Source organism: Neovison vison, chromosome 6 (genome assembly GCF_020171115.1).
Source record: "Neovison vison isolate M4711 chromosome 6, ASM_NN_V1, whole genome shotgun sequence".
Classification (NCBI taxonomy): Eukaryota; Metazoa; Chordata; class Mammalia; order Carnivora; family Mustelidae; genus Neogale; species Neogale vison.
In genome coordinates this window covers 5,403,590-5,528,465 of record NC_058096.1, presented here as the reverse complement: position 1 = coordinate 5,528,465, position 124,876 = coordinate 5,403,590, and the positions used below count along the sequence as shown (strand labels likewise).

General features: G+C 45.1%; 1 protein-coding gene across 1 annotated transcript; it reads left to right on the top strand.

The window, feature by feature from the left end:
- Nucleotides 1-60,850: 60,850 nt before the first annotated feature.
- PCP4 (Purkinje cell protein 4) lies at nucleotides 60,851-115,590 on the top strand. The gene is made up of 3 exons (XM_044254944.1): nucleotides 60,851-60,979; nucleotides 87,411-87,462; nucleotides 115,187-115,590. Exons 1-3 carry the CDS (start codon nucleotides 60,971-60,973, stop codon nucleotides 115,312-115,314), a joined length of 189 nt encoding a protein of 62 aa, XP_044110879.1. The 5' UTR covers nucleotides 60,851-60,970; the 3' UTR covers nucleotides 115,315-115,590.
- The last annotated feature ends 9,286 nt before the right edge of the window (nucleotides 115,591-124,876 follow it).

The following is a 124,876-nucleotide window of genomic DNA, read 5'->3' as shown; positions in this document are numbered from 1 at the left end:
AATGGGAAGGCTGCAAGCTTTTTACCATTGAGGATGATATTTGCTGTGGGTCTTTCATAGATAGACTTTATGAAGTTCAGGAATGTTCCCTCTATCCCTATACTTTGAAGTGTTTTAATCAGGAACGGATGCTGGATTTTGTCAAATGTTTTTCTGAAAAAATGTTCATCATCACTAGCCATCAGGGAGATTCAAATTAAAACTCATTGAGATACCACCTTACACCAGTTAGAATGGCCAAAATTAGCAAGACAGGAAACAACACGTGTTGGAGAGGATGTGGAGAAAGGGGAACCCTCTTACACTATTGATAGGTATGCAAGTTGGTGCAACCACTTTGGAAAACAGTGTGGAGATTCCTCAAGAGATTAAAAATAGAGCTTCCATATGACCCTGCAATTGCACTAATGGGTATTTACCCCAAAGATACAGATGGAGTGAAAAGAAGAACCATCTGTACCCCAATGTTTATAGCAGCAATGGCCACGGTCGCCAAACTGTGGAAAGAACCAAGATGCCCTTCAACAGACGAATGGATAAGGAAGATGTGGTCCATATACACTATGGAGTATTATGCTTCCATCAGAAAGGATGAATACTCGGGCGCCTGGGTGGCTCAGTGGGTTAAGAAAGGATGAATACCCAACTTTTGTAGCAACATGGACGGGACAAACCTGGCGATTCACAGACCTGTACCCCTGGGGATAAAAATACATGTTTATAAAAAATAAAAAAAAAATAAAATAAACAGAAACAACAAACAAACAAACAAACAAAAAAAGAAATATAACCTGGAAAAAAAATAAAATTAGTTTGTTTAAAAAAAAGAGAGATGCAGTCTGTTCTACTCTTTAAAAAAAATCACATTTTCATATTAGTCTTTGATTATTGTACATTTACCCCATAGAGAGTCAATTATCATATGGTTTCACTCATTTGTGGAGCATAACCAATAGCATGGAGGACAAGGGGCGTTAGAGAGTAGTAGGGAATTTGGGTAAATTGGAAGGGGAGATGAACCATGAGAGACTATGGACTCTGAAAAACAATCTGAGGGGTTTGAAGTGGCGGGGGGGTGGGAGGTTGGGGTACCAGGTGGTGGGTATTATAGAGGGCACAGCTTGCATGGAGCACTGGGTGTGGTGAAAAAATAATGAATACTGTTTTTCTGAAAATAAATAAATTGGGAGAAAAAAAAAAGAAGTTAATATGAATGTTGCTATAAAGAATAAAATTGCTGGGCGCCTGGATGGCTCAGTGGGTTAAGCTGCTGCCTTCGGCTCAGGTCATGAGCTCAGGGTCCTGGGATCGAGTCCCACATCGGGCTCTCTGCTCAGCAGGGAGCCTGCTTCCTCCTCTCTCTCTCTGCCTGCCTCTCTGCCTACTTGTGATCTCTCTCTGTCAAGTAAAAAAAAAAAAAAAAAAAGAATAAAATTTCTGCCTTTTCCAGATATATATATTTTTTCATGTGAATGTTGCCAGTGAATTTCCTGCCCACCCGTCTCTTCATGTTTACCCCAGAGGCAGGGCTGTTATTTGGCAGAGAGCTGAGCCAGTTGGTACAGATTTCTTTGATGGTTAGTAATTAGCAACTGCTCAGTAATTAACAACATACCCAACCTTGGTACTGCTAACATGGAATGTGACTTTTAAAATGTGTTAAGGTTTTAGTGCTGCCTTAGAATTAGGCAGTAGCGATGACAGTCGCTGGTATGTGCTGAGTGCCGAACATATGTTAAGCCCAGGGAGGAAAGGTGGGGTGACTCACTGGGACCCCCATATCCCACCAGCTTTCCCTGCACTGTCTCCATTGTGCAAACACAAGCTGCTCCCAGGCTCCTTCTGCCATAAAATAATAGACATATTTCTTCCTATAGAATCAATGCATGTTTATTATTAAAAAAGTAAAAATACAGTGTTAAGAAATGATTTTAAAATCACCCCCAATTCTATTGTTCAGAAGCAGGTATTACCAGGTAAGTATATATCTGCTCACACACACATATGTTCACATGGTTACACACACATACATATTTTGTGGAATTTGGACCATCGTAAACCTTATTTCATAGCTCGCTCTTCTCACCTGACACTATTCTGAGGATTATTTCTGTTAATAAATCCTTGCCTACAACATTTTACTTCATTTGCTTAATAAAAATGTCTTCTTGAAGTGTAAGTCCAGAAAAGTACACAAACTGTCGGTGTGTAGTTTGGTTACTGTTCACAATGCATATGGGGCTTGAGTGGGGACATGCAGAACGGGAGCGCCCTAGCACCCCAACCTCCCCATGTCCCTCAAACCACTGTCTGCCCCTTCCTCAAAGGTAACCTTTCTCCCAGGTGGTGGGTATTATGGAGGGCACGGCTTGCATGGAGCACTGGGTGTGGTGAAAAAAAAAATGAATACTGTTTTTCTGAAAATAAATAAATTGGAAAAAAAAACTTGGAAAAAAAGATGTAAACATTAAAAAACTCATAAGCAGAAGCAAAAACAAGTAAATACATAAATATTCGTTAAATAGATTTAAAAAAATAAATCCACTTCAATTTCAAAAAAAAAAAAAAGGTAACCTTTCTCAAAGTTTCCTTAAAATGTGTTATGATCTTAATGATTCTTCAGAGTAAAAGATGTCAATTCCTCATGGTGATGTTTCTCCTCATTTAACACTCTGCTTGTGAATCCACTCATTGGTTGACAGACCTACATACCACCATGATTAATAAAATATTTTTATGATCTTGAATCACATTCTGTCTCTACCCTGAGTCCCCTCGTGTGAATCAACCACTAATTCCAGGGCTGGTTGCTGGCACACACATTGGGCTGTGTCAGGCGTCCGTTCTGATTCACTGGCGCTCATACATTATCTGTTCTGAGGGACTGGTTCTCTTGCTGTATGGGTTGTCAAATATTTGAGGATCACCACTGCTAAGAGGATCCTGAAAAAAATGTCATCTCTTCCAGGACTGTGTCCCTACAGGGAGGGAATTTGCTGCCTATTTCTTTTGAAGTAGAGATAAAATGCAAAATGTTTTTTTAAAATTTTTTATTTAATTTTTTAAAAATTTCTTTTCAGTGTTCCAGAATTCATTGTTTATGCACCACACCCAGTGCTCAATGCAATACATGCCCTCCACAACACCCACCACCAGGCTCACCCAACCCCCCACCCCCTGCCCCTCCAAAACCCTCAGATTGTTATTTTATTTTATTTATTTATTTGACAGACAGAGATCCCAAGCAGGCAGAGAGGCAGGCAGAGAGAGAGAGAGAGAGAGAGAGAGAGAGAGAGAAGAAGCAGTCTCCCTGCTGAGCAGAGAGCCCGATGCAGGACTCGATCCCTGGACCCTGAGATCATGACCTGAGCCGAAGGCAGAGGCTTAACCCACTGAAAAACCCAGGCATCCCCTCAGATTGTTTTTTCAGAGACCAGTCTCTCATGGTTCATTTTCCCCTCCAAATTTCCCCCAGCTCCCTTTTTCTCTCCATCTCCCCATGTCCTCTCTGTTATTTCTTATGCTCCACAAATAAGCGAAACCATATGATAATTGACTCTCTCTGCTTGACTTATTTCACTCAGCATAATCTCTTCCAGGCCCATCCATGTTGATACAAAAGTTGGGTGTTCATCCTTTTTGATGGAGGCATCATACTCCATAGTGTACAAGGACCACATCTTCCTTATCTATTAGTCTGTTGAAGGGCATCTTGGTGCTTTACACAGTTTGGTGACTGTGGCCATTGTTGCTATGCACAGTGGGGTACAGATGGCCCTTCTTTTCACTTCATCTGTATCTTTGGGGTAAACACTCAGTAGTGCAATTGCAGAGTCATAGGGAAGCTGGGGAAGCAGGCTCCCTGCTGAGCAGAGAGTCCGATGCGAGGCTCGATTCCAGGACCCTGAGATCATGACCAGAGCCGAAGGCAGAGGCCTAACCCCCTGAGCCACTCAGGCACCCCTCTATTTTTATTTCTTAAGGAATTGATCTTGATGAAGTCCCCCAAATTCATTTTTGCTTTTGTTTCCTTTGTCTTTGGAAACATATCTTGAAAGATGTTGCTGTGGCTGATGTTGAAGAGATTACTGCCTATGTTTTCTTCTAGGATTCTGATAAATTCCTGCCTCACATTGAGGTATTTCATCCATTTTGAGTTTATCTTTGTATATGGTGTAAGATAATGGATGAATTTCATTATTCTATACATAGGTGTCCAATTTTCCCAGCACCATTTTTTAATAGATTTTTATTTATTTATTTGATAGACAGAGAGAGATCACAAGTAGGCAGAGAGGCAGGCAGAGAGAGAGGGGGAGGCAGGCTCCCTGCTGAGCAGAGAGCCCGACGTGGGGCTCGATCCCAGGACCCTGAGATCATGACCCGAGCTGAAGGCACAGGCTTAAACCACTGAGCCCCCAGCACTATTTATTGAAGAGACTTTTTTCCCACTGTATATTTTTTCCTGCTTTGTCAAAGATTATTTGACCATAGAGTTGAGGGTCCATATCTGGGCTCTCTACTCTGTTCCACTGGTCTATGTATCTGTTTTTATGCCAGTACCATGCTGTCTTGGTGATCCAGCTTTGTAGTAAAGCTTGAAATCAGGCAATGTTATGCCCTCAGTTTTTTCTTTTTCAACATTTCCTTAGCAATTTGGGGTCTCTTCTGATTCCACACAAATTTTAGGATTGTTTGCTCCAGTTCTTTGAAAAATGTTGGTGGAATTTTGATCAGAATGGCATTGAAAGTACAGATTGCTCTAGGCACTAATCCAAAAGAAAAGAGAGAAGACCCAAATTAATAACATTATGAATGAAAAGGGAGAGATCACAACTCACACCAAGGAAATAGAAACAATAATCAGAAATTATTATGAACAGTTATATGCCAATAAGTTAAGCAACCTGGATGAAATGGATGCTTTCCTGGAAAACTATAAACATCCAAAACTGAATCAGGAAGAAGCTGGCAATCTGAATGGACCAGTATCTAGTAATGAGATTGAAGCAATTATCAAAAACCTCCCGAAAAACAAGAGCCCAGGCAGGGCCTGACAGATTCCATGAGGAATTCTACCAAACTTTCAAAGAAGAAATAATACTTATCTTCTGAAGCTGTTTCAAAAAATTGAAGCAGAAGGAAAACTTCCAGACTCTTTATGAAGCCAGCATTACCCTGATTCCCAAACCAGGCAAAGATCCCATCAAAAAGGAGAATTTCAGACCAATATGTCTGATGAATATGGATGCTAAGATTCTCAACAAGATCCTAATGAATAGGATCCAATAGTACATTAGAAAGAGTAGCCAGGGAGTTGGGGGAAATTGGAAGGGGAGGTGAATCATGAGAGACTATGGACTCTGAAAAACAATCTGAGGGGTTTGAAGTGGCGGGGGGGGTGGGAGGTTGGGGTACCAGGTGGTGGGTGTTATAGAGGGCACGGATTGCATGGAGCACTGGGTGTCGTGAAAAAATAATGAATACTGTTATGCTGAAAAGAAATAAATTTAATTTAAAAAAAAAAGAGTAGCCACCATGACCAGGTGGGATTCATCCCTGGGTTGCGTTGTGGTTCAACATTCGCAAATCAATCAATGTGATAGAACAAATCAATAAGGGAAGAGAGAAGAACCACATGGTTTTCTCAATTGATGTAGAAAAAGCATTTGACAAAATCCAACATCCATTCCTGATTAAAACACTTCAAAGTCTAGGGATAGAGGGAACATTCCTAAACTTCATTAAATCAATCTATGAAAAACCCACAGCAAATATCATCCTCAATGGGAAAAAGCTGACAGTCTTCCCTTTGAGATCAGGAACATGACAAGGATGCCCACTCTCAACACTCTTGTTCAACACGGTACTAAAAGTCCTAGCAACAGCAATCAGACAACAAAGAGAAATAAAATGTATTCAAATTGGCAATGAAGAAGTCAAACTCTCTCTCTTCGAAGATGAAATGATCTTTACATGGAAAACCCAAAAGATTTTACCCCCAAACTACTAGAACTCATTCAGCAATTCAGCAATGTGGCAGGATACAAAATCAATGTACAGAAATCAGTTGCTTTCTTATACATTAACAATGAAAATACAGAAAGGGGAATTAGAGAACAGATTCCATTTACTATAGCACCAAGAATCATAAGATACCTGAAAGTAAACCTAACCAAAAAGGATCTGTACTCGAGGAACTACAGAACACTCATGAAAGAAATTGAAGAAGACACAAGAAGATGGAAGACCATTCCATGCTCATGGATTGGGAGAATAAACATTGTTAAAATGCAAAAATGTTTAAAACCCATGATTATTGCTGTATTATTTTCCCAAGATACTTTTATGGGCAAAAACATTGCTAATTCACCTGGTTAACCATGAGACCCTCACTAATCATAACTTCTTTACTCTGTGCCAGTGTGGGTCTGTCTCCCAGCACCATCCTTGAGTGGATAAAGTCAAGCAGAAAGATAAGGGCATCATGAGACCCTTTGGGCAGAGCTGATCAATGAGCGAACTCCATACTCTCACTTCATGATTTGCTCTCCTTAAACCACTACAGCTCCCCGATCCAGAAGCAAGGCAAATGTCATGTCAGTTATGCCTTTTGTAACCTTTGCAGAAGCTAGCATTCTGTAGGCGTTCAGTAAATACTGAGATCAAACAGGTCAATATTGAGAAAGACCGTATATCGAAGTGTAACGAATATTCGCCATCTGCCTGCTGTAAGAATCGTATTTCTGTGGTTATTCTAGGAGACAGCAGGAGTTGCATGTAGAATGTCATTGAACTTTAAGTTTTGAACTCTGCAGAACAATGCCAAAGGAATTTCATGGAAATGTCTCCAACTCAGGACTTCCTTACAGTAGCTTATTGCAGATTAAGATTTCTCATCCAGTTTTTACCGCACAAGATGTGGCAAGTTATTTGAACAGAATTATCCATAGCTGCCTTGTCCAATGCCTTTGCACATGAGGTTGTTTGCATTTAAATTATTTGAAAGGAAATAAAATGTAAGATCCATTTTCTGGGTCCCACTCTGCTGCAGAAAATTCTATAGGACAGTGTTGACCTAGAGCTAGCTGCTTGGAAATGACCTTGATGTGTCAAGGATGGACTTTTTTACACACACACACAGTCAGTCGGTGTTTTCTGTCAGTCTTATGTCTGTGTACTTGCCAGTTTCTATTTAGGAACCCTGTAACCCCCAAGGAAGCTCTCCACTGAAAATGGTATTTTGCTGGTCTGGTAAATTCATCTCTTCCTTCTGCATTGCAGAGAGCTGAAGCAGGCTCAGGGGGATGCAGTGAGAGGGATCAGTCACAGCAAAATGTCATGACCAAGGGTGTTCCTCAGAAAGGCAGATGAAACTACTGCTAAGGAGTGACTGTGAGGTGCAAGTGTCCTTAAACCCGTATCTCTCACAGGTGTGTGTCATAAAAGCCTCACTGTGGAAACCACACCTGTCCATCCTTCCAGGCATCTTTGACCTTGCTTGGTTCCTCTGTCAGATTCCAGGCCTGCCCCCTGAACTCAGGGGCATTCCACAGCTTACTTGGAGTAGGACGTAAGTAGTAACATCAACACACAGAAGGTAATTGGAGACCTCAGATAGAAATGTTTCTTTAGTTCTATGTGACCCTGACCTTGGAAAACATTTGAGGCATTAAAGTTGTCTTGCCTGATCCTGGGAGTTTGATGCCCAAAAGCATGAATGGATGCTGCCAAACATATAGGAGACACTGTGTCCACAACCAAGACTTGCCATGGGAGTGCTCCCGTTGTCGTTGGGGAAGAGTGCTCCATCTCATGTGAAGTCCTCCCCCTGGAGCACCTGAGATCTTGCAGCAGAGATGTGAAGGATGTGGGAGTACAGTAAAGAAGGGCTGGGAGGGCAGAGGGATAGGACAGGGGGTGGAGAAGGACTGAGGAGCTGTTATCATCCTCAGAGCTGACGGGACAGGGAGAGGTGGCTAGACTGGTATGGAGAGCCCTTAGATGAAGGGACGCTGCCAAGTCCTGGATGCCTGGCAGTGGGGAGGAAGGTACCAAGACCCTTCTCACGCTCCTGCTCATACCTCCTGAGCAGGAGGCCCCTGAGGCCCAGCTGGTTCTACCCCAACTCTCCTTGGCCAAGCACTACCAGAACCAGAGATCCATGGGGCCCTCTGATATTGTCCATACAGGACAGAGAAGGGCAGAAAATGGATGTGGACAGCAGGCAGGCAGAAGGTGTCCAGCCTAGAAGATCTGGAAACATTTGGGAAACGGAAATCAAGGAATGGAGAATGTGTTTGTAAACTCGTTGGGAAAGATGTGTGGTTGAGTAGTATTCCACTCTTTCCTTTCCTTAGGGATGAATCCATTGACCAAAAGAGGACACCATTTGGGAAACAGGAATTTGGCTACACTGAACTTGAGTAGGTCATGGCTTTGGTGACACATCAGCAGACAAAAGGGTGGATGGCAGACCCATGAAGTCTCTTCTGGCACTTGCCTTTGTCAAGATGTTTTCTCTCTCTCTCTCTCTCTCTCTCTCTCTCTCACACACACACACACACACACACACACACCCCTGCCCCGTCCTCACCTGACACGGCCCAGCTGCTGGGACCAAAACTGCTCCCAGGTTGAGTGTGTGCAGATGTCCCTGGTCCCTGCTGCACGGGGAGGGAGCTATACTCGTCTGCAGATGGTAAGTATTTAACTCTCACCTAGTTCAGCCTGTAAGTCACGCCATGGGCTACGGCCTTGGGTGAGACACAGTCTCCAGCATTTCTGAAGCAGGTGCTCTGACGTCTCCCTGGACCTGGGTGACATGCAGAGCTGGAGGTGGCAGGCCAGGTCTTGGGCTGTGAACCACCCATTTGCCTTCCCTCCTTTGTTGGCAGAGGTGTGTTATTTCTTGCAACACAATGCAATTTGGAACCCACAGACTGACGAGAAGATTTATGCCAATGGCTTCGGACTGAGAGATTCGTGACCAGCATGTAATCCTACTGGGCTGACAGAGCAGATAATGAGGGATTCCAGTAAAGTCTGTGGGGGAAATATGGTGGAGAATATAGTGATGATTGTTCTGTTCAGAAACCTTAAGAATCTATGCTATTTTACAGCATAACTTAATTTGAGAACAATTGGTAATATTATGCCTCAATTTCATGGCTCATAAAGTCTGAGGTAGTTCAAATAATAGCAAATTATTGTCTAAATCAAAGACTAATTTTAAACACTATAGTTGGTCTAGTTTTTTCCTTAGAAAGTGCAAATAGTGTGGGATTAGGTGAAACGTGGTTACCCTGAATGCTTGTATCCTTGCAGTACTAGGGGATGGAAGGAAGTGCCCATTCCTTCTGGATCTTCAGAGTTATGTGGTGTGTGGCTGTGTGTGCATGCTTGTATGTGTGTGCCTGTGTGTGTGCATGTTTGAGGTATTCATAATGTGATGTGCATACGTGTGCATGTAAGTGTTTGTGTCTGTGTGGTATATGTGCATCTGTGTGCGTGTTTGCCTGTGTGTGGTGTTCATTGCATAATGTGCATGTGTGTACATGCATGTGTCTGTGTCTCTGTGTAGTATGCTTGCATGTATGTGCATGTGTATATGCCTGTGTGTGGTGTTCATTGTGTGATGTGCATGTGTGGTGTGCAAGCCTGTGTGTGTGAAGGAGCAAGGACAGGCGAGAGGTAATTGTTCAGTGTGAGCTACAGGAGCTGGTAGACTAAAGCCCGTGAGTCCAATTCAGTCTGCTGCTTACATTTGTATGGCCCCCACATTAAGAATGGTTTTTAATTTTTAAATGGTTGAAAAGAATCAAAAGAAGAATAATATTTCATTATGTGTGAAAATTATATGGAATCTAAATTTCAGTGTCTGTAGTAGTTTTGTTGGGATGCAGCAAGTGTTTATGGATTGTCTGTAGCTCCTTGCAGCCTGCAGGGGCAGAAGCATGGAGCAGAGGCTGTGTGGCCCACAGAGCGTGAAGTAATGGCTGCGTGGCCCTTTGCAGAAAGTGTGGTCTTCTGCACATGGGCAATTTCATGGGTTAGTTCACTTAATCCTTACTTAATCCTGTGGTGTGCTTTTGTCTCCATTGTATCAATGAGCAAAGTGAAGTCATATGATATGTTCCCAGAGTGACATGCCTGTCTTCTGATCCCAGGTCTTTCTGATTCCAAAACTAGTTCTGTCTTCTCTCCATGCTGGGTGACATTTTCCCCCAGATCTCTACCACTCTAAGGATAAAATCTAAAATCCTATCATGCCCTGAGGCCCAGTTGGCTCTACCCCAACTCTCCTTGGCCATTTACCACTCTCTCCAAGTCACACTCTAGAGCAGGAGATTCCACAGTGGTCCATGGTGCTGCCCACCTCAGGGCCTTTGTACATGCCTGGAACATTCACTTCCTCCCTCTTTATTTGTCTACCTCCACCTGATCTTTTGGACTGTCCTTAGTGAAGCCATCTGCATGGTTTTGTGCTGGGTCCACCCGTTATTCTTCTCACTATGGTTCTGGGTGGGAGTTGACAGCAGAGGAACATGTCCAAGATGTGGAAGGTAAATATGAAGGCCCAGTGACTACATGCTCTTCTGAGCATGAATGATGCCCAGATGCCTTGAAGCTAACACATGTTGGCCCTCTAGCATCCTGGACCTCCTGACCTCCTTCTGCTCTTCTGGGTCCTGGGCAAGGGTATGTGCAGGCCCTAAGGGGCAGGGGGCTGCCTTCTGCAGGGTGCCTATTTCATGGGGGTCAGGGGAGCTGGGAGAAAACCAGGGGTCCCAGTTTTTCTTCCCAGGTCCAAGTTTGCATTCCTGCTGTCCTGCTCTTCTAGCTAATGGCAGTGAAAACAGGTCCATCCTGGACATAGAGGTAGGAACTTGCTGTGGATTCTCATGGGCTTCCTTTCACAGTCCCTGGTGAGAGACTCTCCTGATCCTCTCACCTCTCACTTCTGGGCCTGTATTTCCCCAGCATCTCCTATGATTGTGTGAAGCTTGAGTCACTATAATGAACCCCTTACTCACCCCTTATGTCAGGGAGTGTTCTGCTCCCCTGATGGAACTCTAACAAACCTACTCCCTGTTGGGTTAATGCCTTGACTACGTTAACATATCACCTTAGACTTCTACATTGTGCTACCTAGGGGCATGATTATTTGTATGACAAGTTACTGAATGCCTCCTTCCCCTTTGAATTCTGTGAAGGTGGGCATCTCCATGGCTGCCTTGTTCCCTGTGTAGCCTGGGCAGGCCCATTCCTTGTGCTCAGTACATACTTGTACAATGAATGATTTATGCCAAGAGCATGTGAACACTGATTTTGTTTTCAGGCAATTGCTCACATTGTTTTCGGCACCTCTAGGCTGTCAATATCCATGGGCTAATGCCCTTTAGCGGCCACTTTCCACTCATTGGCTCACCTGGTGCCAGAAACGAAGGGGCCACAAGCTCCTACCTGCTGTTAAAACACAACACCGTTAAGGTCATCACCATGAGTGTTTTGGTCAGGGGATCCTTGTTGAGTTGCATTTTCCCTCTTGGAGGTCTGGAGGACCCCACTAGCATGATACAGGGGAAAGAGCTGTACAGAGGCAATGGGACTTGCTATCCAGGTGACCTTGGTCATGTCACCTGACTCATGTGAGCCATATCGCACTGGGAAAATGTGTGAGTGTGGGTGGTGCTTGAAGTTCTTAATGACTGACAGGTGCCAGTGACTTTCAGTTGAGGGCAGGTTTCCTGCAAAACTCTCAAATGATGGATAGTGAGAGACCTGTTTATATGAGCTTATGTTTTACTGTAAATATTTCACAGTAAATAAAAGCATAAAATGTGTTTGTTGTGCATGGAAGGCACCAAATTTTCCACGAATTCAATGGCTTGGAAAGATTGCAGTTGGTTTTGGGAGGGGATTCATCCAGGGTGATTTGCCCTTTTGGCAAGCTGCATCACCAACAGCACCACCACCTATAGTCTCTGAGTTGCTTTCAGGAGACACAGGGATGGAGCCAGAATCAGAGCTGTGGTGTTCCCGGTGATTCTCAGTGTGGAGGCTGGGACTGGACGGCTTCCTGTGTCCTGGATGGAGTTCCACGGAGCATTGCCTTTGCTCTCTTATAAACAGCTTCCCTGTTAAATCTCTTTATACCATATATAGGGTGTTATGTTGGAGGTTTTTTTTTTTTTAATTTTTTTTTTTTAATCTTGAAACTTAGGCATCTAAGGAAGTTATGTTGTCTATGAATTTAATTTCAGAATAGTAGAAGAGTCATTGCAAAATAATTGTTTTTTTTTTAAGATTTTATTTATTTGACACAGAGAGAGTGAGCACAAGCAGGGAGACTGGGAGAGAGAGAAGCAGACTCCCCACGGAGCAGGAAGCATGATGCAGGGGTCGATCCCAGGACCTTGGGATCATGACTTGAGCTGAAAGCAGATGCTTAACTGACTGAACCACCCAGGTGCCCTACAAAAACATTGTTATTCAAAATGGTGTTACATTCAAAAGGATAGGAGCCTTCAGGCTACCTGTCAATGTCCTTCTAGCTTCATGACATCACCGCATCTCCCCCATCCCCCCAGCATCACATTTGAATTCCTGAGGAGCTTTGGCAAAAGGCAAGAAGAGGAACTCTCCATGTTACCATGTTTGGGTATGGATTTCTTCTCTTTCAATCTATTGTTCCCCTTACCTATGTGTTTACATGTAATTACTTGAAAATATTTGAGTGATGGAGAATTACCAGTGACATCAGAGCCCCGTTGGAGAGCTTTCTAGCACTATGCTTGACATTTGTCTGTTGGCAGGATACATTTCTTCTTGTGCTGAAGTCAGCATTTACATGCAGCAAACTGGCTGCTTAACATTGGATAGGGACTCTAATTTTGCTCAGGGTAGAAACAGCTGGAGAAAACAGTCAAACTTCAATGAGAAAATACTGGAGAAAGTAAAAAATTGTGGCCTTTCCTTAAGCCATAGAAGTCAGAGATCTAAGATCACAGGGCAACAGAATAGCCCGAAATCCAAAGAGACAGAGCCCTTCTAGGAAAGGCAGGACATTAGCAGTGGGACAGAACATAGGAGGAAGTCCCCTGTACTATACAAGTGTTTCAAAGAAATCAGCTAAAATTTTAAGTGATTGCTCCTAGGCTGGTGTGAAGTAGCATGCCAGCAGAGAGTCCTTGGGAGCAGACACAAAAGGGTTCACACTCACTCACAGAGTGTTCCTTGCATCTCCATCAGGGACTCTCCAGAAAGACCAGAGTGGGAGGCTGAAGAGAGCCTTGTTGGATTACGGTCAGTCACCTTCTCCCTGTGTCCTCACGTGGTTGTGTCTCTGTGCATATGCATTCTTGGTCTCTTCCTCTTCTTATAAAATCAGCAGTCAGATTGGATTAAAGTCCATTCCTTATGACCTTATATTGCTTTTATCACTTCCATAAAGACACTTTCATTGTCAAAGGCAGTCACATTCTGAAGTACTGGGGGTAGGGCTTCAACATATATGGCTTTGGGGGGGGAGTAACTCAATCCATAATGATACCAATAACTAAAACAACACAAACCCAGTTCCATCCTAATTTACTGAAGCCTCAATACTTAAAAAAAATAACTTGTCATCCTTTTATTAATGTTTCCATATTGCTGTAGTCACTATGGTTGCCATGATTAAAGGCTAGATAATATTTCTTTCAGTGGATTTGTCATTCCTGTGTTCTTTCCTACTGTTGTGCATTTTAGGTTAGTTCTTTTTTTTTTTTTTTGCAAGGAAAAATTTTTTGCACCTATTTTCCATAATTTGGAATAGTGTGTTAGGATAGATTTCTAAAAAGAGAAATTAGTGTGTGGAAGGGGATGACTCTCTTCATGTGGTGAATTGTGTCCCCTGCAAATTCATGTATTGAGCCCCAACTCCCATTATAATAGTATTTAGAGGTGGGGCCTTTGGGGGGGTAATAAGAGATAAATGACGTCATGAGGGTAGGTCCCTAATCTGATGAGATTAGTGTCCCTGTAAGAGGAGGAGGAGGCACCAGTGCCCCTTCCCCACACCTCACCCCTAGTGTGTGCCTACAGAAGAAAGGCCATGTGAGCACACAGACAGAGCAGACTACTACAACCTCTTTGACATGTTACACGTGCATTACTTTCCCCCAGTAAAGTCATCTACCTTTACTTCTGGCCGTTTATATAAAGTTCTCTGTGTGACCCCCCTTTGAATGACTTCTATAAAATTCTATAAACGTAAGATATTCAAATTCATTTCCTCATTTAAATAATTTATGCAGATATATGTCAGATCCCAGCATTGATATCCCACAACTGAAAGTCATGAATTTTGTATCTTTTTTTTTTTTTAAGATTTTATTTATTTATTTGACAGACAGAGATCACAAGTCGGCAGAGAGGCAGGCAGAGAGGGAGGAAGAGAAGCAGGTTCCCTGCTGAGCAGAGAGCCTGATGTGGGGCTCGATCCCAGGACCCTGAGATCATGACCTGAGCTGAAGGCAGAGGCTTCAACCCACTGAGCCACCCAGGCACCCCATGAATTTTGTATCTTTAAGATTATCAATAACAAAGCAGTACATTAATTCCAACATTTCTTTCTTTATTTTTAGATCAGCCCTTTCATGTACCAGGAGATATACATATGACCAAATGACCAAAACTAAACCAAAACCCAATAAAACCCCAAGCCCCCCAAATTGAAAAGTCCCTGGAGTTAAAGAAATTCATGCATAAACTTTATAAATATTTTATCATAGCCATTTTCCCAAAGTATGTTTTTTTGTATCTTCATACACAAGAGTATTATCTGAATACATGTTGCTTTAATATGATTTATGTTAGTTTAAGACACAGGAAAACTTTGATGAAATACTCCTCTGTCCCTCAATATCATCAAAGCCATCTATGAAAAACCCACCGCAAATATCATTCTCAATGGAGAAAAACTAAAAGCTTTTCCGCTAAGGTCAGGAACACGGCAGGGATGTCCATTATCACCACTGCTATTCAACATAGTACTAAAAGTCCTAGCCTCAGCAATCAGACAACAAAAGGAAATTAAAGGCATCCAAATTGGCAAAGAAGAAGTCAAACTATCACTCTTCGCAGATGATATGATACTATATGTGGAAAACCCAAAAGACTCCACTCCAAAACTGCTAGAACTTGTACAGGAATTCAGTAAAGTGTCAGGATATAAAAATCAATGCACAGAAATCAGTTGCATTTCTCTACACCACCAACAAGACAGAAGAAAGAGAAATTAAGGAGTCAATCCCATTTACAATTGCACCCCAAACCATAAGATACCTAGGAATAAACCTAACCAAAGAGGCACAGAATCTATACTCAGAACACTATAAAGTACTCATGAAAGAAATTGAGGAAGACACAAAGAAATGGAAAAATGTCCCATGCTCCTGGATTGGAAGAATAAATATTGTGAAAATGTCTATGCTACCTAAAGCAATCTACACATTTAATGCAATTCTTATCAAAGTACCATCCATCTTTTTCAAAGAAATGGAACAAATAATCCTAAAATTTATATGGAACCAGAAAAGACCTCGAATAGCCAAAGGGATATTGAAAAAGAAAGCCAAAGTTGGTGGCATCACAATTCCGGACTTCAAGCTCTATTACAAAGCTGTCATCATCAAGACAGCATGGTACTGGCACAAAAACAGACACATAGATCAATGGAACAGAATAGAGAGCCCAGAAATAGACCCTCAACTCTATGGTCAACTAATCTTTGACAAAGCAGGAAAGAATGTCCAATGGAAAAAAGACAGCCTCTTCAATAAATGGTGCTGGGAAAATTGGACAGCCACATGCAGAAAAATGAAATTGGACCATTTCCTTACACCACACACAAAAATAGACTCAAAATGGATGAAGGACCTCAATGTGAGAAAGGAATCCATCAAAATCCTTGAGGAGAATACAGGCAGCAACCTCTTCGACCTCAGCTGCAGCAACATCTTCCTAGGAACATCGCCAAAGGCAAGGGAAGCAAGGGCAAAAATGAACTATTGGGATTTCATCAAGATCAAAAGCTTTTGCACAGCAAAGGAAACAGTTAACAAAATCAAAAGACAACTGGCAGAATGGGAGAAGATATTTGCAAACGACATATCAGATAAAGGATTAGTGTCCAAAATCTATAAAGAACTTAGCAAACTCAACACCCAAAGAACAAATAATCCAATCAAGAAATGGGCAGAGGACATGAACAGACATTTCTGCAAAGAAGACATCCAGATGGCCAACAGACACATGAAAAGTGCTCCATATCACTCGGCATCAGGGAAATACAAATCAAAACCACAATGAGATATCACCTCACATCAGTCAGAATGGCTAAAATCAACAAGTCAGGAAATGACAGATGCTGGCGAGGATGCGGAGAAAGGGGAACCCTCCTACACTGTTGGTGGGAATGCAAGCTGGTGCAACCACTCTGGAAAACAGCATGGAGGTTCCTCAAAATGTTGAAAATAGAACTGCCCTATGACCCAGCAATTGCACTACTGGGTATTTACCCTAAAGATACAAACGTAGTGATCCAAAGGGGCACGTGCACCCGAATGTTTAGAGCAGCAATGTCCACAATAGCCAAACTATGGAAAGAACCTAGATGTCCATCAACAGATGAATGGATCAAGAAGATGTGGTATATATACACGATGGAATACTATGCAGCCATCAAAAGAAACGAAATCTTGCCATTTGCGACAACATGGATGGAACTAGAGCGTATCATGCTTAGCAAAATAAGTCAAGCGGAGAAAGACAACTATCATATGATCTCCCTGATATGAGGAAGTGGTGATGCAACATGGGGGCTTAAGTGGGTAGGAGAAGAATCCATGAAACAAGATGGGATTGGGAGAGAGACAAACCATAAATGACTCTTAATCTCACAAAACAAACTGAGGGTTGCTGGGGGGAGGGGGGGTTGGGAGAAGGGGGGTGGGGTTATGGACATTGGGGAGGGTAGGTGCTTTGGTGAGTGCTGTGAAGTGTGTAAACCTGGTGATTCACTGACCTGTATACCTGGGGATAAAAATATATGTTTATAAAGAATAAAAAAAATTAAAAAAAAGAAATACTCCTCTGTCATGTGTGTCAGCAAATACTGGGAGTGAGATCATGTAAAAATTAAAAATGAGTAGCCATGGAAAGATCGGCCATCGCTCGATGATCTGACTTCTCTGATCATCCAAACATTTTGTTCCCTCTGATATGTGGGTTCTCTGGGACCACGGGAGTATCATGTGGATGGAGGGGCAAATTTTGTTTCAGGGCCTTTGTTTTGCTGTCTTCAATCTAAGCTAAGGGGTCAGTCAACGAACATTTATTGATTTTTTAAGGTTTCTTAGGAGGCAAAGAATAAGATACCGTGTGCTTGGACTTTTTGAGTCATTGGTTTTGTCAAAGTGCTATTCTAAGGCTGACTTCTGCTCACAATGGTGCCCTGGGGACCTGCCTTGGGTTTTCACATGAGTTATATCATCTGAAAGAGAGACATGTCATCTCTGCTTCTCAGGTTTGTCTACTTTACATTTCCTTAAAGACTGTTTATATTGCAGCCAAAGTATAGATCAGGACTTTTTGAGGGAAATTTTCAGATGATTCCAGATTGTCACTTAATGTTAAAAATGGGTTCATCCATCCCATTATCCCCTCACTCAAATTCCTGACTTAGGGTAAATTGGAAGGGGAGGTGAACCATGAGAGACTATGGACTCTGAAAAACAGTCTGTGGGGTTTGAAGTGGTGGGGGGTGGGAGGTTGGGGTACCAGGTGGTGGGTATTATAGAGGGCACGGCTTGCATGGAACACTGGGTGTGGTGAAAAAATAATGAATAATGTTTTTCTGAAAATAAATAAATTGGAAAAAAAATTCCTGACTTACACACACAGCAAAATTGATGGGGGTGGGGGAGGCTTTAGTTCAACTCTGAAGAAGGTGACTCCTGGAAGCAGGAGTTAGGGAGTAGGAGAGTGAGGTGGGGAGGAGGAAGAGAGCAGGTATGGATGTTATCTCTAATATGCACAAACCAACAGGACTTGCAGCTGTGAGGGTTCAGGCTGGGGCTGTTCCTACAAGAAGCATGGGTGCCCCCAGAAAGGCGTACCTGAAGGACAGCAGGTTTATTCACCTGCTCATTCCCACTGACTGGGGATGTTACTGTCCTTCTCCCTTTCTCCCAACTACCAAGAAGATGCTGGAGTAGAAATGGGGGAGGCTTAGGGGCTGCCTGAGGTGGGATGTTGAAGAGCCCAGGGTTAGTCTAAGCACACTGGGAACTCTTCACCACATCTGTGACAGTGTGCTTGGGAGATGGGATTTGGGGAGCCAGCGGCATTGACCTCAGTGACTTTGTCTCCCCCTTCCTTTTCTTATCTGACCCTGTAACCAAACAAAGGAAGATCAGGAGAGGGTAGAGGGAGGATTCAAGCTTCTGATATTAAGACTCGAACAGTCTAAGTCTTGCTTTTTTGGCAAACTGCTGAGAAAGTGTGCAATACTTGCAGCTGCACTTAGATCATGATAATTATAAGGAAACAAATTAATGAAGAAGCCTGGGGATACTGACGAGCATTCTTCCATTGTCACAGATATGCAAGTGGTTCTCTTAAAGACCTATAGGACCAAATAGACTTAAAAATTAACCAGAACAACATGCTTTAAACTCATATATTTTTTCAGGGCAAACAAGGGCAAGTACAATTACTTGCAACCTGCAAAATGCAAAATTTAGGTCTGTTCTCTGGAAAATGCAAACTCTGAGTTTCAAGAACAATGGCTAACTGTGGTGGAGGGCAACTGTATGGCTACAGTTGGCCATGTTTTAGGGTAGCACCAATATACCCTTGACTTTTTATTTCATCATTAAGATAAAAATACTAATGTCTATCTGAATGTGGTACTACATAATATAAAGATGTGATTTCTGCCTTCTTAAAAGCTTAAGATATAGAAGACACCACTAGAGGAGAGGCTAAATAATGCAGTCAGTCAAGAAAACAATTAAATGAATGTTTAAAAAAGCGAGCTATTGGCCTCATTACCAAGTGGCAAGGTTGTGAGTGTGCTTATGAGTTCGTGTTTTGGGGAGGGTGCTTGGGAGATTTTGCTGTTGTTTTCCTGTAGTGGAGAGTTCTTTGGGAGAAATGGGTTTAAAGGACTGCTTATATTTAGGAAGAGGTAATGATAAGTGAGATCATCCTTCGTCAAAATCAAAAGCTTCTGCACAGCAAAAAAAAAAAAAAACAAAAAAAAACAGTCAAAAAAACAAAGAGTCAACCCACGGAATGGGAGAAGATATTTGCAAATGACAGTACAGACAAAAGGTTGATATCCAGGATCTATAATGAACTCCTCAAACTCAACACATACGAAACAGGCAAACATATCAAAAAATGGGCAGAAGATATGAATAGATACTTCTCCAATGAAGACATACAAATGGCTATCAGACACATCAAAAAATGTTCATCATCATTAGCCCTCAGGGAGATTCAAATTAAAACCACATTGAGATATCACCTTACACCAGTTAGAATGGCCAAAATTAACAAAACAGGAAACAACATGTGTTGGAGAGGATGTGAAGAAAGGGGAACCCTCTTACACTGTTGGTGGGAATGCAAGTTGGTGCAGCCTCTTTGGAGAACAGTGTGGAGATTCCTCAAGAAATTAAAAATAGAACTTCCCTATGACCCTGCAATTGCACTCCTGGGTATTTACTCCAAAGATACAGATGTTGTGAAAAGAAGGGCCATCTGTACCCCAATGTTTATAGCAGCAATGGCCTCAGTCGCCAAACTGTGGAAAGAACCAAGATACCCTTCAACGGACGAATGGATAAGGAAGATATGGTCCATATACACTGTGGAGTATTATACCTCCATCAGAAAGGATGAATACCCAACTTTTGTAGCAACATGGACGGGACTGGAAGAGATTATGCTGAGTGAAATAAGTCAAGCAGAGAGAGTCAATTATCATATGGTTTCACTTATTTGTGGAGCATAACAAATATCATGGAGGGACAAGGGGTCTTAGAGAGGAGAAGGGAGTTGGGGTAAATTGGAAGGGGTGGTGAATCATGAGAGACTATGGACTCTGAACAACAACTCATGGGCTTGAAGTGGCGGGGGTGGGTGGGAGGTTGGGGTAACAGGTGGTGGGTATTATAGAGGGCACAGATTGCATGGAGCACTGGGTGTGGTGAAAAAATAATGAATTCTGTTTTTCTGAAAATAAATAAATTAATTTAATTAAAAAAAAAGAGAGAGAGAGATCATCCATGGCTAGAGTGGGACTCCTGGGATGACCTGGAGAATGAACTATGGCAAACACTACAATGAATACATTTATAGAGAAGAACACACATTTTTGCAACTTGAAAGAGTTTTGTTGTAAGGTGGGCTCTTAGTAATGTTGGAGGAATGGCTAAAGAGACATGGTGTGTGACGTGCATAAGCCCAAGGGAAGGCTGGAAGACAATGGTGAGGTGGTGGGTTTTGTGCCAATTTACTGTGCAAAGGAGGAAGGGCACCAAGGGGAGAGAAGTCACTGGAAGAGGAAGAAACATTACCAGGGGTCAGAGGACAGCCCAGGGGAATTCTAAGCAACAGACCTCACTGATCTAGTGAGGAACAGGAGTCAGTGAGGAGTGAAACCCAGAGTCGGGAAGGTGGGAAACATAAGAAAGGACCTACCCTTGGCTGGGTTTTCCATAATTTGTATGTGATGGGTTCCTGAGGATCTTCTGAGGGAGATTTTCTGAATGGCCAGATTCTCTTTGGAGGACTTTAACCATGAATCATCCTCCATTATGTAACCAAAGTGCTGAATTTTACCTCTCATTCTGTTGATGGTTGCTGGTGACTTGAGGTGAATCTATATGGAAATGGACCTGATAGGAGCCCCTCAGCAGTGGCCAAGTGCTCAGCCACAGATTTCTGCAAGTGACACTACCTGTCTGTAGCATGCATCTCACTGCAGCATTTAAGAGGGAGGACCATACAGGAGAGGCAATCCTGACAAGACCTCACCTCCCCCAGTCTCCCTGTCTGAGGATGAGATGAAAGCTATTTACCTACTTTCTCTAAGAGACCATCAAGAATAATTCCATTGCTCTGTATGCATATCTCTTTTTAGGTCAGTCTCCATTAGAGAACCAAGTCTTTTAGGTGGTCTTTTCCCACCCTGATTTGTGCCTCTTAAGGTTCTTTATATTCCCTTAAAAAAAAGAGAGATTTTATTTATTTATTTGAAAGACAAAGAGAGAGAGAGAGAACTTGAGAAGGGGGAGGGTCAGAGGGAGAAGCAGACTTCCCGCTGAGCAGGGAGCTTGATGTGGGACTTGATTCTGGGACTCCAGTATCATGACCTGAACCAAAGGCAGTCACTTAACCAACTGAGGTTAAGAGGACTCTGTCTCCCACCTCTTCCCTACCACTCAAAACATTCTACTGTGTCCTCTTCCATCTGGTCTGTCACCAGCAAAATCCCCTGGAGCTGCAAGTTGTTCTCAGAAACTTACCTTCTTTCTCAGAATGGGGTCTGCTCTCCCCAAAGGGCACCATAGGCCTCTTGAGTATTCTTCTCTAGTTCCCATGGAGCACAGGCCTGGAAAGAGGGTGGGCATCCTTTCTGCTTCTCATGGCCTCTTCCCCACCATTTCCTTCCTACTTTCCTCAAAAATTTTGGCCTTGTTGGATAGCTACCATTACTGTGTGTATTCATCTGTGTTCTCCAGAGAAACAGAGGCAGTCTCCTCTAATAGAAAACATTATTATGTTATATTATAATATTATGTATATATATAGGATGTACTGTGTATATATTGATGTTAAGGAACTGGATCCCATGATTATGGAGGAGTCCAAGATCTGTAATTGGCAAGTGAAGACCCAGGAGAGCTAAGGGTCTAGTTCTAGTCTGAGTTCAAAGGCTTGAGAACCAGGAGAGTGAATTTGTGTGTGAGATCCTGTCCGAATCTGAGTCTGAAGGCAGGAGACGACCAATGTCCCAGCTCAAAGACAATGAGGAGAGAGAAAAGATTCTTACTCTGTCTTTTATTCTATCTGAACATGCAGTGGATTGAAAGAGGCCCACTCTAATGGAAGAGGGTGCTCCACTCTACTCAGCACGCTGATCCAGATGCGAGTCTCCTGCAGACTCCCTCCCAGACACATCCAGAGTAAGGGTTAGACAAATATTGGGGTGCCCCATGACATGTACAGTCAAGCATCATACCATACTGTCCTCCGCTGATCTCCTGGTCACTTCCCCGTGTTCATGGAAAAGTTGGACCCTTCATCCCTATCATTCCCTGGGGAACCGAAGAGAAAATATTTTTATGTTTCTGCACAGTTAGAGTATTCTTTTTTTTTTTTAAAGATTTTATTTATTTATTTGAGACAGAGAGAGTGTGAGAGAGAGCATGAGCGAGGAGAAGGTCAGAGAGCGAAGCAGACTCCCCATGGAGCTGGGAGCCTGATGTGGGACTCGATCCCGGGACTCCAGGATCACGCCCTGAGCCGAAGGCAGTCGTCCAACCAACTGCGCCACCCAGGCGTCCCCAGTTAGAGTATTCTGAGCACATTTTACTAAACTTGAGGCCTGGGCTGAAAGAGCAAGTCTGGGAATTTGAAGTATGATTAGACAGGGAGGACTTTCCAGAGAGATTTGCCTCCCTGGAAGTGTATGTTTACAGTTCAAGGTGGGGATGAGACCCAGGACCATCCCTGAGACACTAAACTCTTCCTCTTGGAGTCATTTATTTACATTCCAAAGGGTGAGAACCCAGGATCCTTTCCAAGGAGAATTTATTTACACTAGGGAGTGACAAAGATTCTTTGTTTGACCAAACTTTAGTCAGGCTCCTGAACCTTCTCCTGGACCTGTCTGTGTGCTTCCTTGTAAAATCTAGTTTTATCAAGGAAACTGCCCAGACAGTTTAACCAGCAGCTCCCACCCTGGATGTCTGGTCAGGTTGCTCATCCTCCTCTCCTGCCCCAGGTGGGGTCTGATCACCTGGCCTGCCTTCAGCAAGAATCCCATTAGGTCAGTTTTGCCAGAATCCCCCTTAGCCCTGGGGTCTCTTCTTAGAAATGTTTTATCCACTGTCTCACACGTGCTCCTTGGCCATAATTTCTACTTGCTTATGCTGTATCAGCATTGAGCCTGGCCTATAGTCAAATATATTTTCCCCTATTTTAATCGTTCTGAATAAAATCTGTTTTTACCGCTTAACCTGCTGTCCAACTCTGGTTTTCCAAGAAATAAGTTCTATTTTCCTTTTTCAGAACAGGAGGAGGACTATGACACAAGTCATCCTATATCACCACCCAGATTTATATATATATATATATATGTATGTATTTTGTGGGCCACAGTGTGTGTAGGGGGACATCTGAAGCAGCTATAATTGCATCTCATTGTATTACCTCTAGGGCAAGAATCAGGGTGAGAGGAAGAAGGGTGGTTATTAGAGGTAATAATTAATCTGTCCTTGTTCTGGAAACTCACAGCAGCTTCAACTGAATGCTAACAGCTATGGATACTGCACACAGAACATTGCCCTCAGCACTGCTCCAGTGTTCTTGGTGACTGAACACTCATGTCAAACCACCACACTCAGCCTTCTTGGGTACTTCATTTCCTCACCATGCACACATGTTTTTTTTTCTCTACTCCAGTCCCTACCCACTGCTTTGATAACTTCTTAGAACTCCAAAACTTAAACTCTAAACATATTCCACTCAGATTCCCCAATTACTCTTCTTTTTTCTTTTCTCCTTCCTTTCTTTCATCCTTCCTTCCTTCCTTCCTAGGAGAATGAGGGAGGGGCAGAGGGAGAGAAAGAGAGAGAGAGAGAATATCTCAAGCAGACTCTCTGTTGGGTGTGGAGTCGGACATGGGGCTTGACCTCATGACCCTGAAATCATGACCTGAGCTGAAACCAAGAGTTGGATGCTTAATTGACTAAGCCACCTAAGTGTCCCTCTTATCTTCGCTTACTGTTGTCCTTATGCTCCCATATTTACTCTGAATTGGGGCCACCAGTATATTAGCAATCCTTCTTCATTCTTCATCACTCCTTTTTCCATCCAGTTTAGAGCTCATGGTCCCTAAATATAACCACTCCCTTGTGCATATGCTCAGCTCCTTTGCCCTCCTTGACATTGCTCAGAAAAACTCCAGCCTTCACTACCGTAAATTTTCTGACTATTTCGTACTTGCTTCCCATGGCAGAACGTGATGCCAGCTGTTCCTGTTTTGAGTTCATCACACAACCTCACGTAGTTCTTTAGAACTGCCCACCTATCCTTCTACTTTCTCTGGTCAATTCCTTTTCACATCCACAGAGATAATTATTTCATCCTTTCTCTTCTCTTCTGGAAATTGCTCATACCCTTCCAAATCAGTCAGTTTTGCTCTGTAACAAACAAGTACAAAGTCCCGGTAGGCATTTGTGAACATACCTGTAGGTCTATGTACCATCCAGGTTGTTTGTTCCATATGTCTCTCATTATCCTGGTAGCAGCTGGTGGCCAGGGTTACATTCTTCTCATGACAGTGACTGAAGCAAAGGGGTCAGGACCAGGTGGACTAGGTCATTTTGTTTCTCTGCTTGCCTCATATTCACTTACATTCTGTTGGTCAAATTGAGTCACAAGGCTAAGACCCACCTCAATGGGGTGGAAAATTATACTTCCCAGTTGATGATCTTGTTTTATTTTACTGAATAATCAAAAGAGAACCACCTTACTTTCCCCCCAACAACTCGTGAATCCAACACCAGCCTCGGTCTGACTCTCATATTCTGCCTCCTCTCTTTTGGTAAAGGGCCTGCTGTAGCTATGTCGACTTCTCCAGTGTGTCCCAGATCCTGTCTCCTTTGGCCATACCAGCTGGCTTCCCTGTATTGTTGGCTTTTCCTTTTCTCCTGGATCATTCCCATTAGCCAGCACACTCTATTGTTTGCACTGAAGCATTGTCCTTGTTTGATTTCTCACCCCCTCTAGCTACCAACCCCCTTAACAAAAGTCCTCATATGAGTTGCACCAAATCACAGTTCTCAATTCCAATCAAGATTTTGTTCTCCACATTGAACTCATGCTGGTGAGGGCCACCACCAAATGCCATCTTTTCAACCCAGTGAACACTCAGCACTCTCCATCTTCCTTGACCCATTGGTGGCATTTGACATGGTTGGTCACTTCCTGAAATCTCCATGGTTTCAGTGAAGCTCCATTCTCCTCTTCCACCACATTAACTTCTCTGCTTTTGGTTGTTCTTTGGGATTCTCCTCTTCCTGTGCTGTCTAAATGTTTTTGGTTCATTCTGGACTGAGTTTTAGATTCCCAATGTACAGTCTCTCCCTAGATGGCTTCACATTTCACTTAGTCTCATGGTTGAGAGTTCCAAAGTTTATATTTATCCTTGACCACCCACCCGGATGCTGGACTTGTTATCTGATTTACTACTTGGCATTACACTGGAATGTGGAGTAGGCACCTCAAATATACATATAAGTACTAGATTTCTCCCCAACTTCACTGCTCCCCATTTCAGAAACGATGCCAGCTGTAGTCCAGCCATATGCTTTGGTTCTCTTCACATCTTTCATTCAGTGTCTTGTTGGACATATCCTTCAGAGACATCTGGAATTCAGTTTTCACCACTTCTGTGGTTGGTAGAATGGTGGCTCCCCAAATATGTCCATTCTGTAATCTCCAGAACCTGTGAATGTCACTTACATGGCAACAGGGGCTGTGCAGATGGGACCTGGTCACAGACTATAGGGGGAGATTGTCCTAAATTATCTGGGTCACATGAGTTCTTAAAATGGAAGAGGAAAGCTGAAAGTTGGGTCAAAGAGATTTGATGTGGGTAGGAGTCAACTGCTGCTGCTGGCTTTGAAGATGAAGAAAAGAAGCCATGAGCGTAAGAATGTGGCACCTTCTAGAAGCTGGGATAGCCCTCCTTTCATGGCCTACAAGAAAACAGAGACCTTGGGTCTATAGCTACAAGGAACTGAATTCTTACAACTCAAATAAACATGGAAAAACATGGAACAGTTTCTTCCCTGGAGCATCCAGAGAGGAACGCCACCCTATCAACACTTCAATTTCAGCATCATGAAACTGTCCTGGACTACTGGCCTACAGAATTATAAGATAATAAATTAATGTTCTTTTAAGGTACTAAGTTTGAGTTAACTTGTCACAGCAACACTGAGAAACAAATACAGCCTCTGTTACTATCACCCTGTGGGATGTACCATCATCTCTCATTGGCAATAGTCCCCTACTTACTTCTATTCCACAAGATAACCAAAGTGATATTTTATTTTTTAAAATTTTAAACATTTATTTATTAATTTGAGAAAGAGAGAGACTGCAAGCAGGGGGAGGGGCAGAGGGAGAGGGAAAGAGAGGATCCTGAAGCAGACTCTGCACTAAGCATGGAGCCCCAATGCAGGGCTTGATCCCAGGACCTTGAGATCATGACCTGAGCTGAAATCAAGAGTTGGATGCTCAAGCAACTGAGCCATCCAGGCATGCCCCAAAGTGATATTTTAATATATATATCAAAATCATTGCACTCCTGGGTATTTACCCCAAAGATACAGATGTCGTGAAAAGAAGGGCCATCTGTACCCCAATGTTTATAGCAGCAATGGCCACAGTCGCCAAACTATGGAAAGAACCAAGATGCCCTTCAACGGATGAATGGATAAGGAAGATGTGGTCCATATACACTATGGAGTATTATGCCTCCATCAGAAAGGACGAATATCCAACTTTTGTAGCAACATGGACGGGACTGGAAGAGATTATGCTGAGTGAAATCAGTCAAGCAGAGAGAGTCAATTATCATATGGTTTCACTTATTTGTGGAGCATAACAAATAGCATGGAGGACAAGGGGCGTTAGAGAGGAGTAGGGAATTTGGGTAAATTGGAAGGGGAGGTGAACCATGAGAGACTATGGACTCTGAAAAACAGTCTGAGGGGTTTGAAGTGGCGGGGGGGGGTGGGAGGTTGGGGTACCAGGTGGTGGGTATTATAGAGGGCACAGCTTGCATGGAGCACTGGGTGTGGTGAAAAAATAATGAATACTGTTTTTCTGAAAATAAATAAATTGGGAGAAAAAAAAATCATGCCTTTCTCCTGCTCCTCTAAAAGCCTCTCAATACATTTAGGAAAAAATCCATTAAAAAAAAACAGGGTCCTCAAGTCTCTCTATGTCTAATACCTGTGTAACTTTATGATCTTGAATTCTTCCAGGCTCCTTCCTTCTCATTTTTCTACAAGTACACTGGTATACTTGCAGTTTCTAAAATATGCCACGCCTACCCCTGTCTTAGAGCTTTATCCTTCCAGTGCCCTTTTCTTGAATCCTTGCTTTTCTCTTAGATATTCACCAGATTAACTTCCTCATTTCATCAGGTCATGCTAACACAGTACCACCACAGGTAGGACCTCTCTGCCAACCATATTTATAATTGTGACCTCTCCTACTCTTGTCATCTCTATTCCTTTGTCTGCTGTATTATTGTTGGTAACATTTACTAGTATTCAAAATGAGTATTACAGAGCCCTTTCTTTGCTAGTTTATCATCTCTGTCTGCCACTGGAAAATAAGCTTCTTGAGGGTCCCTAAAAGTCTGTCTTATGTATTGCTGTTTTGTGTGTTGATGGCTAGAATAGCTTCTGGTATATAATAGGGGTCAATACATCTTTGTTGAATGAATAAATGAGGGGCAGTATCTGAGACTTTCATTTGATAAACCCATTTCTTCCCTACGTACCTTAAGTGCAAGGAGAAAAAAATGGAGAGAGATGTTCTCAATTTTCTACATAATTAATTCTTTACCAGACAGATCAACATGTCATCAGTCTCCCTGGATGAAGAAGGGTCTTTGTAAGGTTGTGGAAGACAATGGTTCTGGATTAAGCTGGCATGTTGCACATCTCCTAACAGCAGAATCAGAGCCCAAGGGACAAATCAAACAGGGGATCATTTGATGGGGCTAGTCAGCTTCTTGCTCAGGGTGATGGAGCTCAGAGTGTGAGAGGTCATAGCATTTTGCTTGCTTGTTTGGCTTTCTGCTGAATTCACAGAGTTTTTGAGTATAATGATGGCTGAAGAAGGTTTTTCCCTCCTCCTGTTTACAAAGTGAGCTGGTACCATGCTGTCACAGCCTACAGGAAATGTCACTGAGCATGACCTTCCAATTAAGTCACACATCTAGCATCTCTCGTTTCTGATGACATTGTTGAAGTGCTGAGACATCAGGGCATGTGATGTTTAAAAAAAAAAAAACAAACTTATTCGTTGAACAACTCTTTCACATTGGGAGAAAACTCCAGCAGGTTTGTCCTTGGGCCTACATGACCCGCAGAACTCTTGTATCTCACTGTCCGCATCCTTCCACCTACACTTCAGGACCCCATGGCACAGCAGGGTTCAAGCTCCTGTAGTCTTCTTTGTGTACATCATGAATTTTCTTATAGTTTTGACCAATCATTTTAAAATATATTTATATTTTATTAACATATGATGTATTGTCTCTGGGTACAGGTCTGTGATTCATCAGTCTTACACAATTCACAGTGCTCACCATCGCACATGCTTTCCCCAGTGTCCATCCCCCAGCCACTTCAGCCTTCCCACTTCCTTTCACTCCAGTTTGTTTCCTGAGATTGAGTCTCTTATGATTTGTCACCCTCTCTGGTTTCATCTTTTTTCATTTTTCCCTCCCTTCCCCTATGATCCTCTGTCTTGTTTCTCAAATTCCTCTTATCAGTGAGATCAATAACTGTCTTTCTCTGATTGACTTATTTTGCTTAACATAATGCCCTCTAGTTCCATCCATGTCATTGCAAATGGCAAGATCTCAGTTTTTTTTTTTAAAGATTTTATTTATTTATTTGACAGACAGAGATCACAAGCAGGCAGACAGGCAGGCAGAGAGAGGGAGAGGAGGAAGCAGGCTCCCTGCAGAGCAGAGAGCCCTATGTGGGACTCGATCCCAGGACCCTGAGATCATGACCTGAGCCGAAGGCAGCGGCTTAACCCACTGAGCCACCCAGGCGCCCAAGATCTCAGTTTTTTTGATGGCTGCATCATATTCCATATATATCTCTCCCACATCTTCTTTATCCATTCATCTGTTGATGTACATCTAGGCTTTTCCATAGTTTGGCTATTGTGGACACTGCTGCTATAAGCACTGGGGTGTGTGTGCCCCTTTGGATCACTACATTTGTATCTTTGGGGTAAATACCCAGTAGTGCAATTGCTGGGCTGTAGGGTGCCTCTATTTTCAAATTTGAGGAAACTCCAACTGCAAAATAGAAATTTTAGAATAGAAATATAAATTTATCTTTATTTACCTACTCAAAAATAGTTGTTTTGTCTTGGTCAAGTTACTCCACGGGTACCCTTTTCCTGGCTGAGATGTCATTTTGACATGCATGTTGACTTTTGTGTTTCTGCCTGTAGCAGTCTACAACTTAGAGGAGTCATGTGGAATGCACAGGGTAATGGTATGTGATGACATTTAGTAGAGCTTACTGTGTACCAGGCTCTGTGTTAAGAGAAACACTTTATAGGTAGAGTCCCTCATCTCCCAATTTCCTCACTTCAGTCTGGCTTCTGTCCGCAGGACAGCAGGGAATCAGTTCATGTCAAGGTCATCAGTGGATGCCATTTTGTTAAGATCCATGAGAGCCATGTGGGTTCTCTCCCTGGCCCTTTTGGTAGCATCTGAACCAACTGACCACTTTCTCCTGAAACATTTTCCTCTTTGGCTTTCATGTTGTTTCATTTGCTTGATTTTTCTCCTCCCTCAAATTGCTTTTTTGTTGTTTGTTATTACCAGATATTGTCTTGGAGAAGCATGGTCCATGGTCTTTTTTCTCCTTCTATTTACTTTTTTTTTTTCCTTAGGTGATTCACTATGGTCCTGTGCCTTTACACATCATCTATATGCTGATGACTTACAAATATATCTTCACCCTCATTTTCTTCCCTGAGCTCTGGCTACTATGCCTCTCAAACCAAAAAACCCCAAATAGAACTTTTAGTGATCTCCACTATAAAATGAAAAAAATCTAGAAGTGATTCTTGATGCATCTTTTTGCATTAGTGCAACATCTGAATCCACTAACAAGTCCTGCCAGCTCCACCTCCATGGTATACTTCCCCAACTCATCCACTGGGTATATGCCTATGGCTCCCATCATGGTCCAAGCCACCATCACCTTTTGCCTAGATAACTGCCTTAGCCTCTTACCGGTCTCCTTGCTTTCACTGAAGCTCCAGTCTAAACAACACAGACTGTTTAAAAATTAAGTCAGATCTTATTTATTGTTTTGTTAAAACTATCCAAGAACTTCTCATTATACTTAAGGAAAACAAAGTCGTCCAAGGTCAAATTAATCTGGCTCTACTTTATTATTATGACTTCAGTTGTTACTCGCTGCCCTTATGTTCCCCACCCATGCACAAGCTCACTGGAATACCATGCTGCAGACTCCCGGGCCTATTTTTTCTTTCTTTGTTGGTCAATTTTGTTTCCACTTCAGGGCCTTTGTATTTGTTAGTCCTTTGTGTTGGACACTCTTTCCATATATCCCATTCAGATCTCAGATTTATGCCACCTTCTCAGAGAAGCTTTCCTTGTCTGGTTGGGAAACAGGCTCAGAGAGGCCCAGTAACTTGGGTGAGGCTGCTCTGCTGGTAATGCAACGTGTGTGAGTCTGAGCTCAGGTGGCCTGACTCCACTTCCTGTGGAGTGTGGTCACCTGTATGGTGACCACTATAGGGGCAGAGAATATAGTATGATTCAGGGCTAGTTAGAGCTGCACTTGCAGAAGATACAAGGGATGGAAGGAAGCAGAAGAGATGAATTAGGAGGAAGTGAGCCCAAGAGCATTTTTGGCAACCTTATCACAGGATTGGAATCAGAAATGATGATGGGAATGATAATAGAAAAGAGTGACTGTATCAACTTCTCTGTTAGGTCACTTAGGTGTTCCTTTCGGGTGATCTCTACCTCAACCTTGGGAGAGAGAAAGACAGATGCTTCTGAGGTGCCAAGAAAGAGGGTTCTTATATAAACACACTCAGATACCAGCATACTCTTCTAGAGCATGTACCAAGTTTAATAGTTTCTTCCCTGAATTTATGTCCACCTAGAACCTATATATATGACCTTATTTGGAAATAAGGTCTTTGCAGATGTAATCAAGTTATGATGAGGTCGTTAGGATAGGTCCTGAGTCCACAATAACTAGTCTCTACAAAGCTGAGACTTTGAACACAGAGATGCTGATGCACAGGGAGAAGGCTGTGCAAAGATAGGCAGAGACAGGAGTAAAGCAGCTAGAAGCCAACCTACTCTAAGGACTGCTGGCGACAACCAAACCTGAAAGAGAAAAGTAAGGACTTTCTGCTAGAGTCTTCAGAAGAAGCATGGCCCTGTTGATGCTTTGACCTCAGACATCTGGTCTCCAGAACTGGGAGACAATACATCTCTGTTTTATAAACTATCTACTTTGTGGTTACTTGGTTATCTGGTGGTAGCACCAGGAAACTAATATAGGGCCTCTCAATAATTGGCTACTATCAGAAGCTCAATATAAATAAATTTTTCTTATTAAAGAACTTACTTTTATTATTATTTTACCTAATTTTTGAAAAGATTTTATTTATTTGACAGAGAAAGAGTGAGAGAGCACAAGCGGTGAGGGGGGCAGCAGAGGGAGAGGGAGAATCAGGATCCTTGCTGAGCAGGGAGCCAGATGAGGGGCTCGAACCAGGGACCCTGGGATCATCCTGAGCTGTAGACAGAAGCTTAACTGACTGAGCCACCCAAGCGCCCCTTATTTTATTTTTTTTTTGAAAGTGGTTTCTACCAATCTATGTGAATAGACAGTACATTCACATGTTGTTCAAGTGAAAAATCAATCTGGGAATGTGTGAAAAGCACCTCCTTCCTCTGCTCCCATTTCTCCTCCCTATAGGCAACAATTTTTATTAGTTTCTTGTGTATTCCTCCAGGAAAATTTCGTGCATATGCAAGTAATTCAAGGACATATTCTCCCCCTATTTAAAAAACAAATCATAGCATACTATACACTCTGCTTTGCACCTTGCTTTTTCACTTAATTACTTATCTTGGAAAACTTTCCATATGAATATATAAAGAGCATCTTGATCCATTTTTACAGCTGCAAAATTTTCCATTGTGTGCTTGGAATGATAATTTATTTAGCTGGTCCTCTCATGATGGTCATTTAGATGGCTTCCAGTATTTTGCTTCTTTAGGCCCTGGAAATCACCATCCTACTTTCCTTCTGTATGAATTTGACCACTATAGGGCCTCATATGAGTAGAATCATACCATTTTGTACTTTTGTGTCTGGTGTATTTCATTAGCATGATGTCATCAAGGTTTTTCCATGTTGGAGCAGGTGTCAGAATTTCCTTCCTTTTTAACGCTGAAGGACATTGCACTGCATGTATAGACCACATTTTGTTTACCCAATCACCCATGAATAGACTTTTGAGCTCTTTGGTTCTGGTGAATAATGCTACTATGAACACAAGGGTTCAAATACATGTTCAAGGCCCTGATTACAGTCTTTTGGGTAAATATTCATAAGAGAAATTGCTGCATCATTTGGTAATTTTATGTTTGAGTTTTTTTTTCAATTTATTTATTTTCAGAAAGATAGTATTCATTATTTTTTCTTTTTTTAAAATTTATTTATTTATTTTTACAATTTATTTATTTTTAGAAAAACAGTATTCATTATTTTTTCACCACACCCAGTGCTCCATGCAATCCGTGCCCTCTATAATACCCACCACCCGGTACCCCAACCTCCCACCCCCCCCGCCACTTCAAACCCCTCAGATTGCTTTTCAGAGTCCATAGTCTCTCATGGTTCACCTCCCCTTCCAATTTCCCCCAACTCCCTTCTCCTCTCTAACACACCTTGTCCTCCATGCTATTTGTTATGCTCCACAAATAAGTGAAACCATATGATAATTGACTCTCTCTGCTTGACTTATTTCACTCAGCATAATCTCTTCCAGTCCCATCCATGTTGCTACAAAAGTTGGGTATTCATCCTTTCTGATGGAAGCATAATACTCCATAGTGTATCTGGACCACATCTTCCTTATCCATTCATCCGTTGAAGGGCATCTTGGTTCTTTCCATAGTTTGGCGACCGTGGCCATTGCTGCTATAAACATTGGGGTACAGATGGCCCTTCTTTTCACGACATCTGTATCTTTGGGGTAAATACCCAGGAGTGCAATGGCAGGGTCATAGGGAAGCTCTATTTTTAATTTCTTGAGGAATCTCCACACTGTTCTCCAAAGAGGCTGCACCAACTTGCATTCCCACCAACAGTGGAAGAGGGTTCCCCTTTCTCCACATCCTCTCCAACACATGCTGTTTCCTGTTTTGTTAATTTTGGCCATTCTAACTGGTGTATGTTTGAGTTTTTGAGGAACCTCCATACTGTTCTCACAGTGGCTGTGCCATTTTACATTCCTATGAATAGTGCCCCAGGGTTCCAATTTCTCCACGTCATCACCAGTACTTGTTATTTTCTGATTTTTGGTAATAACCATCTTAGTGGTATGAAGTGGTATCTCATTATGATTAATGATTAATGATATTAAACATATTTTCATGTGCTTGTTGGCCATTTGCATATCATCTTTGGAGAAATATCTATTCAATTTTTTGCTCATTTTCTAACTGGATTCTTTTTGTTGCTGTAAAGCCCCCATAATTGCTTTTTATATATTTAAACACCACTGCACATTGTGCTGTTTTTGATTTTAAAAAATGTATAATATGCAGTAGTTACAACATAACTACTTTTCTGCCTCACATAAGCAGAATTTATCCTTTCCTTTCCAGCTTAGAGATGTCTTGTGTCAGTGACTCTACTGCTCTGTAGTACAGGGAAAACTGAGGAGGCAGCTGCAGTGCAAACGTTCAAATGTTGCATATCGTTGAGCTAAGGCTTCTGACTTCTTGGTGTAAGATTTTTAGTTCACGTATTTAACATTTAATAAAGACCTGCTATATGAGCACTGTTTTTGCAGCTGACAAAACAAAAATGAACTAGAACGTGTCACTGTCTTTACAGAACTTGTAGATAAAGAAACACATGATTGTAAGAGTGGGTGGAAGGACTGTAAGTCATGGGGAATGCAGGGAATGTCCTTTGGCATTACTCTGATTAGGAATGACCTGGGCTCTATCACGTGAGTCAGAAGACTTAGAGGACCGTCACTCTATCAGATAACGATAAATTAGAACCAGAACAAAGGCTATTTCAATGTTTCCATCCCAGTCACCTTCTTATGGGTTCTTCAGCTACAAAATGGTACAAAGGTGGACATGAATTCATAACGTGAATGTCACGAGAGTAGAGACTAATTGATCTAACTAAATTTTTCTTGAGCATTTACTGGATGCCCAATATTGTGCTAAGGCAGGGGCAGAAAATTCTTCTCTGATCTTCTCCATGTCAGCCCCGTAGTAAGTCCACCTCCTAGGGTGAGACTGACAAAGTATGGCATATGGTGCTTATGACAGACATCACTAACTGATGGTGACTTTTTCCCACTTAGCCCAGGGGTAGCTTCCCAACTCAGGGCCACCAGTCAATAAAGTTGACATTGTGGATTAAACCCATTTGTTATTTGGTTGCTGAGGGTCTCCATTTGGGTCTCCCAAATTTAAGGGTCTCTATTAGTGTCTACTGCTTGGAGGAGAGGAAACTTTGGTGCCTCAGGGAATGAAGACAGAGAGGCTGCTTTCCTCTGGACCTGGATCCTGGTGGGTCAAGGTTGCCACCTCTTTTTTCCTCTCAAGTTTATAATTTTTCTTTGAAAAAAAAAAAGACTAAAAGCTTCAGTGTGCTCATCTCTGAAGAGATGTCATTGCAGGCTTTTGATTGACTTATTTGTTCACACAAGTGTTTGTTTTCTGTTAGTCTGTGTACCTCCAGCTCCTGCTCTAGTGCTTGAGACATGAGGGAGCTCAGAGAGCGTTAGCTCAATGAATGACTGAATTTATAGGAAGCCAGAGTCTTTAGCCTACCCATCTAGTTAGATAAGAGTACAGGTAGACAATTAGTAGTACAATTACCAAGTAACTGCTTCCCAGGCCAGCAGGAAAGCTCCCAGATAGGACTGCTACTTGGGAGCCGTGTATTGAGGCCTGCATTCATGCATTTTTCATTCTGCACATGTTGGGTACTTGGGGCAGACCAGGACAAGGATCTCTAACCCCATGGGACTTCCAGTCTCGTTGAGGTGACATACCTTCAACAAATAAATAGAGAACTACAAACTGGATAAATACTAGGAGAGAGAGATTTCAGGAAGGGATGCAGTTTAGATGGGGTGTAAGTGTTGGCTGGTGACGAGGTGGGGTGGAGCTTGGCACTCAGTCCTTCATCGGGAGGTCTTCTGAGTGGTGACATATATACCCCCACTAGGAAGGACCAAGAAGCACAGTGTTGTGCTGCTCTCTTTGCATCCAAGGCCCCCGGGTTCTTAGAGCAAGCTACTCTCCTCCATGAGTATGCGGTCTGTTATCTAACATGCTCTACTGGAGGTGGGATCCTAGTGAGCTTTCCAACATCATTAAAATTTCATCTGCTCAGACTTTGGTTCCAAGAAGGCAATAAACTAAATATTTAAGAGGACCCAGGATTAAAGTAGACAGACAGCTCCAAAAAGTCTCCTACTTTGTAATTATAAAAATTAGCATAGTTTCCACTTCATAAAAATGTACTCTTACAGGGTTTATTGGTTTTTCACTTTATGGTGGCTTAACTAAATCTGAGCCCTCAGAGTTTGGATTTTAAAAAAAATTCCATAAAAATAGTGACTTCATTCTGTTCTATTTAAAGTTTTAATTTCTTTTCTTCATTTTATGAAATAATTTTAATTTTATGTCAGATTTCAAATCCTGGTAAGACTCTGGAATCTTTATTCTATTTGATTGGCTTCATTCTTCCCTCCCTCCTTCCCTTCTCTCTCTCTCTCTCTTTCTTTTTTCTCCCTCCCCCATTCCTTTCTTTCTTCTTCCTTCCTTCCTTCTTTCCTTCCTTCCTTCCTTCCTCCCTCCCTCCCTCCCTCCCTCCCTCCTTCCCTTCTTTCTTTCTTCCTTCCCTCCTTCCCTTCCTTTTTCTTTCCCTCCCTTCCTCCCTCCCTCCCTCCCTTCCTTCCCGTTCTCTCCCTGTCTGCAAAATATAGAATTTGAACCTACCCCTCAAAATTAAACCCTAAAAAAAGTTAAATCCCATCCTCTCTTTAATAACAGACTCTACAAAGTTTACTAGTTATCTCTGGGGTAAGACAAAAGAGAGCATTTTAGAACCTTCTCTACAAATAAGGATACACAATGTTTAAAGATTGATTGTTAGTAATTTTCCCTTCATGTGACCATAATATTGACTTCCAGGAAGTCAATATTCAGTCAATTTTCCATTTGCTTGTATATAATCAAGTCCTCCCACTATCTATTTTTCCTCTGTGGTGTCAGATATTTGGGCTACTTGCTGCTTCCTTGGCTGGGACAGTACTTCCTGAATGTCTCTGTCTGAGTGGTCTTTGAGGTAGAGGGACAAGGTACTTGTCCCTTGGGTTCTGGAGATAGCACAGGGATGCTTACCAAAGGCACAAGACTTCTGTGTGATATCATATTTAGTTTCACATTTCCCTACATTTGCATTTGTATTAATTCCTACTTGTTTTAAAATGTTTATTTCTCCAAACCTTCAAGTAACCTTGATGTATTTAGATGCTGTATTAAGCACATGTGTCCTACAGCTGTGTGTCTGAAGAACAGTGGGTACCTGGCCCAGATGAGCCACAGAGCATCTGGCTATGGGACTCACGAAGTTTATTGAGTGCTCCAGGCAGTGGGTGAAAACCGAGCCTGCTCTCATGTCGCCCCAGGACCCAGCAACCTGAAGTCCTGACTGTGAACAGAGCCCTGCTCCCTCATCTCATCCATGTGGCTCCTTGAGTGTGCCTCAAGAACCAGCAGGAGACTGGAGGAAGGAGGACCACCGACACCTGGCCCTTACCAGGGCACCATTTGCGTTTGTGGGCTGTATCTCCTTCCTGAGAGAAGGTGCCAGATGCAAGCCTTTTCAATATCTTTTCACATCTCCAAATGCCATTTCCTGCCTGAGGCTTCACTTATTACCCCAGCTAGAGTTGGGATCCCCCTCCTTCATATTTGCTGGCAAAAGCAAGTTGCAACAAAACCAAAGGAGGAGACAGAGTGAAAGGGAAAGTGATGGAATTAGAGAATCATTATTTTGTCGTTGTCACTCACTTGAGTCAGGTGAAAACCATGGGATGAAAAACTGGGGAGCAGCGACCTCACACTACCTCAGATTAGCACCTCTCAGGCTCTTTATTAATTCCAGGAGTAACTTCCTTGTCCAGCCCAGACACCTGTCAGTCACAGAGTCATGGGAGGAGCTGACATCATGGGCTCCCACTCTGATGCAGGGAGAAGGGCACGGCATCAGATATTATTATTCCGGTCCAGCACGCTGAACCTGAATCTAATAATGAGGACACAATGGGCAAAATCAGACTGCTCAACCAACGTTCTATGAAACAACTGGCTCAGAGACTTACAAATATGTTGTTAATGAAAACAAAAACACAAACAGAGAAAAGGGATTTACCTCTTAGGTAAAAGGAAACAAAAGTATTATGCCTCCATCAGAAAGGACGAATATCCAACTTTTGTAGCAACATGGACGGGACTGGAAGAGATTATGCTGAGTGAAATCAGTCAAGCAGAGAGAGTCAATTATCATATGGTTTCACTTATTTGTGGAGCATAACAAATAGCATGGAGGACATGGGGAGTTAGAGAGGAGAAGGGAGTTGGGGGAAATTGGAAGGGGAGGTGAACCATGAGAGACTATGGACTCTGAAAAGCAATCTGAGGGGTTTGAAGTGGCGGGGGGGGGTGGGAGGTTGGGGTACCAGGTGGTGGGTATTATAGAGGGCACAGCTTGCATGGAGCACTGGGTGTGGTGAAAAAATAACGAATACTGTTATGCTGAAAATAAATAAAAAATAAATTAAAAAAAAAGAAGGAAACAAAAGAAGCATGAAGTTTAAATACATTGGTCCTTGATATGGTCTCGGATGACTGGGACATTTGACAATATTATTTATTGTTATTTGTATGTATATTTTTAAATATTATTATATACTTGAATTATTGCATATTTGATAATATTATTTATCTGTGTTAAATTTCTCAGGTGTGAAAATGATACTCAAATTATGTAGGAAAATATCCCTTTTTTAAAAGAAACATTTGGGGATGAAATCTTTGGGAATGAAGGGTTAACCTTCATCTATACAAGATGAGGGGAATTTTTGTGTGGGAGGTTTATATGAGAGAGATGCCCAAATAACTTGAAAATAATGCAATAATAAGGCTTTTATAATAGAGGAGAGATGAGGCACAAACTTTTAGATGATAAAGTTTTTATGAAGTTATGTTTTAAGGATATAAACATGGGTAATGGAGAAGAGCATTTAAATCAGAGAGGTTAATTTTTTTCAGAATAATTCATTTATTCAAGTTTTAGGAACCTTGCGTTTTCCCCCCTCATTTTCATTTAACAGGGAAGCATTGGTTTATTTTATAAAGGGGCTCAGTGATGGTGAGGTTGGACTCTCGACCTTCCCATCAGATCCCAACAAGGTCCTGAGACATTCACAGTATTTTTCTTGGGTACTCCATAGTTTGTTGCTTTTCTGAACCCATCCTGGATGGAGATGGAGGCATATGGCTTCTTTAGTGAAGAGTCAGACTAGTCAGTGGGGGACTACTCCCCTCCTCTTTGGAGGATGGGGTTTTCTTTAGTGGGGTCTCCTCATGAGTCTTGAGTCTGAGCACCTCCAGGTTGGACTCTAGGCAGATGGGGACTCCTACTGCTGCTGAGCAGGCTCCAGGTGGAAGGGTCAGCACTGTTTTTCCTAGGGATGCATGAGAAAGCAGGCACCCCACACATAGTTCAAACCCATTATCAGCTGGATGGCCAGCTGACCGTCTTCTTAGCTCACTGGCAAAGCAGGCACACCTTGTCAAGGTGAGCACTATTTCTTCTTGGAGACAAGGCAGTTGGTCTCACCCAATGAGAGGGATGTCACCCCTATTACATGACCTTGCTGTTGTTCCCTTGAAAACAATAAACCCTGGCATCATTTTGCCCAGGAGTGTTTGGCTTCTTTCCAGGACCAGCTTCCATTACAAGAGCCTCTTCACTGGCTGTGAATGAGTTTGTCTTTGTCCACAGGGAGGAGGACAGTATTCTAAAGAGGTTGTTTTACCTCCAAATCTTTCCCAGTGATTGAAACAGTGGCAGTGGTTCCCAATTCATAAGTCATTGGGGGATGTAATAAAATTAGACCATAACCTCATACTAAATCCCATGTATCTGGTTTTGTTTTTGTTACTCTTTATGATTCATAAAAATTTATGAATTTCTTTTAATTCTATTCTGAGACATGGAGAGAGCCTCCCCTTCTCTCCCAAGTTCATGAACCAGTTTGGGAGGGGGCTAATGGATATATTCACAGGGCACACTGTTGTCTCTTATCCTGTGTCTCATTGTGTCCCAATGATTGATTTATTTAAATATTTAAATTTTACTTTATATTCATTTTTTGAATAGGAAATACATTTGCAAGACTCAAAATTCAAAGCAACGTGAAAGGTGCACACAGAAATGTTTCCACCTGTCCCATCTCCCACCTGCCTTGTGTTGTGATTCTCCACTTGCCCTCAATGTCCATTCTACACTCTCTTTCTTCCACTCAGCCCAGAAACTGCCTTCTGGAGTGCACTGACTAGGCTTTTTGGCCATCTGCCAGGGGAAGATGTTGAGAGGGTGTGGGACAGTGCTTACTCCCCTTCTTAACCCACTGAGCCACCCAGGCGCCCACTCCCCTTCTGAGATAGAAGGCAGCACACCTTTCACCGGACAGTATATCCTGGAGGTATAGCATGTCAGTGCATAAGAAGACTCCTCCTGTTCTCTCTCCTTCTCTTCTTCTTTTTCTTCTCTCCCTCCCTCTCTCCTTTCTCTCCTGCTCTAGTCCTGCCTGAATTAATGAAGTTTTTGTTTATACCTGTTGCATGTGTGTGTGTGTGTGTGTTGGGTGGATAGAAGGCAGGTTGCTTTCCTATGATGTGATCCCACTCAGTGGGAAAGGGAATCTGTGGTTGGGTTTGATGTCCTCAAATCTACCTTCAACACCAGGATATTTGGGGGCCAGAGAGAAAAAAAGTTGGGGAGTGTTAGGGGAGGCGGGAAAGATGGGGGCAGAAAGGTAGGGGCAGAGTGTAAAGCGTTTTTGACCAGAGTGGGTTGGCACTTCTGCTTCACCTCCGCAAATCTTCCTCCTCAGTCCTTTGGTCTATGAGGTGTGACCCATGGGGAATCCTCAGTTCTCTGACCTCAGTATGTGCTTGTGGTCCAATAGAGGAGCTAAAAAGCAACCTGTATTAGGGTCTATCAAACAAACAAACAAACAAAAACATTTTAGCAATATTTAACTCAAATATAATTTATATTTAAATTTATATATAAATTTAATTTAATTTATTCATAGGGCTGATGGCTTCCCAGCATGTTGTCCATCTGGCATCGCTATCTGGGAGCACTATTTAATCTGAGGAGCTGAAAGCCTTTGACCCCCTTCTCCTTTCCATTCCCAGTGGCTGACTGACTTACTCTTATCAAGTAAGAGTTACCAGTTCAGTTTCCCTTCCAGGAAAGGAAGGGAAGAATATGGCCATCCTGGAAAAAAGTGGGAGGCTATTCTAGAAGAAGGTTTTGGGAGAGAAGTGACGAGGTATAAAGAACTCAACAAGAGCATTGGAAAAACATTGTTCTTCACTGGGAAGCTCTGCCAACATGGGAAGTGTAAGGTCATGAGAGAGGAGAACCCCCTTATTTTCTCACCAGGGAATGTTTTTCTTTGAGATTTTTGAGGGTGCAGGAAACCCATCTTGACTTGGAGGTGAGCAGCACAAGCCATTCCTAATTGCATTTGGAGAACCAGGCTCTGTCAGGGGCAGAGAAGGCACAGACTTCTGGGGAGAACAGTCTAGAAGGGGGTCTTAGGCAGGATTCAACTTCCAAAGGTGGCCAGCTTGCCAGCAGCTTCCTTTTGCCCTGGGGTTAGGTGCCTTTCCCCCTGAAATTATTTGGAAGGACAGCCCCTAAATCCAGAGCCTTGGTGAGCAGGTGTTGGCAACGGCTCTCCTTGCACCAAGTGTCTCGGAACTAGAAAGGAAGAGTGGAGGCAGAGGTATACTTTTATCATCATCCTTTCTAAACTGCAAGAAATAATTATTGAGGCCTTTTTTAAACACATTAATTCCCTTGTCTGAATAGAGATTGAAATTTGTTAACTGATAATTAATGTCTTTTTTACCTTTTAATTTAAAGTTAACTGCCAGTGGAAAGTGCCAAGGAAAATTCTTGTGCTGTACTCAGTCAGTTAATGCTTCTGTGCTTTCTTGACCCGTGGCCAGTTGGAGGGCCAGGCGGTGGCATTTGTTTGCAAGTCCCAGGTTAGGGACTTGGGGCGCTTGAGATAAAAGTTATTTCTTTCATGCAAAATTATGCAAAAGGTAAGGTTGAAATAATTAAAATGAAAGGCATGTCCAAGTCCATAACCCCTTGAGCTACCAATCCCAGCCCGCTTCCTGCTTGCTGGAGAGAGAAAAGCTTTGCTTTGTCTTCCTGAGGATGACTGATGAGTCATCGTGGATAACAGCTTTTTCCAGAATCTTCCATAAGTGGAGGACAGCTGGCCACCATGCTCAAAGTCTCCATTGGGATGATACCTCTTTTTTGTTCAGTTGTCATGAGCTGTCACAGATGGTGTTTAAAATTTCTCCAAAGGATACTTTCTTCCCATCATTGTTTATACCTTAGTTAATGACACATACTGTGTTCTGTCCAAGGTCAGGGAGCAGGAGGAACATACAATGTTCTTACCTAGAAGTTATTTTTTTATTGTATTTTGCACCACCAAAGTTTAATTTAGTTCCTTGTAGGATTCATATTTACCATTTATTGGCCCTTATTATGTGCCAAGCAGCTTGCTAAAGCCCTGAGATATTGGTTTGAAACTTGTGAAATTGCAAATATTCAAGTGTCAGACCTATAAAACTGGGCATTTTCTGTATGGTTCAACTGAATTCCTGATGTCAGCTAGTCCTCACAATACATCTAATTGGGGAGGCATCATTTAATTTGCTTTGGATGGTGAAGAGCCACGGTTTGAGGGAGGTTTTGGTGTTTGCTTCAGGCTGTGTGGCTGGTAGGCTGGCAGAGCCCGCGGTCTTTTTCTAAATAGCCTGTGCTGTTTTCACCTTGCTCTGGGGCTCAGGACCCACACCCGTGTGTTTCAAAAAGTTTGGACCAAAATTCAAGGATTTTCAACGGGATGCAGTGCTGTATGCTGAGAAGACACTTAAACGGGGCTGGTTTGTGTTACAGTGACTGGGAAGGGGGGGAGCTTTTGGCATTTACTGGATAGAACAAGGGCACTGAGTGTCCTGCAAGGTGTGGGGAGGTCCTAACAATGATCAGTCATTCTGCTCTAATGCTAATTGCTTTCTTTTTAGGGACATGGCCCAAATGAAGGCCAGGTTTCTTCAGACAATAGAATCTGAGCCTTCAAAGGTGAAAGTTTCTTTCTGTGTGTAACTGATAAGCTGGCTGATCAGCACCACCCTTTTTAATTTAATTAAAAATTTTTCAGGGTTCCAAGATTCATTGTTTATGCACCACACCCAGTGCTCCATTCAATAGTTGCCCTTCTTAATACCCACCATCAGGCTCACCAAACCCCCACCCCTCTCCCTTCCAAGCCCCTCAGTTTGTTTCTCAGAGTCCACAGTCGCTCATGGCTCGTCTCCCCTCTGATTTCCTCCACTTCCCTTTTCCTTTCCTTCCGTGCTATTCCTTATGCTCTACAAGTAAGTGAAGCCATATGATCAGCCCCTTTTTGAGGATGGGCTGGGTTTTCCCCCAGGCCCATGATTCTCTCATGGGACCATTTTTCCCAGACATAGTCAAGCCATACAGGGGTGGGCACCTGGCCAAGCTGGGCTAATTTCTAGGAGATACAACCACATAAACACACAGAAACCCTCGGTGGCAGGAACCACACATGTGAACGTGGGCTTGTGGGTGGTCATTTTCTATTCATATGTGATCTTCAGGAGCTGGGAAAGCCAGTTCATGAAGAAAGAGGGTAGAAGCCGATTCTCCATACCTCCTGGTTCCCTGGGGGACTCTGGGTCCCAAGTCCAGCCTACTTGGTTGATCATCTGCCTTCTTTTCTAGGTTCTAGGAGGGAGGCTGCTTCCTTGCAATCAGTCTTTCTCTTTGGCTTAAGCCAGCTGGAAATGTCTGCTAGTTGTGAAACTAAGATAAGCCCAAGCAAGAGTGACACCTGCTCTGCTTTTGTCCACACATGACAGGATGTGAACAAGGAGGCATGTTCAGACTCCCTCTTTAGAAGATAAAGTTATCCTTCATGCAAATGAGAAGACGCTCATCTTAATTTGACTCCACAGGAGGTTAATATTTTTAGAGTAGAAAAACTTAGCTTTCATTGTTCAAGGTGAATTTTCCATAATGAAAAAGGCAAATTACCTGTGAAACTGGCAGCTGTTATTAATTCAACAATTTCCAAAGGAAAATTTCCTTGTTTCCCTACTTAAAAACATTTTTCCCCCTTTGAAATTCTCCTTTGAAATTGGTCTTGGTATTTTTCTGGAAGTTTATCCAATATTCACCAATTTATTGTGCAGCTAATTTTCATAAAATGGAAATGCATTGTAATAATTGAACTTCATCATTTCAAAGTAAGAACATGGGTACTTCCCACATCAAATAACTATTGCCTATGAATGCTTTTTATCCTGTGGATTTTTTGTGGGCAGTAAGAGCAGCTGTTTGCCTTGTGTTCAGATCATCATTGCTTAAGTATCCCAGCTTAATGATCTTCAAGGTTTTATCTTCATCAAAGTTACTGAGCTACTTGGAAGTAATAGTTCCAACATCGACTAATAGAATTATGTGTGAAAAAAATCCCGTTCTTAGATGCTGAAAGGAAGCATGACAGCATGACACCTATACCACCCTTCTTTTATGTTTTATAGTTATTAGTATTAGATCCCATCATTATGGAACAAGAATATACTTCTTTTATTAAAAAAATGGAATGTGCCTGTTACACAATGGAAATCAGATTCTCAGCTTATCAGGAACTTGGGGGGGGGGATTCTTTATCTGAGAATTTCCTGGAATTCTTTTCTGTTGGAGTCGACTGTCCAGGTGACTCAACAGGGTTCTAGATACCTTCTAATGTTTGGGATATAATCCAGCTCCTGCAAAACCCTGGATGCACCCCAGGCTTCAGTCTGGATTATTTGTGTCTGAACCCACTTCATTCATTTATCTTTGTTCTTTCCTCAGGAGGCAAGAGGTTAGCTTCTTGAGTAGAGTTGGGATTTCTAATGGCCCAAAGTCTAGTGATGGCAGTGTGTGTGTGTGTGTGTGTGTGTGTGTATGAGAGAGAGAGAGAGAGAGAGAGAGAGAAAGAGAGACTGAGACACACACACACACACACACACACACACAGACAGCTCATCAGAATAATAACTTCCACAAATATATCTGTGTCTTAATTCCCAGGACATGTGAATATGTTACCTTTCATGGCAAAGGGACTTTGCAGATGTTATTAAGTTAAAGATTTTGAGGTGGGAAGATTTTCCTGGATTATCCCTATGGGCCCAATGTGATCACAAAGGTCCTCCAGGATCTCACTAAGACAGTTTATGGAGAGGATGGCGAGTCTTATGGAGAGAATGACACAGATGTTCTCCTTGATCAAACTCTAGTCAGACCCTCTGAGCCCTCTTTTTGACTTTGCCTCAATCTTGGATCAAAAAAGTACAGACTCTCAGCACAGATGATGTCCCTTAGCAGGCCACACTAAGGGACTTGAATAAGTACTAACATAATTTCTAACAGCTCAAGGGTGTGTTTCTAGGATGATGACTGCACGCTCTTTTTTTTTTCTCCCAATTTATTTATTTTCAGAAAAACAGTATTCATTATTTTTTCACCACACCCAGTGCTCAAAATTTTTTTAAAAAAATTTTTTTTAAAATTTCTTTTCAGCGTAACAGTATTCACTGTTTTTGCACCACACCCAGTGCTCCATACAATCCGTGCCCTCTCTAATACCCACCACCTGGTTCCCCCAACCTCCCACCACGCCCCCTTCAAAATCCTCAGATTGCACCCTCTTAAGTCCTGTCTGAGAAAGCTCAAGGCTGCCAAAACCTGGTGATGGGCAGATGGGCCTCTGGACCTCCTGCTAGAGCTGTTACTTTAGAAATCTTGCCATTCATGAATTCTTTCTCCGTCCCCTTTTACATAAAAGTCTTCTATCAGACAGAGCTGTCTTCTCAAGGACCTCAAAGCTGTACTGGAGCAATACTCAAGGAGATAACTCTTTGCTTGCTCTTATTTCCGGTCCCTGCAGGAGGGTAGGGTCTTAACTTTAGTGGATGACCTGTCCTAACCTGTACCAAGGCCCTCTGTCCTGAAGACATGTGAAGTTTGTTTCTCCGCAAATAAGCACCTGTGAGAAAATCTGACCAACCCCATTTATTACCACTTAGTGTCTCTTTTGAGCACCTACAGGCCTTTAAGAAGTCTCCTGTTTTCTGTCTTTGTAAAGTTGAGTTTGGTTCTTGTTGGACCCTTTTCTCTGTTTTTCAATAATTACTACTGAATGAAATCTGTCCTTAGCACTTACAGTGTCTAGCTTGTTTGTCTCTAACAAGCACACAGGGAAGACAGTGCAGTTCCATCTGTTGACCTCCCTCAGGCCTTTAGACCATCAGAGCTCCACTGCACCCCAGAGGGACAGACTCACACCACTCTTTCATCCAGCACCCATCTTTCCTCAGTCCCTCCTCATGGCAAAAATTCTCCCTCTTTCTGAAGTCTCAAGCCAAAGCCCCTTCACAGATGGATGAGGTGAACAAAACTTAGCCACCGTTGAAGGGAGGCAGGGATTAACGCAGCCAGGCAAAACTTCCTTGTTGGCCATGCCTCTGTGTCCAGATTGAGAGAAATACTCCTTCTTGTCTACGCTGGGAACTGTGCTCTGGTTTTCCTGACTTCCTGAGGTGAGTGACCTCAGTGATATCCTGGTCTGATACAATAACCACACCAGGCATTCAACTGGAAAGGTACAATGGCCACTCACAGAAGGTGCATTTCTGGCAGATGTGCCTTGGGTCAGCTCTCAGCCAGTCTTAGTACCCATGGATTCCCTCCCAGTTAACCTGTTAGTTCAGTCATCTGTAAGAATTCTCCATGTGTAATAAGTCATCCAGAGTCTCAAAAAATGCAGGTCTTCCTCTTCAGCCAACGTCCATGATTATTTCCCTTCTCTACCTTGAGAAGCAACCTGGCCTCCTGACTCTAATGTTTTGACCTAGCTGGCACTGCCTACCTCCTCTCATTTGAAACATGACTCACTTACTCATAATTTGAGGCCATTTCTATTCCTTGGCTCTGGGCCTCTCTGTCCCCTGCACTCAGCAGTTCTTTGGGAGAACTTCAGGGAAACTTCTCCTGGCTCCTCCCTTACTGTGTCTGGACTCCTCCCATCTCCTATGGGCCTTAGTCCCCCCATGCCAAACTACAATGGTGAGTGTCACTGGCCTTGCACAGAGCCACTGTCCCTTCTCACTGCTGGGCCCCTCCCTTCTCCCAGGGGCAAAGCCCCTTCCTGTAGCTATTCACCTATTCCCTAGATCTCTACCACCCTCGGCTGGCCTTCTCATGTGTTTCTGGCTACTCTTCCAGTAGTTCACATGCCTTCCGTAGTTCTAAGTAGTTTTAAATGGCACTAGAGATCAGGGATGCACAGGACCCTGAAGCATTACTTGTCTCCAAGGTTCTTTTTAAAGGCAGGATTATTACAGTTAAGGCACATGTGTTCATGCAGGACTGGGCAGCGAGCTTGTCCACACTACAGTGTTTTGGGTAAAGATGTTGCTGTGAATGACATTCTGACTCTTATTGTTCAGGGTCACTAAATGGAATGGTATCGCCCAAGATGTTTTTGACTTGTAGGTACATGGTTGCAGAATCTATTTTTCCCCCTTTTTTAGGGAAAGAGAGGTGGGGAGAGGAGCAGAGGGAGAGAGAGCATCTCAAGAAGACTCCCCACTGAGTGTGGAGCCTGACGCAGGGCTCGATCTCACGACCCTTAGGTCATGACCTGAGCCCAAATCAAGAGCCAGATGCTTAACCAACTGAACCACCCAGGAGCATCTGTAGAAGGTATTTCTCAGAAAGGAATAAAGGCTTTTTGCAGTCAATTTCTATAATGAAAATGGCCTTGCTTTTTGGGATCCAAATATATGATGGCATCATGCATTTTTAAGCTTCATTCACCACGATTATGGTTTTGTCAAAATATCTCATTTATGAGGCTAGTAGCTCAGGCTGCTCTAGTGGAACATTTTGCTTGCTGCCCCCCACCCCAGCTGCTTAATTAGGGAATTAAATTTTTTCCAAAGACTTTTAGTTCCCTGAGTTTAATTGACTGAGATTTTCCCCAATTTTACAATATTGGTAATAAGTTTTTCAGCATGATCTAGCATTTGAAATTATTTAAAGCAAGCATTCATATTAAATGGAATGAACTTATCACTTTCTGTGCTAATGTTTTATAGCCTTGAAAGAACGAAAATGACATGAAAGTTTTGGAGATTGATTTTGGACATCATCTTTGCTCTCATTTGGAAAGATATTAGCACAAATAAATAGCATTCTATTGACACATGCGTTAGGTCTAGATAGGGGGCCATGTATAAATTCTTCTCTCATGACCCACTTAAATGCTGTACAATATAACACAGCAGAAGGTGCCACTGGGAATACATTGTGGTCATTTACTTTCTGTCTAACCCTTCCCCAGGTTCCACCCAAGACATACACACAAATACACACACAAATACCCCGAAAACTTTGTCCTGTTTGTGCGTATAACCCCTAGTACAGGGACGATTCTATCAACGAGCAGAGCAAGAACAGTGGAATCCACATCTTAATACACCCAAGAAGAAATAAGTTTTATAAAATTTGATCACCATAAAAACTTGTTCTTAAGGGGAAAGAGTTGGATTGTCTGAATTCAGAGAATTGGAAGTCAATATTGTGGGTAACAACAGCTACGTTACCCATTTCTCTGGTGTTTTTATTTCCAGATCACTTGGAGATTCTCATGTAGACAGGGAGATGTGAGATTCATTTCCTTCCACATGACCCATGTTGCCTTCTCTGGGCCACTCTCATGATCATGGACGGACACTGATGTTTATGACCCTACAGATCCCTTCCTAGCCCCTGAATGAACAGTTCCTTTGATATCACTGAGTCCAAGCACATTACCATGCATGCTGCTGTGCAGTCAAGCACACAAATTCGAGAGCCAGACTGCTTCTTTCTAAAAATAAGACTTCACGGTTACTAACTGTGGGACTCGGGGCAAATTACTAACTTCTCTGAACTGCATGTTCTTTGAAAAAAAATGAGGTTAATAAAATTGCCTATATTACTCAATTTTGTAAGAATGAGATGTAATAAGGCACCTACATCAGGGGCTTTGCCGGTTGGGTCATCGGGAGGTAGAAGTCACAGACAAGATTTCATAGAACGGGGGCGCTTGGGTGGCTCAGGTGATTAAGTGACTGCCTTCAGCCCAGTCATGATCCTGGAGTCCCAGGATCAAGTCCTGCATTGGCCTCCCTGCTCAGCAAGAGAGTCTGCTTCTCCCTCTGACCATACCCGCTCTCACACTTTTTCTTGCAAATCAATCAATCAATCAATCAATCTTAAAAAAAAAAAGAGTCCACAGAACAGTTGATAATGAGATGTAAAATAGCTGAATGGCTGACTGAAGGGGCAAAAAGAGAACACCAAGGTGTCACAGAGGTGGAAGCTGAAGGCAGCTACTGCCCCTGGGGCTGGGGAACAGAGGGAAGAATTCGGGATTATTAATTAAAATTTAGAAGCTTAAAGGAAAGACCTCAAGGAGCCGGAGTTTAGACTCTGGGCATCTCTGGGGGAAGTGCAGTGAGGTTGATTCTGCAAATGTTGGGGAAAACCACAAACTAGATCCAGGTTGGAGGTAAGAAGTGCTGCCACCAATGGGAACAGAGATCAGGCAGGAAGGAGCAAGAAGGAAACAGGAAGGAACACACCTGTCCTTCCTCCTCCAGCCTCGCGGAATCCTGACCTACCGTGCTCTCTTTTGGCTGATTCTGGAAGGGAGGGACTGGCCAATCTGAAGTGTGGTTTGCAGAATCCCAGGCGTAGAATCATAGACTGGGGACATATGAAAGAGGCGTTACCGATCCCACCATCTCTGCCGTTCATGCCCATGAAACGAAGGGATCGTATTTTCCTCCTATTTTTGCATGCCTGGTAAGTTTTGGATGCCTGACATTATGAATGCCATATTGTGGGGTGGTTTACTCTGGGACTAATTGAACCCTATTCCTAAGGCAGGGCTTCAATCCAATGCCTATGTATTTCAAGGTCACACCATTTTTGTTAGTGGGAAAAGGAATGACTTCAGTTCTGTGAAATCTCCAGGAACTGTCCAGCGTCTCTCCCCAGAACTGGGAAGTGTCCTCCACTTTGGCTCCAGGGGGTATATTTCGCACAGATTGGTATTCAGTCCCAGGCACAGGGGACCCCTCTAGGGCTCTCTCACTGCAGTAACAGCTCTGCGAGCCAGTCTTGGTCTCCCTGGTGCCCCCTGAAGAAAGCAATGTCCTCGATGTGTTTTTCAGACTTAAGGGTATACCCACTCTAGCCTTCTATCGAACCTCGGCTGGTATGAGATGGGACTCTGTTCAAGGTGATGTTATGTAATATTCTTGTCAGTGGATCAGAATCTCTTGAAGCCTCCAGTGGTGATGGAATTGGATAGAAAGAGGCCTATGGGCATTGAAGGAAACTCATACCAGAATAAATGCCTATTCCAGTGAAGGCAAATTACTGTCTCTTCCAGGGTAGAAGGGGTCTAAAGGTTTTAGCCTGCAACCAAAGGGCTGGCTGATCTCCTTGAGGGATGTTGTCTTATCAGGGGCTCACACCTTCTGATCCTCCTTCCAAATAAAGAAGGAAAGAAGACACACTTGCCAGATCAATGACCGCATACCACGTACCTGAAGCTATGTTTATCTTCTCTGGTAGAGATACCATGTCTGGCACAGTAGTTGTAATTTGGGCTGCTATCTGGTTGGGATCATGCAATTCTACGGACATCTTCCAGGGTCCGTCTGGCTTCTGTAGAGACCAAGATGGTGAACTAAGTAAAGATAAGTTAGAAACAAACAACCTGGCATCCTTTTGCTCTTTAAGGGTGGCAATGACCTCTGCTATTCCATTGGCCTGTGATGCTGGTTTTTAATGATCATTTTGGCTGAGGCGGGGGCAGTATCAGCGTTTTTACTTGGCTTTCCCCACAATGAAAGCTCTTAATCCACAGGCCATGGATCCACTGTGGAGATTCTACCAACAGCCCAGTATGTCTCTTTCCAGCGGACCCACGTTTTGTTGTGGGGGAATCCATTGTTGTTTAGGAATCCGTGTTTCCATAGACCAGTGGAACAGAGTAGAGAGCCCTGATATGGACCCTCAACTCTATGGTCAATTAATCTTCGACAAAACAGGAAAAAATATACAGTGGAAAAAAGACAGTCTCTTCAATAAATGGTGCTGGGGAAAACTGGACAGCTATATGTAGAAGAATGAAACTCGACCATTCTCTTACACCGTACACAAAGATCAACTCAAAATGGATAAAAGACCTCAACGTGAGACAGGAATCTATCAGAATCTTAGAGGAGAACATAGGCAGTAATCTCTTCGATATCAGCCACAGCAACTTCTTTCAAGATACGTCTCCAAAGGCAAAGGAAACAAAAGCGAAAATAGACTTCTGGGACTTCATCAAAATCAAAAGCTTCTGCACAGCAAAGGAAACAGTCAAAAAAACAAAGAGGCAACCCACGGAATGGGAGAAGATATTTGCAAATGACAGTACAGACAAAAGGTTGATATCCAGGATCTATAATGAACTCCTCAAACTCAACACACACGAAACAGACAAACACATCAAAAAATGGGCAGAAGATATGAACAGACACTTCTCCAATCAAGAAATACAAATGGCTATCAGACACATGAAAAAATGCTCATCATCATTAGCCCTCAGGGAGATTCAAATTAAAACCACATTGAGATATCACCTTACACCAGTTAGAATGGCCAAAATTAACAAAACAGGAAACAACATGTGTTGGAGAGGATGTGGAGAAAGGGGAACCCTCTTACACTGTTGGTGGGAATGCAAGTTGGTGCAGCCTCTTTGGAGAACAGTGTGGAGATTCCTCAAGAAATTAAAAATAGAGCTTCCCTACGACCCTGCAATTGCACTCCTGGGTATTTACCCCAAAGATACAGATGTCGTGAAAAGAAGGGCCATCTGTACCCCAATGTTTATAGCAGCAATGGCCACAGTCCCCAAACTATGGAAAGAACCAAGATGCCCTTCAACGGATGAATGGATAAGGAAGATGTGGTCCATATACACTATGGAGTATTATGCCTCCATCAGAAAGGACGAATATCCAACTTTTGTAGCAACATGGACGGGACTGGAAGAGATTATGCTGAGTGAAATCAGTCAAGCAGAGAGAGTCAATTATCATATGGTTTCACTCATTTGTGGAGCATAACCAATAGCATGGAGGACAAGGGGCGTTAGAGAGTAGTAGGGAATTTGGGTAAATTGGAAGGGGAGGTGAACCATGAGAGACTATGGACTCTGAAAAACAGTCTGAGGGGTTTGAAGTGGCGGGGGGGTGGGAGGTTGGGGGTACCAGGTGGTGGGTATTATAGAGGGCACAGCTTGCATGGAGCACTGGGTGTGGTGAAAAAATAATGAATACTGTTTTTCTGAAAATAAATAAATTGGGAAAAAAAAATAAAAAAAAAAGGAATCCGTGTTTCAGGTGATTGCTCCTGAGTCTGGAGATGGGCTCAGAGTGAACACTGGGTGGGGAATCTGGACTTTTTATTGGGATGTTTGTGCTCAGCCTCTTGATTTTTCACCTTCAGTTTCTTGTACAGATTTGTGTAGATCCTTGTAGGGATGATTTGGTGTAGATCTGGGTTTCTTATCCTCAGCACATTTTGCCCCAGATGATTCTTTGTTGAAAGAGACATTGTAATATTGTGGGAAACTTAGCAATGACTCTGGTCTCTATGTACGTGATGTCCTAAGACTCTCCCTGACCCGATGCTGGGACACTCACAAATATTTCCCCACAGTTGTGACACCCTAAAATGTCTGCAGTGTCCCCTGGGTTTGGGGATCCTCTCGCTCTCCCTTTGAGAACCACTAGTATGGACGGAGCAAGGCCCTTGTTGGTGCTCCTCTACTCTGCATCTATGGACACTTGATTAATATCTATCAACACAGGGCTCTGTGAGTCAACCCCCCTGGCTACCCTCAGACCTTTCTGCTCATTTGGATTATTGCACCGACAGGCTTTCAACGGATGATGATTCCAGTTGGCCCTTTTATTTCTGGATCTTATCATCCCTGCTGCTTTTAGGAAGCCTGGTTCTGTATTGACTTCCCCTACCACCAGTCCTGGCCTGAGGAAGACAGATACCACTGAGCCATCCAGGGGCACTGCAGTCCCTCTCAGCAGCACATTCCTTGTCCCTCTGGTGAAGGCAATGCCCTCAATACAAATTTTTCCAGAATTTTATGGTATACCCACTCTAGCATGCCCTCATCTCTGGACCTTTCAGTCCCCCCTTTCAGTTTTTGGCATAGAAGTTCTGGCATTTCTACTTCTTTCAGTGTGAACTACTACTTTCTGCAAGGTTCCAAAGCTATCCTAGCAGCTTGTTGGAACCATCTCTTGGGGGCTCGCCTGGAACGGTAAGTGTTATATCCTAGGATAGATTTCTGGTATCAACAAACTTTCTCTTGTCCAACTTTATTTTCTTCCCCCACCTGTGGCTTTCTGCCTTGATCCAACACTCAGAACCAGCCATATATGCATTCTCATCTTGGCTTCTGCCAGTACATGTTGGCCAAGTCCTGCAGCTTCCTTTAGGTTCTTCCCTTACCAGGCTCAACACTTGGGCCAGCTTTTACAGTGATTTGATTCTAGGTATGAGTCTGGCAGTCAGGAGGGGAGGTGGGCAGATCTGTGATCGGTATGCACTGTCTTGCAAGACAGAAGTGTCTACATCATCTTCAAGTACTGAGAGCATTAGCCTTCAGCAAGGAGGAGGAGACCAGTGCCGTAGGCCTGGAGTGATCAGGAGATCTGAGGTTCCAGATGTTCACATGCGTCCACCCATGACTCAGGATCTTGTCTCCTCCTGGCCAGATGCTGGCTTCACACTGAGTAGGAGAACTTGCCTTCTCTGGGGTTTCACTATACTATGGTTCATCTTGGGCCTTGTCCCTCAGCTTTTTCTGCTCTAGCCATAAGACACAAGAATTTTTTTTTTCCTAGTTGCAGATTTTATTATTTTATTTTAAACATGTTTGTTTCAGGGTACAGGACTGTGATTCATCAGTCTTACACAATTCACAGTGCTCACCATACACATACCCTCCCCAGTGCCCATCACCCAGCCCCCCATCCCTCTAGCCCCCTCCCCTCCAGCAACCGCAGTTTGTTTCCTGAGATTAAGTGTCTCTGATGGTTTGTCTCCCTCTCTGATTTCGTCTCGCTTCATTTTCCCCTCCCTTCCCTGTGATCCTCTAAGACACGAGAATTTCTGTGTGCTGCTCCAGGGGCCCAGGGTCTTATGCTGAGTCTTTAGTTCCTGGTTCGTCACTCTCAGCCTTGCCTCGCTTTGCTCCATGGCCTTGACTTCCCAGCAAGTCTTCTCATTCCATTGTCCTTATACTTGTCTTTCTGACCTGTCTCTCCATGGGCTCCCTGGGCAGAGAGGGATTTGGGCTGTGATTCTGGCAGAGAAATTGCCTCAGTTGACCCAATAGGAAGTGTTAGAGCTGCACCGGATGACCTCGCAGAGCTGTCCGTCTTTGGCTGTGGAACTGACAGAGCTGGGTATGGAAGGTCACCTGATGCATGATGACTTTGAGCAAGCAGGGCCATTTGGCCGGAGCGGCTTCCCCAGGAGAACCGAGCTGAGGGCTGAGTCCATCACCAACACCCAGCACTCTGGGAATGAGCACTTCAGTCCTGGGGGAGTGGGGACCTGGGGGCGCCTCTAGAGTGTCCTCTAGAGAGAACCTCAGCCACAGGCCAGATGTCCCAGTCCCAGGCCACCATGGTACTTATTTCTCATAGTCCTGGGGGCTGGAGGCCCAAGATCAAGGAGCCAGCAGAGCTGAGTTCTTCCGAGGCCTCTCTCCTTGCTTGGGGACGCTGCATACTTCCCCGTCCTCTGGTGGCTTTTTCTCTCTGTCCGTGTATCTTTAGGGCATCCTCCTCTTTTTACAAAAACACCAGCCTTATTCGAGGAGGCCCCACCCTTAGGACGTCACTGAAATATCATTACCTCATTAAAGGCCCCATCCCACATATGGTCACACCAGAGGTTAGGCCTTCAAAATGTGAATGTGGGGGGACACGAGTCAGCCTATAAAACCAGACCCGTGGGCTGGCTCTGCAGGATCATTGGTTTGACATTTTGGGAGGAGTTGCTGATGAGCGAGTTGGAGTTCACCTGTGTAGGACGTGAATGCAGGGAGACTAATTAAAAACTCAACAAAACGTCGTTCTGAGAGCTGTCGTGGCTGCTGAGGGCAGAGAGCCCTACCAGCGGGCTCCCGATGTGGCCTTTAGCGATGGGCCCAGAATCGAGGAGTCAGAGACGGGGCTCTCTGAATGCAAACACCACTGACCTTTTCATCAAAGAGGGAGCTGCAGAGGGTGACACACGGCTCTGGGAACTCTCCAGGCAGACATTATCCCCAGGACAGCCTTGGACCTTTAATTGAGCTAAAAGGGACTGCAGGTTATAAAGTGACCTTTTCATCCATAAACAGGGAATAATTTAAGCCAGAAGAACCAGCTTCTGGTGAGACTGTAGCCCTTGATGCTGGAGGTGAGACAAGACAGGTGCCCCGAACCATGGCAGGTAGATTGGACCTGTCCGTGTCTGTCTCCCACACCATACCCTCTTCTCTCCTTCTGCCTGGTGACTTTTTACAGAAAACACGACTTCACAGAGTTTCATGGTGGGGTGGAAGTTGCATCTGGAAACACAAGTTGTTTTAGGAGAGTATGAAAAGTAGAGGTGGAGGGAGAGAGGGAGAAAGAGTGAGTGCTCGGGGATAACGAATTTTCAATACCTCTGAGAGATAATAAAATGTAACATCCGTTATGCAGAGTACCCAGCTAATGGTGACAGAAGAGATGGGGAGGTATTCGTGTGGGACGGGCATGACAAGCCAGGAGTACAGCAGCAGCTGTACAATATTATTTGCTAAAACCTTGGGACGCCATGGCCTAATATTCCTGTTAATCTATTTTTCCTTTAAAAAGTCACAAAAACACAGGGGTTCCTGGGTGGCTCAGTGGGTTAAGCCTCTGCCTTTGGCTCAGGTCATGATCCCAGGGTCCTGGGATCGAGTCCCGTGTCGGGCTCTCTGCTCAGCAGGGAGCTTGCTTCCCTCTCTCTCTGCCTGCCTCTTTGCCTACTTGTGACCTCTGTCTGTCAAATAAATAAATAAAATCTTAAAAAAAAGGTCACAAAAACACACTCATCCAGGTTTAAAACAAGTTCATTTATATATTTCACCGTTTCAAAAAGCTGGCTTAAAATCTGACAACATAGAGACTGTTGAAATATTCTCTTTTATTATTATTTATTTTTTTATAAATTTGCTTGTTTTAAAGAAAGATTTTTACTTATTTGAGAGAGAGACAGAGATATCAACAGAGATAATGAGAGGGAGCACATGAGTGGGGAGGCAGAGGGAGGAGCAGGCTCCCTGTTGAGCAGGGAGCCTGATGGAGGACTTGATCCCAGGAACTGGAATTCAATTCTAAATTGATGAAGGCAGATGCTTAATGCGACTTAAGCATCTGAGTCAAGTTGACTGAGCAACCCAGACACCCCTTTTCTCTCATTTTTAAATGAGAAAATTCTTATATGTTGGTTTTAGAAGCTGAACCTTTTAATTTTATAGAAAAAAAAAAGAACTTTCTTTATACAGGAAGCTCTACACTTAGTGGGCGGTAGAAAGCTTACTTGTTTGGAAGTGGTTTTGAGAGCTATCTCAGTGCGCCCATGGTTGATGGGAGAGAGAGAAGAGGTTGGGATGGTCTCATCCTCTTTCATGAGGCTTAAAGTCCCAGAGGGGAGAGACAAGACTTGTGCAAGGGAGCACACACCTGAATCAGTTGTTGGAATAAACAGGTCCTTCTGGGAGAGGTCTGTAGAATTATGCTGCATTTCTACATCTGTGGATATAACCAGAGTGGCTTCCTGGCTCTGGGCCATGTGACATCCAGAGATTGGCAGAAGGCTAGAATCTGTGAAGGGGACTAAAATTAAAGGCAGCAGGAAGCAAGGTGGGGGATCAGAGGCAGGAGCTTACTGGGTCCACCCTTTAGGGTGGGATATCCTTAGCCTTTGGGGTTGAGGCTTCATAGACATCCAGGGACTTCAGGGGGCTTCTGTTTGGAGGGCAGTGAAGGCAGGAGGGAGGGAAGGAGTCTAGCTACTGACATTGGGCCGTGATGCCTCCAACCTAAGAGGCATCCTAGGGATGGGATCTTCAGCGTCCTCCCTTGGTCCAAGCATTGCACATTCAGGAATGAAGCTTGGACGGTGCCTGCACATGGCAGTTCACAGAGTAGTACAGAAGCAAAGGTGGGAAAGTGAAGTTAGAGGTGGATGTTTTAAAAGCCCCCACACCCCCTAAAACTATACATAAAGAATGCAATTGGTATAAAAGTCTGATGAATAGCCCCAGGTCATCAATACATAGTTGCCTATAAATAACCCTAAAGGAGGGTTGAGAAAGATTGCTTGGTCCATGCCTGCAACTTCAGGCAGGATCACACCCCCAAGAAGATGAAAATAATCTATCCGTATAATCTGTCATAAATCATAGAACCCCATGTCTGTATTCTAATTCAGCAAGGTTGAAGTAGTCCCCAAGATCTAATATATGAAGCTATAGATCCAATTGTCTTGAAGTTCTTTCAAAATTTATTTCTTGGCTCAATATATTTGTTGTATATATTTTTGCTTAGGCTGGCAGATGCAAGATTTTACTATTTCTATGTCACCAGTGGAGGAGAAGAGACACTGAGGAATGGAGAGGCTTTGCCAGTTCACGTGGAAAACCATCGTTCATGTCAAGGACTCAAGTTCCTGGCTCTTGGTTCATGACTCCATCTATCATGTCATATAGTGGGCTACTATGAGTCCTATAATAGGGCCACACAGATTCTAAAAGGAGGTAAAAGGAGGAGAATGGGCATGAGGTAGGAAAGACCCTGGGAAGCTTGGAAGGAGTGAGGTGTATGTGTATGTATGTGCATGTGTGTCTTATCACTGTTTCAAGCAACGATTCTCAAATTCAACTGCTTACCTGAACCCCCTGGAAAGGTTTAAAGACCATCCACTTACCATCCTTGTCCCTTGGGATTCCAAGGTGTGGTCCAGGGAGCCTTTGCAAACTTCCCTCTGTTGGCTGGTCTTGTGGGGGCACCACTCCCCCAAGAAGATGGATGGCCTGGGAGCTGAGGTGCAGAGGCCCACTTGCTGGGGCAAATTGGGAGGAGCACTCAGTGCCCAAGTGCCCGTGCAGCTGGCTCCCGAGCAGACATGGAGCCGGGACTGTGAGACGTGCACCCCCGGAGACAAGACTGGACAGAGTCCCACATGAGCCGTTTTCCCATGGCTGCCCAGTTGTCTCTCTGTGGCCATACTCACCTTTGCTCGTCGTTGAGACAGACCGCTCCCCGACTCCTTAGCAGGAGATAACAGTGTTGTGGAAGGTGTCATGTGGAAATTAACGGGGTTAAGTTGCATGACACATGGCAAATACTGATCAAATTCGCCTTAAGAGCCTTCTCTGCTTCTCCTAGAAGTCCTCTCTGGAACTTGCTATGGTATCTGTATTAGTTTGCTGGGGCTGCCCGACCTAGGTGCCACAGGTCAGGTGGATTATATGACAGAAGCTTAATTTCTCATGGTTCTGGAGGCTGGAAGCTGGAACATCAAGGGTTGGTTTCTCCTGAGGCCTTTCCCCTTGGCCTGTAGAGGGCCATCTTCTCCCTGGGTCTTCACAGCATCTTCCTTCTGTAAGGAGTCTGTGTCCTAACCTACTTTTCTTATATGGACGCCAGTTCTATTGGATTGGGATCCACCCATATGACCTCATTTTAGCGTATGAACCTCTTTTAAGACCTCATCTCTGCACAGTCACATTCTCAGTTACTGGGAGTTAGAACCTCAATATATGAAATTTGGAGGGACACAATTCTGCCAATAATGTCGTCTATCTTCTATAGCCTTTATGACGGCCTGACTGGTTAGCGCAGCAAAGCCATGGCCCAGCCTGGGCACCTGTGCCGGACTCCTCCCCGGGAACTCTAGCAATGGTGCATTGCTCCTCAAACCTTCAGCTCCTGCTAATCTATGTGCATCTTTGTCATGAGAAAATTCATGTCTGCACCACAACCAGGCCAGCAGAGCACAGCAGAGTGCATTGTCTCCTCTGCCTCAGCACAGCCTGCAAAACCTCATGTGGGACTCTGTCCAGGTTGTATCTGGGAGCGATCACTCTCCACCTCCAAGCACCCTGTGCTCAGAATCCCCACCCACGCAGGCTTTTGCTGGGGATGGTGGAAGGGTGCTTTTTCATGCAGAGAAGCAAATGCTGCTCCCTTCCTCTGGTCTGTTCTGCCTCGGCAAACCCAGCCTCCTCTGTCTCCCTCTCCTCCCCCGGAGAATCCCCAAAGCATCCTGTCTAGACCCTCCCATGTGTGAAACTGGGGACAGGGAAGGGACGAGGGAGTGAGAGGGCAATTCCAGTGTGTGCTGGCCGGCAGATCTTTGAAAAGCTTCGTGTGGTTGGGATATACAAATATGTGTATATATGTACATTTCTGTTTCGCTGTGAAATAGGAGTTATTACAACAAATAGACCCATCCTCCCATGGAGGGGGAAGCTTTCTATAGACACGTTTCCCTGGAAAACAGCTGTAAATTGAGAAGATTGGTTCCCAGGAGCTGGAGGAGTCTTGGGCTTCTTGCTGCCTCGTGTTCGTTCTTGCTCACGTGTATGCAGCAGAGACAAGGGCTCTGGGCCAGGGTGCCAGGCCGGGCCTCCGTGGGCAGCCTGTAGTTGCTGGGACCCATCTGGGGGTGTTTGGCTTTCCACTCACCATGGTGGACCTGACAAGGGAGTTGAAGGAAGAAGCCGCCACAACAACAGGTGGCAGGAGCCAGTGGAGGGAAGCAGAGATGGCCGAGCTTAGTGTCCATTCATCCCGCAGCTGCCGACTGAGTCTCCCCGTGTGGGGGATGGGTGAGGCCCCACCGGGCAGGCATCTGAGTAACAACAACCCGCTTTCTCACGCATCTACCCACAGGAGCTATTTGGTAGCTGTCACTTGGATATGTTGATGTCCCCGTAGGTCCTTTGAGGAGTTACTTGTCATCATTTGGAGTATCCATGATGGGAACTCCCTGTTCTGCAGCCGAAGCTCCCGTTTGAACCTGAGGCTTAGCTGGCGCTGGCAAGTTGCAGCAGGGGGTCCTGACCCGGCTCCGGCCAAGGAGATGGACCGCGGTTCAGACCTCACGCTCTGCTTTGGCCACGATGCTGGCTGTGAAAGTCAAGGCTTCACTTGGATGCTGGGAAGACTCTTGGGGTCTCCTGAGTCCAGGGAGAAGGACAGAACCTCTTTGAGAGGCTGCGGGCTGCAGCAGTGAAGCCATTAGCAGGGCCCAGGGTCCTGACTATGTCCTCTTCCCATCGCTGGTGAGCTTGTGACAACACAGATAGGGCTGGGGACCCTCTCTCTCATTGCCGCATGACTCTCCATGTCCACGTTCCAGAGCTGACATGCCGTCCCACCAAGGGAAGAAATCCCCAGGGTAAAGCAGCCCGGCAGATTTGGGCACGGGGTGGGGGGCAGCAGAAAACATTCCCTCCAAAGGCTGAGGTTTGTGCCCAGAAGAACAGGGGAGGTTGCAGCTCTTGGAGGAGAGCATGGGCTGCTGTTTCCAGAATTGGCCTTTGAAAAACACACCTTCTTTCCACTGATATTGAAAACGTATTTTCCATGCGTCTAAGTCCTGGACTCTTGAGTTAATAGACAATGGCAAACCCGCAATGATCTTTGTACCTCTGACTCTGACCTTAAAAAAAAAAAAAAAAAAAAATTCAAGCGGTTCCTTCCTTCCCTGGCCGAATGTGGAGCAGAAACCTGGCTGGCTTTCCGCTGCATTCCACTAGGGGGCCCCTCCTGCTCTCAGATGTCTGCGAGGCGTGCAGGCAGGTGCAGGAAGCTCATTGGCTTAGAGGAGGCATGATGCCACCGGGCAGCCCTTTTTAAGAGAAAAGCCAGGACCGGTGGAATAGCGACCCCTGAGCAGCATCCCGGGTGCTGAGCACGGTGCCGAGCGCAGGGATCCCGCAGCTGCCGTGTTAGAGCAACATGAGTGAGGTGAGTGGCCCTGTAAGCTGCAGAGGGAGACTTGGGGGTGAGGGGGGACGGGGGCCATAGTTGGTCTCGGAAAATATGACGGGTTCCCCGTGGCGACGGAGCACAGATCAGCCCTGAAACTCTTTGCTTTGAGGGCTGACCCTGTGGACATCTTGGTTGGTATGGCAGGTATAGACCCCGGTTAAGTTTGCAACTTTTTAAAAAAAATTGCCTTAGAAGGAGAAAAGGATTCATTGTGCTTCTGATTTGATTGTGACTTTGGAAAGTGCTTTGGGTGTAAGACCTCCGGAGAGAAAGCTGATGCTAGTCTTGGCATCTCTGGAGGTTTGGGTGGCTTCCTGCTTGTCCTCACGTGTTTGCCCGGGGATACCTTGTGGAATGTTGGCAGGAAGGCTACCCGGTGACGGTCAGGCTTGGGAGAGAAGCCGGGGAAGGATCTCACGGCACGGCCGTGGGGAGGCACAAACTCTCTGTGCAGTCAATCGGAGCACCGGTAACAGAGGCAGCTCGCCAGGACCGTGACAAACCTGCCTGTGGGGACGGGGCTGAAGACAGGACAGACGTGGACGGAAGACCAGCTACCATGTTCCTTTGCAAGTCCCTTCTCTGAATATGTTTCTAAAGAAGAGATTTTGTTGGGGGCAAACTGAGAGCTCATTTTATTTTAAAAAAGAGCCTGTTCTCTTTCTTTTAAATGAAGCAGGTTTGGGGGTCGCCTCAGTAACCCAGAGAAGTCCATTTTCATGTCCTTTGGGTCGGCACTTCAATAATGACTTCTAAAGACCTTTTGTATTCTCTATCTTTTTTTTTTTTTTTTTGACAGATGGGTGATCCTTTTTTTGGAAGTCTTGAGTAAAATTAACTTCAGAAATAAGCTGTGCCTTCACTACATCTCTCTCTCTCTCTCTCTGATGGGTGACTTTTGACATAAACGCGACAGGAAGAAGTGCGGGGAGTATATATGGTTTAGGAGCGAGGGTTGGGACAGAGTGGGAGTGAGGGAGTGTGGAAGGACGGGGGGAGGCTGCGAGCCTCCCCCCGTGGATATGGCTGGGAGCTCCAGAAATGCCAGTGCACCTCCCTTTTGCCTGTTCTCAGCCCCCAGCTCTGTGTCTAGTGCTTCACTTGTGTTACCCCATTTGCCTCCCCAAATTGTGTGAGGAAGGTGCTAATATTATTCGCAGTTGACAGATGGGGACACTGAGGCACAGAGAAGTTCAAGGTCAGCTGGCTCCAGGTTGGAGGCGAGTGAGGGGCAGGACTCAGGCTGCGTGGCTGGTGGCCAGCCGCCAGGTGGATCTCAGGGTCCAGAGAGCGTATGGAGCTCTCTGAGCCCTGGGTGCCACTGAAGGAGGGGGAGGAAGAGGAGCTGGGGCCTGAAGCAGAGACGGGGCGAGGTGGACCTGGCCTCCGGGTCCCGCGGCTTTCTGCTGGACTCCATGAGATTTCTGAGGCTTCTACCCTGTGTCAGCTCCCCCTGCTCCCAGCGAGAAGTGTTGGCTGGGGAGAGTTGGTCTGTAGGTATACAAATGAACAGTTTCACAGGGGAGTCAGAAAACAGTGGCGCACTGGGGGGCCCTTTTTCCATAGTTGGCTGCTCTGGGTTCGTCTGGAGCGGTGGTGCTCCTGCTGGCTCCCCTCAGGCTCTCACCGCATCTTTAGCCGGGGCTGGTGGCCGGCATCACACACATGAGCTTTCCAGAATGCCTCAGCTCAGCGGGGTTCACCCAACCGTGGGTCCCCAGGGAGAAAGCAAACATCCCAGAGCTCAGCCCATGATTAGGGTCACAACCTCGTTTCTGCTGAATGCAAAATTAGGGCAGCTCTGCAGTCGTGCCCTGCCCCCCGCCCCCCCTTCCATTCCCTCAGACAAGTTAGCAGGCCACCGCAAAAGCTTCCTTGGATGTTGATAAAATACTGCAGGAGGCATATCTGACTCCTTGACCTCCCTTTGCTCCCACCACACCCCTTCCAGCTCCCTCCTCCAACTCTCTCCCCTCCTGTCCCTCCTGCACCAGGCCCCCCACGCCCGCCCCTGTCACATGCAGCCTTAGTCCTCTGGCCACCAGCTGGGTGACCAGCTCTCTGGCTGGTCCCCAAGTTTCTGGGTGTGTGTCCCTCAGAGAGTGGGAATTTGTCCTTTCACTAAAACTTAAATCTGCTTAAAACATTTAATAAAGTCTAACAGAAGCTCCTTTCTGGGTAGAGCACTGAACCTCTCCCCACCCCAAAGCTTTTCCTTAGTTGGTTGAATTACATGTGGCTTCTTGTTTTAATAGCTCGCAGGCAGGGACGGATTTCAGATGATCGTTTACTTGCTCGTGTAGCTAATTTCTGCAGAGGGCCAAAGCAATGGATTTTGTCAGACTTTCCTCTGACTTCGGGATTTGTCTGAGTCTGGTGGGGGAATAGCGCCTGCTCCAGCTGACAGGGTTTGGGGCCCGCGGCAGAAACCCCCGAGCTCACAGCTGCTCCTTTGAACCGCACTGGAGCTGGGCTGCGAGGAGAGGACCCCAAAGGGCCAAGTGGTCCCTGAGTGGGCCCTACTGCTCCAGCTCTTCTAGCTTTGAGGGGGAAGGCGGTGAGGGGTGGGGACTTGGGGACTGAGCTGGCTTTCCAGGGAGTGACTCGAAGACGCAGTGTCATCTCTGTCCCCCGTGACAAGGCTTCTCGGAGAGAATGGTGATTGAAAAGAGGCAAGTCAAGTCCACATTTAGGGCACTGAGAGAGTGGAGGTGGTGTGTGGGGGTGTCCAACTTACATTTCAGCATTAAAGTATGTCAGATGGGCGTGGAGATAATTTAGTAGGAATCACAATGCACGTTAAGGTGTATTAGTTGGGTCAGGAATCCTCACCACCAAGGCCGAACTTTACAAAGTCCTCTTCTCTCTCCAAATGGACCCGCCGCACAGGAGAAGAAAAGGACTCCCCTTGTCGAAACACCAAATACGAGTCCCATGAACAAGGACAGTCTGTCCTATTTTCTGGTGCAGGTGTGAGTTTTTAAGTTGCTCTTCAAAAGAACTTATTTAGGAGAGCCAGGAGCAAAATTTTAATGCAATAAAGGCGCACATTTGGAGAATCAATTTAAAAAACGACACCCACCATCACCCTATTCGAGAGAGGGTGGGGGCAGCTCCTATTGAGTAATGCCTCGGATGACAGCTCTTAATTAGACCTGAGACCCCTTAGAGAAAGTGTTTTCCTGTCACCGCTCTTTTCTTGCACAGGCTTGGACACAGGTTGCAACTCCGTGTCAGGGTTATGAGCCTTTCTTCCACCCAGACACTGCCCACAAAAGGACTGTGCCCATCAGAGGCATGGTAGGAACATGCATCAGAACACAGCATCAGAAGCTACTGGCTACGCATTAAATCTCTAAAGAAGGAAGGGAACAGTGAGCCACATTGTCTAGAGAGAGATTTGCAAGGGGAGGATGGGCTCACTTAAGTCTTGGGTGGGGGCATAGGAAGGACAGGATTCTTCCCCCCCCCCAAAGTAGCCATTGGTTAAAAAATATCGTATGACCCTTTTTTGGACTTACCTAGTCAGTCGTCGAGGAAACCCATTGATAAGACAAACTGTAGGAAACCGAACTGAAATGAGAATTATCATAGTCGTGTGATTTAATATGACTTCATCATGAGCTCTAGCGAACGCTAACGGGCAGGTGACCCGGTTCGCAGAGAACCATGTGCTTTAGACTAGTTAAACGCAGATTCTGAGGGGATCCACATAAGATGGATTTTACAACTGGCTGCAAGGGCCTAGCAACAGAAGGCCGAAGGACAATTCAATTTCTTCTGTAATTTTTAAAAATTATTTATTTCCTTTCAGCGTAACAGTATTCATTGTTTTTGCACCACACCCAGTGCTCCATGCAATCCGTGCCCTCCCTAATACCCACCACCTGGTACCCTGACCTCCCACCCCTCGCCCCTTCAAAACCTTCAGGTTGTTTTTCAGAGTCCATAGTCTCTCATGGTTCACCTCCCCTTCCAGTTTCCCCCAACTCCCTTCTCCTCTCCATCTCCCCTTATCCTCCATGCTATTTGTTATGCTCCACAAATAAGTGAAACCATATGATAATTGACTCTCTCTGCTTGACTTATTTCACTCAGCATCATCTCTTCCAGTCCTGTCCATGTTGCTACAAAAGTTGGGTCTTCTGTAATTTAAACCTCATTTGGGGGGTAGACCAGCGGCAGGGATGTAGGAAGGTCTAGAGGATCCACTTTCTGCTGGATCATACCAGTTAGGCACTTGCTTTACTCTGACTGGGGATGTTAGGTCCAGAAAGACACCAGTTCCAACTTGGGTTCTCAGTTCAACTTTTCTGGAGTGGGAACAAGCCACTGTTCAGCCGGGGAATGTAACTGCCGGGCTGACGGTTGTCATGGGTTGCCGTACAATTTGTTTCCCCGATCCTACATTTCATTAACAAATGGTGTGTGATTAAGGAGTCTCCCTGTTTTCCTCTTTTGAATTCTAAGAATGACAGAATGCAAGATGTACTTTTTTTTCAGAAGGAAAAATTGAAAAAAATGACTCACACTTGATTTTATTAAAGGTTTAGTTGAATAGTGTGATCAAGATGAAAAGGAAATACTTTTTTTTTGGTCAGGGACAGTGCCTTGAATTTATGATGAATATATTTTTAAAATTATAATTTCTGCCTCCGTGTTTCATGAGAGGTGTTGTCACAGGGGGAAGGCTGTCACCGTTTGTGAAACTGTGGTCCTTCCGTCCTCAGTTCCGTCCTTCTGGGCTCACCGTACTATCTGAACAGCTGAATCATATCACGAGCCCAAGTCTGGAGCTTTTCATTAATTTAGAAAGGCTTTGTAGAAGGGGCTTCTTGCCCTCCTCTTGCCGGAGGGTGGTGGGAAAGAAGGACTTTAGAGGATACATACACACAGATCTATGTTACGTTTGCCTGATGGTTTTATAAAACACAGCATCCAAGCTCACGCTGTTACTGTCTTCATCTGTTTGGGTTGCTATAAGAAAGTCCCACAACTGAGTGCCTTATCAACCGTAGACAATTACTGCTCACAGTTCCAGAGGCAGGAAGTCTGAGGTCAGGGAACCGGCCTGGTCGGGAGAGAACCCTCTTCCTGGTTCGCAGACAACCATCTCCTTTCTGTGTCTTCATATGTTGGAAGAAGGGACAGGGAGAGCCTGGGGTCTATTTTTTTTTTTTTTTAGAGATTTTTAAAAATTTATATATTTGACACAGAGAAAGATAGCGAGAGAGGGAGCACAAGCAGGGTGAGTGGGAGAGGGAGAAGCTGACTCTCCGCTGAGCAGGGAGCCCGTGTGGGGCTCCATCTCAGGGTCCGGGGATCATGACTAGAGCTGAAAGGAGATGCTTAATAACTGAGCCCCCCAGGCACCCCAAGTCTGGGGTCTTTTCGGTGCGAGCCTGAGTCTCATTTGTGGTAGCTCCCCACTCCCAAAAGCCCCACCTCCTAATGCCTTCAGCTTGGGGATTAGGATTTCAGTGCATGAATTTTGAAGAAACACAAACATCCAGACCATAGAAAGTACTATGGGTTGTATTTTATTTATTGTCATGGGTCATGTTGGCCTATGGCTGTGACCTTCCTTAGGACAGGAAAGAATTTACATTGTCCACAAGACCTGGCTCCTGGTCTGGCACTTGGCAATATTCCTTTATGGGACGAATAAGGGGATTTTGTGGATTTTTCAGTTAATGGGACCAATAGACCGAACACCCTCTTTTCTAAATGTTGAGATTTGTAGTCCAGACGGGTTTGGAAAATAAATCCTCTCTCTCTCTCTCTCTCTCTCTCTCTCTCTTTTAACTCCTGGTTTGAAACCTGGGTTTTGTCATTTAAATCTTTTAAGTTGGAAATGGATACATTGTTATATATGCAAAATAAACGCTTTGACAGCAGGCAAAAAATGAGAAAATCTGGGGAGAATCTGGACAGAAAGAACCCTTGACATTTGGAAAAATGTCAACGAAAACAGGGGAGCTGAGGGAGGGACAGATAATTCTAATATTCTGTAGTCCGGGGTTGTCTCCGGGACCATTTCACTTTAGATAAGCTCTATGAAATTCAAACAAAAGGAGCTGTAGGCAGAGCGGCAGAGCCCGTGAATGCCCTACAAAACAGTTTGCTGGATTGAAATAGAAAACCAATTTGATTGTGCTTCAGGGGGGATCAGAGAGAGCCTGTGCAGATCTTTAGTGAGATAACTCCTCGTGTCGAGTCACGGTCGACCACACTGCAAATCCTGGTATGTTGTTGAAGGCAAAGTATATCCCACATACGGAAAGCAAGTTGCATATTCAAATATTTTAATTCATATTTAAAAATTAACTGTTGGTGTTTATATTAATTAACCAAATGTTTAAATTGATAGTTGCATGTACAAGTGTTTTAAGTTAACTTATATCTTACATAGGAATATATGACAATTCATATGCAAAAAAGAGATGCATTTGCCTGTTCTCTGGGGAAACCAGACACTGAATTGGGTGACTTTGCCCCCCCTGCGGTCCAACAGCCTCTGTCTCTACATTCCTATCATTCCTGGGTATCGACCGTTTACCGTGCTTCATCCCATCTTTGGAACGAAGTGAGGTACAAGTAACGGGAGAGAAATATTTTCCATTCGATTTGGTACAGGAGCCTTTCGAGCATGGATATGAGGATATTCTACAGATCATTGTTTTGCGCCATAAACCAAGTGAGTTTGCCACACCTGCCGCTGGTCCAGACCTATAAATCCAACACCCATTTCTGGGCTGTTTCACACGAACAATTCAGTGTAAGTTACACATTCCAGGCATCAGTGTGCTTGAATATTGTTTGTGCCTTGCAAATAGCCCGAAATTTATGCTTCAGAATCTCACTGAATGATTTCACATTCCATTTCTGAAAGGGAAACGCTTGGCCGTATTTATACCATTGCCGGCAGAAAAATCAATCACCCTCTAAATGCCATTATTTTGTATTTTACTCTTAAACTGCCACCTTATAAATAAAAAGAAGACAAATTAACCCCATAAAGCAGGAGGGTAATCATCCACAAATTGAAAACTCCCCTGCAAAACGTTGAGGGGAGAAGCGGCTACAAAGTACGAATTGGTAGAAGTATTGGAATGAAGCAATTTTCGTATCATGATGTAACTAAACTAGAGAACAGGAAACTCTTTTTCTTGGAAGGTTTCTGCCCCCAGTTTGAGGGCACTCATGGGCTTTGCCAAGACTGAAATATCTCAAGTCATCTGTACTTTGATCCTTTACCCAATGGTATGGAATGCCTTTTGAATGTTAGTTTTTGAATATTTGGTTATAACTCTTTGGAAGCTATTTGATAGCTGAGGTTGTATCTGGATTGGCAGGAGATTACACTTTTCCTGCTGTTACAGTCCCAACTGCGGAGTAGCAGCGCAGCAAAGAAATGGTCATCTGTCCTCATAACACACAACTGGCTTGGCCAAGGTACTAACAAAGTGATCGGTTATCTTGATTTTTTTTTTTAAGATTTTATTTATTTACTTGACAGAGATCACAAGCAGGCAGAGAGGCAGGTGGAGGGAGACCGAGAAGTAGGCTCCCTCCTGAGCAGAGAGCCTGCCACAGGGCTTCTTCCCAGGGCCCTGAGATCATGACCTGAGCCAAAGGCAGAGGCTTAACCCACTGAGCCACCCAGGCACCCCTGGTTATTTTGATTTTATACAATACCTGAAAAGAGGACCCCAGAAGTTCACAAGACTCATCAACAATTGTCTTGCCCAAACAAGACAAGTAAAAATAGAACAAGAAAATATGTTCTCTCTTTCTCCCCAAGAATTTTTTTTTTTTTTTTTTTAGCCAGTATTCTTTTATGTCCATCAGGCGCTAAGTGCCACTATTTAAAAATTAAGTAAGATATTATACCTGGGGTACCTGGGTGACTCAGTTTGTTAAGCCTCTGCCTTTGGCTCAGGTCATGATCTTGGAGTCCCAGGATCGAGCCCCACATCGGGCTCTCTGCTCAGCAGGGAGTCTTCTTTCCCTGTGCCCTTCAGCCTGCTCGTGCTTTCCCTCTCCATCTCCCTCACTCTCAAATAAATAAATAAATTCTTTTTTAAAAAAGATATTATGCCTGTTTTTATTTTATTTTATGTAATATTTCTTTTTAAAATTTTTAAGTAATCTGTACACCCAAATGGGGCGTGAACTAGCAACCCTGAGATTAAGAGTCTCACGCTCCACTGACCAAGCTAGCCAGGTGCAACCCCCATACCTGTTTTTAAATGGAAGATTCTGACACATATAATTTCCTTATTAAGTAACATCCCTCTTTTGTCAGGGATTATGAGAAAAATATCACTTTTCTTTTCCTGGGCTTACCAAAATGGTAAAGCACACCTGGGCTTTTCTTTTTCACATTTTCCGACGCTTGTTGGATACGCAGAGAAATCCCCGATGCCGTGAAATTGGTCAAGCAGTCTCGGTAATGCCACTTCTTCCAGTCTGATGGCTGTGGGTCAGGAGCTCACCTTGGTGCTCATGAAGATGTTCTAGCAGTAGCGCCAAGGTTAGGTCGTACTCCCACTGCTTCCTTGTTGTTTTTGATGATGGTGTTTGTATTCTTTTCAATCTGTGCAATTTGATGCACAGTTTTTTTAAAATTGGGGTAAAAAGCCTACCATAATATTTTCTATCTTACCCATTTTTAAGTGTATAATTCGGTAGTGTAGCATGTATTTACTTTATTATGAAATAGACCTCCAGAACTGGGTCCTCCTGCAAAACCGAAATTCTACACCGTTAGACAACAAGTCCCCTCCCCCCAAACCCCTTCCTCTGGCGATCACTCTTCTACTTTCTGTCTCTATGGATCTGATTACTCCAGGGGCCTCATATACATGGGCTCAGTATTTGTCCTTTTGTGCCTGGTTGATTACACTCAGCATGATGTCCTCAAGGTTCTTCCATGTCATGGCATGCAAGACTTTCTAAAAGTCACTTTCCTACTTAGTGGGAGATTAGTTTCGTTAAAGGTAGATTATGTAATCTATAAATCCTCCTCCCGGAGCTCAAGGAACTGCAGGGCAGCACATGGGGATATTCTGAGAGCAAGTCAAGAGTTGTGGGACTCCCATTCTTTCCTACTCACCAAGTTACAATGTCCCTATCAATTCCGAAAGTAGCTATTGATAAAACCTTATTTTGTTCTTATTGATTTCTGAGCCTAGAAAGATATACATAGAAATTTTAAAGTTTCCTTCACCATGCCTGGTTGTGAGAGTTAAGAACCTTACAGTTCCAGAGATGCCATTCCTGCCATAGTCTGTGTCAGTGCTGCCCCCTGGGATTGTGCTGTGTACAACCTGTGCAGCAACATGGTGGTCCTGCCCTTTCCTGGGGCGTAGTCGCCCTGCTTAAAGACCACTGACCTAGAGGAAAAATGGTCTTTTCTATGGTCCTACTTAGAATTCACGGAATTGAAGGAGACCACAGTTGTCATTTTATTCAAAGTAGTCATTTTAAAATAGGGAGCTGAGTGCCTGAAGGCAAATTTTGTTAAAAAATCACAGAGATTCTTGAGGAAACGCCAGTGTGGGTTTCACTTACACATTTCCTTTCCTATTAGATTTCTCATTTTCTGTCACATCCTGGATACAACCCAATTTCTTTTACACCTGCCCCAATTCCATTTAGGATTTAGACATGAAATCTATGAAAAACAGTATTGTCCTGGATTTTTTTTTTTTATTAGCCTTGAGTAAAAAAAGAGCAGCTACAGAAATCTTGGTGAAGTCATTCTTTCTGCCCCCAGGTCTTCCAGTTTATTTCTAAGGTTCAAGTGTGCACTCTGAACCTCAACTCTCGTCCCAATAACATAAGGAGAGGTCAGTGAGCGTTGGTGCATGGCTACCATGAAGTTCCTTGTTGAGACTGACACTGACCGTCTTCTGACTTGCCTGCCAATTTCCTTGACTTTGTCTTTACATCAATCACCTTCATTTCTTGCCTTACCCCCATCTCTGTTTGAGTAAGAAAGAGCATTTGAACCCCTCAAATAGAACTCTTAAAACCTTTGCTCAGAGAATGGCAGCCCTTTGGTCAAAACCATTGCGTGTATCATCACATATTTTGTCAGCCATGTTTCCTCCTGCCTTCTAGAGTGGGGACCTTTAAAACAGAAACTATGTCTTCTACACTTTTCCTCTCTCTGGTACCTGCCCTTCAACCCACGTGGATGGGGAATCTATACATGCTGCACGCTGTGCTGGGTCAATGAAGAAGACATGGCCTGTACCTCTCACCGAGCTTAGAGGCTAGCCAGGGAGACAGAATCCTGTGAAATTAACCCAACTTCACATGTGGTCACTGTATAAACTAGTGGAAACACTGACTAGTGCCATTGTTGTAGGAAGGAGAGGAAGGAAGGGTTCAGGGGACCTTCCCCATAGAGTCAATGCTTCTAGAAGTAGGGTCTCAGTACATATTGACTGAGGAATAGCCACCATGGCTAATGGTTAGTCTTAAAATTCATGAATTTTAGAACCACATGACAATTTAGCAATCTTCAAGTCCGAGGAACAGATACATATCCATTATGATACTATAGTTGATTTCTACCTCTTGCCTGATGATACAAATTGCTTTAAATGTGTCATTTTCCCAACCTTATCAATGGATATTTGGGTTCTATTAAATTATCATGTCTTCCTTTAAAAGTGTTCAGTGAGTCATCTCTTTAGAACATTGGAAGCAGATCACACGTGTATCGTCAAGAAGACTTTTGGAATTGTGCAAATTGTGCCTATTGTTGCATTTTGAAAGTTCCATGTTCTGCTTGTGAGAAATGCCTAAGTGAATTCAGATATGCCTGTAGCCCTCCTTCCGTATGAGTATTAACGTTTGTCCAGGGCAAGCTATCACAGCTCACGTTGTATCTCAGAGCCCCTGGTGGATTCCTCACCGTTCTGAGTGGCTTCTTCTCTTTGGAGTTGATTCAAGGCATGGGCTCATCCCGATATTTATAACTCTGTTCTCACATATGCATAAGTCCTGTCAAAATACAGAGATAATACGGTGCCACATCGCAAATATTATTTCTGGCAATGTTCTATACCTCAGAAATGTGGGCTATTTCACCTATTCGGGAAGATATTTTCTTAAAATAGATGTAGCAATTTGTCAAATCCCTCCACCAAATACCTCATGCGAGTTTACTGTTGTCTCTTCATCTGGATTTAATCCGTTCCATCTTTAAGGAGGACTCATCCTGAGGCGCTATTTAGTGAATTTCCACGCCACCTTTTTTCTTGCTGCATTCTTGCTGAGAGCCAGATTTGGCTGAAATTCACGTGAGAGCTCCCTGACCATGGAATTTGGGATGAGGATTTTGAATTCTTACATGACAAACGCATAAAGGCAGCATCCTGTTGTAACTTCAGTACTGTAAGCAGGGCCCTTGCGGGGACACCCAACTCTCTCTCCCGGGTCCCTTGCATATTTCCACAAGGAGGAAAGACAGGGACTGAGGAGTCAGGCAGATCTCCACCAGCAATGAGGCAATTTCAAGACGAGCAGCAGCTGTGGGGTTGTTTGCTCCTGCCTACTTCCTCATGAGATGCCTTCTGAGGTGATGGTGGCTCAGACAGAGCTGGGTGGTCCTGGGGAAGTCCATGTTTGGACGGTAGGGCAGGACAGTGGCACGTGTGTGGGGCCCCAGGGAAAAACAGACATGTGGGGGCTCCAAGGAAAACATTATTAAGAATTTCAAGACCGGGATGCCTGGGTGGCTCAGCTGATTAAGCGTCTGCCTTTGGTGCATGTCATGATCCCAGGGTCCTTGGATTGAGTCCCACATCCGGCTCTCTGCTCAATGCAGAGCCTGCTTCTCCCTCTGCCCCTCTCCCCAACTCCTGTGCTTGCTCTCTCTTTCTCTTTCTCTGACAAACAAACAAACAAACAAAAAAAACACAAAACAACAACAACAACAAGAACCAAAACAAAAAACAACCTTTCTTCCAAAATATTAAAAAAAATAAATAAAAAGAATTTCAAAACCATGATGACAGAGCGTTAAGCCAAGCTTGGGGCTTTTATGAGCCAGAGGCCCTATGTGACTGCACAGGTCTCACATCGCCAGGAGGCTGGCTGTGGGTGAAGCTGGGGGCTTCCTGATTGCTTTTTAGTGGAGAGTGAGAGAGAAGGAAAGGGAGAGAGTGTGTGCTCTGATGAAGCATTTTTATCCCTTGGCAATGTCAGGAGACTTTTATGTATTCTTCCCTCACCCAGAGGATGTTTTCAGAATGGCCCATGCCTGCCCACGGGAGCAGGTGGCTGGAGGGTCTTCCTGCTGAGTCAGAGGGAGCATCGGGGCTGGTTCTGAGCAAGCCCACCTAGCAGCATGCTTGCCCAAGAAACCAGGTGATGCTGGCTGACTGCCCAGGACTGCTGCGAGGTTGGAGGAATAACTTTGATTATAAAGCACTTGGAAAGCATACATTTTTTTAAAAGACCATGTAAATGCAAAACTGTGACCCCAGTGTGGAAAACTCCCTGCACTCCAATTCAAAATGACTTTACGGAATGCTGACCATTGATTCAGATGAGTACGGTGGGTGGCCAGCTTGTGCCGAGGTACCTGCTACATCACTTTTTCTTCCCTGGGGGGGAAGGGACACAGAGAGCAGGCGTATGAGGCTTGTTCAATTAAAGAGACGCTTCATGCTTGGGAAGCAAAGGGTCTCATCAGAGCAGGAGCCCGGGTCAGGATGTGCAGATATAAAGCCGTACCATGGCATGAGCGTCAGTCGCCTGGATCAACCCCAACCCAGGAAGGCGACCTTGACCTAAGTCACACCTGGGCTTGTTTTCCAGCAGATTACATGGCTCTGGATTTTGTGGGGACTTGGAAATAAGATAGGGAGCCGCTATCCACCGAGAAGGAGGTAGAACATGAGACTGAGTTGGTAGGTGGTGTTGGTGTATGCGTGCATTTCATCTTCAGTGGGGAGATTGCTAGAATTTTCACCTCCCTGGGGAGCAGCTGATCAGATGGCCTGTCCACCTTCATCTGGTCTTCTAATCTGTCTCCGTTCACTCCCTGAGCCATGACAGCTGATTTATGACAAAGCAATCCCCTTTCTTCCAGAAGTACACAACCTCAGACTTCTACGTGTTCTGAAGCTATTTTCGTTTTAGTTGAGTGGGGGAGAAAATCTGGCTGCCTCTTCATTACCAAAAAAGAAAGCCTCCGGTTTCTGCAGCCTCAGAACACCCCCTCGGGGAGAAGCACGCCGAGGAGCGTGCCGGGTTACCGTCTGAGCCTTATCACAAGGAGTCCGCACACGAGCCCGGAGCTTCCGCTTCCCTCGGAGGGGTGCGCAGAGGGGAGTGCGCAGAACTAGTTCAATGTGTGAGAAATAAATCAGGACACCCAGGCAGAGGGAGTTACAGAGTGAGAGCTGTCCGCACATTCCCCAAGCCCCGTTCTCACGGTCATGGGAAGCACGTCTGTGGGTCTGGGGTCTGAATGGGCTGAGCACTGCACCGTGGTGACCGGGGTCCCTGGCAATCCTGTGAAGTATGTTCACCCCATCTTTCCCTGAAACTGGTGATGCAATTTCATACACACAGCATGTTGGGTGATGTGGAGTTCCACACTGAGGGGGAGCAAGAAGGAGGGTCAGGAAGCACAATCCCCACTCTGCCACGAGACGGGTCCAGGCATAAAATATTTGTGCCGTTGATGGCACAGGGGGTCATCAAAGTCAGATCTTCCATCTTCCAAGCCAATATTGCACCCTCTACACAGGCAAGATGAAGCAGCAGGTGTGCAGACACCCAAAGCAGTCTGCCTACGTTCACACTCCTTCCCTTCCAGATGAGCAGCTGTAGATCCCTGGGAAAGTCACTGCGTCTCTCCCTCTGTGCCTCAAATTTTGTATCCATCAAATGGGACTAATTGTCCTTTCCACGTCCTAGGATTGTTGCTACAGTAGCGTTCCACTGTTGCTTTGCAGAGATGGAGCCTGCTGCCTTGGTGCAAAGAAGGAAGGCTTTGCCAAACCTGGAAGCATGATCTCTCACTCAGCCTTAAATGGGGCTTCTCTTGGCTAGCTGTGGATCTGGATGAGACTCTCCCCTCTCCTGCAGCGTGTTTTGTTCACTTGATGAGGAAGCTGAGTGCAGCCTTAACATCATGGGGGGCTCAGCCATGGTGGAAACGTGTGGCCGTCGTGGATGGCCATGCAGGGCCTGGGAGGGGTGGCTGGTTAGGGCTCGGCTGGCCAAGATTCTCCTGGCTATGAGGGCAAGTTCATCCTGTGGTCTTCGGCCTTCACTTGACTGCACCTCGCACTGGGCTTTACCAGCCATTCTGGGGAAGGGAGGGAGGGGTTGAATGCCGGTGTTTAGTGCTGAAAGCAAAGCACAGAGGTCGTTCTCTGGGGCCTCTGTAATCTGGGGGGACGTGGACCAACTGGCCTCACATCTCTGGCTTTTGAAATATAAAAGTGCCCTAAAAATAATATGACTAGAGGAGGGACGGGCAGGCTAGGTGTTTTCACAGTGATATAGTCCAGGTCTCATTTCATCCCGGCCATGCCTGTTGGTTTTTGCCCCCATCATCATCTGTACAAGATCGACTTGTCCTTTACTGACTTAGTTTAGAGGCTTATCTCAGGGCTCGCCTTTACCGTTATCTTTTGTACATGCTTTTCCAACTCCTTCTTTCTCACGGCTTTGGGCTGACCGGCTGTAGCTCCCGGGGTGGGGAGCAGAGCAAGTGTCCGCTGCCCTTTTCTGCTCCGTGGGGCTCTGGTGTCTTCTGGGTGCATTCCGGGAAGTAGTGCACGTTGGGGTATCTGTGTCTTTGTCTGAGAGCCGGCTTTTATCTCTTGCTGGGTCACAGCAGCTGTTGGAGAAGCATCTGCCCTTTACCCCGATGACCTTTATTCTGAGAATATTCTAAGCAGTTGCCACCACGATAGGAAGGCAACGAAGGAAGGGCAGACGGAGAAGTGTTGCTCTGGATGCAGATCAGACGTGGAAGGTGAATGATGATGTCCACATTCATGGATCCTTCTGGAAACTTACAGATCCATGGGACTTCCCAGGACCCTCAGAGCAGGCTAGTTCTGCTCTTGGTGGGGTCAGTAGAGAGGCTGTGTATTGGCTGATGCTTCCTTCTCAGGCTCAGCTGTGCGGGTCTCTGCAGATGAATTCGCTTCACACAGGGGTCCGCAGGACCGCTCCCGTCTCCCGGCGGCCCTCCCTGCTCTGCCACTGGTTACCATTCTACCCTCTTCCCACGTCTTTTCTTTCTGGGAAAAAACACAAGCTGTCCTCTGTATCAACACACAAAACACATCCACACTGGGATTAGAGGCCCACCTGAAATTAATAATAACTAAGAAGTAGAGACTACCTACTTGGTGACAAAAATCATCACAATCCCAATATTCTCTCTTTACATTCTCATAATAGCCATGTGAGCTAAGTTTTAATTTAATGTAATTTAATGTAATTTGACTTAATTTAATTTAATTTAATTTATTTTAATCCTTCATGGAGAAGAAACTGAGCATATGAAGACGCCGAGCTCTGAGGAGTAAAATCACTGGTTCAGGGTCACGTGTAGGAGCTGGCGTTCCTCCTGGTCCCCAAACTGCTGCGCCCAATGTGCTTTCATACCTTAACCCACTGCAAATGGAACACAATGGAAAAGCGAGTGGCAGACCTCTTTTGAAGCCTGGCTTCCTGTTGCTTTGCTCTTTGGTTCCTTTCAGGGCCCAGGCCTGTGCCCTGAGACCATTTGCATCATATGTAATTCTCCAAGCCTGAACAAGGAGGTGTATTGTTCTGGCTTTATGGAAGTGGAAACTGAGGCTTAGAGAAGCAAGTGACCTGCACAGGGTCACACAGCGGCTAAGGGGCAGGACTGGGAGAGTCTGGACAGTGTAATTCCAGGATTGCAGGAGACCTCCCTTACTTTTCTTTTGTGTTTCTTTCTTTTTTTAGTCATATTTATAAAGGTATAATTTGCAGATAGTAAAAACTACCTTGTTAGGCTTATAGCTGATGAGTTTTGACACAATTGCTTTCTAAGCACTGAGATACAGACTGTTGTTTTACCGCCGACTGTCCTACCTCAAACTGTCCTACCGCAGACTGTCCTGCTGCCCCATAAAGTTCTTTGTGTGTCTTTAGATTCAGTTCTTTGCTCCCTGTTAGCTCCAGAGCCTACATTCTTCACCATCACACCCTAAATAAAAATAATCCCAATTTATGATGTAAGCTATCCGCACTGCCTTGAGAATTCCACAGTCACTGAGGCCTGCATAGGTGTTTTGTGACTGACAGCTGAAGCGGTAGGACTGTAGGGAAACGATCAGGGGAATGAGGACAGCTCCGGTCCTTGTGAATCACTCCTCAGTCTCAAACTGCCGAGAGAATTCTCGGTGACAGCAGCTGCTGCCTGGTCTTTAAGTGGGTTTCTGTCCTGCTGTCTAAGTGGACACTCGGCCACCTGCTCATGGGGCCTCTTCAGGCCCATCTGGGAGAGAGGGCTAGGGAGGCTCCCTTGCCACAGAGCAAAGTACATTTATTTTCCGAAATTTTCATAATGACCATATCCTATTTTATAAGTGAAAAAAAATGTTATTTAAAAAAGAAAATCAGCACAGGAAAGGTTTTTAAGGGTGAAAAATACTAATTAAAAAATAGGGGTGTAGGGGCACCTGGGTAGCTCAGGTGGTTAAGGATCTCCCTTCGGCTCAGGTCATGATCCTCGAGTCCCGGGATCGAGTCCCACCTCGGGCTCCCTGCTCAGTGGAGACTCTGCTCCTTCTTCTCCCGCTGCTTTCCAGCTTGCGCTCTCTCTCTTTCAAATGAATAAATAAAATCTTAAAAAAATTAAAATATGGCTGTAGGACAAAGTATAAAGTGAATTTCAATAAGACAAACCACACACAGATCCCTAAAAATGAAGGTGCTTTTGAAAATGGTCTGCGTAAACCACCGCAATGCTAATTACTTCTATTACCATAAAGGTCAGGCTAAAGATGCTAGGGGCAGAATACAGCTTCTGGGGTGGAATTTTGGCCTGTGGGTCTTTCCCAATGCTGGCGAGCACCTGGAGGGGAATGAGGAAGAAGTAGAAAGGTTAGTGCCCTTGTCTGTGAGGATCCCATCTCTTTTTCTTTTAACCAATGATTTTTTTTTAAACCCTTCCAGCTGAAGTCTCTTTTGCAATTAGTTTCCACACCTTCAGGGATTAAATTAGTGGAGTTTTACTGCTCCATTTTTGGATTGGAGAATTATAGGTGATTTAAAATATCAGTGCCAAGAAATGAAATCTGTCCTGTACTTACCCGCAATGTTGGCCTGAAAGTCTCTTCTGCTCTTCAGACAAATTCAGGGACTTTGATTTGGAAGCAGCTTTAAATGACATGCCTTTGATGTTCCCGAGAAGCCACCTGTTCAATGACTGTGGTGGCCCCAAGAGGTCATCAGCTTCCTGCTGGTCCACCTAGCCGCTCAGCCCACTTCACCGCGTCGTGGCCGTGGTTTTGCTCCCCTGTTCATTTAAAGTCTGACATTTCATTCAAGAGACTCATGAAACTCTGTCAATAAAATGTTAAATATAATACCATAGAAACACACATTTTTATTTCTTCATTAACATGGTGAGCAAAGGAAAACACAAAAAGTGCTGGGAAGGGTGAGCTGAGATCTTCAGGCACAATCCCCGTCTTGACGTTTCCCCTGGGCAAGGCGTCGATTCTGGGAAGAACCTGCGATATTCCAAACGCCATGGCCCCTGAGCATGGCCTGCACCACAGATAGGAAGATTCGTGTTTTTCCTCTTATTTAGGACCCATCTGAGAAACTGCTCGTCACGATTTTACCATTTCAGGGGAGCTAGAAACCCTGAAACCATTGGAAATATGAATACAACAACAGAACGAAAAGAAGACAGCCCCAAGGAGAAAAATTACTCGGGTGAAAATGTATCACTGGGGATAGACGGTGTTAAGTAGCAGTTTCTAACAAGAGCTTCCAAGCCGTCCTGGGAATGAGACGGATTTTTCTTTCGTTCTTTTGCCAAATCTCTGCAACTACTTGGTAGACAGAATCCAAGAGAGGCCGGATGTTGGAAACAGAGAGCAAAGTGCTTAAAAAAGAAAACACACACACACACAGACACACACACGCGCGCGCGCACACACACGCACACACACGCACACACACACACACACACGTGCGCGCAATGAAGATGCCTTCAAACAACTTCTTTCCTTTCTTTTGTTGTAGACGTGGCATCTACTTGATATCACCGGGTTACACCACCTCTGGCAAGTTTTGCCAACATGCAAGCATGCCTCCTTGCAGCCGGGTTCTGATGTGCTTCTGATGTGCGGCCGGCAGGGGCCAGTGGTTATGACTGTTCCTTCTCAGAGGTGGGAGCAGAGACTCCAGTAAGGGATGTCCCCAGAGATGCACAGCAGGAATGGGGGCACCATGACTCACACTGATCAAGATGTGGAAAAGCCCCCATTGACTCGCACTCACTCTGGTGAGCCCTGGTCCCTTACCTCTGCGCAGATCTTAGTCAGCTTGGGTCAAGCTCTTACCCAGCTCATAGAGATGATTGGTTTATTCTCTGTGTGTCCCTCCAGGTTGTGAGCCAAACTAAGTCAGAGAATGTGCCCTTCTCCTGGGACACTCGGGCCCAGCCCAGTGCCGGGCTCACTGGAGAAAGTGAACGGTCCAGGAACGAGTATCTCACCCAGGTTGAGTCCAGCATCTGTCTGGCACTGAATCCATAACCTTCACTGCAGATGGGCCTGCACAATGGTGAATGCACCCAATTTTGACAATCTGCTTTTGTGAAGCATCTTTTATTTCTTAGCCTGGGAGAGATCAAAATTCTTAAACTGGAGTATTTTTCTTCTGCAGCAGCAGGGAGAGGCTGATGCCAGGCCAGTGAGCAACCTCTTTCACTGCCACAGGTCAAGCCTTTTGGGGGGACTGGGGAGCAGGGGTGGAGAATAGGTGAGGCCGTGCTGACCTTGGGGATGGCCTGGGACGTTCACTTGAGAAGGTTCTTTGTTCCCCAAGCCTATGGAGGCTTTGGAAGTGGAGAACCTCTGGTCAAATCATGTCACTAATTTAAACACCAAACCAATAAAGATACAACACAGATTCATATACTTATATTAATTAACTAATTAATTTTTAGTTTCAGAGGTAGAATTTAGTGATTCATCAGCTGCGTATAACACGCAGCACTCATTACATCACGTGCCGTCCTGAATGCCCATCCCCCAGTTACCCCCTCCCCCCTTTCCCTCCAGTAACCCTCAGTTTAATTCCTAGAGTTCAGCATCCCTTATGGTTTGTCTTCCTTTCTGTTCTTATCTTATTTTATTTTTCCTTCCCTTCCCCCATGTTCATCCGTTTTGTTTCTCAAATTCCACGAGGGAGTGAACTCATATAGTACTTGTCTTTTCCTGACTGATTTATTTTGGTGAGCATGATACCCTCTAGTTCCATCCACATCATTGCCAATGGCAAGATTTCATTCTTTTTGATGGCTGAATAATATTCCATTTAAATGCTGTGAATGTAACTTCAGAAAACGTTCTCAGACTGTCATTGGGACCTGAAATTTAACCTGCTAAAATTCATTTCACATTTCGTTCTCTTCAAACTTCTGGAATGAAAAGTAAATACTTGATAAGGAAACCTGTGTCTCATCCTGAAGATGGAACCCTATGTACTGTCTGAACAATTTTCCAAGGAGACATACTGTTCAGTGTTCTGAGTTTGCACTGAAGCAGAAGGAGGTTTTGGTAATTTGCTTTCATCCATGAAGTATGATTAGCATGCCCAATTCTACAGGTATGAAAGAGCATGAAAGATGAGCTCCCCCCACTTCAGTATTCTGAAGTCATATAATAAGAACTCGAAAAATGACAGCATGAACTCATAACCTGTAGTTGTGTCCCATGAAAGAGCTGGAAATGAAAGTTTCTCAAGACTTTACTCAAGTAATTTTCCAAATCCTTGAAATTACATAACTTCTTGAATCTGTTACTTTGGGGGGAATGAGTGGCCAGTGCCTGGGGGAGCCGTGTGGACCCGGAGGCCAAAGGAAATGTCAGTAATACTGGTCGATCCTGCCAGTGGACAGGACATCTTGTTTATCATGACTTTTTACGGTACTTTTGATTTTCTGAATTAATGCTTTAAAATTTTTTTTTTGTCTTTTTAAAGCTTTATTGAGATGTGATTGACAAATAAAATTGTAATGTCCTTGCAGCGAACAATGCGATGGTTTGATACAGGCGCACACTGTGAAGGATTCCCACCATCGGGTTAATTTCCCCATTCCTCACCTGACATACTTACCTCTGTTTTTTGGTGGGAACACATAATTTTACTCTCTTAGCAAATTTCAGTGATACAATAGTGTTATCAATATAGTTATCATGTTGCGCACGAGATCTTCACGCTCTATTCATCTTAGAACGTTTGTACCTTTTGACCAATCTCTTCTCTATCCCCCCACCCCTAGCCCCTGGCATCCACCATTCTACTCTGTTTCTTTGAGTCTTCCTCCCTCTCTCCCTCCCTTCTCCTTTCATCCCTGCCTCCCTCCCTCTCTCCCTTCCTTCTACTCTCTCTCCCTTCCTCTCTCTCCCTCCTTCCTTTCTTGCTTTTTTCAGATCCCATATGTAAGTGATCCCATGCAGGGTTGGTCTTAATTAATGGCTAATGGCTTTTTTGTGTCTGAGGCCGTTGCCTCACTCACATTATTCGGTAGTGGCTACTCCCAGAACACCAAGATTTTGTAGTGGATCGCAGAAGGAAGGATAGAGGACTGAGAAGTCATGCAGTTGTTCCTTCTCGAAGAAAGTGTGGCTTTTGCCACAAGTGTGCAGTCAGCTGGCTCACCACATTGCCACGTTTTCTATCTAAACTGGCCGTGTGAGGATATAGGTACCAGTGGTGTGTGTAGAGCCCTGCACACGTACAGATAATCAGACACGTCTCAACCTCCATGCTAAGCTCAAAGTGCAGGGAGAAATGGATTCAAAGCCACTTACTTACCAGAAAGTCAGTGTGGTCTGTTCCACTAGTGGAGTACTGAATAGGAACGGGTTGTCCGTGATGTTGCAACTTGGTTGAAAGAGTCACTCAAATTTTTTTTTCCCAATTTATTTATTTTCAGAAAAACATTATTCATTATTTTTTCACCACACCCAGTGCTCCATGCAAGCTGTGCCCTCTATAATACCCACCACCTGGTACCCCAACCTCCCACCCCCCCGCCACTTCAAACCCCTCAGACTGTTTTTCAGAGTCCATAGTCTCTCATGGTTCACCTCCCCTTCCAATTTACCCAAATTACCTACTACTCTCTAATGCCCCTTGTCCTCCATGGTATTGGTTATGCTCCACAAATAAGTGAAACCATATGATAATTGACTCTCTCTGCTTGACTTATTTCACTCAGCATAATCTCTTCCAGTCCCGTCCATGTTGCTACAAAAGTTGGATATTCGTCCTTTCTGATGGATGCATAATACTCCATAGTGTATATGGACCACATCTTCCTTATCCATTCATCCGTTGAAGGGCATCTTGGTTCTTTCCATAGTTTGGCGACTGTGGCCATTGCTGCTATAAACATTGGGGTACAGATGGCCCTTCTTTTCACGACATCTGTATCTTTGGGGTAAATACCCAGGAGTGCAATTGCAGGGTCGTAGGGAAGCTCTATTTTTAATTTCTTGAGGAATCTCCACACTGTTCTCCAAAGAGGCTGCACCAACTTGCATTCCCACCAACAGTGTAAGAGGGTTCCCCTTTCTCCACATCCTCTCCAACACATGTTGTTTCCTGTTTTGTTAATTTTGGCCATTCTAACTGGTGTAAGGTGATATCTCAATGTGGTTTTAATTTGAATCTCCCTGAGGGCTAATGATGATGAGCATTTTTTCATGTGTCTGATAGCCATTTGTATGTCTTGACTGGAGAAGTGTCTGTTCATATCTTCTGCCCATTTTTTGATGTGTTTGTCTGTTTCGTGTGGGTTGAGTTTGAGGAGTTCATTATAGATCCTGGATATCAACCTTTTGTCTGTACTGTCATTTGCAAATATCTTCTCCCATTCCGTGGGTTGCCTCTTTGTTTTTTTGACTGTTTCCTTTGCTGTGCAGAAGCTTTTGATTTTGATGAAGTCCCAGAAGTTTATTTTCGCTTTTGTTTCCTTTGCCTTTGGAGACGTATCTTGAAAGAAGTTGCTGTGGCTGATATCGGAGAGATTACTGCCTATTTATGTGCGGAGTCAGACATCCTTCAGAGGTCACTTCTGACTCTGTCAGGGAGGACCCCGCGGGTGGCCAGCTTCGTGTGGGCTCCACAGGCTTCAGGCAGGTGTGAAGTGACAGCATGCCCCTCCCGGCCACACCACGTGTCTCCACCTCTGCATCTCCTGCCCGGGCACTTCCTCCTTGTCCCCTGGTAGATGCCAGCTGTGAGACATCTCCCGGTCGAGAAGCACCAGGAACTGGACTGGTGAGGGACAGCGGCCGGTGGCTTACTCGCTGACCTTTCCCTGCTGAAGGTCCGAGGGGTCTCACCACTCTCAGAGGGGATGAGGTCGTTGTCAGTTGCAGCTGGCAAGCGGACTTGAGGATGAGTCTCCCTTCCCTCCTTCCTCCTCGTCCACGTGCCTTCTCTAACAAAGTTGTAGCACAAAGTCGTAGCATTTGCCTCAGGCTCTCTGTTCTGGGAAACCAAATGAAAGACATATTCTTTGTTATTTTCCTGTAGCCCCTGGTGCAGTGGGACTGTCAGAAAAATTACCTCAAAACTTACATGTTGAAGTACCAATCCTGCCTTTTTATGGATACGTGGCATGTTATGAGAAAGAACTATCATGTACCCATTCTTTACCTGGGCTCCTTTTTATTGGGAGTTTATTAAATTCTGGAGTTTTAGCTTCTTTTTTTGAGTTAACATGTCATGTATTATCTGTTTCAGGGGTACAGGTCTGTGAATCATTAGTCTTACACAATTCACAGCACTCACTATAGCATATACCCTCCCCCATGTCCATAACCCAGTCACCCCATCCCTACCCCTGCCACCCCCAGCAACCCTCAATGGAATGCTATCTTCTTATTAGTTAATGTCACTGGGGAAGGACGCCTCCCTTCTGAGAACCCTGTGAGTTGTTTGGAAAGTGTTTAAGGGTTGAGGACAGTCCTCTGGCTGCGGTTCTGCCTTGTTCCCTCCGATCCTCCCTGTTTCTCTGCAGACTCCATAGCGGCATGCCTGCCACCAGCTTTTGCTGGAGGAGGTTACTTCAGTATTGGAATCGGGATGTCTTGTGTCGCATCCTTAGAGGGCTATCTAGCATTTCCTAGTGACAAAATGAGGACAACAGAGAAAGAGGGAGTTTCCAAGCAAATATATCTGTGCTCTAAAAAGCGGAGTAGTTTTTATATTTCTGATTCTAAAAGTAAATTGAGTGGAATACACTTTCTCATATGAGACCCTCTGTCCCTTGAAGAGGTCTTGGGGATGGATGACAGGGACACTATCTTGACATGTTGGAAGAGAGAATGTCATTGTGCCCGAGAGGGATGGGCATCGAGCTGGTCTGAGCTGCAGGGATGCTGATTTCAGATGGCCAAAGAAGGAAGGGACTGTTATTCTTCCAGACACTTAGGAAAGCTTGGAAGAAGGTGCTGGGTCTGGAGTGGGACAAGGTGTAGTGGAGGGTCCCAGCCAGGAGTGTTTCATGAACATAAAGTTGCTAGGGTAGGGCTGGAGTTCACCAGGAGACAACCTAATGAGAACATCTGTGCCAAGGGCCATGACGAAGGGCAGATGGAATCATGGTGATAAAACAGTCCTATGTGATGACCACCAGAGACGCCCCTCCCACCCCAGGAGAAGCAAGCTCTCAGATAGTTCCCCACTCCACTCAGCCTTCCCCTCAAACATACTGCAGCATCTCAGAGAATTCTGAAACGAGATACTCCCAGAGAATAGTTCTTTTTCATCGGGATCATTTTCTGATCTGAGATACCGTCTCCTTGCGACATCTATCAGTTTCATTCTGCCTCCATCAAATTAGATCCGACACAGAAACCCCTGTCTTAGAAATCCTGAAAAAATGAACTCCTTTTCTCCCCTGCGTGCATTTCATGTTGGATTTCCTTGGGTTTCTAAAATGTGATCTTTATGGAACAAGGTATTCATGACATTTGAAAGGTGTCACTGTTTAAGGTATTTAAAGACAGTGAGGGTGGAGTGCGCTCCTATTTTGCATTTGTGTTCCATTTAATTTTGACTTTATTCAACTCTACAACCCTGTCCTTTTAGTCTCTGAAATTCACTTTTCTCCCCCCAACTCATCTATGCATTATGTGGGGAAGGATGAAGGGTTTAAACACCGGAGTGTTCAGTTTTTGACAGCTGCTGTGTAGCTGGCTGGATCCTCTGTAGTGGTGGCCTGATTCCCTTCAGTGCAACCAAACCAGCCTTCCAGCTGAAGAGGGCACTTCAACACAGGGCAAGAGGAAAGGGGTGTTTTACTTGCAAATCTACCATATTTAAGAAATGTGTCATTTATTTAAGTGAAGATGATATATATTCCTGGTTGACTGTTGAAGTAACAATGCCATGACTTGGGACCTAAATGAAGTTTGTAGAACAGCTAATGTTTGGCTAAACTGCAGCCATTCTCCATGGGAACACATGGACAGATCTAGTGTTCTGAAAATTCAAGATGTTCTACATTAGATATGAAGACGGGGCCCACATTTATACAACCTTTCCAACTTGTGGCTTTTACTTCCACTCCTGCCACAGAGAGTTGGTTTATCTTCTCAGAATGGGACTGGATTGGGTGAGCCTTTGCACTTCACGGTGACTGGTTTGGGGAGTGTGCAGGGCTTGACGACACCGGGACACTTGGTTTGATCACTTTCTCTCCAGTTATCCTCTGCACAAGGCAGGAAGGGTACACAGGGATGGTTAACTTGGTTAACACGGGTCTTTATCATTCACCCTATTCATTTACACGAACCAGAACCTGAAAGCAAGATTTTTCCAGATAACCCATCTACTGTTAATAAAGGGTTGACTAAGGATCTGGGAGTGTCTCATGACAACATTGGACACTAATGGGAGCTGGTAATCATTTTTTTATGATACTGTTTTAGGTGGGACAGAAATATACATTTTGAGGACATTTTTACCCCTTAGTGAGAGTCACCTATAACGGTTTCCTCCTTGTCCAGTGCTCTGCTTCTCTTCCCAGGATCTTATTTAAATAGTTTTGTAACCAAGACAACCCCTACAGGTCTCTCATCTCTGCACACCAAAGTCCTATCTCTAGTCTCCACTGTGTCACCAACTAGCTTCTGATCTTAGACAAATCAGGCTCCCTTCCTGGTTGCATTTTTTCACCTGAAAATTAGAGACTTCATAATCTCTGCAATCTTTTTTTTTAAATATTTTGTTTATTCATTTGACAGACAGAGATCACAAGTAGGCAGAGAGGCAGGCGGAGAGAGAAGGGGAAGCAAGCTCCCCGCTGAGCAGAGAGCCCGATGCGGAGCTCGATCCCAGGATCCTGGGATCATGACCTGAGCCGAAGGCAGAGGCTTAACCCACTGAGCCACCCAAGCTCCCCTGCAATCTTTTTTTAACTTGAAGCATATTTTTAATAATGACCAGAAAATTGAATTTACACAATACTTCTGTCTCTGTGAACTAGAACCATTCTGAACACCATGTTATTTAAAGACAGTAGTTGGGTAAGGTTTGAGGAAACATGCTTGTATGTTGACATGTATAACAGCTCCCCCAGACCTCACAGAAACTCTTGCCCCATGGTCCAAGACTGACCATAAAATTTTCGTACTCCTGGTGGACCTGGTAAAATGAAAAGGCACAATGTAGGCTTACACAATGACAGACAGATGACTCAACAGTAGGAGAAACTCAGACTACAAACCCAATATTTTTTCAGTTGATTAATATTCTTTTGACCTGGACATTGGGATTGGAATGAGAACATAACTGTGTAGGGGCCATCACTGACAAAAGTGACAATTCTCATTTTCTCACATTTGGCTATTTTCCTCATTTTTCAGATGAGGTTTTCCTCCATCAACAGAAGCTTCCCATCTGGTGTTCTGTGGATGTGGGTGAGGGGGGGCAGTCTGTGTGACTCCAATAGATGCTTTCTGGGCTTGACCCTTTCTTGGTCTCATGTGCCCCATGACTTTACCTCCTGAGCTCAGTAACATAGAACATGATATAATGCAACAGGTATTTGAAATATTAGAAGTGACAAAAATAATCCTGAATATATCCGATAATTTCTTTCCCCTCCTTCTTTTTATGCCTTTAGCGACAAGGTGCTGGCGCGACCAATGGAAAAGACAAGACATCTGGCGAAAATGGTAAGATGACACGAGTCACCCAGATATCTCCTTGTGTCACGTCTGCAGCCTTGCGCCCGTGGCAGATGTGGGTGGTGCCTTCCGTGCACACCAGCCTCGTCCACGTGTTTGTGCTCCGGGTTACAGGGGATCTGAGCAGAGCGCAGAGAGCAGAGAGCACCGTGGTCTGGATTGACAAAGAAAACCAAGCCGGCGAAATGCAGTGATAGGAGCCATTTCCTTCCCAAAGGAGGACTCTCGTTTTGGGCAGCGTGATGATTACAGTGCAAATCTAGTTCTGTGCTTTCTTCATTAGGGCTGGTGAGAATCGTCCGAGTTGTTGTGAGATGAAAATGAGATCAAATGAGATAAGTGCTTAGAAAGCTGTGAAGTGCTCAACGCCTGACAGGAGCCTCTGCAGTCTGCTTCAGGCCCCGCTAGGACCCAGCGCACAGCGTGGGCTCCAGGGGGTCTGGATCGGGGAGGGCAGCAGTGAGTTCCCAGGGCACGGGAACGGGTGCTGGAGGCCAGAGCGTGTGCGTCCGGGGCCAGCCTCCATGCTGGCCTTGGCCTGGGGGAGCCATCACTGTATTTGTGGGGCCCGAGGCTCGGAGAGGGGGCGCGGGCCGTGACTGCGACTGGGAAGAAGGGGGGACTTGCAAGGAGACCCAGCTGGCTGTGAGCCCCGCGCCCGGCTTCAGCGGGGGGAAGGGAGGTTGCGTGTTCGTGTTCCCGGTGAAGTTAGATTCTGGATGTTTGTACTTCTTGTTGATTATGAAATGAACTCGCTTTTGGGGGGCACGGGTCCTGCTTCGTGCTGTGTGGGGTTTGTGCCTGTGCCCGCTGCCCCTGTCCTGGGTAATGCCGATCTCCACACCAAGGTGTGGGAAACTCCCTGGGGGCCTTCAGGGTCCTCTGCCAGGTCTGCGCTGGGGCCTGGGCCATACCCGGGTACTGGAATGTTCCTCTGTGCTAGTGCTTTCCTCCTCTGCGGCCTCCCGACTCACTCGCCTGCTTCAGGCCGTCCCATGGGGCAGGGTCAGTGTGCTGACCCCCGGGTAAGAGGTCCTTATGCGGATGAGTCAGTGTGTCCCGATCTATGGGAGCTGGGGGCCCTTCCTGTCTTCTCCGTGTGAGTCGGGGTGGGCTGCGGGCACAGAGGTCAGAGAGCAGAGAGGGACAACATGAGAGCTGCGCACACAGGAAGGCAGAGGACCCCCAGCAGCTCGCTGGTCTCCCTGTCTCGTGGATTCGTAGCCACGTCTTTCCAGAGGCCTTCTGCTGGCCCCACAGCTTCAGGGTCCTTACAGTCAAAACACTTCTGAGAGACCTGCCTGCTTTTGCTCTCTGGCTTTTTCCATCCTTAATCATTCTTGAAGACCCTGAGAATGGGGTCTTGGGGTTGGTTCCCATATTAGAAGTTAAAAAGGAGACATTTTTAAAAAGGTTTACATATAAATTTTATAAAAATAATGAGACAAACCCATGACATATTCATGTAAGTAACATTTTAAGTGCACAAATAATGACATTTTCCAAAACAGAAAAAAAATACTATTTAGCAAAAGGATAGCGGTGTTTTACTTTTTTTTTTTTTTTCCCCAAATCTCTTTAATGTCTGGCTTTACTAGAAGACAGGGAGCTGCCTCTGCATTTCATCCTGTGGTATCGCATGTCATGTTGGCTCAGGAAAATTCCACTGTGAGCTCCTGAGAGAATGAGGTTGGAAAAAGCAAGTCATAGTTTAGTACTCTGAAAAACAATTCTGATCTGAGCGCTTCCTCAGAAGAGGGCTCCGCCCCCAGAGTACCTGGTTCACACTCTGAGCATTGCTGCTTCGGTGTGACTCCCGTATCACGTGTGAGGAGTCTGGACTCTGAGAATCAGGCAGAGGCCTGGCTCAGACCCCTCATTTTCACTGCCTCCGCCCCTAGCTCTATCCTGGCCTCTGTCCGATGGGTCCTACGAAGCATGTCTACATGCTCGGGGCTTTGCACCAGAGAGAAGTATCAGCTGTTGCAGAAGACACGACTTTCTGCTGTTCTGAGGCATGACTTTTTTTAGCCCCAAACTGATCCCTTCTAGTGCAAATCAAATGTGTCTTTTCTGGAGGTATGGAAATCAATGGAAAGAAAAATTCAAGGTGCCGAGGATAAAGCTTTCCTTTAAAAATTCTAGATATTAGAGGACATTCACTTCTGAGTTGAAAAAGCGATGCTTAGAATTAGAGATTATTCAGTAATCGTAGAACAAAGATGCTGTAATACGTTGTCCTTTGATTTCAGAAGAATTGCTCACAGGTGATATATGTACACAACATTTTATTATGCTATTGAGTTTGTGTTTTGCCTCTAAAAATGGGCAAAGACAAAAGTAGTAACAACCCAACAGTGATTGCGGTAAGGACTTGGTCTAAAAGACATTTTCCCTAAAAATCTAAGTCACTTCCTTCCTTGTTCTTACATTTGTAATATGAGAATATCATCTGAGAATTTGTTTTAACCTATTATTACATCCCATTAAAATTCAAACTATTTTACTCTGTCATCACAGGTGTCTCAAGAGAACTTTTAACTGAATGTCTATTTCCCATTAGCACAAATGAAGCTGTCCACATGTGTGGAAGGTCCCACGGGAGTGGGACCATGGAGCACAGAACACCAAAATGTCAGGAGAGTTGGGTAGTCATCAATTAATCATGAAATGATCATTAGTTATCTACAAGTCAAAGTGTTCTTATTTCAACTATTATAAATTTGCTTTAGGCTTCCATTTAACACTTAAAGTGATGAAGACCGTGGCAGTGAGTTATGAGTGCATCAAAATTCTAGTTCAGATCACAGAAGACATGAAGAGTCCAGAGGGATCTTAATTGTTGACTCTGCTGGAATTTTGTTACATTAAACACTATCCCAAGAGTTCCACTGGCAGGGAATCTGGGCTCTTGGTATTCCAAGATTATTTTTACAGGTGGTGTTGCCACTGTGGTGTTTATGAATGTGAGATAGGATACTTACCCACTCCACAACCAGGATGCCCCTGGGTACCAACCTCTGCATACATGGCCCAGCAAGCCTAGATAGTCTTCATCACATCGGCAGTATGGAGACAGGTTGTTTGTAAATTTTAGGGTTATTATTATTTTTAATTAAAAAGTGAATTCATGGGGTGCCTGGGTGGCTCAGTGGGTTAAAGCCTCTGCCTTTGGCTCAGGTCATGGTCCCAAGGTCCTGGGATTGAGCCCCGCATCAGGCTCTCTGCTCAGTGGGGAGCCTGCTTCCCTCTCTCTCTGCCTGCCTCTCTGCCTACTTGTGATCTCTGTTTGTCAGATAAATAAAATAAAAATCTTAAAAAAAAAAGTGAATTCATTAGGCTTTTGTTGGCTCAGAGATTTTCATTCCTCTATGAACAAAGTACTTTCACTACTTGATTAGTTGAAGCCAAGAACTTCGTTTGTTACCCTCCTGGAGTGAAATGATAGTTCATACAGTTATGACTCGTTTGCAGTGTTAAACTCAACCACATTCATCAATACAGACATAACCGATTATTCACCTCCAATCACCAGTTTGGACAAAAGCAAAAGGTGTTTTTGTTTCGTGTTTGTTTGTTTGTTTGTTTTTGTATATGTGTGTGTGTGTGTGTGTGTGTTTGGCTTTTTGTTTTTGGCAAGACAGCAATTTTCCTCGATGTCCTGATCTGTATTTTGATGCTTGTTCTTCAGAGGTACTCCAGGAGTTAAAGGTTTTATTGACAGAGAAAGTCAGAAAATACTGGAAGGAGAGTGGCCGCTGGGAGGCCTCCAACATGTAGGAAAGATTTACGAATAATAAACCCCTGGCTGAGCTTACTTTCAGAGCCTGGAGGCTTACCCAAGCTAAATTGAATTTCTAAAACCGGAATGGATTTCTCTTGATTTAGTGAGCTGTGACGCATTTGTTTCCAGAAAGTTCTGTCTTTGGGGGTGGGGGCATGGATGCACCCGATTTAACAAAAGGACCCCCTCCCACCAGGCTGTGAGCAAATGTCCAGAAGGAAGGTGTTATTTGGCACCACCTGGACAGCTTACTGTGGCTGTAATTTCTTTGAGGCTTGAGTGCTTGAGAAAGAACTCAGGCACCATGTTCGGTAGGTGTCCCCCTTCATGGGAAAGAGGCAGTGGCTTGAGAAACTTCTAGTAGGTGTGGGGATATTCTAGGATCACATAGCGTTCGGTTTGCTTTGACATGACCATATGATTGCTACCAATGACTAAGAGAAAATGTCCTGGGTGCTCTCCTCTCTTTGTTTTGAATGAAACCCAGGCACATGGAAATTTAAGTTTATCTTTCCTTTGGATTTGAGAAAACACACACACACACACACACGCACCCTGTATTTTGTTTTTCTGTTATCGAGTCGGTGGGGAGAGAGACGGAGGATTTGTGCTCATACGTAGACTTATTCACTACCATTAATCTGGATGTGATTGTGCAAATAAGAAATGAAACTCAAATATTTATCCCCAAAGCAGCCTCCTTTCAGACCCAGATCACTTAGGAGAAAGCAGCATCTTCTTTCGGTATTCTTCGTGTACGATGACCGACCTTTTATATCTGCAAATGGACGTGGGCAGATTTTGCTCAGGACGTCTAAGCTGCCAGCTTTCCCGGTTTGGGGAGGTATGTGGACTGAGACCTCATGTACAAGGGTGGACGATGAACCAGGAATAGGATGTGTCCAGGAACAAAGAGGACTGAGTGTTCACCATCGCCACCGAGAGGGACGGTCAGTCTGGCAGGAGGTGCTGCCTGGCGGATCCTGGTTTTGTGCACAGGACGTTTCGATGGAAGGCACCAGGAAGAAATGCAATTTCTAGAAAAAGCCTCCAGAGGTGTCACACCAGGCAACGACCGAGGCAGGGAGGTGACCTGGTTCCGCTTCAAGTTCGGGGTAGGAGACACCAGAGTTTGGGGCTGGGAGAGAGAAGGTTGTAGCCCGCAGGGTGGGTTTGCGACCTTCCTGTGTTCCCACAGTCTGGAGTGTGCAGGCATCTGGAAGCCGGGCTCTGTGGCGCTCTGCTCCGCATGGAGATCTAATCTGCCAACTCTGCCTAAACCTCAGTGGGAGCTGAGGTGGGAACTTGCCATCCTCTGCGACACCACTTTGAAAAGGGGGAGAAAAAGAATTCGGGGTGCTGCACAGCAACATGTATCAAAAATACGCTGTTTAGAATGTTTACAGCCCGCACCTGGCGGAGGGAAAGGCACCTCCCCAAAGTTCTCAACCTCTCAGGTATGCACCGATCCCCAGGCCAGAAAGCTCTAAATCTGTCTCCGGCTGGTGTGATCAAGCCTCGAGCTGCGGGAAGCCCAGGATTCGCCTGTGCTGACATATTGCGAACGTTGCCGCGAACACCTCAGATACATGAAGCTTTCAAGGCGAAAAATCAAACGACTCTGGTCTCCATCTGGGGCCTCTGGGCCCTTCCTCTCTTTCTTTTTCCATACTCAGAGCAACCAGGAAAAAAAAAAAAAGAAATTCAAAACCAGAGTGATAAAATGCTAACGCAGCGTTCAAATACTACTGCGGGATATGCCCTTCTTTGCTGTCAGCATGCAACGCACAGAAGATCTATATTCCAGAAGGAAGGGATGGGCACACAAGGTTTTTTCTGATATCGATCCAGAGGGAGGAAGAATGAAATTGGAGTTGCTGATTAAGTCAGGCCTTTAAACCACCAGGCTCTGCACACAAACCTGGTCATTGGGTAATACTGTTCAACAAGTGAGTCGATTCCACGTGAGAGTTGTTTTAGGGATTAGTGTCGACAGGAAATTTATTACTGTTAATCTTAGTTGTACCAGTGATTTTTTTTTTTGGCGGGGGGAGGGGTGGGGCTCCAGGTGGAGCGTTGTAATGACTTCTGTGTGCATGTCAGACCTCGGATAGATGTGGTACTTCAAACCCACTGTCTTCAAAGTAAACACACTTAAAGGGTCATCAGTAGGAGAGGAGGTTGGTATCTGCTCCTTTTTTAAAAGAAAATATTTTATTTATTTATTTCACAGAGAGAGTACAGGTAGACAGAGCAGCAGGCAGAGGGAGAGGGAGAAGCAGGCTCTCCCCTGAGCAGGGAGCCTGATGGGGCTCGATCCCAGGATCCCGGGATCTCAGGACTCTGGGATCATGACCTGAGCTGAAGGCAGCCGCTTAACCGACTGAGCCACCCAGGTGCCCCAGTATCTGCTTCTCGTTGTCAGTCTCTACATCCGTGTACACTTGCATAGCTTAAAATGCTCTCATGCACAACCTTCTGTTTCATTCCCTGGCAGCCTTGGGAGGTGGGTAGGGAGGCCGTGTCAGGCGACACTCCTCGTGATGTCGGTGATCTGTTCAAGGTCACACAAATCACAGGACGAAAGTTGTGCTCATCTGGCCAGGAGGGCAGACAAATTGTCTCCATGGACACTCGGCCCTGAGATGGCTCTGGGCTTGGGGTCTTGCTGCAAACTGGCACCAAGGATGGGCTGTGTTCTGAGCCCTTGGAAAAGAATGAGCCAGACTAGCTTACATCTTGGCCAAGCCAGAAACCAGAGTCTCAGCACCATCACCTCAACCCTTAGTTAACTAGTTACTGGCCTCTGGAAAATATATGTGATGTCAGACTCATTATGGAGACAGCCACATTAATTTTTCAAATGAACACATTGAAACGATATGCTAATTGATGGGCTTATCCGTATCTTTCTTCTTCTTCCTCTCTCCCTCCTTCCTTCCTTCCTTCTTTGTGAAATTGAACACTGGATAACTTTAGACCAGCTGAAGATAGAATTCTGTTTCATATCCTATGGAGAAGGCCCATATGCCTTAGCGGAAACCTGAAGGTACAAGTCAGGTTGAAAGAATTGCCATGTAAGATCTTTTTAAGCCCAAGAAGCAGCTCGGAGCAGGAAAATGGTGATCCTTCTTTCCTCTGGAATCCTGCCTGAACTGGGACACAGGGATATCTCATATTCTGCTAATCAATTATTCGTATGGAAATAATATTTCTCAAGTGCTTGAAAACATTTTGCTCTTTTAAGCATATGAAACACTCATAATTTTACTTATAGAATTAATTTGCACAGCAAGCAGCTTTTCAGAGGAGAGAACCGACTTGAATCTCAGCCTGGGCTCTCCGATAAGATGGTTTAAATTTGTAGGTTTCCTATTAGTGAGTTTGTTTGTGATTACAGAGGCATGTGGGAATGTTAATGTTCCTTCTTGAGAAAGGGTGTTCTTGGGAGATAGTGGGCTGAACTGTCTTCAGAAACTGAACTCCCTCTAGGGCGGGACCTGCCCTCCCACACGCAGGAAGAGGGAACCTTGGGGTCCCTGTAACCTGTCTCCCTAGGCATCCTTCTAGCCACCAGAGATCTCGCTTCAACTCAAGGGCAGACGTCTCCCAGTGTCTCCCAATTCCTCAAGAAATTAAAAATAGAACTTCCCTATGACCCTGCCATTGCACTCCTGGGTATTTACCCCAAAGATACAGATGTCATGAAAAGAAGGGCCATCTGTACCCCAATGTTTATAGCAGCAATGGCCACGGTCGCCAAACTGTGGAAAGAACCAAGATGCCCTTCAACGGATGAATGGATAAGGAAGATGTGGTCCATATACACTGTGGAGTATTATGCCTCCATCAGAAAGGACGAATACCCAACTTTTGTAGCAACATGGATGGGACTGGAAGAGATTATGCTGAGTGAAATAAGTCAAGCAGAGAGAGTTAATTATCATATGGTTTCACTTATTTGTGGAGCATAACAAATATCATGGAGGACAAGGGGAGTTAGAGAGGAGAAGGGAGTTGGGGGAAATTGGAAGGGGAGGTGAATCATGAGAGACTATGGACTCTGAAAAACAATCTGAGGGATTTGAAGGGGTGAGGGGTGGGAGGTTGGGGGAACCAGGTAGTGGGTATCAGAGAGGGCATGGATTGCATGGAGCACTGGGTATGGTGCAAAAACAATGAATACTGTTATGCTGAAAAAAAAAAAAAGAAAGCTCTTTGCCAATGGTTCTAGAACAGAGCTTTTGGGAGAGCTCCTGGGACGTGTTGTGAGCTTATGAAAATCCCCCTCAACACTATCGATTGGTTTCTTCCCGCATTCTTCATCAGTAACGAGTGGGAGCTTCTGATCAATACTAATTAATTGTAACGATTTGACTTAATTTGGACCAGTCAAGAACCAGCGCTATTTTGTTTCCACGTACATTTTTCTTTTCTCCTTAGTGGGCTTCTCCTTGTTTTTGGGAAGTGACTGATGTTCATTAACTCAGGCAAGCTGAGAACAGGTTTGGCTCTGAATGCTCTTAAGAGTGACTTCAAACTGTGATAATGGGTTTTTGTTCTGTTTTTTGGCCTGCACAAAACCTAGTGTAGCAGACTGGCAGAGTCGCTAAGGCAGAGGACAGGTGGCTTTGCCGGCTCTTTGGAAGCAGTCACGTGAGCAAAAGCCGTTCACCAGCCGTGTGCTCTGAAGACAAGACCTAGCGAACTCATTCCTGCGGGTTCTCGGGCACCTCCTTGCGTTTTTCACTCTCTGTGAAGGGCGGGACCACCAACATCAGGGTCCAGGGAAAGAGAAAACACAGCCCTTTTGTTAAAGAATGATTAAGGGGAAAATAACCCGTTGTGCTGAGTGTGGGGCCCTACACACATTGCCTGACTGGGAAGTCAGACTCTAACAAGGCGCCAGATACAAACTTTTTCCTTTAAAACTACTCAATATGTGCCGTTCATATGACGATACATTTTCCTTCCGTCCTTTCTAAACTACTGTCCTGGTTTAGGCACAGCAGATAGATAATTGGAAACTTTTTAGGGTGTGACAATTAATTTGAATTTAAGTCATTTTCCACATAAGGAGCACAAAAGTTCCCCGCTCTCTGTGCTTGCTTTACTTCGTAAGGGGCTGGGGGAATCCTCCTGCATCACTTCGTGTGCCCTTTGTAGTGGTGAATGATTTCTGGTTTTGCTTTGTGCTTTGTAGAGGGTTGCAGAGGGCTCCAAAGTGTTTGGCCCGTGGAGATGGGAGTTCTAAGTCTCCTTCTCTTACAGCAGGACAGGTGTGACTTAGACCAGCCGCACGCAGCAGACGGGGTGCACAGGGTTTCTGGGCCTAGATCTTAAGAAACCAGCAGCTTTGAACTTCTTGTCCCTGAAAATGCTTGCTGCGGGAGAAGGCAGTGGCCACCTGAGAAGCCTGATACTCTGGACCCGTCCTACCGTGAGGAAGCGCGGGCTAGCTGTGCGGAGCAGCGGCGGCTGACATGCCCGACCAGCCCGGGACGGCGCCGTCTCCCCCAGCCCCACTGCAAGACGAGTGGTGAATACCCCCCAGGTGCCTCTGGCCCCAGGACCCTCTCGCTGCAGCACACGGACGGTTCCACACAAGAAGTGCCCAGCTGAGCTCACCCTCCTCCAGAACCGGTGGGCAGAACAACCACTTCCTGTGTTTATGCTGCTCAAGTCTGGGACAGCGGCTGTCTGTTACAGACCTGCGCCTGTCCTCTTCATTAGCCTGGCGGTCAGCTCTCCTCTCCCTCCTCCTCTCCTTCGAGGCCATTCCGGACTGTTCTGTCTTCTTGCTGGCAGGAATGTCATCTTTCCCGGAAGCGTACCTTTAGGTTCTCAAAAACCAAAACAGAGATATTGCAAAACAGGATCAACTCCAGCCTTTTTCTGCACATTTGTTCGAAAAAGTATTTGCTCAGCACCTACTCTGTGCTAGACATCGTTATCAGAAGGAGTAAGGGCGTATTTTAAAAGAGAAGCGCTGGGAGAATGGGGCTGAAGTCCTTAGTGACAAATGGACGGGCCGGGGTCCGGCGAGGGGGAGGAGGGCACACCCCACCTCTGAGGAGCTGGAAGAGCGTTAACTACAAAGGGACTGTTTGCAAAGATGTGCATAGGGTTTAGGGAAACCCACACAGAACAGTGCAGCACCTCAGACTAGCAATGGCAGAGCCTGACGGGAGGCGCCTGAATGCGAAGAGGAAGACGTCTGGAGAGGCAGCCTGACAGGGACCGTGTCCTGCTGCTGAGGGACATACCTGAGCTGCCCAACAGTGCAGACGTACAGGGTTGCCAGATTTAGAAAGTAAACGTATGGGACGCTTTGTTAAATTTCAGTGTCAGATAAGCAATTGGAAGGGGAGATGAACCATGAGAGACTATGGACTCTGAAAAACAATCTGAGGGGTTTGAAGTGGCGGGGGGGGGTGGGAGGTTGGGGTACCAGGTAGTGGGTATTATAGAGGGCACGGCTTGCATGGAGCACTGGGTGTGGTGAAAAAATAATGAATACTGTTTTTCTGAAAATAAATAAATTGGGAAAAATTAAAAAAATATTAAAGTATAAGTATGTCCTATGCCATATTTGGGACATACTTATACGAAACATTTTTCATTGTTTTTTCCTGAAGTTTGAATTTATAGGCAGCCTGTATTTTATCTGCATCTTTAGCAGAGAAAGAGGCAAGGGACTGAATGGCCAGATCTCTCTCTCTGTCTTCGGATTGTTGGTCGTGCCGTCCGTTGGAGGAACCCAACCAAAGCCACAGAACGATGGTTAGGACAGGCAGAGAGCAAAGCTGAGGAGCAAAGCTTGAAAAAATTGCATTGTGTCTTGCCCATGCACTTTTTTCACTGAAACCTGGGTCATCAGCTACCCCTCTCAGTGTTCCCTCATTTTAAAAAATGTAGCTTATTATACTATGAGTGGTGGCAGATTTACACAGACAAGGCGGCAGGATTTTTGTAAGCAAATTCTGGATTGGTTTCAGAAAAAACACAAAAAAGAAAGGAAAGAAGGAAGGAAGGAAAAGAGAGAAAGGGAGAGAAAGAAAGAAAGAAAGAAAGACCATTTATTAATATTGTCCCTTTAACTGTGTAGTGTCATTGGTTGATGAAAACCCGTCAGCTCTATTTTTGGAAGAGCGGTTAGGCAGTCCGTGAATGTTCGTGTGTTTTCTAGGTGGTCAGTTTAAGGTCTCAGGCCCTTTCAGGTGTCATCCAGGAGCAGAGGGAGGTGGCCAAAGACTGGGGAGGGGAACTTAATAGGAATGCAGCCAGGAACGTGCGTGGGCACATGCACGTGTGCAAAGCTGTGCACATCTCCACCTGGCCTGAAGGAGAGCCCCGATGGAAGCCCAGGTCAGCTGGGAAGTGGGGGTGTGTGAAGAGCAAGACACCATCACCCCCTCCTGAAGCCAGGTTTATCAGGGCAGGAGGGAGCGCCGGCAGTTTTAGCCTCCTGGGATTTGGGCTGCCTGGGGCGTGGTCAGGCACCCTCCAGTGACGTGGGTCTGGAAGCCATACACAAGCTTCCAGAAAAACTGCCTCCTGCTGGCCCATTGAGCCTGTGGATGAGTCACCCACCTGCCCTGAGCCACAGGAAGACTGGGGAAAAGGAGGTCTGCCAGCGACCCCAGGAGCTCCCCAGGAGGGCAGGAAGAGCAGCGGCCAGCCTGGGGCCTGGGACTTGGTCTGGGAGGCACGCAGCCCTGGGCTCTCTCCAGGCAGCGTTTCAGACAGGAGAGGCTGAGATCTGCCTTCACTGTCCTGGAGAGGGAGGAGGTGGGAGGTTGGAGTCCTTAGTTTCAAACTTGTCTGACTGCGGGATCAGCTGGTGAAGAAGTACAAGAAGCAAACATCCCTTCCTTCTAGTCCAGTGCAAACCAGAGCTAAAATCTCCCTCCCTCTCCTTCCTCACACAGCCGAGAGAATGGCTCTTTTGGGCATGTCAGGGAAGACAATTTCCCACAGAAATGAGGACTTAAGCCCCTTTAATAGGACCCATATTCCGAAAGTTCAAGAGGAAAGAAGGACTACCAATATTACAGGATCATCGAACTTGAAATACAGTTATTTATAAACTTTGTTTTTTCCAGTATTGATTTAAAGGTGTATATATAATTATAATTATTTTTTTTCCATTTATTTATTTTTAACAGAAATGGTTGCTTGTCGTGATCGAGAAGTCTAAGTATTTGCATATCGCTAAATCTAATTTAATGAGACATTTAAAACAATTACATTTCCTTTGAAAGTTACCTCCCTCCGCCAGAAAACTGACTGATTCGTGGATGCTTCTGATCTGGGATTCCTCTGAGTTCTTGCCAGAGAACTCCTGTGCCAGGAGGCACTTTCCTTTTTCCTATTAGGATTTGGAATTGAGTAGACCAACAATCGACTGAAAGCTGTATTGATTCCACATACCCAGACGCGGAGTGACAGTGGGGGTGGGAAATGGGAAGACGGAGACACGGCCTCCTTCACATTTATGAGAATACTCCTTCCAGTAATTTACGATTAAGCGAAATAGAAGCTCGCTGCCATGTTTGTGCTTGGCAAGGGCCCTCTTCAATATTTCTAAAATGCCTTCTTCTCTTTCGACCATTCCACCTCCCCGGACCCTGAAGATAATGGAAAATTGAACTGTGCTCCAGCATTCACTTAGAAAGCAACGTGTCCTTGGATGTCAGAGAGAATCTTTCCTGGCTAGGTGCTGATGTGAGCCAAGTCATTCCGACGTTAGACTCTTCCTATCATAATTAGCTCCCAGACCTAAGTGCAACAAATTGACCTTTGAACGCGGCACAACTCATTACCTACAGCACTCACTGTGCTAATCACAATGGAGACGGTGCATCTCCTCGCCTCTGACCTTTCTTAGATTTTAGAGTTTCAGCGTTTCAGTGCAAACATAAACCCTTTGGCAGTTTGAATTGATGTGCCCTCACCGAGATTCAATTTCCCACCCATCCATAAAGCAAGCGTTTTTATAGCATACTTTGCAAATGGGCTAGGTCGTCAGAAACAGCCCACGAAGAGGTGAGTTGGAGATTATAGTGCATTTTCTGGCTACAGAAAGTTCTCTAAATGTTCCTCCAGATAGTGGCACTCAGTAAGTGTTCATAGGATTTTCAGAAGAAAACAGAGAACTGTTCAGCATCGAACTTTGGCTGGGCTCATCCGGGAATCAGCTGGTACCATGATGCCGGCTCTGCAACATTTCGACATTTTAGGCAGTTACTTTTAGGTTTCTCTTTGCTTTTCGGCTGTTGCCCTGTTTGCAGTACCCCGGACCTGCTCGGCTGGCTGTAAGGTCTGGCAAGAAAACCGTGTCTGCGTCTCCGTTTGCTCACTAAGGGGTGGGAGCAGAGGCGATCCTGTCTCTGGTCCCTGCTGTTTGTGGCTTGGCCATTGACAGGTGGTTCAGCTGCGGTGAACTGTTTCACGTCTCGTGGGCCCCATTCCTCGTTGAGGGGCAATGTTGTCTCTGGGCTGTTGCTATTTTGACGCTTTAGGATCCTGTGGCTGTCCCTTTCCGGGACACTAGAGGAGGTTTGACTTCTTTGGATTTTATGTTCTGCACACATCGAAGGAACAGTGCCTGTGAGACCGAAGGAGAAAAACAATGCTATTTCCTGGTGGAGGCAGTGGAGGGGAAAGAAAGTACAACGGGCAGAATCGGAATAGGATTGTCAGCGGCTGTGATAACAAATACAACTATTTCAACAAAATGGGAAAATTTGTTCTTTTATTGGACAGACTGCATTTCCACATTGCTGCTTGCAGAACACGAACAGAGGCTCATTTTTGGGGACTTTCCGTGGTATGCATTTGGGTGTGTGTAATGCTGCCTGACCAGCGGCTGGCCTCTTGGTGTGGACAGGTGTAGACAACAGCGGCCCACTCATCACAGGAACACAGAAGAAGCAGGCGGCCTCCTACGGCTGAACCGTGCACACCTGCACGCATAAAAAGGTTGCTGTCAGCCCTCCTGCTATCCCTGAAATCAAATTGTTCCTGCGATTTTTTTTTTTTTTTGGTTCCTGCGATTTTGCTTCCAGAAAATATTCTAATTATCCTTCGAAACTTTGTAACCATTTCATCTGGGGGTTTGGGCAATGCTCCCATGCCACGCACTACTGATATCGTGTGTGGGGCCACCGACAAGTGTTCCTCCAGATCCTGGCAGAAGAACATTGAGTTATAGCCACTCTTGGAAAAATGTCTTGCTTTGCATTTTCTATAAACCCAGCCCAGAGAGACTCTAAATTATGGCAATGAGTGGAGGATTTGAACTATAACTTTGAAATTATGAGCCAGATTAGTTGGTGGAAAGTGAGAATCGTGTCTTAAAAGACACAGGGAGCTACCTGTGGATCAAACGAGCAGTCTTATTCTGTTCACACATCTCAAAGTTAAAAAACTGTAACATCTTGCCAATTACATATCGGGGATGGAAGTAGACTGTTAGGTCACTCTGGCCATTCACAGCTGGCAAAATATATCTCTGGTGTGTATTTCCTCAGTTCAGCTTAAAATGACTTTAGTGAAAGGTTGGATGCCTCAGCTCTGGGGAGCACTTCTATTCTCTAACAGACCGATGTTAGACATTTTCCCCGAACATCCTGCCTAAATTGGTTTTCCATATCAGTTTCTTGATATCAGCCTCTATTAATGTTCCCTTGAGCAACTGCAACCCCAAATGGATATTTTATCACTGCTTATATTTTTGATCTAGACGGAAATGCTTCCATTACCTCTGTTGATCATCAGAATGCTTCAAGGGATGCTATTTCAATGCTGATCCTTTGAAAAATGATTTTTTTTGAAAAAAGGCTATTTAGAAACTGAGTAAGATTAGATCATGTTGCCTGACACTGGAAATTTCTCTGTTTTTAGAATTCTTGAAATAAAAATACTCTGCTTTATTTTTGGTCTGTAAGGACTTCTGTGTGTGTTGGGGGGTGGTTTGATGGCTCCCCTGTCAAAGCGGGACATAAAAATCCTTGCTTAAACAGTGACAATGGCTCGTCAGACCAAGCACAGTTCACATCTGAATTTTTCTCAGGGGCTGGCTCTCCAAACCCAGTAGGAGATATGTGGAGACTCCGAACTTCACCACGACCTGGGAAAGCGCTTCTTATTCCATTTCTTCCTCAGATGAGTTGTTGGAACATTATTATGAAATAATTCTTTAAAGCAAAACCCAAACTCCGCTGTTGGCTAGTCCTTCTGGGTCTGGATACCAGATGTGACTCACCTGCTGAGCCCAGAAACCACATAACCTCATTCTGTCCTGGGCATTTGATTTTATTCTCTTCTTACAACTATGTGAATCCATCTTTCTGGTGAGCAGAATAACAAATCCAAAGCTTAAAATGACGGCCCTCTAAGAAGCTCTTTCCAAGAGATCAGCTTGGCCATGAGCTCGTAAGATGGTGGTGTTTGAAAAAAGCAAACAGAAGCGGTGCGTTGAGCATACGCAAAGGAACAGGGAAGCAGAGGCTAGTGGGGTCAGGACACCAGCCTGCGTGGAATTTAAACCCACAACTGACAGTTCCTGGAACCAATTTATGTCTACACATTTATGATAGAGGCTCACACCTCTGTGCAAAGCCATCCCTGTCCTTAGGATATTACGACACGGAATGCATGGTCACGTTCAGGACGTTTGAAGGATATTTACAATATGGAAGTCGGCAACATGAGTAGTCTTGTCTTTCTTGCTGTGAATGAGAGGAGCAGGGAGTGAAAGGAGGCACGTGATGCGTGACTGGACAGAGCATCTGGGCTGGCGGCAGCCTCAACTCTGAGATCTAAGCAGCAGCCATGTTCATCAGCCTGACCACAGCTGCACCTGCCATGCAGCTGCCTCTGGCTTTGCTTCACAGACACCCCCCTTCCAGGTGTCACCCAGAGCATTGCCTCCAGAGTCAAATTCTGTATACACAATGGACACATCTGCCAATGGTCCTGCACATCTAAGGAAGCTTGTATTTCCTGAAAATCTGCACAGGAAAATGCCTGTCCGCTGGGATTAGAGGCGCAGGGCCAAGAGCCAGGGTGGGAATGTGTCCACTGAGATAGCACAGCCCTGCCGCTAGCTGCTGTGGGCATCCAGGAAGAGCACAGAAACACATGCCAGGGCTGAAGCTGGCCACCGGCACATGGCTAGTGGAAGGCCTCACTCACCAGGCATTGCCACAGAGCACAGGGGAGAAGAGGTCTCCAGGCCAGTGTCTGAATGCAGTGTTGGTCCCTTTCTAGTGCGCATGTAATGCCTTTTCTATCCATGCTGCTGCCTCGCCACAGCCCGGGGCTCCTCTGCTCTGTAGACTTATAAGCCTTTCCCTTCCTGCCTCACCAAGTCTGGAAAGCAGTCCATTTGCCTTAGCTCCTCCTTTCCCTCTAAAAGCATGTTCTCTGGAATGATAGGCAAGGGGAGCAAAGGCCTTCAGGTTTCTACATTAATGAGGTGAGCTAGTGCTCCTCGGAGGCTGCTTGAAGATGGCCTGTCATTATGACTGCATTTTCTTTCATTTTAACACCAGAGAACTTTATAAAATTCTCCCTGGTGCTGAAATGTTCAGAGTTTAATCTTTTGAAACTTTGAATGTTAGCAGGTAGGGGCAAGTGAGTCCGAGAAGATTTCACCCTTCTGAAATGGCAAAACCAGGTCATATAAGAGAAAGGGAAAACAGTTAATATTCCAAAGCTCTGAATGAAGATAAAAGTGGTCTTGGAGCAGAATGGAGGGAGGATGCTACATCCTGATTAAGGAAAACTCACATTTGTTTCCTGTATTTTCAAGTATTCCAAGCTACATACTTTCAAAAGTATGAGAGGGGAAGGCTATGGAGTCAGAAGCCATGGTAGGAAGGCCTGAAAGTAATGTTTGGCAAAGGTTACTGAATATATTGGAAATATTTCTTTAAAAACGCTGAGGTTTTAAACGTACTAAGTGCTGTAAAGAAATGGCCAGCCATATCAGAAATTGGACAAATGTACATAGCAGAAGAAAAAACCCATATAGTTAAAAGGGAGGAAAATATAGCCAATGTACAGTAATATATATTTGAATTTGTTATTAGCCTGAAATAAATTCAAATGAATTATATGCTCAATATAATACATGTGTAAGTAGATGAGGTTCATCTACAAGAAGCTGAGATCCTAAAATAACAACAGCCTAAACAATAAAATTATCTCTTCCTCATAGAAAAGGTAGGTAGTTGAGGGCAGTCAGGATAGTTACAAGGAGCATTAAGCCCCTGTATTGCTCTTTGCATGAGACTTTTTTTTTAAAGTTATGGTTTTTTATTTTTAAGATTTTATTTATTTATTTGACATAAATCAAAGTAGGCAGAGAGGCAGGCAGAGAGAGAGTGGAAGGGAAGCAGGTTCCCCGCTGAGCAGAGAGCCCAATGTGGGGCTTGATCCCAGGACCCTGGGATCATGACCTGAGCCGAAGGCAGAGGCTTTAACCCACTGAGCCACCCAGGCGCCCCAGCATGAGACTTTTAATTTATGGCCCAAAATGGCTGCTTAAGCACTAGCCATTGCATCTGCATTCTGCCCAGCAGAAACCTGGTAGGAATAAGGAAAAAAGTACAGAGCGTCAGCTTTCTTTTAGATTTCTTTTTTCCCACCAAAATCATACTGGCTAGAAACTAGTTGTGTGGCCATACCCAACAGCAAGGAGGTTGGAAACCTAGTTTTGGGTTTATAACTAAGGAAGGGGGGATAAGTGGATGCAAAGAGCAGATTCGGCCACAGTCCATTTCTGCTTATGGAGTTTCTCGAGCACGTACGTATCTGGCTGGCTTGTGTGGAGGGCTGGTCTAAGGTGATGGATGACTCCTTTGTTCTCTGCCCTCCCAATCAACCTGAAGTCATTTTTCTTTGTCAGCATGTGGACAAAGGCAAACTGTGGCTTTTCAGGGGGGTGTGCTGTAAGGGAAGTTAGCCGCTGATTCCTGGGAAGGAATTTTCATTCTTTGCATGTGCTTAAAAGAGGGAAAGAAACATTTGGTATGTTATCCTCACCTCTGAAAGGGTTCTCCTTTACCTACTTTGATTCAAGCTATTCTCCTGTAAGTACTAAAGAATTTTCTATGAAAATAAAATGAAAGCCGGCTCTCTGATCCCTAAACACATGGGGGATGACCCCCTTTCCTTACATAATATCACTGCCCTTCCCCTGCCCCCCTATAAACCAGGCCTGCCTGCAGCAAATGGTGGCAGAGACAACAGAACCACTGTCGCTAGATTCAGCACAAGGGGGTTATTACAGGGTATCAGCACCCTACAGAATTTCTTTTCTTTTCTTTTTTTTTCAATTTATTTATTTTCAGAAAAACGTTATTCATTATTTTTTCACCACACCCAGTGCTCCATGCAATCCATGCCCTCTATAATACCCACCACCTGGTACCCCAACCTCCCACACCCCCGCCACTTCAAACCCCCCAGATTGTTTTTCAGAGTCCATAGTCTCTCATGGTTCACCTCCCTTTCCAGTTTCTGAAATTCTGAAAGGCAGGGAACCCAACCTGTACCGTGCACCTCCAGGAGCACTGCATCCAGAAACACCTGACCATGCAGGTTGTTCCAGCAGAATCCCCGCCAGTGGGGCTGCCTGGCTCATGACTGCCAGGCTCGTGCTCCAGAGAGATCCAAAGCCTCTGCCTCTGTGCTTGCCAGAGACGGGGTCTTTCTGTGTTTGCTGGCCACCCCCAGTGCTCACTTCTGCCTTCTCAGAACCCACTGCACTGCACCTGCCTGGCTGGCCCTCAGTCTGGGGAGAAGAATCCTCCTTCCAGGACACCTGGGAATGGATTTCCTCCAGCAGGCCGGCATCTGTGGTGGAGCCAGCTGGTGGAAGGAGAGGGTCCTGGGTTAGTCAGTCTGCATGTCACCATCTCAGGTAGTGGTAATTGTAACTGTTCTTTGTATGTGACAAGGCAGGCTAGTGCACACTTTCTCCTTGTCCCTCTAAAACAAGTCTCAGTTCATGATCATCCCCATCGCAAACACAGGGAAGCATCTGAACCCCAGAAAGGCAAATCTGAATACACTCAGTTGGTTGGAACTTGAATTTGGGCTTTCCCTGGTGAAGCTTTTTCTTCATACCTCATTTGCCTATCTTTATTTTTTTTTTCCTAGAAAAATGTAAGCATTTTGGCTAGTGTTATGGGCTAAAGTGCGTCTGCCCCTCCCAACATTCATTGGTTGAAGCCCTGATCCCCTAGTACTCAGAATGGGACTGTATTTAGAGACAGGGTCTTTAAAGAAGTGGTTAATGTCAAATGAGGTCATTAACATGGGTCTTAATCCAGGACAACTGGTTCTTATAAGAAGAGGTCAGGACCCGGACTCGCACAAGGGTCGACCATGGGAGGACACAGGGAGAAGATGGGTCTGCAGGCCCAGGAGGGGGGCTTCAGAGGAGCAAACTCTGCATGCACCTTGATCTCAGACTTCCAGCCTCCAGACTGTGAGCAAATACATTTCTGCCTTTGAAGCCCCCTGCTGGTGGTACTTTGTTCCACAGACCTCGCGGACCAGTACAACTAGGAGCCATTTTGCCTCTCCAATAGAAAAAAATAGTTTTTTCAATGATAGTTCTGTCTTCTTGTTTGTTCGGTTCCTGGCCTTAATGAATTTTGGGGAGAAGTTGATCTCAGCGGCACCTCTGTGCAGCCAGAGGTTACCTAAAGGGCCCAGCCCCATAGTCTTTGTCTATAAGCAAGATGCATGGATGTCAGGGGCAGAGCAGTGGCCCCATGGAGGCAGAGGACGTAGGAGCTGGAAGTAAGCCAGTGCTTTCAGCCGGCCCAATTAGGCTTTGCATTAACAACAGCCCGTTTTGCACAGTGGAGACTGTGGGTTTCAGAATGCCTCTCTTTTAGGACACCAGAGAATTTCTCTCTCTTGGAAAAGCTGGGAGAATCAAAAAGGTGCTAACTTGGTGTGTGGAAAGTTACAAGGGGGAAATATGTGTTTATTGGGTGTGCGAACACAGGAGATGCAGGCAGCCCTCGCTCCTGCTGCTGCTAATGTCTGACCTTGTTCATTAATCTCCACCGCTTAGCCAAGACCTGGAAAATTGCAATTCTCCGCACCAGCAGCCCCCATTCAATAAATCCCAAGCCAGCGGGCAGGAACGAGAAGCCGCTTGGAGCTCAGGGCTCTGGTGCCGGCTTGCTGGCATTCCACGCACGGGCCCAGCCATGGGGGAATGCTGTAACTCACGGCCGACTGGGTTTGTCCCCAGCTTTCTAAAGAAGGTGCAGGCTTTTTTTTTCTTTTTTAAATTGGCATTTCATAAGATAGATACTGATGCCAGAATTTTTTGGAACTAGGCATACAAAATTATCTTTAGTATTTTTTTTTGTGAGGGAGGACATGCCCTCTTCTCTAACACCAGGTCCCTTGTTCCCTGGGTGTATTTGGATTCAATTTGAGGCTTAAGGGATAAAAATTCCATTCTTTGCTTGCTTTTCTTGCTGATCTCTTTGCTTTCCCTGTCTCAAGGGCCTGGGTTTGTGTCCTTGTGCAGAAAGCCACACTGGCTATCCTTTACCAGTAGGGGACCTGGGTGCAGGAGAGGGCAGAGACCCAGCTAAGACGCTCCAGGAGCTCACGTTACTCTGTATCAATTAGTTTAAGTATATCAAGGGCAACACAATGGACAGATGTGAATTCTTTCCACGTTCATATTATACCCTGAAAGACAGTAGGGCATTCTAAGAACTTTAGTATTATAATATCCCATTTGCAAGGCATACTTAAGTTAAATGACTGTTATTTCTTAATGGTGTGCTAAAATTTAGGTCCTTTTATAGTAGGCTCTGTGCTGTGCCTCCTAATCAAGGCAAACTCCTACTCAGGACAATTATATCCCAATTTACTGGTTATGCACAAATTTCTGATCTACAGGATTAGGACTTGGGAGGTAATTTGTTTCTATAAAATACCTCTTAGAATATGGAGAGTTATAAGTATGTAAATGACCGTGTGTGCGTGTGTGTGTGTGTATGTGTGTGTGTGCGCGCACAAGCCCCCATGTTCATGACTTACTACCAGTACCTCTAGGCAATGACTCTACATTGTCATAAACTCAGAAACAAATATATTTAATAGTTCCTTCGATCAAGCATGGGGGTTAATATGATGCTGAGTTTCAAACTTTTTATCAGATCTTGGGCTGTCACAGGATCCAGGAATAGCTCTCTTATGTTCTGGATGACTACGTGTCTGTTAATTTCTAAGGAATTTATGCTAATTATTTGAAGTCTGCTACTTAGATTGTGGATGCATGGATGGAGAATAATTTTTCAAAGCGTGTTGTTTCAGTGGAGAGGCCCTGCCGTCCCTCCCTGGGCAGCTGGGTCTTCACCTCCCTTTGGGGACAAGCCTCCTCCCCTGACCCTGTCTCTTTCCTGGAACCCTTGACTGACCTCATAACATGCAGGCGGGCACACAGCACACACACGCACACACACACACACACACACACATTGTTTTCAGAATTTATGAAATTCCATTATTTATTTGTGCATTTACCTTTCTATTTTCTGTTTCTCCCTGACAGAAAGGGTCTTTGGGCTTCTTCTTTTCTCTCTCTCAGCCCTTAGAACAGTGATGGACCGACATGAGGCCTTCGTCACCATTTGCCGCATGGTAAAATTTGGTGTAAATTCTCCTGGACTGCCTAGTAAATGAGCAGATTTTGCAAACTGTTTAATTGTATCATGTGTTTAACTTGGACCATTTAAAATTTTCTTTCCCCCTAAGAAACATTAGCTGGTCCACACGAAAGGCTGTCATGTTGGCCTCTAGGGATCTGAAAGTAATGCTACCCTGCTGATTAAAGCCAAGATTTGGAGCAAGGCTGGGCTTCCTGATCAGCCCTTGGCCAGCACTCACCAGGTGATCTTGGGAGAGGCACATCATGGTCTCTGTGCCTTTGAGAAATGGGGACAGTGGGCATTTCCTGCAGCTCTTGAGAATGCAACAGCCAGACAAGGGAAAGAATAAAAGCTCCTTTGAACCCTTTAGGGCCCAAAGTTAGGTGAGGTGTTATTCTAGGTTGAATTTTGTCCCCCAAATTCATATGCTAAAGCCCTGCACCTAGTCCCTTAGAATGAGGCCATGTTTGGAGATAGGGACTTTGATGAGGTGATTAAGTTAAATCTAGGCTTTTTATGGTATCTGACCGGTGTCCTTATAGGAAGGAGAAGAGATGCCAGACCATGTGAGGACATAGCCGGAAGGTGGCTGTCGGCAAGCCAGGCAAAGTATAAGTATATACTTATATACACTTATATAAGTATCCCATGCTTGATCGAAGGAACTATTAAATATATTTGTTTCTGAATTTATGACAATGTAGAGGTCTCTGGAAAAATGGAACCTGCTCACGTGTTAGTCGAGGACTTGAGCTTCAACTGAGAGAGAACAGATGTCTGTCATCCAAATAGTCCAGTCTGGGGCACTCTGTAACGGCAGCCGGGCAGGTGGCCACGGGTGCCCAGTAAGAACCTGTTGATGGGCTCTAGCTCTGATTGGAGGACCCCTCTTCTAGCGCGGGCTCTGTGTTGATCAGAATGCATGCACACAAATGGTATTTTGGCACGTCAAACCCTTTTCCCCTACGAGGGATTTTCGCGGCCGCATGGAAGACTTGCAGTATTCACCTGGGGTTGTCTTGGACTGGTAGTAGCTGCTTCCTTTTCTATTTATGATTCTTTATTTTACATTTGCTGTCAAATGATCTGTGGAAGAAAAACCACTTAACTCTATGAGGGAGAACCTATTTCATGCTCAGCGAAGGGTTGCTCTTATGACAATGACATCTTTAAGAATGGCTGCCTGTACATCTCTCTTAGGGCATCATAAAATCCACAACAGCAGAGCCACTTCCTGTCTCAGTTTCTGCAAGGAAAAGGCAGTATTTCAGGAAAATAGCATAAGGAATATCTACCGGACAGCACGGGGTTTCTTCCTGGGGACAGGGCAGGGCAGCACTGAATCCCGAGACTCCCGAGCCCTGAGGGGCGTCAGCGCTCGTGGTGCTGGCCGGCGGCTGGGCTCTGCACTCTGGGCTCTGGCTTGGTTGTCTGATGAAGTTTCTGCCGAGGGAGAAAAGTCTGGTTGTTTGGGACCGTTGTACAGCTGGTTCTGCAAGAGAAGATTGGTGGACGCGGACTGGAATGGAGGCAAATAGAAGGGCAGGTAGATAATGTGGGGGGTCGTAATGGCCCAGACAGCCTCACACCATTGAGACTAGGCCTGCCAGAGCTGGGGGACATCGGAAAGGCTTGTGGGGGCTTCCCGCCCACCTGAACGCACAGGACGTTGCACTGTGGTGGTGCCCCTCACAGCCCAGAGCTACGTGGTCAGGAAGTCGGGTTCCCTCTTATTCTCGGGGGAGTTGGCAATCACTAGCTTTTTACAACCAGCTAATTGGTATGAATAACGTCTTGACCATTCTGCTGGTCAGCTTCAGAATGTCTTCACAGAGGGACGCACAGAAATGATAAAATCCCTGTACTCCAGAGAGATGGGGATAATAGCAGCCATGCGGTAATGGGCAGGGGCACTACTGCTCGCTCAGGCTGGTGGAAAACCATCACCAGGAACTGGGTCCCTATGCCTTTTGCCTACTGGGATTCTGGACACAAATGTCAGGTGGATTCCCTCTGCTCATTTAGATCTCCCGTGCCTTTTGCACAGGGTCTGGGCCCCCTTCAGTGCCTCCAAACGCCGGTGACTGGGGACTGGCAGAGTTGATATTCACATGACCTGTGGGTTGTGGGCTGCACCTGTCTTTCTGTGTAGCCTCTGGGCCTTGTGCTGCTAAGCAAGGATGTGAAGTTACAAGCACAGCAAACACCACCTGCCATCCAAGAGGCTGGGGAGGGTCTGACCCCTTGGTGCCACGTCTCATTGCCTGTGATGGCTGTGTGGCTGGCCCTGCTAGGAAGCATCTGTTCCCCTCCCCTCCCCTCCCCTCCCTTCCCCTCCCTTCCCTTCCCCTCCCCTCCTTTTCCCTTCCTTCCCTTTCCCTTCCCTTCCCTTCCCTTCCTTTTCCCTCTGCATCAGGCCCCAAGCATTCAAGAGTCTGAGCAGGTGAAGGCCGTGGGGACTGGGGATCCATGTGACTGCTCTAACCCCCTCCACCTGCTTTGCAGCTCTGACCTATCCTGCTCAATACCACTGGGCTAGGAATTCAATTTATAGCATGGCCCTCATCTGCACAGAACACCAGGACCTACGTGGAACTGACTTCTAAAAACGATTTTGCCTCTGTATTTTCCAGATAAGCAAACTGAGACCCAGAGAAGCTATGAACCTTCCTGAGAGTCCCAGAGCCGTGAGACACATCCCTAAATCACTCTACTGGCTTCTGCCAGCTGCCTCACTGGGACCAGGACTACCTGAGGGTTGGGAGGGAGTCAGTCTCATCCCAGAGAAGGCTGGAGGGCACTGCCTATCTGATGCGAGGCTGCCTTTCCCTTGTTCCCTGGCCAGGTGCTGAGGGCAGGCATGGTTTTAGGCACAGAGGGGCTTAAGAGCCCATCCAGACCTCACCCTCCGTGGGGGTTTCTCAGGAGCTGTGTGTCTGAAGGTGCCCACCCCTGGATGGCTGTGAGTCCCTTCTCCGTACCCAGGCCCTGACCATTCCCTGTGGCACCCCTCCGTCCCCGTTAAACGACGCTTCTTATGTCACTCCAGTGTAGCCATGCTCTGCATCTTGTTCATCAAGCTGCCTGAGGACTGTGCCCCTCAGCCGGTGCCACGGAGGCTTTGCCGGGGCACCTCCCGGCCTCCTGCTGCTGAGTCTGGGGCTCTCTGAGCCCTGCTTTCCTAGTCTCAGGGCCACACCAAGTCATCGGTAGACGCTTGCTCAGTGGTAGTGAGCCCTGTGCCCCCAATCTAGTTGTCCCCCATTTCTCCACCACATTCTGGGGCCCCCTCCTCTGCTCTGGAAATCCTGGTGGAAGGAGTCACAGTGTCAGAACTTCCCCAGGGAATGCCTGACTCTGCCAAGTAAACAGAAAGTAACAATTCCTGAAATATTAGTGCTTTCTTTTCAAACATTGTGATATTTTTCCAGCAGAGGGAGGAAGGCATAAATCACTTTCAGCTGGAGATATTAGTTTCAGAGATGATTGTGACAGTTATTTTTATGACCCATGCTCACAATCTCATATATTTCTTAGATGTACGTAATTTTCCATACCTTCTCATTTGTCAAAAAATAATATTGTTGTTTTTGTCATGGTTATTAAGGGGACTCAGGTTGTTCAAAGCCTGCAGGTTGCAGCTTGTTTTAAATCTAAAAGAGAGGTTTTCTGGGTCCCCTTGAATGACAGCTGGTCTCCCCTATTGCAATCGGATACAAGGATCCCTCAGGGAGGAAGAGTACTTGGGGCTCTGAACTGTCATATGATGACTCCTAGTGCTGAAGGTGCTACCTACCTGCCGACATGGTTGGTGTCGAGGGTCCATCGCTGGGAGGGCCCCGTCCCAGGGGCCCTGTTTAAGGTACTGACATGAGCCTCAGGGAACTCCTACCCTGCCCAGTGGCCCTATCCCTTACAGGTTCCCTGAAGTGCTGTTAAACTGTGAATGCACTGAGGCAGGGGCAGACAAACCCACTGTGTCCTCTGCATCATCTGGGCTCTCATGGGTTAGACAAACATAGCCCCCCAAATAGTCCCTGAACATTGGGACATTCTAAACGCACTACTCTTATGGGCACTGGTAGCCAATCCAATGTAGAGGAAAATGGGTCTATTGATTTAGGTCACAGATGTATCTGCCTGGCAGGGCTTGCGAAGCCACTGTCCTCGCCTCCCGGAGGAAGGTGTGGTTGGAGGGATCTAGCAGATCAGCTTTGTCTCTGGAAAGACTGACAGGAGTCTGCTTAGGGTCTGCAAAGGGGATGTCACATAACTAGTTGCACCTGAAATAAGGTGCACCTCATATATATGTATATCCTTATCTTATCCTTCTCCTTATATCCTTATCATCATTTGTCTGCGTCTATCTTCTATTTATCTTTCTCTCTATCTACCTATCTTCTTTCTATCTTCTATCCATCTACCTATCATCTATTACCTGTCATCTACCTCTTCTCTGTTATCTATCTATTGATCATCTATTATCTACCTGTTATCTGTCTGTAGTCTATCTATTGTCTATCTACTATCTATAGATTATCTATCTATCTATCTATCATCTGTCATCTATACCTTCTCTATTATCTATTGATCATCTATTATCTATTATCTACCTGTTATCTGTCTATTGTCTGTCTATCTATTGTCTATCTACTATCTATATATTACCTACCCATTATCTATCTATCTAATCTATCTATCATCTCTATTACCCATCTTTCACCTATCTTCTATCTAGGAGAGGAAGAACAGAGCAAGCAGGAAAGAACAAGCCTGCCTCCCTTGAAAAGACCCCATGTCCTCCACCCTTTTTGTGAGGGGTGCTGCCTGAACATTATTATCCAGAATCACTGAGAAAGGAAGTGAGTGAGTGACGAACTCAGGCTGCCTGGTGTCAAGGTCGGAGGTAGAGCCCTGTCCCTGCCTCAAGTGCCACAGACATTCCCATCCGGAGCTGGATGTGCCCAGTACACCGCTGGGCTCCAGATGCAAGTCCAGGTGGCAGTGAGGTCTTGACCCAAGTGCTTTGGGGTCTGCCTTGAGCTAACTCTAGGGCCATGTTGGGTGCTTCATCTGTAGACAAAGTAGTTTGAGTCTCAACTCTGGCTGTATCTTGGAATCATCTGAGAGCCTTTCACGAAAACAGGGATGCCTGGTGTTCCCCCAGGGCTGCTGCTGCATGTGACTTGGTTTTGCTACCAGAAGCCCTGAGTCTGGAGAGGGGTCCTGGGCCTGTATTTTTTTTTAAAGGTTTTATTTATTTATTTGAGAAAGAGAGAGAGAGCAAGCATAAGCAGGGTGGAGGGGTAGAAGCAGAGGAAGAAGCAGACTCACTGCTGAGCAGAAAGCCCTACGCAGGACTGGATCCCAGGACCCTGAGATGACCAGAGCTAAAGGCAGTCCGCACCTGTATGTCTTAAAAAAGATAGTTTGGCAATTGTGATGATTAACTTTCTCCCAACTGAAGGAGTTGTAACAATGCTTCCTTTTTATAACTAGAGGATTTTATTTATTTATTTGCTTTTATGTTTGGCTAGAAGTTGATGCTGATGCCCAGTGAAAAGGGACACTCTGTCTGAGCTTTCACTTTGCTTTGGCTTCTGTCTTATTTTCTATAATTGTTACAGTGTGAGTTAGTTAAATCCTTCCACTTTAGCAAGCATATTGCTAAGTCTCCCTCATTGGAACAGAGTGTAATACCTGTGGAAGATCAACCAAATTGTGAAGTTCAGATGGGGTCATCCATTGGTGACAATGATAGAAACAGCAGCCTTCATTCAGTCAGCAATTGCGTTGGCATCAGAAGTATATACAGGAACTCAGTGACTTTGACCCAAAGCTCTTGTGAATATCAGTTCCCCATTGGGTCAATATCTGTAGTTCTATTTAAATCGTCTCTATGAGGTTTTCAGGAAAAAATCAAATCATAGCTAATATTTTTAACACCATGTGATACGTGGCCATGAGACGTGGAAAATCACATACAGAAGGTATCTGAGGGGTTGGGACTGTGTTCTTGAGTTTCACAGTTTCTTGCAAGTGTAGAGTTGGGGCAGGCAGAGGACAGCCAAATCCTGGGCTCTGATGGGGGTCAGACAGACTCTACTCTGTAAACCAGGTCCTGTGCTGGGGATGGTGAGTGCACGCCGTGTGGTGACTGACGGCTTTCTGCCTTCCTGCTCTCAGCTCCGTGATGGCTTCACCTTTGTGTTTTCTCTTGTTACAGATGGGCAGAAGAAAGTTCAAGAAGAATTCGATATTGACATGGATGCGCCAGAGACAGAACGCGCAGCTGTGGCCATTCAGTCTCAGTTCAGAAAATTCCAGAAGAAAAAGGCTGGGTCCCAGTCTTAGTGGGAAAGCCCCTTCCTAGTATGCCAGAAGACACCGAATTCAACCATCATCTGTCAAGAAATTAAAAGAACAACACCCTAGAGAGAATCCATCTGCACACAATACACACATGCACACCTGTCCTGCAATGCATGTACAGAGACCCATGATATTTATTCCCTCATAGGAAGGTGTAGACAATTCAACTGTGGGTGGCTTAATCTCTGTTTATCTCTAGTACCATTCCTCCTGCAGCTAACTCTTGATGTTGTAATAAAATGGAGTTATGATGCGTGATTCAAGTGTCTGCTTTGACTCTCCCTTTAGAGTAACCCAGGAAGTGACTAGCGTTAGAGATGGCTGCAGGGCAGATGTATTAACAGGTAGAGCTGAAATACTGCTTCTGTGAGAAGCTTCCTGCTGGGAACAAGAGATCTACTCTTTGCCATACCTGTCTTGAAGAGTATTAACTGTCAACTGGCAATGCATTTTCCTCTTATGATGGGAGTAGAGCTCTGTAACCTTGGTGCCAAAAAGCCAGTCTCCCAGTGGAATTATGACTCACCCAGGAGAACAAGAAAGGGGAGGGCATGTGTCCCTCAGATATGCTCAGCAGGCACATCTCACAAATCCAGGGGGACACCCCCACTGCTGAGGCCGTTCTCTCTGCACCTGCATGGCTCCAGAGGGAAGGTGGTTCTCGAGTCCTTCCCCATCCCAACCTCCCTGAGCTCCTTACACTCTGATTTGCTACTTGCTGGAATCTTTCGCCACAACCTGCAATTTGAGAAGCTGTCTGGCTTCTCTCCCATTAAGAGAACATCCTCCCTTGAGAACCTTGCAGGTAAATTGTTTCACACACCCCAAAGGGGCTCCACAGGCTAGGAGGAGGGATTGTCACATGGAAAGGATGCCTCACAGAGTAAAGAGCAGGGTCACTAGGTCCTTGCCTTGGGGCCCCAGGTGGTAGGAGCCCCGAACCACTGAATCTTGTTGTTTGAGCTTCGCCATGTGAGAAGATGATATGGAAATTGCATCTTGTCTTCAGCAACCTGAGGGGGTCTGTGAGAGCACAGTGTTCTACTGAGGAGCACCTGATCTCTTTCCTTCACCAGCTCCTTAACCAGGGGTCAAGGTGGAGCATGAAGAAAGTGGAAAGAGGAGAGAGAGGGCTCTGTGTGTGTGTATGGCTGTTCACACCTGTGCCTGGGAGTGCAGATGTAAAGTGTGGTGGAAGGGGGTCAGGGGCCGCCTGGGGTGGAGCCCATGCTGATCCTCCAGCAGGTCCCCGTTTGGGGCCACAAGGGTCTGGACCAAAAAAATGCATCAGTGGGAAGATTAACGGTTTCAAAAACTCCATCTGAAAATGTGTCTTATGTGTTTTCTTGGGAGATGCCTCCTACCGAACAATTATCTGAGGCTGTTAGAGACAGGAGGTGGGCTCTGGGGTTCCCTGATGGTTTTCTAATTAGAGAAGTACTCAATAGTATTGTTTCGGTACCAGCAAACAGCCAGGGATTCCTGGAGCTCCTGGAAGCTATGGATCCACTGCAAACAGGACAGCAGGTCAAGGGGACATTCCAGAGCAAGCCTCCTGAGACTGCAGGACAAATGCCATGGAAGTTATATGGGCTGCTCAGTAGTCTTTATGGAGGTAAAGAGAGTAGGGAACATAATTCAGATGAGTTCCCTCTATGTCCCACCCATCTGGTGTCCTCATTGTCCCTTCATTATCTGAATATTATCACATAAAGCGAGTGGGCCCCTTCCGGAGTGTGTCTGGACCTGATGGCTGGTGTGGGTTTCGTCCTGCTATGACTCAACCTGGAAGCAAATCTGGTTTTACAGTGATTTGCTCCCCCTAGAGGGACTCTCCTTGCAAAGCTGGAGAATCTAACCAAGGTTCTTCCCCAATATTCCAAAGGGATGGGAAACACTCTTCAGTAACAGTGACCCATTGATACAGAAGGAGAGGGGGCCATTATGTCATGTTTGGAGAGGCCCTCAACAGCCCCAATACACCTCCCTGATCCCAATCATGGAACAAGGGCATGTCTGACCTTTGAGCCATGGGAATGAAGTTTTTGTTTCTCAGGTAGATTCATAAGAGTGTCAAACTCTAGCTAAGAGCAGAGGGAAGACTTTGAATCACCCCGCTCTGCGTGGGAGTTGGTATGTTGAGTTTCTGGACTCATGGAGACAGAGGGAGGAGAAGGGGCTTATGGTACCAGGCTTGAAGGTCCTTTCTCTTTCTTTGGGCTGCAGTGTTCAACCCCAAGGAGGGAACATCCCCAGAGTGTGCCCAAGGAGGGATGCGTAGAGTGTCAGCAAGCTGGAGCATCATTAACTCAGTTTCATTTCACACACATATTTATTGAACTCCTACCATGTGTATGTACCGGTGTTATGGCGAACCTTGTCAAGATGCTGGCTGGCTGGAGGTGAAGAGGCCCAAATAAACAGATGATAAAATGGAGAGATTTATGCTGGGGGCAGCTCATCCAGGCTTGGAGAATCACTCAAGTTTCCCTGAGAAACTGCCACCCCAGCAAGGATGGGAAAGATGATGGGAGTCACTAGATAAATAGGGTGGGTGGTTGCAGTTGGTTGGTGGAAAAGGCTCTGGGCAAGGTCCAGGAGAAGGAGATGCTCAGCTTTGCCGAGGTGCCCTGTATTACCACATCCCAGCCTGGGGCATGTGGTTCTGTCACCCACACTTGGGCAGGCCAGGAGGCAGGACTCAAAGTTTGAGACTTGGAACTGGGTTGATCTTTGACTTTGAGTTGGCCGGGTGGCTGCAGAGAAGTTACCTACAGGAGCAGCAGCTTTCCTTTTCATCAAGGTCATGATCACGTGAACTTAGGTGGATGGGAAAATATTGGGAATTTAAAATGAGATAAAGTATTTGAGTGTCTGGCTGAGTGTAGATGTCCGGTACATGAAAGGCAATAATGGCAGACCCATGTGGCAGAGTCCATCATTGGATCCAGCGGCAGCAAGCTTTTTCCTGAATCAACCCAATGCGGAGTTTCCATGGGATTCAGCTTCTCTTGTTGCCAGCCAGTTGGGCCAGTGGTGACACCTGACCGAGGAGGTGGGCTCAGCCAATCACAATCCCTCTCTCATGAGTTTGGACTAATAATGGTCATGGTTACTGAGCTAGTTAACAGGAAAGAGATGTTGAGTTGGGGTCAAAGCTGTTATTGTGACAGATTAATCTGAAAAAAAGTCTTCACAAAAACGCAACCCCTCCTTTTTTTTCCAGGAAGTGACAAAAGCCAATTTGGAGAGAGATGTAAGAGAGTGTCAAGAGTATTTGAGGGCCCAGAAGAGACAAAGGGTAGCTTAGGTTGAGTTAGTCATTTTGTTGCAATGAGCAGAAACCCATTCACATGAGCTAAAAACAGAATTATTCAGGACTCACAGACGTCTAAAAATAGAATATCCAAGACATCCGAGTAAAGAATAGAACACCATGGGCAGGCAGAATTACATTAAATTTATAAATAAACTGGAGTGTGGTGGGGGAAGAATTGACATGTTTATATTATTAACTTTACAGCATTTTACGACTTTCAGTGAAGTTTTATAGTTTTCTTCACAAAGGTCTTTCTATTCTATTTCCAGATATTTCATGGTTTTTGTTGTCCTTCTAAATAGAATCTTTGGTGGTGGGTATTAAAGAGGGCACGTATTGCATGGAACACTGGGTGTGGTGCATAAACAATGAATCCTGGAACACTGAAAAAATAGACTAAAGTTAAATAGAATCTTTGCCCAAAGCTTTTCTATTTGGTTTTGCTGTTACTCAGGAAAACTACCAATATCTGCATATTTAAGTCTATAACTACTCATCTTACTGAACTGCATAATATCTGATGGTTTTTCAGTGGATTCTTTGGAATTTCCCAGTAGACAGTCCTATCATCTGCAAAGAACAATAATTTGTCTCTTTCCCCCCACATTTTTAGCTCCTTTATTTTTCCTAGTATTCCTTATACTTCACCTTGCACTTTGAGGGAGACTTGGAGGTTGTGGCAGCCTTCGGTGACAGTGACAGACCACCTCTTGAGGTATTGTTCTCACAGCTCATCTATTTTGGGTTGACAGATTTTAACATCAGAGGGTCATGTATTTTCATGTCCTGTAGTCTTCTTGTCATACCTTTGAAGGGACAAATTTTATATATCCTGAAGACTAGTTTGGACAAATTAGTAGAATTATAAGGGAGGAGTAGGGAGGAGAGTTTAGGCTTGGTGCTTAAGGTGAGGATTCACATGGATGGCATGTTTAGGAGATTTCACTCAATTCCAATTCAAGGCATGGATCATTGAGGTGGGGTCCCCTGGTTAGTCTGAGACATTCACAGTCTTAGTCAGCTTAGGTTTCTGTAACAAAATACCACAGACTGGGGGGCAACAGACGTTTATTTCTCATACTTCTGGAGGCGGGAGGTCCAAGATCAAGGTGTTGGCTAATTTGGTTCCTGGTGAGAGCCCACCTCCTGGTTTGTTGGTGGCCTCCTTTTTGCTGACTCTTCACATGGTAAAGATAAAGAGAGCTCTGGTGTCTTTTCTTCTTATAAGGGCACCAATCCCACCATGGGCTTCCACCCTCATGGCCTCAACTAAACCCAATTGCCTCCCAAAGGCCCCACCTCCTAATACCATCATATTGGCAGTTAAGACTTTACCATATGAATCCTGGGGGAGAGAGACATTTAGACCATGACACCTGCCTTTGTCGGTGCAGGAATGGCCAGTTCTCCTAGATGTCATTGACTGTAATGTGATCAGACTAACACATTGGACTTGATTCATGGCCTGGCTGATTTACTGCAGGGCTGCAATTTGCAGCCACTGCCCGACACTGTGTTGGCTCTGTTCCCCTGATGGCTGTGACAGGGGGCTCCGCTCAGTGCCACATTGCCCTTTTGGAAGTAGTTTGTTATTTGTTAATGGATGCTTAATTGAATAAGAATTAAGGGTGAGTGAGATGCTACTATGCTTTCTGTGACCTCCCCAGGAGACAGGGGTCCATAGGGCAGGGATAATGATAGGTTTGGCAGGACCCTGAATAAAATAACCAAACAACCAGAAGATTGTCAAAAGTAGAAAAACTAACCTTGTCTTCTCTCTCTGCTCCTTGCCCTGTAAAGCTGATCTGAATATGGAGATTTTAACCATTCCCCCACCAGCCACCTCCTCCCACCCCCACTGCCCAGCTAACCATTCTCATTATTTCTGTGTACCTCTGCTGCTATAGGGTCTCTGCCACCTGAGTGTTTTAAAAGATGCCATCACATGAGTCATGATTGCTCACAAAGGTTCGAGAAGTGCCTTTCTGTTAGAGGTTCTTGAGCTTTGGTTGGGGGTCTTTCCAACCCCAACAACTCAAGAACAACTTCCTAGTCCACCTGTGAAATGAATATCAGAGCTTCCATTAGATGATTGTTTTGTCCAAAGCCAGGCTGAGTCCTTGACTAGTGAGATGGAATCCTGCATAGAAACACCCAGACACAGGTGAGACCATGGAGTGTTCCATGAGAACATGTTCAATGAGGGGCCCGAGCTTCTCTCCTGGGTTTCCCAAATGTGACTGCACCGTTTCCCTCTGGTGCAGCCATGACCATCTGTGTCCCAGGCATTTAACCAATCACAGTGGTTAAAGCAATCACAGGGCATGCATCCTGTCTGAGAAAGAAGGCTTTGGCTGACTTTTTAAGTGTTGACTTGTGGTTAGAGTTAATGTTGGGGAGAGAGTCAATGCCTTTCCACACCTGGATCACTTCAGCAGTCACTTCTCTGATTTCTCTACTCTGTACCCATTTTCCTTTTTCCAGTGCATTCCTTTGTGTCAGCCAATCATTTAAGAATGTAAATTGAATCATGTCATCTTTACCATGCCTTCCCACTTCCAAACTTAAAATCCTTTGAGGGTTTCACTGTGTCTCAGGATAAAGCCAATTTCTTTGACACGGCCTTTGACAACCTGCATGGTGCCCTTTCTCTTCACTTTCTGGGAGTATCTCTTTCTCAAGCACACTTTTCCCCTGGCCATAGTTCCTTTGAGCCTGTTCCTCTGTCATTGCATCCTTTAGTTCTGGGCTGTCATGCTACTTTCTGGAGCAGTTGAGATAAAACTACTTATGAGGAAAGATAAATCCCCAAATCCTGGATCCTGGGCCCTGCAGAAGTTTATCAGTTTATCAGAAGTTTATCAGGCTCAAGTGGTGGGGGGGTGGGAGGTTGGGGTACCAGGTGGTGGGTATTATAGAGGGCACGGCTTGCATGGAGCACTGGGTGTGGTGAAAAAATAATGAATACTGTTTTTCTGAAAATAAATAAATTGGAAAAAAAATATTAAAAAAAAAAGAAGTTTATCAGGCTCACCGCAGAGCCTGATGCAAGTGTTCTGAGTCATGTCCAATCTCCATGTGGAAGATGGCTTCAAAGGTTTGTAATTGACAAGCCCTACAGGTGGTCAGTTCCAATGGCCAGAATGCAGGCACATGCACTTTTCCTTCTTTCCTTTCCTTTCTTTTCCATTTTTTTTCTTTTAGAGAGTATGCATGAAAAGGGAAAGGGCAGAGGGAGAGAGAGACTCTTAATTAGGTTTCATGCCCAGTGCAGAGATTGATTCGGAGCTTGATCTAAGGCCCTGAGATCATGACCAGAGCCAAAATGAAGAGTTGGTTGCTTAGCTGACTAAACCACCCAGGTGCCCCAAGGCCACACCTATTTTTAAGGGAAGCTATGAGCTCAGGAGGTAGAGGAAACAGGTTTTGGTGGACACACAGCAGTTTTCTGGCACAAGCACTCCTGTCCTATCCCCACCTCACACTTGAGATCCTGTTCTTGATCACACTTACTACAGCTTTAATCTCACATGTGTTTATGTGATTCTCTGATTAAGGCTGGCCTCCTCTGCTCAGCTCTATTAGGTCAGGAATAATCATTTTATGAGCAGTTAAGTTGTTCAGCAAATACTTACCTTGAGAATTAGTGAATACATAGGTGTCCAAGTTTGTTGCATGTGCTTTACAGAAAATGTCTCTCTCAGCGTATTTGAGCACAGAGGGACATAGAGAAATCCTGTGCTTTCATTTAGTAAACAGTCTGGAAAGACTATGATTTGGTCAGAGTTCAAAGTCAGCCGATAGTCTTTGGCTTTTCATTTTCTTTCTAAGGAGGGTCTTAGAAAGCCAGCCCTGTTTTAGATTTTCTTGTCACCCCAGTTTATGATGGGTAGGTATCCAATGGAATCCAGTGCAGATGAACACTGATGCATGGGTACATTTCTAGTCCACCTCTCTTATGGAAAGGAAAAAAAAATCAAACAAATCCCCAAGCTTGTGGTGGCCTCAAGGACAACAGTGTTCTGAATACTGCAAGTCCAGGATTATACGTACATATTTTTTTCATGTCATTCCTTCCATATAGGACATAGCCCCAGCTTTCCACTCACCCGTCCTGGGAAAGAAGACCTCCTTGGACTAAGGTCAGTGTAGCCAGGGTTTGACCTCAACTCAGTTACTATTATTAGTGTTATGCTGTAAGAACTGTAACTCTCTCCTGCCTCAGTCTATACCTCTATAAAGTGGGTATAATAAGCCCCCAGGATGGTAGGAGGGGAATGGGGTCTTTTCCATGTGTTAGCCTGAAGCAAGATGCTGAGCACCTAATGTGTATTAATTCATGTGATTGTAGCAATATTAGAAAATAGGTAATTTATCCCCCATTTTTAGATGAAAATATTAAATCTGAGAGAGGATAAGGCAGTGCTCAAGGTTGTGCAGGTAGTGAGGGGTGAGATGGAATTTCTTATCTGGGTCTGACTTGAAAATGTGGCTTTTAAAACCTAAATCACCCAGTGTGAGGTACTGAATACCAATGTACCTTACAACCAGTGAAATTTCTTACCCACATAGGGCATCATTCAAGTTCTACAGCCCTCAGAGACCCCGGTGGTGCCTCCCTCATCCATTCTGACAGTGACTTTGAATTCTGACAGTGGTGGTGGAAGATAGAACAATGGCCCTCAAAGGTGCCCATGGTCCAGTACCCAGCACCTGTGGCTACATTACCTTACATGGCAAAACAGACTCTACTGTGATGTGATTAAATCACAGATCTTGATATAGGGAGGTTATGCTGGGTGTTTGGTGGCTCAGTGTCATCATGGAGTTCTCATAAAAGGAAGACAAGACGGTTGTGTCAGAAAAGATAAGGCTACTGAGCTAGATTGGAGTGACAGCCTTGGAAGGTGGAAGAGAGCCGGGGAGACAACCAGTGTGGGTGGCCTCTAGAAACTAGAAAAGGTGAGGAAGAAGATCCTTCCTGGGGCCTCCAGAAAGAACTCAGCCCAGCCAAATTCTTGACTTTACTCCATAAAACTCATTTTGGACTTTGGACCTGCACAACTGTTACTGCAAATTTGTATTGTTTAAGCTACTAGATTTGGGGAATTTGTTGCAGTATGATAGGGAATGAATACAGTGGTATTTTCTTATACCTTAACACTCTGTGTGGTCTTGTAAATTTAGCTGTTACCCATGTGTTCAGTATTATCAGCCTATCTGTGAAGATAGCATGGGGGAGACCAGTTTATCCCTCTCTATAGGGATGTTGTAGACACAAAAGAGGGATTGTGAAAAAGTCTCTTGGGTCCAAAACCATAGCCCACTGGTAAAGCCATTGAGAAGGCCAGCAAACCAGTGTGTCACCAAGCCCTATCTCTGGGAATAGAAGCTTCACACACAGCTTCATCACCCTGCAGTCTCTGTGGGGCTCTCAGACAGGGAGGTGTTGATGGTTGAAGGGAGCCAGCAGTACTATGGGGTCCATAGCTGCTGGGACCAGACCACTGTGGCTGAACTCAACACGTGGCAGTGCCCTGCCTTGGAGGTGGGCCAACACTGGCTGTCACTGCCTGTTCTTTCAGGGTTCAGGTATAGCTCAGGCTTTTTTATGTATTTTGTTTGCAACAAGCCAGCAGGCTCTGCAGCACCAGGGCCCTGAGCCAAGCTGATGAACATAGTGGCCACAGGAGTGGTTTTGCCACTGCGGTGCTGTGTGCAGAGAGGGAGCAATGCAGGCTCTGCACCACTTATAATATTTCTCCTGTGTTCCCATCCTCCCACAGAAGTGGAGCTCTGAGCAAAGAAAGATGCACATCTCCACCATCCTCCCAGTGTAGATTAACAGTGGGGCGAGACAACTTTATTAATTTGATAACCTCCTAGGTGGTCCTTCAATGGTGTGGGACCTCCATGGAGCTGTTCACAGAGTGGCTGGCTTGGTTTTTATGACTGTCTGGATTTAGAGGAACAAAGGCATTCTCCCGTTCCCTGGGGGAATTTCCAGGATCTCCATCTACCTCTTACTTACTCACTATAGCCCCTTATTTGCTTCATGCTCATAAATCAAAGAGCATTCAGTGCTGCAAACCACTGTAGAGGTCTCATCCACCCCGCATTTTATAAACAAATAAAGCAAAGCTTGGAGTAATGGAGTGGCTTATCTGGGGCCTCAAGGCCAGACCCTGGCCCAGAGTCCTTCAGGGACAGTGTGCCCTTGCAAGT

Bases quoted from the DNA above. Each gene is read 5' to 3' on its own strand.
- PCP4 (XM_044254944.1), top strand. The intron at 87,463-115,186 runs GTAAGATGACAC...CTCTTGTTACAG, and splicing joins CAAGACATCTGGCGAAAATG to ATGGGCAGAAGAAAGTTCAA.